This window comes from Cryptomeria japonica, chromosome 9 (assembly GCF_030272615.1).
Source record: "Cryptomeria japonica chromosome 9, Sugi_1.0, whole genome shotgun sequence".
In the NCBI taxonomy this organism is placed as follows: domain Eukaryota; kingdom Viridiplantae; phylum Streptophyta; class Pinopsida; order Cupressales; family Cupressaceae; genus Cryptomeria; species Cryptomeria japonica.
In genome coordinates, this window is record NC_081413.1 from 495,974,660 (window position 1) to 496,118,838 (window position 144,179).

The following is a 144,179-nucleotide window of genomic DNA, read 5'->3' on the forward strand; positions in this document are numbered from 1 at the left end:
CCAACCCACCTAAGATTAACTATTAGGCTATCACTTGGTCATTACAAATAACCTCCAATGAGCTATCCAAACAGTCTAAACCCTAGCTCCACAACACAAGGACTCCTAGCAGTCCATTCCTCATGACCTCGATAGACTCATGGAAGCCCACTCTCCCTAACCATGTTCCTAGGCCTTAGGGTGAAACATACATCCAAATAACATCATAACAATGTCATGAAGGCTCACAACTAACATAAATAAAACCTAAACATCACTAAAACATATTGAGCATAATAGGATACATATGGCCATATACAAGGCAAGAGCCTTCACCAAAGCAATGCAATTAATGGACAAAATCATCAAAACTGGTAACTTCGGGCATAATAGCACAACAAAAACCCAAACAGGCATTCCTGAGAGATAGTTTAGCATTCCCATAAAATTATCTAGAATTTTGGGAGCATCCTTTAGGGTTTTGGTTCCATACTTTGGTGTTTTGGGGTCATCCTCTAGCATTTTGGGTTCTAAGAGTAGAAATGAATAAAAACGGAGGAAATAGTTGACAAAAATGCCCAGTTTTGAACATAGGCTCACAAAACAAATAGGTAAGCTCCCAAAAGGTGTGGGAGGAAAAAATAGCACAGAGGAAACACTTAGAAGAAAGATTATGATCATACCCAAGAGGATTCATCATCAATCTCTAGCCACAACCGCACTCAAAAGTGCACAAAACTTCACCAAATTCACACAACAACTTAGGGAAATACAACAATGCAAAGATCTTGTTCAATACAAAATTTATAAGGCATTATAATTGTTAGGTCTGACTTGGAAAGCTAATGTACTGAGAGGAGAGGGGTGAAAGATATATAATACTGAAACATAATAATAGAAATGACATACATCAAAATATCACTCCATAACACAAAGATTTTTGGTCACACAGAAACTTTTGCTTAGAGAGAAAAACTGCAGTGGGGATGGCACCCACAACTTCACTACTGCAGTAATCAAGATTGCTCGGTTAGAGCTACATGTTTAGCTATTTCTAATAGCTTGCCCTATTAAGAGTATAAAGATATTTAAATCTACCTTGCTAAAGGATTTTACAAACACTTCTACAAAATGTTGTACCTGGTTAAAGGCTTTACAATTTATAGACTTTATTAGAGTCTTTTACCATGTTAAAGGTTTCTATTACAACTTAATATTTCAATCAAAATCTTTACAAAATATCTGCAACTTCACATCTGAAATGTTATAGCAGACTCTATATGCTCAATATAAAATTACCTTGATCATAGCATTCCTCAGTAATCAATAAATAAACTCGGTAACCACTTTTGGATAATTTGTCCCTTAAACTGTTCTCTGAAACCTTCTCGGTAACCTCTGAATATCTCTGTCAATCTTCTTTCTTCATACTTAACTATATCATTCCTTTGTATCTCCTCTCTTGATTATCATATTATAAATACTCAAATCATTTTGTTTATATAGATCTCTGAGATGGTGATTTGTTCATGCTTCGATCATACAAACATGTTTTATCGAATGAATAAACATAGAAATTATTTCATTGGATATTCTTCCTCAAAATCATACAAAATCTGTAAATGCAATTTCCTATGTAATAACGGTTTCATCTTCTCGAATCTTGTAACACAGTTCACATGTGTGTCCAAGTTCATTGAATTTGGTAACACGTTTCCACTCGGTTCAGATTAACTCGGTATTCCTTCTTTGTTGCTCGATAGACATTCTGTATATGTCTCGGTGACTTGTCTTTCTTTTGTAACTGACACCAATAACCTTGTTATTTACTGACTGGACTTTTCGGTAGTATAAACCGACTAATATATATAGAATGACTTTGGGCATAAAACTAATGACAACTTAGTAAATAGAAACAATCTCCCCTTTCGACATTAGTTTGGTATGTTTGACAAAACTCCTTTCAAAGTCATGACACAAAATCTATATACTTGCAAAATAAACTGAAATGTCAGTATATACCTTATCAATATTTTGTACATAACTTGATGTTCCATGCTTTGTATTCCATGTTCTTGATGTTCCATGCTCCCCCTGTCAATTTCAATTGTACACTTGGTATATATGATAAATTCTGTACACTCAGATATTCATGCTCGGTACACTCAGATATCCATGCTCGATACACTCAGATATCCATGCTCGGTACACTCCCCCTTTTTGACAAACATCAAAACTAGTTACCATTTGGTGGGGGCAACTGATCAAAAATAGATTTATACTTGGTACGAGCTTTTGTAAGAGTGTTGGTAAGTGCATCCTTGACACTTTCCAGTATTGTATTATGAGCTGTAATATCAGCTGACAATGTGATCAAACCATCTAAAGTGCTTCCCTCTACTTGAGTTGACAATTGGGTAGCTCGGTTGATCTGCTCTTGAACTGATGACAAATGGGGAATAAATAATGTTTGAAGAGTCATGATATCCATCCTTGTTTTATGTTCTTCATTCCAAAGTTTTAACTGTTGAGCCATAAGGGTTTGTAGCTTTATATAAAAATTCTGAAGAGAATCTGGCTCGGTAGTCAATTTATTTGAGAGATCGGTAATCTCTTTTTCAATGACTTCAGTCTTATTCTTGATATCTTTGATGAAGAATGAGAATGTACATAACTTCTGGAATAAATAAATAATATGCTTGAGTTGAGGGGACAACTCAGCAATGAATTCAATAAGCTTTATTTTACCTATAGGAATTGCTTTTTGCACTTCTTCAATCATCTTGGCAGTTAGCTCTTTTTCTTTCAATTTGCTAAGGTATTCTGATGCTTCTACTCCTGATTCCTCCAATTGAGTGAGTAGTTCATCCAGTTGAACATGGATGGAAGCATTTTTATTGATGGTAGCTTCAGGTATCATGTCTGTCAATAATGTTTTGACCTTCTGAAGTACTCGGTTCTTCTGTTGAATAGCTATCTGTCTTTCCTGCTCTGTATTGCATGTCCTCATGCAATCATTAGGATCGAGAGGTCTTTGAGTTGAACCAGTAGTATTTTTTTATCTATGTTCTTGGCTTGCTTCATCACCCTTAACTATTATAGCTCATGCACAAACACATTTTACTTTTTTGAGCTTCTCATGACAAGCTTTATTGCTTCATTTTTTCCAATTTAATTTTGCAATTTTGCCAATATATGTACCTCCTTCAATTTTTCATTTTCAAGTTTTTTTTTTCATTTTTTCTCTTTTTTTCACAGCATCATGTTTCAAATTCTTATATATAGGAGGTATCATGAGAAATTCATCTTACTATGGGCAAGAGGATTTGGAATGGGTGAAATGGTATGCAACACAAATGATTATGCAAGGTGAAAAATAAAAATAAAAATGAATAATATGATGGGTTTCAGGATGGGATAAACAAGGATAAAGGATAATGGGTAAAAATATATGTAATAAGCATGGTATACCTCCCCCCAACTTAAATGGTTGACCATCCTCGGGAAACAAGAAGTCGAAAGATAGAGATGTTGCACATATGATCAATATAATAAGAAATATTAATAAAGTTAAGAGATAAAATAAGGAAAAATAAAATTGATTGTGTTACCAATATGCATGTCCACGGATGTCAAGGTCTGGAAGCCAAAAGATTTGAGCAACTCTGAAGCATGAACAAAGAAGGAACCAAAAATGTTGACTGGAATGACCGCTGCATAAAAGATCACCATCTGAAGGAAGCATTATAGATCACACGGAAGGGGGTTGAATCCATTTTCCATAGCACCTCAATTGAATGTGTAGCATGTACTATAGGAGATCAAAGGCATGGTGATCACTGAAACTGAAGCACAACCACACTATTGAGTAATAGGAGATGCGAGAAACATGAAGAGAGAAAGAGCCATAGAAGTAGCTGAGTGTCTTGGAAAAATAGTTAGCTCAACCCAATTATTGCATTTTGGTTATATGTTTTTCACCATTTTTTTCCATTTTTTTTTTCATTTTTTCCATTTTTTCTATTTTTTTTCATTTTTTTCAATTTTGATAACGACAAGTGACCGCTGGCAAGCTAGTTTTCAATCACTTACCGCTTAATGGTGCTATAAAAATAGTTTTCACCACTAAGAATTTATTTGGCAGTTAATATCCGCCAGAAACTAGTTTTCGGATATCAATTGGCCAACAATGCCCAAAGGTTTTCATTGTTGGATCTTTTATTGCTTTTTTTTTTTCCTTTTTTTCTCTTTCTTTTTTTTTTTACTTTTTTATTTTATTTTATTTTTTAAAATAGCTGCATAGAATGACCAAAGAAAAATAAATCCTTATATGGATGATGAAGAATGATACCATCCAAAACCTGAGTTCTTTCCCTGTCCCCGTAAAAGACGTTGTTGAAACTGGATGGAATAATGAACTTGAAATGATGACCAAGAAAAATCTGAGCATAATAACCATTTTCCCACAAAACTAATCTTGATCCATGTATCTCATGCCACTGAATCTGGAAGCTTCTTGTGGAAATTGGGAATAATAATTACTCATAATGATGACAATCCTCAAAAGACATATTGCTCTATGATGACAAAACATGCCTCCACCATATGAAGTTATGTTATCTTATCTTGATAAGGATAAGAGATATCCATTGTATGAAATAACACACCTTCATGATTGTAGACAAGGTGGTGGAGTGAAAGACCAACCAACATGTCCAAAAAAAAACTCTAGGTAGGTGGAGACACATTTCCAGGAAGGAATGTGATGATCTGCAATATTCTCAAGATATTTGTGCATCACCAACTGGTATTAGTGCAAAAATATCCGCTCACCACAATAAAAGATCTGTAACCATATTCTCAAGACCAAGCATATCAAGTATAGTAAAGCAATATCATCCATCCAATAACTCCATAATTGAGTATGTAATTTATGATAGGTGGAGTTACAAATACTTGAAACTAATGAAATGGATGAATATAATAACAATAAATGCTTGTGTATACATAATATCAATGTTAATCAACACAAGAATACATACCTTGAATTGGATGAGGTCTCACATGTGGAGGTTTACTAGAAGGACCAATGAAATAATTAATGAAGCGTTATTGGAAATCAGCCAAGAACCACAAAATTGGAGGGATTTCCCCCCAACTTAACTTCATACTACAAGGCCATGAGAACATTAAGACAATCCAAAGTGAGTAACACATATAAGAATTTCTTGAGCCTCATTAGATGATCAATCAACTAAATATTTCAATAATTCAATGGATGTACTCCCAACTTAATTTCACAAAAACATGGGGTTATTAGGATAATCCAAGGAATTAGGAAATACAATAACACCTTTAATAATTCAATGGTCATCTTAATGTAAAGAATCAAGAGTGAGAAATATATAGGTATTAACACCGTGTTCCTAGTTAAATGAATGATCATCCATTTTCAATACATTTTATTTGGTCATCAATGCATTCAAATCCTACAAGTTCTTTTTAATCAATTGGACCCAAATCAATAAGTGTGTGAGGAATACGCACTTTTGTTATAGGCCTTCCAAGATCATGATGTTTGAATATTAAAACATTTTTAAAGAATAGATCTTGTAAGATATCATTTGGTATCACACACAACTCTTGAATAATTAAGGTACACAATAGATCACCTCTTAGTGCATGATTAATTCCAACACACATATATATCTTGATGATGAAATCCAAATGCGTAGTTTTCTTATGTGTGTGAAATATCTTAAAAATTTGAGATTCAAAAAGTAGATAAGAAGAATTAAATTGATGGTTGGTGATTTGATCAATATGTTCCTCTAATTTTTTTAAACACTCATTAGCCATATCACCAATTTCATGCACATTAAGAGAATGTAAAAGGATCATTGAAATATCATCATTATATGCAGTTTGAACCACCTTATTATGTGATATTTTATGAGGAATTGTAACTTCCATTGGTGGACATGTAGGAATGGATTGTGGGTGAAATGAATGGAATAAAGACAATGGAAAAGATTGTATTGGATATAGAGTAGGTGAATCTAAGTAGGATGGAAATAATGGAGATGGTAGAATATAAGATGGATATACTGGTTGTTGTGAGCATGCATGATTATATTCATTGTGCATACCAGATGAAAAATTATGTTTTGAAGAAACATGTTGTCTTTGCAATGTAGTAGAGTGATATTACATGTTACCATCATAATTCATACCTTGATCTTCTTGATTTGATGTTTGAAATAGTTCATCTATTACAAACAATATGTGTTCACTCCCATCCCTAGAATGGTGAGGCTTACAAAGATCTTGTACTTCATTTTCCATGTGCTCTTGGTCTTTTGAGCATATGCACTCATTATCTTGCCTGCAACAAATAGAACAACAAATGGTTAAATTATCATTCTCAAAATCAAATTGTTCTAAAAATTCATCAATTATTTTCTCTTGTTCAGACATCGAAATAACACTTGTACATACCTGTGATAATGGAAGATCAAGATCATCTAAGTTGCATTTATTAGGTAGAGAGGGTATAAAAACATCACCTTTGGTCATCTCCATCTCCCCATCAATTTCTTCTTCTATTGTTAAATTTGAAACCACGGGTATGGGGGCTGCCAAGCACATTTTGCTTCTTGCGCTTCCTTTAAATTTTGCATTTTGGAAGCATTTTTCACCAAAAATTGATGTGTCTAAGCTACCTTGAAAATGCATCATTTTCAACATTTTTTTCTTCAAAATTTCCCCCTTTTTACCAATTACTCACAATAACTAAGAATAACATACAAAAAATGAATCTACCTACAAACTAAAACAATGCATCTATATGATTTAAGCAATGCAAATTAGGATTAATTACTTAAGCAAGGCTAGCAATTGCACAAGATTTCATCCTAACGCATTGTTCCTAACTTGGTTCACTACGACTACACACCTTTAATACCTTTCCCCAGCAACGACGCCAAAAATGTAGGGACAAACTGTGGTTTAAATATTAATAATAATAATTGATAAGATTTATGAGCCAGTTCATCTTGCATCTAATGTCAATCCGGGGTCGTAGACTGATGAAAGGTATAGTGGCTATCTGCTCAAGGGATGAAGATAGCAAACCAAGGGAGATGAATGCAACTAGAACACACAGAAATAAACCTATAACAGACCAAAATAAACCTGGCGACAGGAACTGTCACTTCCTAGCGACAGGAATTAAACTCACAATTCTTTAAAGCAAACTATTATAAAAACTAGAAAGCATTATAAAGCATGAAAATTTAATCTAGAATATAATATTGTAAGAAATAAATAACAAACCAAACAAATCTGAATCACAATTAAATCTAAAGAAAATAATAATCAAGTAGAATTATGTACAATTACATAAAACACAATATCTAAATTAATATAAATAGTGCTAAGCTAATAATTGATTAAAATCATAATACACAGAAAATAAACACACAACTAATCTACAATTAATCACCAGACATTCCCGAGAAGTGGATCCTGCCTCCTCAGTACATCTGGTGGGAAAGAATGAACTCCTTCTACACTGCTTTGATCAGAATAACATTCTTTTATTCATCCATGAATATTACAAATACTTCATTCAATATTTTGCTACAAGAAACTCACATACAGCAACCTGTGGAATGGAATTGGTATTTTTGTTTACAGAATGCCCCTATATATATGAATATGTTGAACTTATAATAGTTGATAAATAGAAATTGTTTGTTTGAACAAACTGGTGAGAAAGAGGTTGATGTAATTCATTTGGGAATAGCCACGAATCAGAAACAAATCTGTTGTAACAACAACCAAAAATAGAGATATTCTTCTCCAGCTATGTAACCATCTGTACCAAAAATTTCCTAGTAAACTGAATCTTCCACGAATCATTTTCCACGTGAATAAAACCATTACTTGTTGCAGAAAAATGTGGAGTCTTGGTTGGCCGCAAGAGTAAATTAAGAATTATTATGTTTTCAAAACCACCGATAACTTCTAAATGGTTCATTTTATGGAGATTCTGCCACGTAGAAACTTAAATGGGACCATTCTGGACAAAACCCATGTCTCAGATTTTTGAGATTCTTCCTCATTTGCCTGTAAAATGCAACGCAAAACTGACTGACATATTTTTGAGTCATTCTTTTATTAATGGCCAATCAATATTTAAAATATTAACTAAACATTGATGTGTATAGCCATGTAAGCATATTTGATGCCTCTTGAATATATATTGATCCATATCATTGGAAGAACTAATGCTCTGAACTAGTGTAGCAAGAGTCCACTTGGAAATGACAAGAAGATCCCTGCACAAAATATGACAGGAAGTATATTGCAAGATATATATTCTTGACACGAAATAAATATTAGTAAACACAATATGATATTATTTATTCACTATTTTATCTAAAAACTTGATGAAATATTACTTATATATATTAAAACATATGCAACAAAACATAGTGAAATCATATGGAAATGGTATAGAAATGGATATGAAGGCATATTGCAAGGTATAAGATATGGTGTAAAATAGGGCATATTTGACTCTCATCACTCTGCTTTGGCTTTACAAAGCTCATTGAATTCTATCAGTGCTTGCCCTTTCAATTTTTTAATGTCAACATTTGGTAGCACAATGGGCTTTGACAGATCTATCTTAAAAATGTGTCTTTTGGCTTTCTTCTCCTTTGATGATGCCTTCTCCGGTTGAATGAGTACAATGGCTTTTGAGGCTTGTCCTTCCTCGGTATGTTGCTCGGTGGAGGCAACACTTTTGTTGGTTCCTATATTCTTTGATGTATCCTTTGATGTTTCCTTGCTCGGAGTTTCAGTGGCAATTGTCTCGGTGCTTGATGGTACTTGGAAAGTTTGCTCGCCGATGGCCTGAGAGGTAGATTCATCTGGTTTAACCTTTTGATCCTCTGTACCTTGATCTGTGTCTTGAAGTTTCTTGGCTGAGATTTGTTGGGTGATCGGAGGATGAGGCTTAACCTGTTCCACAATTGATTCACTCGATATCATTTTGGCATAGGAGCTTCCTTCTATCATTTCTCCTTCCTGTGCTTCAATGTCTATGACATCCTCATATGATTGAATAGTGGAAGCAGGATCTTGCTCGGTGATTTCAACTATGTCTACCTCACCTTTTGGCTCTTCAGCCTGAATCCTGAATATTTTCTTCCATTTTTCTTTAGTTTCATTTTCAACGTCGAGATATAGGCCATTCATTAGTTTCAAGGCCCTTTGTTTTACTTGAAAATTTGTCTGGTAGTTTTTCAAATGATCTCTTATCTCATCTACCAACATATCTGGAAAGAGAGGAACCAAAACTCTTTCTCTCATTTGCTTCTCCAAGTCCATGGCATATTTCAATCTATTATCAATGTGTGAGTACAATGTTGTTGGAAGAAAACCAGCCACTTCTAATGGAACAACTTGAAACTTGAGAAGTGTACAAATTATAGTCTCTTCTATTTGCCTCTTTTCTTCATCTGTTCTTGTATCATATTTTACATATCTAAACGACCCAAATCCACCATATTCCTTCAATTTTGCACAAAAATTGTCAACACTATGTACATCTTCCTTTGTGCTTTTTACCACCTGAAGTTTATTTACATCTTTTGACTCTGTGTCACTTGTCTCTTTATTCAAAATTAGTCTTCTGGTCTTCTTTCTATAAGTTTTTGTAACCTTAGGCATTTCTAAATTCTTCTGCTTCTTATCGAGTGACGCAGCAGATGATCTAGTGTTCGGTCGCTTTGTTGGCTTGGTCGGTGACACCTTGGTTGTATCCTGTTTCTTTCTTTTTAAAACTTTGCCCTTTGGTAACTCGGTGCTCAGTGTAATTGCTGCTTCTTGAGCTTTAGATTCTTCCTCGATCAAAAGTTGATCACTCTTCCTTCTTGTTGGCTTAGTAGGAGTGGAGGTAGAACCTTCTCCAAACTTTTCAGTTAAATCCTTGATCATTCTGGTGGCTTTTTTGGCAACCTTTGGTACTACAATGCTCATTTTTACTTTTTCTTTCACCTCTTCATAGGTGCCATATCTTTTCTTGGTAGCATGCCTTGGAAGTGCTAAAAGGCATCTATTTGTTGTTGAGTAATGTCAAAATCTATCTCATAACCCATAGGTGGTAAAGATTGAGTCTTGGGTTCTACTGCATTGACATAAAAATAGTATGTATCCAATTCAAAACATATAGTATCCTTGTACTTTTCCACTAGCTAAGGTGGAATCCTGTACCTGCTATGCATCTTTTCTTGGAATCTGTTGAAGTAATCATCCTTTATCATATTGAAATTATCACCTAGCTGATTGATGAAATCATTTATTTGATGGGTAATAGGTCGGTGTAATTCCCAAACAATGTTACCGACAGATGGAAAGAATTTCTGATAATAGAAGAACATACACACTAAGAGTGACCCAAACTTTAGTGTGTTAGCAGTATTTTTCTTCTTCGGTTTCCTTATTGTATTGAGATTTTCAAAAATATTCTTCAATAATACTTCACATAAATCAATTTGCATACCCTTTTTTAACAATTTTATAAGCCAAATCTACAGCTGCACACGGTACACTGTTTTCTCTTGCAGACTGGAAGAAACAATAACCAATAACTCTAATAGCAAAATTAAGTTCTGCATCAGTCACATTGTTCAACTTAAGACCTCTGCTATCAGACTCAACACCTGTTAATGTTATCAATTCCTTCTGTGAAATCATCCTTTGTGCTCGGGCATGGTCAAATATAGGGTATCTGGTTATCATGTGAATAATCTCCTTGGTGATCTTGAAACGTTGATCCTCTAACCACATAAAATCGTCATGCACTCGGCTCAAGACAAATTTTACCCATTGGGGTTTGAAGACTCGAGAATAGGCTAGGGCTTCGATTAATCCCTTAACTTTGATATGCTCAAACTTGCTATCTAGATTTCCATCGGTACACAATTTGTCATACATATCCTTAATCTTAGTATGACCTAGCTCATCAACTCGACACTTGGTATAAAATCTAACATCTTCAATCAACAAAACCCTATCCAGAATAAGAGAGAATGCAGTTTTCTCATCAGGTTCAGATGCCACTTTGGGAGGTAAGGTGTGTTTCAGTGTAGGCTTCTCAATGCTCTCTACTATAACAGGTTTATGTACCTTGGGAGCCTTTCAAACTTGAAACTCTACTTACGAAATAGCTTAGGGTTCCAAATAACCAGAAAAAGCTTCCAACTTAGTAAATACTTCACAAATATTCACAACTTGACTTTGATCGGTTAACTGCTAAAAATGTTGTTTAGATTATGCTAAATACCTTGAATTCGCTCTTGGAAATGTTTGATCGCCTTTTGATTCGCTCTGCTCTACACTTTGAAAACTGGTAAGTGAAGAATGGTCGCGCTAAATACTTTAAATACCTCCTTTTAACCTTATTGGGATTCGTGTGGTTAGGTTAAATGGGTATTAAATACACTTGGTTCCACTATACCGACTATCTCTCTTATAAGCTTTTACTGACTAGACAGGTTTAATATATTTGTCGACTTCTCTGGTAATTCAAAAGACTAGATAATTTTTCGAACTTAATATTGCATCTTAGCTATGCAGATTTTGGAATTAAGTGCATGATTATATAGGAACTGTTAAAATCTAATCTTTGTGAGAATGCAGTCCGTCCATACCTTTATTGATTAATTCGAAGTAGATGCAACTAACTCGGTAGGTAAGGTGTTTCCTTCATTGGTTGACACATTTTCCTTCTTTTTCCAAAATTTCTGTAATTTTCTTCTTATCTCCTCAGTATCTTCTCTAGGTTGGTCTCTGCAGTCTTTAGCCACGTGTCCAACTTTGTGACAATGAAAACATGCCATTCTGGGATTTCTCCATGATCTCCGATTGTTCATTCCAAACCTTATCATGCAGTTTGCACTTATATGTTTGTATCTTCCACAACATTCACACCATATTCTTGTATTGTAATCCCATGGTACTAAAGTATATTGTCGATTGAGATCTGTGTGAGTTCGGTAGCTTGTAGTATTTTCTCGGTGTGAAGTCCACATATAGTTTTTTAGCTTAAACCAACATTTTTCGGTATTGTGTCCATATCTATTGCATTTTTTGCAAAACCCCTTGAATTTTGCCTTCTGATAATTGTTGACAGACTTTGTCCTACATTGCTTAGATGTGTGACCATACTTATTGCAATTGTAACAATAACCATCAAACCTACTAACATCCGGTTGCTTACCTTTTCTGCTCCGGCAAATGTTGGCGGTATGTCCTCGTTTTCCATAGTAGTTGCAAATAGGCTTCTTGTCCTTGATGTTCTCTTTGTTTCCATCTTGCTTTGATGATTCTCCTGTCTCAGTTGTGTTGATCCCTTTCTCGATAGAGTTGTTTCCTTTATAACTGAGTCCTGCAGTTTTGTTGGGTGTTCTCATATTTAGTTGCTCCTCCAACATTCTTGACGATTCATGGCTTTTCCTTAGTGTTTCTTTTGACTTCTTTTCTTCTTCTAGTTCATCGGTTAATCTTGATAATTCAAGTTTCAATGCTTGGTTCTCATTTTCTTTTAGTGTAGCTTCATGATGTGCATAATCCAATTGATCAGACAGATTATGTTGAACTTCAGTCATCCTTGATATTTCATCATTCTTTGTCGACACCATTGCTTCTAGCTGTTGTTTTTCTCCTTCTATAATTCACTTATTGTCTTCAGCTATTCTCAATGCATCAAGATTTTCAGTCATTTGTGTGCTGAAATACTCATGTTCCCTTCTCATTGCTTTTAGCTGTTCATTAAGTGCTTTGTTCTTTTCTTTAAGTTCTGCAATCATTTCTTCAGATTCTTCTGATATGTTGTTCTTAGATGAGTCTCAATTTGTTCCACCAACTCTTGTGAGTCCTGTAAATCATCAGACAACCTTCTTCTGACTTTTAGTGATCTTTGCATATCTGCAATCATTTGATTAGCATGATCCAATTCTTCTTGAAGATTCACAATCCTGCGAGATTGTTTATAGCCTTCCATTGATAGGATCTTTCTCTTTAGGCTGTTAGTCCCTTTACCAAGAGTAAGGCTCTGATACCAGTTGTTAGGTCTGACTTGGAAAGCTAATGTACTGAGAGGGGAGGGGTGAATCAGTACTTCAAAACTTTTCTTTAAAAATAATTTTACAGATAAACACAAACTAAGTATTGTTGATCTCAAAGATATATAATACTGAAACATAATCATAGAAATGACATACATCAAAATATCACTTCATAACACAAAGATTTTTGGTCATGCAGAAACTCTTGGTTAGAGAGAAAAACTGTGGTGGGGATGGCACCCACAACTTCACTACTACAGTAATCAGATTGCTTGGTTAGAGCTACATGTTTAGCTATTTCTGATAGCTTACCCTGTTAAGAGTATAAAGATCTTTAAATCTACCTTCCTAAAGGATTTTACAAACACTTCTACAAAATGTTGTACCTGGTTAAAGGCTTTAAAATTTATAGACTTTATTAGAGTCTTTTACCCTGTTAAAGGTTTCTATTACAACTTAATATTTCAATCAAAATCTTTACAAAATATCTGCAACTTCACATATGAAATGTTATAGCAGACTCTATATGCTCAATATAAAATTACCTTGATCATATCATTCCTCAGTAATCAATAAATAAACTCGGTAACCACTTTTGGATAATCTGTCCCTTAAACTGTTCTCTGAAACCTTCTCGGTAACCTCTAAATATCTCTGTCAATCTTCTTTCTTCATACTTAACTATATCATTCCTTTGTATCTCCTCTCTTGATTATCATATTATAAATTCTCAAATCATTCTGTTTATATAGATATCTGAGATGGTAATCTATTCATGCTTCGATCATACAAACATGTTTTATCGAATGAATAAACATAGAAATTATTTCATTGGATATTCTTCCTCAAAATCATACAAAATTTGTAAATGCAATTTCCTATGTAATAACGGTTTCATCTTCTCAAATCTTGTAACACGGTTTACATGTGTGTCCAGGTTCATTGAATCTAGTAACACGTTTCCACTCGGTTCAGATTAACTTGGTATTCCTTCTTTGCTGCTCGGTAGACATTCTATATATGTCTTGGTGACTTGTCTTTCTTTTGTAACTGACACCGATAACCTTGTTATTTACCAACTGGACTTTTCGGTAGTATAAACCGACTAATGTATATAGAATGACTTTGGGAATAAAACTAATGACAACTTAGTAAATAGCAACATGTAATACACAAGCCATCTACAGGATAGTCTATGACAAAATGCAACTTCACTAAACATCCAAAAACAACTCCCGATAATGCCACAAAAAATCCAAACTTGCAAATGCACACAAGACACGAGGTAATGCATAAAAACATATGAGGATACAAATATCAATCCCAAATCTGGGGAGACTCCAAAAAATCTTAGGAAATATTAAATCATAGATTCAAAGAGGAAAAATGTAGATTATGCATTCTCGACAACACTCCATTCCCAAATTTCACTATATTCATAATACTTTATCGATACTTATAAATTTTTCCCAAAACCAAAAATGAAATCATTAAACAACAAATTCCATTATCCAAACAATATTTCCACAAACACAAAGCAAACAATCTTTTCAAAAATAAATTGTAGAGAGAAGCAAAGTTCCAACCTGAAAATCACAATCCAAGGTAAGAACATTGATGAAGAGCAACCAATATAGCAACTCCAATCCCAATCTTCAATCCAAAACTCCAGCAATCCAAGTGCAAGTTCAACAAAAATCCCAAGCTTTCAAATCCAAAAAATTGTAGAGGTGTCAACCACAACAACGCACAGCTGGAGCCATTAAATAGAAAAATTAAACCAAAACTATATAAAATCATCAACCAATCAAAATATTCCTATAAACCATATATTATACCTACCATGCATAATATCGAGGTAAATAATATAAAATAGTTTTATTTACTTACCCCCTCAAAATCAACCGATTAGATAAAATGGTAGGTAACAGTTTTATTTTCTCAATTAACCATATAATAACAAAGGTTAATATATATTTAATAATAATAATATTGTAAACATTAGAAAATTAATAATAAATCAAACCCAATAGGATACTAGAGTAGGTAATAAATATAATATCCAAGGGATGAATAATAATAAAAAAACTCCACAATAATTAATTAATTAAATAAAAATAAAATAAATAATAAATTATCAAATAATAATAATACCTTAATCTAACCACTTAGTAAACTATGCAAAAAAATCAATTATTAATTTAATTGAACAATCATACTCACAAGACCACATGACAAGGGTCCTAAAAACCACAATGTGCCACGTGACAACTCTAACATGACTCGACTTGACAAGGCGACAACTTAAGCCTAGAGTGTGTGAGGGAAACACATGCCATCTCCAACAACTTGCCATCAAGATAAAGACACGCTCAGACCTGTGAGACCAGGTGGAGTCGATGTCTAGTACCAAACCTGCATCCACCACTAAATGCAATACAACATGTATACAACATATTTACATCATAAATGATCAAGCAAGTGATAGAGAATCACAACGTCATATCATGCTCGCAATGAGTGGTATGACATCGTCCCTATCACGAAGACATTAGAAGACAATCACAAACATCGTAGCATCAACCTTGTCATCATAATCATAGTAGGGTTAGCATAATCATAATGTCATCAAAATACCATAAACAATATGATCCATAATGAACACATATAAATCATCAAATATAGATCCATCATCATATCCAATACTATCATAAAATAGGGTTAGTACATAGCATGATACCATCAAATCATCATAAAGTAGACTAAGCTAGATTAATATAATCCTTTGATGTACAAAAAGAGAAGGTGAACCAAGGAAGGGCGCTACAAGATGACTAAATCAATCTCTAGAACTATAATAAAAAGTCTATTTTCATTTTAAAGCACCAAATGAAGTTTTCCTATGATAACATCATACTATAGAATCAATTGAGAAGCATACATAGACATGATAGGTAGCCGGTTCCAACATCGGTCCACTAAAGTCCACTCTAATGCAATCACTATGTTATATTACATCAATATCCAATTGGAGTGTTCTCAATATTCAATTGAACAATAATTACAATTCTTATATCAAATTACATTCATATTACAACTTGCAATGAAGAAGGATGAAGAAGGCCAAATGTTGAGGAACGTGAAGAAGCTCTCGAAGGTGCTCACGAACAAGTCCACCAATCCCCAATGGTAGTGTGCAATGCCACCTGACCATGTGGTACTCATAGGTCTGCCCCACCATGCTCATGGAGATAGTCACAAGGCTTATACACTTAAACAAGGCAAACAATTACGCAATGGCTCACACCCACAACATACATGGCATATTAAGCATAAAAGAATACAATGCACTATCAAGCATAGGAATGAGACCAAGATATGAATCCAGCATAAGGTCACCACTCAAGTCTACACGGGGTTGGCTATTAGAGACCAAATACCGAGAGTGTCATCGCATAACTCAAAGGGATGGCTCATGCGGATCTGAGTAGTCCTTTTGTGAAGACAAGGAGACACAAACTTGCCAGATCAATGCCCCACAGATGGCTAGGAATTCCTAATACATCATTTTCCTTTACAAGCACTCAAGGCATGAAAGGGATATCCTTAATTATCTTACTAGTGTGTCAACCCCATTGTTTTACTTATGTTTTCACTTGTTAACTCGGATCTCTAATGAGTTACCCTAGCAACCACTTTAGGCCCCAACCCCCATTGAGATCCACTTCCCTTATTGACTCTAAATACCCACACCTAAGGTCATCTCATTCCCATGAACGAGGAACAATGCCAACGTCAAAGATGATACTTATAAAACTCATATAAACAATGCTTTTTGTACATCATATTCTCCAATACCCAAATGGCCACAATAGCATGGAATTGGATCCGAATCAATCCCAATTTAAAAATTACATGTATACTATAATGTCTCCACATAATAATATCATATTTTTAGCATCCATTTCTCATTTTCACAAAAGGCCATTTTTCACCAAAAACTAGTCGTGGAGGCCATCCACCATTGATGGACCTCCAAACAATTACATTTTCAAACATGCCTAATAAAAAATCTGGAAAATCCCATTGGTATAAATCTACCCATTCCAAAAATACAATAAAAATAACATTTCAGGCATCCACAAAAATTTGGATAGAATTTCACCTTATAATTCATGGTTTAAAGTTTAAAAATATGAATTCAAAAGCTCCAGTAGAAGATCAAATTCAAATTATAGAAAGGATCTAAATCCAATTGTAAACTACTTACGAAAAGAGTCAAGCATTTAAATTAAGAAACAAGAGAGAAATCAAGAAAACATACCTTCAAATTAGAGAAAACTTCAAAATTAAAAAGAAGGCCAAATACTCCAGAAAGAGCTCATGAAACCAAACAACCCAAAAAATTTCCCCACACAAATCTTTTGAGCTCATACCAACAAAATTCCAATCTACCAATCCTCTATTCTCAACAAATCAAATTTACTATGTAGGGTTTTGAGAGCAAAGTGTAGAAGAAAATAAAACTAAGTGTTGGAATAAACTCCAAATACAAATTATATTTCACTTTTTTGGAGTGGGAAAATAAAAATATTAAATTCAAAATTAAATTATAAAATCTATTGAACTCCCATAAGCTCCCAAAAGATAAATCATTATTTAAATCTCATTAAATTAAATACAAGGCATAGTTCACATTTAAATATTAAATTACCACTATAAATGTAAAATATCATTAAAATGCATAATAGCGATAATTAGCAATTAACTGACTATGCACATACAATCTTTAGTAGTTGTAATGCCCCACCAGGAAACCCCGAAGGGATAAGCTAAAACACAAGAATAAAGTGCAATAATTTTTAAAAAAAAAGTTAAACACAACACAATGATACCATGAGATATCAAAGTTCAAATTACACAGCGGAAGACATCAACTAACACCTAAAGAGTTTCCCAACGTGATTACTTAATTCCACATTTCACTTAACTCACACTAATAAATCCAATAAGTTGATTATCTTATAACGAGATAATTCTTAAACAAGGATAATTTCTTTCAGAAGATGAAAATATAAATCACAAGATAAGGTTCATCCATTAAGATTTATCTATACCCTTCATTCATACTTTTCATTAAAATATAAGCCATGCATCTAATTTAATAACACACTTGAATTTCATCATCTACTAATGAGATCTTTCCATGCAAACTTAATTTCCTTAACAATAACTAAATATATTTCATTATTCTAATCTAACTCTTTAATGATCCAATTTACTACATTTAAAAGACGACTGCATACATGCATTTATGATTAATTTCATCTAATCCACTTTATACATTCTAACATAATGTCATCCATACATGCTAAAACTGAAAAAGGAACACAAGAGCATAAGCATCACATAACACCAAACTGATCTTGGAGTTCACCCCTATAGGGCTACATCTCCGGGTCTGCTCAACTGCAAGACCCCTCTGATAATTAAATAAGTTAAGAATACATAAGGTTCACATCATTTACAATCTTGCCATCAAGGCAAACATAACCATTATACAAACGACCACATCGGTCAATAAATACATAAACGATCCCTGAAAAGGAAAGGATCCAGCTGAACATAATCGAATCTAATACAAAGGTCCACTGGAGCATTCACAAAATTTAAGTCATCACAACCCAAGGTATAACATGAAACCAGGTACTCACAAGGGTATAAGCAACATGACGACTCCACAAAAGTGCTCCTATCAAGACAATACAACAACACACTAGCGAACGTAGGGGACAAGTGTCATCACACAACCTGGTATGGTTACCATGGCAAGTCTTCATAGGTTTTGGCCCCATACATTGGGTTACCTTGATAACCTAATCCGAATCTCCGGCCCATCCAAGCCTCATGTGGACCCACACATCCTTTTGTGAAGACAAGGACGATGGTTTGCCATCTCAGGCCTTCTCATTGCATGTCGAGTTTGTACTAGCACTCATCCCATGTGCGAGGCACAATTATCTTACTTAGTGATTAATTACTAACTCTCTAATCTACTATTAGGTTATCACTTTTTAGATACACTTTTAATGGGTTACCCAACAACCACTTTGGGCGCGGCCCCCAATCGAAAGCCACTTTCCCATACAACACTAGACTATACTCAAACGAACTCAAAAACCAAGGAATACACAAGGTCAAGGGACCAGAGTTCAAAAAGGAGGGAACAACCATTTGGTCAAACATGACTTCATATGAGGTGCACTGACAGACGGTACTCTAACTAGAGACCTGACCGGATATGGTCAACCACCAAACATCATTCGACACCCGCATAAAGGATATGACCAATAAAAACACCTCAACAAAACAACAGTCAAACTCGGGACTGAGGATAGAAACATGTATCCCAAATCAACCATACGATAAGGTCCAATCAAACAAATCAAGGCTTGCCATTACTTAAGCAAAAGCGAATACGTAAATTAAACTTGCATAGGCAACAATTGGTAAAAACAATCTTTTCCCACATTGATTTAAACATTAAATGTCGATCAAGTTTTCTAAATGATCTAAGTTAGATTGCAGTTATCTACCTCATCCAGGTGCAGGTTGTTCTTGGTTTTCTAGCTCTCTAAGGTTCATTAGCATCGAACATACATAAATACACCATTTTGAGTTCTTAAAACAAATTCACATGAATATCATTAAATTAATATTAACCGAATAAATATGCTATTTAATCTCTAAAAGAAACAGCATGGTCATACTAGCTCAAAAACAATCTCTCCAAATTCATCTTTTCCATAGCCTAGTTATACTATACAAATCGAGGAAACATATACAAATAAGGAACCCAAATAAAGATAGTCATTTCCAAAATCCACAAATTACTTCCTTACGCACATACAGAAAAATACCCAAATTAACTAATAATTAATGTATATATTTATTAATTCGTGATTAATAAAATATAACAATTTAATAATTAATAGCAAAATTAGCAATTCAAGTATTTCATTAGAAAAATATGCATTAATCATAAAATGAAATCTGAATATTAATTAACGTATTTATACCATTATACAATTAATTAATATCAAATTAATCAGAAATTATTAATTAATGCTAAATTAATCATAATTAAAACTCTATTAAAAAAAAATCACATTTAAAATAATACTTGACTATTATATTTTTTTTTTGAAAAAAATAAATAAATAAATAAAACATTAATAAAAAAAAAGATATGAAAAGGGGGGAGGGTACCCATGTGGACCTCCACGTGGGCCCCCCTAGGTAGCTCACGCTACCTATGGTAACGCTGCTACCAAAAGGTAGCAGGCGTTACCCATTGGTAGTGCTGCTACCCAATGGTAGCAGGCGCTACCCTTAGGTAGCGCTGCTACCCAAAGGTAGCAGTCGCTACCAAAGGTAGCAGTCGCTACCAAGGGTAGCGATGCTACCCCAGGGAGCATGCAATACCCCTCCACGTGGTGGGGGAAACTCTGCCACGTGGGGGGGGTCTGCTATTTTAAAAAAAAAATTACTGTTAAAATTAACAGCTAACAGAAAAAAATACAATCTCAACAAAGACGTGAAATATTTTTTGTTTAACAACAACCCCAAAATGCTAAGTCTCAGGCAGAGACCAAAAATTAAAATACAGGGATAAACTTCCAGAATGCATGGTTTTCACAAAAAAAAAAAATTAGAATAACCATAATCAAAATAGGCAAATTTTCTCAACCAGAAAATCATATATGGCAACCTAAGATGGATTTACACCATTTATCCAATCCGTTCAACCAGTCTTGCCCAAAACAAACTAATTTCTAAAATAAAACTTAAATTTGAGAACACCCAATGGAGATTTAAACAAGAGTTCATCATGAACAACTATTCCCAAATAATATCCAATATTTGGTTTTAGAAAAGCAAGAACAATACAACCATAATTCAAAGAGATGAATCTAAATCCTTCCTCATCTCGCATTCTTGGCAAGATCTGATGAAGAGCCACAACCTACAGCTCAAGAAATCCTTCTCCTCCCAAAACCCTCAAATTTTCCATCCAAAAATATTTTTCCAAAAAGATCAATCCCCCATATTTTCCAAAAACCTAGGTTAAGTTGGAAAGGTTTGACCAAAATTTTTATTTTGGATTTAAAATTTTTATTTAAAATACTTCTCCAAAAAATCATTCTTTTAAACTATATCAATAATTAAACTTGTTTTTCAATTTAAAATTGTTTTTCTCAAATAATTGAAATTAACCTTTCTATTTCAAAAAAGCCAACAAGATTAAATTAATTCTATTTCAATTAAATTTAAATCTTTCATTTCAAAAGCATAACTGAAAATACTCATTATTTAAATTTAGCCATTTAAACGAACTTGCTACCAACTTGAATTGAGCAATTCTAATAAATGATAAATCGCACAAAAGGGAACTTTTTTTTTAATTAAGTCCCTAAAATACTAATGCGTAAACACACATTAAATCAAATTAAACACTAAGGATTAAATACTCGATTTAACCACACACACCAAACACGCAACCCAAGAACGCCAAACAAACAGATTGACGGATGACTGACGACGCTCACTTGAGCATGACTATGGTCAAACGAGGGTATTACGACCACCTAATCCAAACTCTAAGGATCAAAGAGGTACACTCAAACCTGTGAATCTAGGCGAAGACGAACCTCACACCCATGCGGTACTGTACCTGAAATCTCCTGCAACCAAGAGTCATACATGCATACATATTTATACTTAATGCAAGTGTTAGCCCAATTTTAATAACACAAAATAGGAGAACTAATAAACTTGCATACAAACTGGTGTGAAAACCACATTAACAAGTATGCACTAAAATCAAAACATCTGACTATAATCATTATATTATGATAAACTAACCAAGGTCAAACCGAGATTAGAAATTGACTAGGGTAGGGGTACTGCAGTAGTAATTCATAATGATGCAACTAGACATTACCAAAATGATAACCAAATGTATAATCATATGAATCAAGGGAAAACCATCCAAATTAGGAACGATGGCTAGGGCTAAATGACATATTTGGCCATTGTGTTATCTCCTGTAACCACCATCAAGGATATGAGCACACTTAGACGTGTGGAGCCAGGTGGAGTTGATGCCATGTACTTGCATCAACCAAAACATACAAACACTTGTGCATACATATACATATAATATAATATAATTGAAAGCATAATTAATCATTCCCCAATTAGGGTCTCATAATAATCATGGTTAGCAATATCATATCTCACTGAATCAACATTAAATCAACAAAACATCATTAAGTAACCACATTATAATCAGTATAACTAAAATGTCCTCATAATATAATCCAGACACCATCATATAACATGATGTCACATCATCGTAGAGCCATCGTGCATATATGATTATCACCGTAACTACCAGTATGACCTACTATCCACATTCACATTGATACCATATGAACAAAATAATATAATTGTAATCAAGATGTACCTCATGGTGCTAATACAAAAGAATGACATACACACAATCATGATATAACATATAAAGAGTCGAACTCAAATCAAAATAATCAAATGACAAAATGCAAACGTGAGAGACATTACAAGATTCCTATATAACTCCTAAATGACATAATTGAATTAGGGCCTTTAAATGTGCTATCTTAACATGCAATCTGAAATATTTGTGCTTTAATTAATTTGTAATAAGTAGTGAGAATGTGACCCAATTTAAACATTCAAGATTGTAAAAATATCTTGAATCAAATCTACAACTATAAACCTAACCAAATTAGCAAATAATCAAAACAAAAGATCAAAATTAATTTATAAAAAATATGTAGCAATAAAAAATTATAATCATATAACAATATCTGCTAACTTCCACACAAAATATATGATCTTATATACTAAATAAAAAATTACACTTTAGTGTGCAATGGGTATGCCAAATGGGTGTGGAACGTCAATTAGGGAAAAAATTGGTATATTTATGTTGTACATGAGGTCAATTGGTAGAAAGAGGGAGAGATAAAGGGGTATAACTTATTTGCATGAAGGATTAACACTAAGCGCATGATTGTGCACTTTAACTCAAACCTAGTCTTTCCAATATGATAATGCTTCATATTGTGATTCGATGGTACAAAATCATTGAAACAGGGCTTGATCCCTACAAATTAAATTTTTCATCCATGCTAAACCTCTTAATTAGATTTTTGGATGCCCTCTTTGCATTGATTGAGAGAACTTACAATACAAAATAATTTCACCCTATTTACTTCAAGATAAAAATAGAAACTGTTTGAAAGAGGGAGCAATTTAAAATTTTGGGCCAATATTACAATTATACAATGTAGAGAACACTAAAATATGTAAATCAAGGATAGGGGTGCCAAAATATATCCATAAAGATTATGGAACCAACAATCCAATCAAAATAACACAACCCGATGGGATTTATGATAACTTAAAAGTACATGAATAATGCCAAAAACAATATTTGACAATCCTCCATTGTCATAAAAAAATACAATAATAGAAGGATAATGAAGTAGTGAAATTGTATTGTTTCTATGTTAGGATGATTTAATAATTCCTTTATCAATAGTGATACAAAACTAGTTTGAGAGAGAGAGAGAGAGAGAGAGAGAGAGAGGAGAGAGAGAGAGAGAGAGAGAGAGAGAGAGAGAGAGAGAGAGAGAGAGAGAGAGAGAGAGAGAGAGAGAGAGAGAGAGAGAGAGAGAGAGAGAGAGAGAGAGAGAGAGAGAGAGAGAGAGAGAGAGAGAGAGAGAGAGAGAGAGATATACAAATAAAACGAAGAGGGAGAGATAGAGAGGGAGATAGAAAAAGGGGGAGATAGAGAGAGAAAGATGGAGAGCTAGAGATATATGGAAGAAAAAGAGAGAAATATATATGTGAAGAGAAAATGAGGGAGACGTAGATATAGTAAGATATAAGGGTGATAGGGAGTGAGTAAGGGAGGGAGAGATGGAGATATATATAGAGGGGGGAGATATTAAAGATTACCAAAGAGGTGAATGGAAATAAAAATTTCCTAAGATTTATCCTAGCTAATCGAATGAAATGCACACACATGAGCATAGATATTAAACCTAGGTTAAATAGTTTTAGCTAGAGGGATGATAACTGAAATGGTATTTAGTACACATGGTAGGAATTAAAATACAATGGATAGATTTAGTTATCTCTAGAATCAATATAGAGTGATGAATTATCGTGACACCAAATTTTGATGTTCTTGGGTCTATAAGTGGATCCTCTATGTTTGGGTTTTTATCTTAAAGTTAGTATAAGATCTCTATCCTTTTCTAAGCGGAGTTTACATTTGTAGACCATATCTATGCCCATGAATATATCATTTGATGCACAATTAGACATACACTTTGGCTTCTTCATTAAGTGGTTTTGTTACTGCTTTCTTTTGTCTAAGGGCTAGTAATATTTAAAATAAATTTAGAGGGTTTTTAATATTTAAAATAAATTTAGAGGGTTTTTAAATTGTTCTCTTAAGTTAACCCTTCAAAGAGATTGGTTTTATAGTCATGAAAAGGATTGACAATTAACAATAAATCATGCAAATTGTCCTAGACAAATACGTCAAAGTAAATGTTGTTCTTTTAGTGCATCATATTTAATGTTTTGATAATTGCTCCTTGAATTCTCAAATGATCTAAGATGAGAGAAAACATTCTTGGATAAAAGATGACATGAAATGAATACAATTGAATGTCTTTAAATATATATATATATATATATATATAGTAACGAATCAATCAAACACGTGTTTCTTACACTCACAATAGATTTAGTAAAATAAACCGAGTTCATCAATTTTAAATTTGAATTTAGAAATTTATGAATTGAATTCATGGACTTGGCATCACTCCTATAACCATTAAAATGATCTAGGATAACAAAGAAATGAAACCTATGTAAGAATAAATGTCTAATTGTGGAGAATGCAATAAACATAATATGTATTAGAAGGTATGCAATAATGGATGAAGTGCCAGTAAATGTAAGTGCGTGAATGTAAATGGGGTAGTTAAAAGATATGAGAATAAACCTAACTTCACAAAAGATGGCATAATTTTTCATTATGTCATTATTTTGGTTCTATGTTTAATGATTCAAAGAAATTAGTGTATTTTCTTTTGATTGTGCATAGCCTGACAATCCAAAACTATTAAGATTCTCAATCAATAAATTTTTAGATTGACATTGTTTATTGATTTTTAAATGTATTTAGTATGTTTGACAATCCTAAAGCTTTTTACTACACATGAAAAGTTTTGTAGTACATATTAAAAGTTTTGTTCAAAAGTTGTTGAGCCACGTGCAATGGTGAGAAGTCTACAATGGTCAAGGTACTAAGAGCTATCCCACGCTAAAAAAAAATCTATTCTGATTCTTATTCTATTTTATTTTGTTCAATATTTCAACAATAATAGACACAATAAAAAATCCCACTCCATCACAAATAAACATTCCCAAAGACATTTAACATTGACATTTATTTATCATGTTTATCACCAAAGTAGTTTGAAACTATACAATGAATACTAAACAAACATATAAATAAAATACAATAAAATTTTGCGGCATCACTCCTAAGAGAAAATGATTTTATGACCTAAATTATAGTTCAAAATAATCATTTGCATAATTGTGATCCATTGAATTTCTCCCATTTTAGCTCTTGAAAATAAAGGAAAAAAGCATAGAAATAGGTGTGAAATGGTTCACACCCTAGCTCTCCATGATATTCTCAAGTTGAGAGGAATTCACTCTTAATATTGTTTTTGATTAAGGTAAAATCAGGTTTTGAAGGGACCCGAAACCATTTACAAACAAATTTTGAGAGGATCTGGAACCCTCAACCGGAAAGTTGTCCTGACAAAAGGAACATGAAAGCACCAGACAACCATGGGTAAAAAGGATACCCATAACCAAAAACATGGGTTTTTAAAAAATAGGCCCCCACAACCTAAAACAAAGCTGCAAAAAGAACAACCAAAAGCCAAGCTAAAAACATCCCCCACCCAAGAACCATCAAGATTTACATTTAGAATTGCTCTTATGGGATCAAAGAGTCATGTCAAAAGAAGGCTTAGAGAACTTAGCTTTCTTTCCCTTAACAGAAATCCATCCCTCTTCCACTTGTGTTGCCTTAACATGCCAATCCAGTGCACCAAAATCTTGAGAATGAATGTCAACAACCACTGTCTCAACCGCACCAGAACCAACACATGACAAAGGCAAAAGCCCAACATCACCAGTCCGCCTCAACCCGACAGACACAACCGCACCAAAACTAACAGGCGAAAAAACCCCAGCATCAGTAGGCGATGAAGCAAGCACAACCTTATCAGAAGAGTCGACAAATTTGATAACCAAAACATAATCACTAGAAAATGCAGTCTGAGACTCAAACATATTAGGGGTTTCAACATGATATTATTGCATAGCTTCAACAACCCCACCATCAATGATATCTGGAGAGGATGCCCCATGACCTTGTGCCACCTTAGAAAAACTCCTATTTTGCTAAGATTTCTTCTCAACCGTATAATGTTATTGAGAAGCACCTTTCCACCATGTAGTCGTCGATGCCTTTTTCTCAAATCCGCATTGTGCAGCCGCATGACCTATTTTAAAACATCTTCTACAATGGAAGGGAATCCCTTCATAGTCCAAAGATTGAACCCAAGAGCCCTTACAAGATTTGAGAAAAATATCAGCAAGCAACCCTTTTCAAACATCCATTTCCACCAAAATTCGGGCAAAGGTGGAGTGAAAAATATTATAAGATTCAACATTCACCATCAAAAAATCTCCAAGAGCCTCACCCACTTCCTCTAAAAGAGAATCTGTCCATAAATGAAGGGGGAGATAAAGCCTAACCCAAATGGGGATCTTATTAAACGTTTTAAAAGAAGGGTTGAAATCAGAGTGCCAAGGCTTAATCAACAACAAAAATCTATCCTTCCAGCTAAAGAAACGATCACATAAGATTTTGTTTCTATCCCGGGTATTATCAAATTTAGAAATAAAAAACCCCTTAGCCAAGGGGAAAATATGAACTTTACCAATAATAAGAGGCTCCCAATGTTCTGAGATCTAGGAGTGCAGTTGAGGGAGGCTGGACCAAAAACCCTTAAACCAACAAATCACACCATGTGAAGAAAGAACATAAGCATTATGATCAATTTCCTTTTCCGTATCTTCTGTCAGGTTAATGGAAATGGCATTAGCAACAGGAAAGAACCCACTAGCAAACAACCTTTTTCCTTGCCATGACCTCGAAGCCTCACCAATCCGCCTCAGCCCAACAGAACCAGCGGACGACAACGAAGCCTTATCACGACAGATGGCCACACTAGATCCAACGGGCGACAAAACCCCAACATCACTAGTCCGCCTATGCTCGACAAACACAACCGCACTAGAACCAACGGGCGGTAAAACCTCAGTGGGCGACAAAACCCCAACATTAACAGGTGATGAAATCTTCTCCATTTTTCTCTACAACCATTTGTTCCTCTTTGGGCAGTTCACTCTTAATATTGTTGCTTTTTCTAGGAATTTGTTAAAAATATTGTGGACAAATAATTGCAATTAACAATTTTATTCTTTTTTTTTTACTATTTATATAACATGTTTTCTATAGGGATCCAATAATTAATTAATAATAATAGCCTTACAAAGTGTCAGAGATTACATATTTGAACATGTTTTTATCATGTCATTCATATAGATCGTTGGGATTGTTTGATATCCCGAGTTTTTGGTTGCAGAGTGCAACTACAAACACCCTACAACAAAAATCAAACAACTTTTGCATGCTAGATCTTTATATATATTAAAAAAAAATGTTTTTCTAGATATGAGGAATTGTTTAAATTGTTACAAAAGTTATTGGCATAAAAAGATTTGAAGTATACAAAGGGTTGGTATTCTAGAAGTATAACATCTTAGCATTACTGCAAGTGCAAATAAAATCTAAATCTGAAACTCCGAATGCCCATCTTAACACTCACAATCAGCCACTAGATCCTGGCCTCCAAAACTAAATGTTGGAGTCTTAATGGACAAAGGTACAACTCTCCAAGCTAAGTCCATGTTGAGCAAACATAATAGTTGAGTGGAAGAGAGAGTGGAGGCAGGGGATATAGGCTGACAATATAGGTTTGGTGGTCTGCCCTGTGATCAGACAACTTATAATTGAGATCTTTGTGTTGCAACAACTATGTAGTTATACACAAATTTACTTTTTGATCTACATGTTGCAATGACTATGTAGTTACTTGTGTCTGAAAACGAAAACATCAACCAATTAAAAATAGGAAAAATTTGATAATCAAGATGACTTAGATCATCTTACATTTGCCTTTCAAACAATCTCCAACATTGATTTTGAAACTTAGCTGATTCACTTCAAAATAAAATGCTTTCGACATAATTAACACCTAGGGGAAGAGAACCAATAGATAACATAGTTCCAATAACCGTCACCTTATTGTCATGTTGACCCCCCAATAGTCGTCATAGTGAAAACACCATTAATAAATTTGTTTTATACCAATAGCCGATCATTTTTTGTAATTTTTTTTTCATAATTGGCCCATTTGTGCACAACTATTGGAACATTTGTGCACCACTATTGGGACATTTGTCAATAAGTACTAGCGATTTTGAGTTGACGGTTACTGGAATATCTTTAGTTAGGTACCAGGCGACACTTTGAAATGTGTATTTTTTGACCTTTGTGTGCATAACTGATTTCACAACGTGCATCGTTACTACCCAGAAGCTAGATCAATAGCTATAAGCAGTTAAGTCACATACGAAAACAACTTTAAAAAAAATCAAAATCCAATATACCGTTTAGGATGTGTGGGTGAGCAAAGTTAGCTATAACGACTACTAGTGCTCGTCCCCTAGATAAAAATCTAATACTTCTAAACCCAAAACACATACTAAAATAGTATAAATATACAATCTTTCACCAATAAACCATAATATATCATGGCCTAAATTTTAGGCTCACCAAAATCATAGAGAAACTTAGGTCAATGAAGTAAACCGTACTTAGGATGAGTCAAAAGTGACATTTGATCTACTTTTAAAGGAAATCCGTGGGGAAAATGATGAGGGTGGGACCTTCTTACGCAAGAAGATGTTAAAGGAAAATGCCCTTAATACTAAGGTAACAAAAGAAACTAAATATGTTTTATTCCAATCTTAAGACTTGTAAAATCAACATTAGTCTTAAAAAGGAACAAGGAATTTATTTGATCCCAAACTTTGCCTTTCAACGGAGGCCATTAAATTCAGATGCGTAGATTGGGAGGAATGGTAACCCTTGCCTGCATTCAAGAAGACACACCAAAAATGAGGGGACAGGTTGACAAAATGAGGAAGATGTAAAGACCAGGACAAAATTTTAACAGTATTTTATTGTTATTAACCTCCATTACTACCCGTGTTTATGGGTAAACATTGAACGACTCCGTACCCAGTTCAAAAGGAGGGAAAAAACAGGAAAAAAACGTTTGTATTACCTCTTCCCGAGTGGAAATCTTAATGGAGCAACTTCCAAACATTGGGGAGGCATTCTCATCCCCTTCTCAACTTGAGTTTGTGCAGTCCGTATCATATACTCCGATTGGCGTGAGTCCGAATATGTGTTAGATCTACAGAACATATACCCAATACAAGTGGATATTTGTCTTCAGCCGTTGCCTTTTTTCTTCCAGCTGTTTGTAGACACCTGCCCAACAATCAATTTCGGCTTCTATGATACTGCTCTGCACTGTAGAGATCAATCATACATAAGGCATTATGGGGATTTGTAAATTTCAGCTGTAAAAAAATCTACAGCGTCAACTTCTTTATAAAAGAAAGCCCATCTGGGTCTTCTGGATCTCAATGCGAAAAACATTTTTGAAGCCAAACACCGATATTCATCACAGGAAGGCAGATAGAAAAAAATCTCTCACTTTGGTTATTGCATGAAAAACACTTGAGGATCACCAAATTCGATTGTGTATTTTCAGATCAATGGGGAACTGTAATGCCCGTTACGCACGTTCAGAAAGCGCCACCACCCAAGCGGATGCTGGAATCCATGTTAGCCCTCCCAAAGTTACTCCTAAGCCTCGTCCCAATGTACCAGTGTCAGCTGAGATAGGAACAGTCCTAGGGCGCCCTATGGAGGATGTTAAGTCAATTTACACTATTGGTAAGGAATTAGGCAGAGGGCAATTTGGGGTCACTTATCTCTGCACACACAAACAGACCCATAAAACATTTGCTTGCAAATCGATTGCAACGAGGAAATTGGTGACCAAGGACGACATTGAAGATGTGAGAAGAGAGGTTCAGATCATGTATCATTTGACTGGGCAGCCTAATATAGTGGAACTGCAAGGTGCTTATGAGGACAAGCAGTCTGTGAACTTGGTCATGGAGCTCTGTGCTGGTGGGGAACTTTTTGATAGGATTATTGCCAAGGGGCATTACAGTGAGAGAGCTGCCGCTTCTCTGTGTAGGACTATGGTCAAGGTGGTGCACACTTGCCATTCTATGGGTGTTATTCACAGAGACCTCAAGCCAGAGAATTTTCTTTTTTCGAGCAAGGATGAGAATTCTCTTTTGAAGGCCACTGATTTTGGACTTTCAGTTTTCTTCAAGCCTGGTAAGTACCAATCCATTTCGTTTAATGTATTATTCACTTTACAGGAGTCAATGGTTTGAGTTTTTTTTGTTGAAATATTTTTTTTTAATCTTATTGTTTGAATTTGAAATTTATGTCCACAAGATCATAACAGAGCCTATCACACATCTCTCTCCCTCTCTCTCTCTCTCTATATATATATATGATCTCTCTGTCTCTGTCTCTGTGTCTGTCTACATATCTATCCATTTTTATTGATTAGATAAAATTCTGTTATGGAGTGAGCTCCCGCTTAGATGCCACAACCGAAGAGTATCTCATCTGTCAAATTCACCCTACTTTGGAAGTAGGAGTACACCATACTAACACCAAGCTTAGTAATATTAGATAAAATTCTGTTTTGGAGTGAGCCTCAGCTTAGTTATGACAACCAAAGGGTATCTCTACTCTCAATTGACCCAACTGTTGGAGTACATCACGCCCAATGCCACACTCAGAAAGATGAATTTTTTTAGTTTACCCAGTTTCAACACTTGCCATGTCTCCTGGGGTTTTAAACCTAGGGCTCTCCTTCAAAAGCTCAAATATTTTACTTCTTGCTTGAGCTCTTTTATATTAATAATAGAAAGTCTGTAATTTATGTTATGTCGAACCAGGCCAGAACCAGCTAAAAACTAGAGATCCAACTACAGAGCCATCATATCTACAACCAACCTTTTGAAGAATTTACCGAGAAAAAATATTCCATAAACCAATATATTAAAACACTTAAGGAGAAAACAGGCAATTCTTAGAAAGAAAGAAACAGACAAAAGAAGACCAAAATATCATTTGAAGAAGCTTAAAAAATATGACCACAAAAGGTAAGATTTCATTCGTACAAGCTTCTAAAAAATGCCTTTACCCTAAAGTCAGATATGCCAAAGAATTGTGTGTCATGGAATCGCTTCTTGAACTTTTAATTCCTCCTCAAATCTGTTAGACCTCAAACAGATTGATCTAAAATAATAATTATTTTAAAACAAGTACAAATAGCTATGTGAGGGAAGGACCCTACCCTTCCATTAAACGGATGAGAATGATTAAACAACATATTTAAGCCCAGGACACTAGACCTCACTAGACCTAAATGACAGTATTTCTGTGACATTAACTGCGATAATATGCCATATAAAACCTGCATATGGCGTAGGGCTGATATATCAAACCTCGTTGTTAGCCATGGCAGCATTTTTGTGGTTATCTTTAGGAGGTCCCTTTGGCTTTAGGTGCACTTCTTTTTTTGGCAGTTTAAATTAGGTTCTATTGGGGCCCTAACTATTCAGAAGGGAGACTATTACGTTGAAGGCTATTTGAAGCATATATTTAGGTTGGCTTCAAGTCCATTGCAAAGAGAAAAGTTGAAAACTGATGAATGATCGGACATTTTGGATGTGAGGAGGGAGCTTCAGATCATATACCATTTAATTGGTCATCCCAATTGAGTGGAGCTGCAAGCTTCTTATAAGACAAGCATTCCGTGAACTTGGGCATGAATTTCTGTGCTGATGGGGAGCTTTTTGATAAGATTATTCGCAAGGGGCATTACAATGAGAGAGTTACCTACAACTATCCATTTTTTGTGTATGACTATTTACATCTTTGTGTACAACTACAATGAAGTTGGTGCATGCTTGCCATTCAATGGGTGTTATCCACAGAAACTAGAAAGCAGAGAAATTTCTTTTGCTTAGCAAGGATGAGAATTCCTTTTGAAGGTCACTGATTTTGGACTTTTAGTTTTCTTTGAGCCTGGTAAGGCCCATTTCAATTCAGCTATTGCTTTCCAATTCTTTGAGGGCTTTTTTTTTTAAATAAAAATTAATTTTATTGTAAATATTTAAAATTGAAACTGGAACTGATTTTGTTAATATCCATTAGATTATAGCAGTTGATGGGTCCACAATTTCAGGTTGCATAATAATATTGGAAAATGTGCAATTTTTTTTGTTGAACCAGTCCTGGAATGGCCAACTTTTAAACTATTCAAATACTGAGCATGTATAATTAGATTCTTAATGGTCTCTGTTACTTAACAAGTCAACTCTTGTCTTCTACGATGTCGTATATATTTCCAATTCTTTTCTTCTGATACAATTGGACTTTATGGTGTTGTTTTGGTGATTTCAGATTGGTATATTTTCTGATCAATACAGGTGAATACGAACATCGACTAACGTCTAATTCCCATCAGTAGGCATCTTTGTTATAAATGCATAACTGATAGCACAAAGAAAACAGACTTTGATGCAAGATTGTCTATTATAGCTGGCCATTTGAGATATCACCCGCAAGGACTCCCTTGGACATTGTTCAAACCTTTGATGAGAATCTCCCCATTGTGAGCGCCTAGTTTTTCTCTTTTGCATTCAAGAGCTTATGAGTTCAATATTTTGCACTTTTTCTCCAAGTTTTGGAGATGGGGGAGCAGGGTGGTGGTTGTATTTTACGCACCTTAGTTTGTGATAACCTAGTCATCTAGTTAGGTTAGTTAATTATCTGGGATTTTGAGTTAGTTGCTGATGCAAATTAGCCTCAAGTACTATGATCAGGACTTAGTCTTTAGACTAGGTTGATTGACGAGTCAAATTGAGGGCCACTTCAATGCTTGTAAGCTTTACTTGGTGCTTTACTTGATGCCTCTTGTAGTTTCTCTTAGATTCCTAGTGCACTTGTCTATTTAAAGTACATATATTTTCTTATTCTGTAATTTTAGTTTTTGATGCATACAGTCTCCATTTTTAATTAATTCTTAATTTTGCTATCTAAGTGCTGTCAAGATTCCACTTGGATCTGTATGTGGAAGGGTTTGTGGGCAAGCCTATTCTTGTTGAATCTGAAAGGTTGATGTCAGATTTCAATTTAGTATCAAAGCCAAACCCATTGCCCTCCTCCTTTTTTGTTCTTCATCACTTTTGTTATGTTTTTGAATTATGGGAGCATTGAAGAGGATATTTTCAAATTTGGTAGTTTCTGAGCATGTTGGAAATTGATTTACTGTAACATTGCATTTAGAGTACTTAAAAACCTCGAGAGGGAGTGTAGTTTGACCTCAACACAGTGAAGGAGAAAGCACAATCTTAAGGGTCTTTTTGGATGTAGGAAAGCTTATCTGAGGTTTTCATTAAAAAAAGAGCAGAAGTTAATTTTTTGAAATATAAGAGAGAGAGAGTCTATTGGGGCCTTCACCAATAACATAAAAATCTGAAATATATCCCACAAAATTGAACTAAGGAATGTCACTTGAATTTAATAAAAAATCAACCTATTAGAGAAAGTCAAGAAAAGCCTAATAAGCTAAAGGTCCAAATGCCCCAACAGCACTCCGAAATCAAAGGAGGCATTGAGTGCTGAATCCTAGAAAACTTAACTAACCCTCATTGAGGTGGCAAAGAAAAGTCAAGCTTGTGCTGAGAGCAGCCTCCTTCCCTTGTAGAAAAGAATAGCCTGTAGATTTTGTGTCTCAGATCAGAAATCAGAATTACTAAAATGAATTTAGGATTAAGTAGACATGAAAACAAAGCAAATGCACAAGAGAGTCAAGACATTTACACTGGGAAAACCTCTGATGAGGAAAAACCCAGCTATAAAGACCCACAGGTCTGACTATGTAATCACTTTAATTGTAACAATACAATGCATAGATAGGGCTTTTGTTACAGCACCTCAACAGCAGATAAGAGCAGCACCTAAGCAACCATCGTACCCTTCTGGAGATAATTCACACCCTTTGAAGAGCAGATCAACCTTGGTTGATTTCATTTGCAACCAAAATGCTCTTTATTTATATGAGCTGCTGGGGATGCAATATGGGGTCGGCCTCATAAACTTTGGCGCCAAAAACCCTTTTATTGTTTTGCCGAAAATCCTTTTTGGGGCCACACGTTATGTTTGCTGTTTGATAAGGTGAGGCGTGTTCTCCCTTTAGGGTCGGCCCTAAAGGGACACGCTACCTCTTGTAGCGTGAGGGCCCAGCCCTATTTTCTTACATAGTTACAAAACAACATAGCCTTTATAGCACATTGAGATACTTCACCAACTGAATCTCTAGCTAATTTTTGCAACCTCTTCACTTCCAATTTCATCCCTTTGTGCTTATTTGAAGTCCCACAGTTAGCTTTGGTCTTCTTACTTTTTGATTGAGAAATGGTGAGAATGACTAGACACTAACTCCTCCTACTCTTCATATCTAGAATCCTAAGGCACAGCATCCTTTACATGGAATCCTATAACTCTTTTTCATCAAACTCCTTCAATAGACCTACTTATGCGCAAGAATATTCAAAACCTTGTCTTATACGAACTGTGCTACTTTCAGATAACTCTAACTCATATGCCACTTCTCCAATCCTCTCGGAGATCCTGAATGGGCCATAGAATCGTGGCTTGAGATTTTCTAATCCACTCTTCCTAAGAGTAGATAGCCTGTAAGGCTACAACCTCAGATACACCATATCTCCAACCTAAAATAAGTGCTCTATATGGTGCTGATTTGCATACAACTTTTTCTGGTTTTGTGCATGCTGGAGGTTCTTTCAAGGATTTCATGATGTCTTGAATCTGCTGCAAAAAATCCTTAGCTTGGGGAACTCTACTATCAGTAAACAAAAGGTCAATGAAGCTAAGAGCTTCATATCCATAAAGTGCCATAAATGGAGACATCTTAATTGACATATGATTATAGAGTTATAACAATACTCGCGTAATTGAAGCTATCTTACCAAGCTTTCTACTGTCTTGAAATGGTTTCTTAGATAACATTCCACCCACTTGTTAACAATCCTGGCTCACCCATCAATTTGTGGATGATAGCTCGTGCTAGGAGTTACTTTAGTTCCTCTCAATCTGAAAAGTTCTTGCCAAAAAAGACTTAGTAACTTGCTGTCCTTATCACTAACAATATTTTTTGGTATACCATGCAATTTGAACACTTCTGTGAAAAATAAATTAATCACTTGAGCTGCTCTAAAGTTTACAGAAATAGCGAAGAAATGTGTAAATTTGGAGGCCAATCTAAAATTGCCTTAGTCTTCTCATGATCAACACTACCCTTTTGAGTTACTCATAACATTGTACAAGAATTTGTTATGCCAAATTCGCACTTGGATTCCTTTGCAATAGAGATTCAGCCTCAAGGATACCCAAAACCTCATCCAAATGCCTCATATGCTCCTCCCAAGTCTTATTGAAAATCAAGATATCATCAAAAAACACCAAGACAATTTTTTTGAGCCATGTATTGAATATTTGGTTCATGCAAGATTGAAAAGTTGCAGGAGAATTTGTTGAGCCAAAGGGCATAACTAGACATTCAAATGTCAAAATGGCATTGAAAAGTAGTCTTCTCAATATCTTCCTCTCGAACTTTGATCTACTTGTATCCAAATCTTAAGTCTGTTTATCCAAAACTCAAGTCTATTTTCGAGAAATAGACTGCTCCATGTAGCTCATCAATCCTTAGTATGGGGTATCGATTTTTGTTGGTCTTGTTGTTAAGGGATATGCAATCTATGCACACATGCATAGTCCTGTCCTTGTTCTTCATCAACACAACAAAAGATGCAAATGGACTTTTGCTTGGGTAGATATGCCCTATATCTAGAAGCTCCTTCATAGCTTTGTCAATTTCGTCTTTGTGTCTCTTGGGATGTCGATATAGAGTGTTGATAATTGGTTTGATTCCCTCTTCTAACTCTATTACCTGCTCAATACCTCTTTTAGGAGTCCGTCCACAGCTGGATGCTATTCTCTTTTTTCATCTTGAGAAATGGTAAGCATGATGGCACATTCTACCACCCACTCAACTTGATCATGATGATACAATCTCTCCATCCTCTTGTATGTGACAACACAAGGACCTCCATTTGACATTCCTCTCAAAACAACCTCCTTCCCATTGGCTTGGATTTTCAACCCTGTAGTTTGCAAATTCAAAGTGATCTTTCCCAAAGATCACAGCCATTGGATGCCAAGAACAACATCTATATCATCAATACTCACCACATACAAGTCATCTTTGACTTCATAATTACTGAACATAAGATTCATTTGTGGATTTCTTCTTGTGCATGTAAGGGTAAAACTATCAGCTACCATACCTTTGAAACCTTCAAAATCTTCAGCCTTGAGGCCTCTTCATGCAACAACTCCATCAATGAAGTTGTGTGTAGTGTCGGTATCAATAAGAGCAACGATTCACTGCCCACACAAAACTTCATAAACTTTGAAAGATTCATTCTTTTGGAAACTAGGAAGTTGGGCAAGGATGCCTTCACTTTCCTTCTCTTCTTCAGACTCATTTGATGATTCTTTTGCTCCATTTTCCTCCAAATCAGCTTGTTGTTTTGATTTTTCTGATTCAGATTCATCAACTGAATACACTTCTATGTGATGAACTTAATCCTTTTCGAAGCACTAATGGCATGGGATCCACATCTCCTTGCATGTGAAGCACAATTTCTTCCTCAACTCATTTCAGAAATCATCTTCCATTTTTGTTGGGAACCTTTTGGACTTTGTTTCTTTGTGAACACGTCTCTTGTTGTCCTTTTTGTGCTGAAGTGCCCTTGGTTGGAATTTTCTTCTAGGAATAGTAAATTCGATGCTGCTTTTTTTTCTTGATGGCTTCTTGGAGTGTTGGTGGGTCAAAAGTCTTTACCCACCCTCTTAGTGGCTTAGGTAGCCCTTCATTGAACAACACCACAAATCTCTTTTTTGAGATGTTAGGCAACATCATGGAAAGCCTTTGAAACTCAGCAATGTAGGCATCAACTCTTCCATGCTGTCTCAACTATGCTAGCTCTCTAAATTGAAATTCAGGGTCCTTATTAAATCTTTCAATGAGTTCATTGGTAAACTCATTATAAGTGGTAATAAGATTGTGGCTTTGGGTTACCAACTTGTGATACCACCATTCATGAGAAGCTTTGTCTAAGTGCACCATAGCAAATTTGATTGCCTCTTCTTTTGGCATTGGCCTCAAAGATAATTTTTTTCCATTATTTGGAAATTGGAACCATGTGTGAGCAGTACACTTATCACTGCCATCAAAGTGAGAAAGTATCACCTTTCCCAGGGCTTGCTCTTAATCTCTCTACGCTGCAGGACCTCGATTGTCTTGTCTTCCACCACCTCTCTTCTTCTAATTCATCAATTGATCCAGAGACAAAATGCCTCGAATCTCCAATGGAAGTGTCACATATTTTGCATAACTTGCCCTCACTTTATTCGCCATAGGAATTTAGGCTTTTTGAGCAACTTGGTAATCTCCTCCAAATGAGTGAATGTAGATTGGAGAGGTCTTGAAACAAACCCAACAACAATCCCAATTGTGTGACCATTGTTGTTTTGTTGATTGTTGGTGTTTGAAATACTTTCCCCATTCTGAACTGGTGATGCATGGGGCCCATTTTGATACATTTTAGTGAGAAGTTGTGACATCATGTCAAGCATGACATCAAACTCTTTCAGCTCTAGTATTCATATTCTCTCGACTAGCAGCCCCTTTAATCTTTAACATGTTTCCAAATGAATCTTCAATACCTTTTGCAGGATTTTAACATGTGTTTAGGACTTCTGAAAAGGTGTCCTCTACTCTGGTTTGTGACAATTGATAGAGTTGTCTTCTTTTCTCTTTGTTATAGTTTCTCAGTTTTCTCTCACTTATAGATAACAAGCTGCACTACAAGATTAGAAACATAGGCTGGCAAGATCTCAAGCTCTCATACTACTATAGCATACACCCCTAATTTCTTTGAAAATAACTTCGAACTGAAAGTAATATGCAGTACAATGTCCTTTCTAGTTTCGGATCACCCAATTCCTGAGATGGGCAAGGTGAGAGCATATGTGTTCAGGACTATACAATTAACTGAAATGCTGCAATTGAAAGGCAAACATATTAGGCAGCAACCTGGCTAATTCTCACTTCTTCAGTTTAGTGCTTATGCAATATCGAAAAGAAAGAACACTTAATGCTTATTCAGCAAAGTGTGTAAATACAAAGCTTCCTCTTATTTTCCACTTGTTCAGTGGGGTGAGTACATACATCAACGAGCAATGATCATATCCACTGGCAGCACTGTCATCCAATATTTACAACATAAAATGTATAGAATTGACTACTTTTTTTGGTGGTATAACCATCCAAAGTATTACAAGGCTAGTTCACATGCAATATAAACACCGTATGAGGAATAACTGTTAATAATAACAGAACTGCTGTAACACCCCCAAATAAAGCCAAATATTATGTACAACCCAACTCAACTATGAAATGACAATGAGATACCTTGAATAAATGATGAAGAAAGTTGGTGCAGGTCTGATAACACTTGTTTGCTGCTGTTTTAGTGTCAATTCAGACTTGCATACATGATGATTATGCTTAGAAAATGCTGGAAAGAAGCATATGCCACACCCAAACTGTCAACACAAGGAAAGACACACTCAAACTCCTCGATACAGTCTAGAAATCATTGGAAAAGGTTCCATAACAAGCTGATGGACACTAGCAAGAGATAGCAAGTCTGAGATAAAGGTTCAATGGCTGGTACAACAACTCCCGGGGACTGTATGACCTCCTCAAGTCATGCCAAATATCACAAGTGCAAATAACCTTCATGGAGCTAGGCACCACTAATCAGCATAAAAATCCTACAAAATGTGCAACACTTAGGTCATGAAATCTACATGCCACCCTCATAGGCAAGCCATTACATGGTACGTCTCACATACATTTACAATCTGCCCTTCCCTAAACTGTACGGCGTACAATGATAGGAAAAATTGCGTCCAATACAACATAAAAGAAAATCAAAACTAAAAAAATATACCAACAAGAGCAGCCAGCAGGGATATGTACGGCTTGTACTTAGAGTGGTATGGCCCAACAGCTACAACACTCCTCCAATCACCCTTCAAACACCACCAAATCTTTTGGAAACACTCAACAATTAATATCAATATCTCACATCTTCAAAACATATAAAAAATGTCCATATCTGCAACCCATATCACACTAACTAGCTAGGGGAGTTTTTCGTCCCCGAAACTAGTAATCTCAAGAGGGTTTTTGTCCTCAGAAGATTTTGGAAGAACTCAGGTTCTATCTAACAAAAAAAGCAAATAACTTTTTATGGCTAATCCTCCAAATGAGCTCTTTTTCTCTTTTTTATAACTTTTTCAGAGGGAATAAAAAATAATTTAAAAATAATAACTCATTTTCAAAAATGGCTTCCAAGGACAGGTGTCCATTTGAATGACACCTATAACACCTTTTTAATGAATTATTACATTAAGCTATCATTTTATTATTCAACATTAGACAAATCAAGTAAATGATTAATTTAATTTACCCAAGTTGCAGAAAGTGCCAGAATGACATAGAAGTAAAATTTGGACCATGCCAACATGATATTGAAGAGTTAGGATGATGATCAAAGGCAACCGGGTTACTTTGTAAAAATAGCAAGCTTGTCCAGGAAGTTTGGAGAGCTTCCAAAAGGTAGGAAATCAATTCATGAAAATAACATGAAGATCCACACCACCAATATAACTCAATGCTATGGTTAACAATTTTGCTAAATTGATCCTATGCTCTTCAAGAACTTTGGAGTTCTCCCTTACTCACCGATTGGCCAATAGAAAAACTACAAAAATAGACTAATTATCCACAAATTGATTATGCTCGAGAAGGGGACATTACAAATTTACTCAATTCAATTAAATTAATGAATTCACAAACATAGGATCAGTAACTTCATTTGGATTCTAGTTTTTATAGCATAGGCTTAACATCAGTTGACATTAACAATTATATGTTCAAAGAACTTATTTATAATGTGCAAAGAGTACCTTTTTGGGATTTATGAAATAGCAATAAAATATCCCCAAAAGCACCTCTTTAAAGCTATCCTGTCCCTAGCTGCAGGAAAAGTGGAAAGAAAATTAATTCTAAACAAACTAATTCTGAAACAACGAATAAAATATAAAATCCTAAAAATAGGCTCTTTGGAGTTGACAGTTGCTCGGTGTGGCCATTCCTAAAAATAGCATATTGCACACGAGTGACCTTTTTGGAAATCTGAGTCAACTATTGAATTGAAACTGGTGAATCCTTTGAAGAACAAAAAAGTTGGATGACTCTCTGATCACCATGAATATGCTCATGATGACCAACTCAAAATCATACTCTTTGATTTGTTGACACTGTGAGAACCCTTACCAAGACTTTTGACAAAGAAAATAATGGAGAAACTTCAATATTTTAACACCATATCTGCATTGCAGAAGATAAATCCTAGGCTGGAACAAATACATAATTAAACCCTCCTTTAGTACTTGTCCAAAAACCGACTTCAAACTACACCTCGTATCTCTGCAATCTGCTCAAGTTCCTTAGGAAATATGGCAACCCTTCTAAAATTGTCGGAACTATATGACTATGAATCTGATGATTCCACCTGGTGCTAAACAACAAGTTCAAATGACTGGAACAACATTTTGAGGGTCAAACCCTAATTATGTGAAACAAACCATGAACATATGGAAAATGATATTGTAAATCAGCCTGGATAATTTCAAATGACTGCTAACATTATATGATCATTTATAAATCCTAACACAAATCTGCTCAAACAAAACCATAAACATTTGACATCCTCGTGGGATCCTCACTGCAGAAATCGGTACACAGAAAACCTTTCATATTGGTGCTAGAAACTCCTCAGAAGACCTGTAGCACCTCGAATGAACAGCCTTACTTCTGCTGTGAACAGCAGAGCTGAAATTTGTTTATGAAGTTTGACCAGTGAATTGCCTTTATAGGCAATGAGTCCTTTCTCGTATGCTTGAGATTTGTTTCTTTTTGCTTTAAAGCAATGGTGGAAATCACTTAGGCTCTTGCCACTCTATGACTGTTAGTGCAGAGTTTTGGAGTGGTTTATCCAAGAGGAAAGTGTGCTGTAGGGGAATTAGTATTGCAAAGCCAAGAAGATTATGCGCCAATGTTATGTTTTTAATGCCGTCTCGAGCACGGTGGAGATTTTAAGTGTCATTGTGATTTAAAAGCTGCACTTGGAAGACTTTTATGCGGTTTAACCTAACTTGGGGTGCGCTAGTCATGGTTTTCCAATCAAATTATTTGCCTATGTCTGATTTTCATAACCTTTAACTATTGGCAGAGTTATCTTAAGTTGTCCGAAGTTTTAGGTGGAGAGGCTTATGGTTTGAACTCTGTGCCATTGAAAAGTCTGCCTAGCTATGACTTGATTCCCTTTTCTCTAGCTGAGAGCTGATCACTAATAAAATTGCATATTTCATGATGTTTGGTGAAACTTTTGAATGGTTATGCCACAATGAAAGTGCAGCTCATATTTGTCCTTTTAACCTTTGGTGGAGATCACATAACTTATGGCTGCCTTAGGTGCACTTTGTGAAGCTGTTTGCCACTTTTTAGTGTGGAGTTCTTTCTGGTTTGTGCCATAAAAATGAGCACTTTATCCTTTGAACTGTCATCCCTTTTTTAAGGTGCACACTACTTATCATTTTGCCATCTGTTCTTTCTTAGGGATGGTTTTGAGGTGGGTTTGCTGAATGAATTTGTGTGCCTCCTTAAGACTCATTTTTACCTTGCTGCTTGAGCACTCTTTCATAACCACTTTGCCAAGTTCTTGTACAGACCTTTCCTTGGCGTTTTCCATGAAAATTTGTGCATCTTGTCTTGACACTTCTCCTTAAAAACTAGGCACAGATTAGTAATGTTTAGGTCAATTTTCATTGAGTGGGTGGAAAAATCCATTGGCAATGCCAGTGAAAAAGTGTGCCAGTGGAAAAAGAGCATTGTTTGGTCAACCAAATTGTGAATATTGAATTCTTTGGAGGAATTTAATTAGACCTTTATTTTTGCTGATGACTTGGCTAAAGATGAACATGCTTTGTTGATTCTTCTCAAATTTTAAAAAAGGATGATTCCAAGAGGGAGTTTGTAGCATACTTAAACAAATTTCAAAAGTGGATTCCTCATGTTTCATACCACTTTGCCAAGTTCTTACACAGACTTTTCCTTGGCATTTGCCATGAAAAATTGTGCATCTTTTCTTGACACTTCTCCTCAAAGGCTAGGCACATATTAGTAATATTTAGGTCAATTTTCATTGAGTGGGTGGAGAAATCCATCGGCAATGCCAAGGAAAAAGTGTGCCAGGGGAAAAAGAGCATTGTTTGGCCAACCAAATTGTGAATATTGAATTCTTTGGAGGAATTTAATTAGATCTTTATTTTTGCTGATTACTTAGCTAAAGATGAACATGCTTTGCTGATTTTTCTCAAATTTTAATAAAAGGATGATTCCAAGGGGGAGTTTGTAGCATACTTAAACAAATTTCAAAAGTAGATTCCTCATGTTGCTAAAGCAACTCCAGCGATTGACTTTGCTTTTTTGTAAAGTCTCTCAAAATCAGTTTCTATTTGAAGAGCAATAGAGTACTTGATATTGGACAACATTATATCGAGCTATGAAAATTGACTATGATATGATTACAACTGGTAAACTAAAATGGAAGGTTGTAAAGGTCTCTCTAAGAATTCATAGTCATGGTCAGCTATTGAGGTCAATTGCCAGTGATGTGACTAAGAGATTATGAGAGGTGAAACCTTTTGTTCCCTATGATAATAATAGACCTTAATTCCTTTTCTAGCACTATCTAGAGGCCTTTGAATGAAGATGGAATTATAGCATATTTTTACATGCACAATTTCAATTATCATGATAGGGACTCATTTCTCGATGTGCAAATAACACACAGTTCTTATGCTGGTGGATTCTGATCAAGGCACATCAGAACAAAATCAAGGTCCAGCCCAAAATATTTCCACATGTTATAGATAGTATAATTTTGATAGCAAAGAAATAATTCAAAACGTCACAAGCCATTCATTAGTGGTTCATAGGAGAGCCAAGAAGCAAAATATTCAAACAATAGGTCACTTCACTGCACAAATAAGTTTGAATAAGGAAATAACAATATTTTGTGTTCCTCATGACTTTGAATTCTGCATTATTGAGTGTATAATCATTGCCCAAATAATTAATGGAGAAACAATAAACCTAATCACATGTGAAGGAGAGTATAAATGCACATTCAATTGTTTACATTCCATGTCAACTCCTCAAAATGTTATTCTTAGTTAATGAAGAGGAATCTGGTACTCACTTGTATAAGGATGCCAGTAATCCAATTCCTCTTACCAATCCATATACCTGTGTTACATCAAAATGAAGATGGAATCACTTGCTTTTTCTCCTCTCTTGCGTTTGTGAAAAAGTTCTCTAGTAGGTGTACTTCCAAAGAAGCTGAACATATGCATTTTGACATTGAAGCTTTTGGTAGGGAGAGTTGGTGCCGGGCTTCAAATATTTTGATCCCAAGAGGAGATTTTAATCCAATTAAGAAGAAAAAAGAAATTGTTAATGATTTTATTTCAATATATTCTCCTGAGCTAGATCAAATTAATAACTTCGGACGTCTTGTTGAAATTTAAGGAAATGAATCTCTATTAAAATCCTTGTTTTAGGAGTACTTTGTTGACAACTAGAGAAGAGGAAATTATTGGCATATTTCTTTCAAATTTGAACTCTCAGCCAATTGAAGTGTTGATGGGATCAAACAATTGTTTTTAACCTACTTGATAGAGCTTAAGGAGTCTATTGGGCATTCTAAGCTTTTACCAAGGGAAGACTGAAGCAATAATCAAAGAGGCATGCACAATCTATAAAGTTTAGAAGAGTATCCTAGTGGCATTGCCCAGAAAGATGCAATCACAAATAAGTCCATTTCCAAATTGTTAGAGAGTGTAGATAAGGTGATTGTTCAACAAGATGACACCTTTGATATGAAATGGTGATTTATGAAGAACAGAAAATTTTGAAGGCATTGAATTTTCCATTGTGTATCTTCAAGTAAGTAACAAAATTTTAATTTTAAGTACTTTTTCTTATAGATCATTCTTATGTGCTTAATCTTTCCCAATCTATACACATTGCTCTATTAGTTATCACCCACAAGCTCACTTGCATCTCATAATCTTAATGCCTTATGCCACAATGGTTCATTTTCTCCTAGCCCCTAAATGGGTTCGCCTAGTTTTCTCCTTTTTATCTCTTCATGTACATCAAATTTTGGGCTGTTCTTTTTTGGGTTTATGCTCAATAAATGGAGAGGTGCCCTTTAAAATTACGAGTCTTTGTGCAATTGTTGAGCTCAATTGTGGAGAGCCAAGTTAAGACATCCAAGGGGACATCGAATGTGGAATACCTAGTTGTTATTCTTGGTCCTACATTGTTAGCTCTTAGTGTGGTCGTGATATCTAAAGGTGGATTTCTAATTAGTGAGTCTTCCATTGTAGGTTTCTAGTGTGTTTGCTTGAAAGGAACTTGTACTAGTCTCAAGTTAGTGCTAGCAAAGAGCTTGTATTGGTCTCACATTGGTGTTTGTATGAGTAGAATATTTGTAAACAAATTGCAATATATAGAAAAAATTACGAGTCTTTGCTTGTACATTAGTGTTATCTGATATCTCCTTACTATTTAAAGCCTCCACTCACCTTCCCTCTCTTAATGTTTAAATATTCGATGTTATTAATCAATAGAGCGAGAGCTCTATATAAAGAATTTACAATAGACGATGTTTCTAAAAGAAACAATTGGAGACTGAAGCTGAAAATAGAAACTAAATAAAGACAACTAAGATGACTAAGATGACCATTAAAGAAACATTTCAATATTCTAATACCCTCCCTCAATGTTTATCATTTTTACTACCTAGAAAAAAACAAAGAAGGCCTCCTTCTTCTCAAAAGGTTTTGTGATATGAGCCTGCCATTGACCTTGTCACTGAGATGAGATTACCATTGACCCTCCCAGAATCTGGAGAGCTTCTCGATAACACAAATCGTCTACAAACTTTTGCAGACGAGCATGATTCCCCAAAACAGACTACAAGAAGCCACGATTTTTGAGGAAAAAATCACCAAACCTAGAAACTGAAGTTTACAAAACTGTTTTTTTTTTCTTCGTAAAAAACAATAAAAACCCTAAGACAGGATCACATGTACCCATGATTTTTGAGGATAAAATCAGGCAAAACCCAACATGATATTTGAGGCAAAAATCGAAAAACCCTTACAATATTTTTGAGGAGAAAATTATAAACCTTACAGAATAATTTTTAAGGTAAAAAGTTATGCACCAAACAAAATAATTTTTTTAGGATAAAAATTATTAAAACCCTACCAAAATTTTTTAACGGAAAAAATTATTTAAACCCATTAGAATTTTTTTAAGGGAAATTTTTTATTAAAAACCCATTAGAACATCTCCAGGCGACCAAACAAAGAGGCAGATTGCATGCCCTAGTCGCATTGTTGCAGGGAGATGAAGACATCGAACAAGGTTTGACTCCATGAAGCCCTAGACCGCAGGTACAGAGGATCTAAAACTCTAGGTTGCAGGATGTAGAATACAAATGCGGGTTGCAGATCTGAAACACCATAGTTGCGAAGAGAAACCAAAAATCCGTGGGCATGAAAAAACAGAAGAAAACCTCCACGATTTTCAAACGCAACACCCAAACTGCCCACGAACATAGGTCCACAAACCCACAAAAATTTCGAACTATAGCTCCAAAAGAGCCCACAAAACTCTAAAGATTTCAACAAAACCTCCAAAGATTTATAAAAAAATGAAAAAACAAATTTTAGGAAATAATTCCACATAAGAAGAGGTTACAAATTTTATTAAACTATTTGATATTATTAAACAATAGAGCGAGAGCTAAACTTGAACAGAAGGACTAAGGATGAGCTCTGCACAATGAAAGTGGCTTCGGGCAGGTAAATTTTTCAAATTTCATGGAAACAGATTGCACCAACCATGGCCAGGCTTTCAGAGAAGATGGCAGAGGTCTAACATATACCTTTTCTACTTGGTCGAACCATATCCCCTTGAGACTGACTGGAATGGATCGCAATAGCGAGAGGCTTGGGGTTTGGAGGGGATGCAGAGATTATGTACGCTTTCCAAACAATGGGACAAGACTGAGATTAGTGCTTGGCGTCCCTCGCGTTGGTCTTGGGAGGGTCGGAATAAGGAAAACCCTCCTCCTAGATCTGATGAGGCTGATCCATTTGAGGGTCCCTGGATTATACGTCAAGGGGATAGGCGAGCGTCGAAGGACTTTGGTTATGCCAGAATGTGGGCTCCTCGTGATGGGGACTGGAAGAAGGTGGAAAAGAAGATATGGGTTCCCAAAGAAAAGGCAGATAAGGCAACCACGTCTAAAGTATGTTCTCAACTGCCCTAGAGTAGCCCTTTATCTATTGCTATTGACCATTCGGGATGGAATGCTGGTGTCAACTGGCTTAAGGAGAAAGGTTTTTTCTTTAAATGGGCTAGGGAATGGCCAACCCTGGGAAGAGTGAAGTAGTGGTGTGTCCAAAACTGGAATTGCAAGATAGAGATAAAAAACTTAACCAATGCTTTTTATCTAGCAATTTGTGAAACGGAGGCTAAGAAAACATGGGTCATGCAAAATGGTCCGTATATGATGGGAGGGATGGGTTTTTTCCTCAAGGATTGGGAACCCAATTTCAACTTGCATTCGGCGACAATTGGAGATGTTCCTATGTGGATAAGATTATATAACCTTCCCTTTGAGTTTCGAGACATGGATACTCCGCAAGCCATTGGCAACAAGCTGGGTAAATTCATTCGGGTTGGTGAAGGGGTTGAGAGTAAAGATTATAGTATGTATTCAAGAATTTGTGTGAGCAGGAATATTGCTGACCCACTTCCCAAAGAGGTTGAGTTGCGCACTAATGCAGGGGTGTGGAAGCAAATGATTGAGGTTGAAGCAATTGTTGAAAGGTGCAACATTTGCAAGTCCTTTGGGCATACTGACCTTGAGTGTTATAAAGATGGGAAAGGTAAGCTGGGGGTCAAAAAAGCTTATTTGAACAAGGTCATTGAGATGACAGCTACGCAAGAGGAGGGAGCATATAAGGATAGGCAAGATTTGGAAAGGGGTAATGTGGGGACTCAGGAGAATGATAATGGTCAACATCTTGGAAATCAGGGTGAGTGTAACCCCACGAGGGTCAACCAACTGGCTGATGAGTATCATAATGGCGAGGTTTTTCAGACATCTGGTGCTGGACAACAAGTGTAGGGTAGACCTGATAATGTAGAGAAGATGGTTCATACTCCTGTGGATCTAGTCAGTGGGAGCAAGTTAGTTTATGATCCAGAGGAGACCTCTTCAGAGGAGACCTCTTCAGATGAGCCTCTGCATTTGAATTCGAATGAAAGGTTACAAGAACAAACAATAAACATGGATGTTTTACATACCCCTGCAAAAAATTCTCGTGTCGGAAACCACAACAAGTACTTCCTGTGATGACTCCTCGCCGCCATAGGTAGAAGGGAATCTTGTTGAGGGATTTGGGAATCAAACTTTGGATTCTCCGTATGGAGGAAGAGGTGGATGCATGGAGAACCCTTTTTTAGAAGTCAGATCCTAAAGAGAGGAGTGTACGTGCTGCTTCCACTTCAGGGGGATGTGAACGATCGTTCGATATCGGGCCATTCTTGGAACAGGGCAAATTTGGGGGTGAGTCTCATCTTGAAACTCAAGACTGTGTAGGAAGTGATGAGGACATCGGGGAAGATATTCAGAAGGACCTTTCATTTTTAGATGGAGAGGTTTAGTGTAGATTTTGATGAAGAGGATATTTTGGAAAAAAAGAACTGTGAGCCAAACCTGCTCCAAGATCCAAAAACCATTGATTGGTGAAAAGAGAAGAAGGGGACAGTTGTCAAACAGGTTAAACTTGAAAGGGCTGGTAGCGCCAAGGGACAAAGGAAGCTATGATTTGGGAAGGGCATTACCCTTCCTAGGGGGCAATGAAGATCCTATCTTGGAATGCCAGAGGCTGCAATGCCTCTGACAAACGTTGCTCAATCAAGCAATGTCTTGATCATGAGCAACCGGATTTAGTTTTTATTTAGGAAACAAAAATGTAGGTGATGGATTTTGAGTTATTGATCAGACAGTGGAAGAAATGGAATGGTGTATGAATTGGTTCTATGGGGGCTTTGGGGCGATTGGCTGTCCTTTGGAATCCTCATAAGGGTTTGGTATCCGCAGTTGGTGGTGACTCCAATTGGCAGCTAGTAAAATTCCAAGAGGTCGATCAAGGTTCAAAGTTTTACTACATCAATGTTTATGGATCAGTAAGTACTATCCACAAGAGAGAATTATGGAGTATCCTTTCCAATGAAATTCAAAGGTTTGGTTCATCTCTCATAGTGGTGGGGGAGGATTTTAATGCCACAAGATGCGCCTCTGAGAAAGCTGGGGGAGTTAGGGGCAGCAAGCAGATTCAGGTTGACTTCCAGAACTTCATTTTTGGCAACAATATGGAGGAAATTGTTACTAGGAAAGGATGGTTTACATGGACTAATAGAATATTTGGCTTCTCCAATATAGCTGAACGTTTAGATTGCTTTTTTGTGGCCGGTGATTGGGAAAATTGCCCTTTTGTCTTTGAGTCTTTCATTTTGCCTTATTCTGGTTCAGACCATTATCCCATTGCCCTTCATATTCAAACGGATAATGTTCCAATTCGACCCCCCTTCAAATTCAAGTTGATGTGGTTCAGAGGCCCGGACTTGTTGAACCTGATTGATTTTTTGGTGGAATAGCACTCCAGTAGTGGCAGGCACCCGTGCTTTTTGCTTTTTTAAGAAACTTCAATTTGTGAAGGAAAATCTTAAGAAGTGGAATAGGAATCATTTTAAGAATATTTTTTTGGAGAAAGAGCGTATTGAGGAGGAGTTGGATAGTTTGCATGAATTAGTGATACAGAAGGGGATGCATGATGTGGAGTTTCTACAGGAGAACAGCCTTTTGGAGGAGTATTTTGAAATCTTGGCTAGAGAAGAACAATAATGGAAACAAAAGTCAATAGAAGGTTGGCTCAAGGTTGGGGACAAAAATACAAAATTCTTCCATGCCTCGATGAAGGCTAGAAGATTTAAGAACAAAATTTTAGAGATTAAAGATCAATATGGGAATCTATTGTCCAAAAGGGAGGATATTAATAATGACGCGGTTCAACATTTTTCCTCTCTTTTGAATTCAGATGAGAGTGAAGTCAAGAGCTTTGACGGAATTGAGGAGGTAATTCCTCAATGCATTTCTGGAGAACATAATGATTTCTTGTTGAAATCGGTTTTTATGGAGGAGTTGAAGAAAGTTGTTTTTGGGTTGGGCAATGACAACGTCCCGAGGCCTGATGGCTTTCTAGTTGGTTTCTACCAAAAGGCTTGGAATATCATTCAAATTGATCTGTTGGAAGTTGTGGAGGAATCGCGAGAGAAGGCCTATACGTGCAGAGATTTCAACAATACTTTCGTTGCTTTGATTCCGAAAAAGGAAGAAGTTTCAACTTTTGATGATTTTCGGCCTATATATCTTTGCAATGTTTCCTACAAAATCATTTCAAAGGTTATTGCAAATAGGTTGAAAGTGTTACTTCTGAACTTTATCTCGGAGGAGCAAAGTGGTTTCATGCCAGGGAGGTCGATCATGGAGGGGATTGTCATTGCACATGAGGCGATTCACACGATTAGGAGAGCTCAAATAGATAGGATGTTGGTCAAACTTGACATAAGGAAGGTGTATGATCATGTTGACTGGGAGTTTCTGAGATTTGTATTGAAGAAATTTGGTTTTGCAAATGCTTGGATAGATTGGACTTTTAGCTGCTTATCCACTGCTTGGTTTTCTGTTTTGGTTAACAGGAGCCCTCAAGATTTTTTTAACTCTTTGAGGGGAATTAGGCAAGGTGACCCTTTGTCGCCGACTCTGTTCATTATTATGGCAGAGTTTTTGGGTGGGATGATTGTGAATCGTATATTGGATGGGAGATGGAAATGAGTTTGCTTGCATTACTCAGGGCATTGAGCTAGTCACCCATCAACAATTTGCTGATGATACTCTTCTCATGGGGGAAGCAACTTTCAAGGAGGCGAGATGTATGCGAGAAACTTTGGACAAATATTGCGAACTTTCTGGACAAATGGTCAATTGGCATAAGTCGGAGGCCTTTTTTTTTTATACTGACCAAAACAAGCAGAGAGACATCTGTAAAATTTTGAGGATTAAATCGGGAAGGATACCTGGCATGTTTTTGGGGCTACCACTTTTTGCAGAAAAGTGGCTCTGTGGAATAGACTAGTTGATGCGTGTTGCAGGAAATTGGAATGGTGGAAATGTAGATGGCTCTCGTTTGTGGGCAGATTGCTCATGCTCAAGTCTGTGGTTTCTACTATGCCGATCTATTCAATGATGTGCATGAAATTACCTGCCAAGATAATCAAGTTAGTTGAGTAGAAAATGCTGAGGTTTTTTTGGAATGGCATGCAGGAACAAGATAAAATTCCTTTGCTTGCGTGGGATAAGGTGTGTCAACCAAAGGCTTCGGGAGGAGCTGGGCTGAGGAAATGGAACATCATGAATGAGGCTATGGGAGCAAAGATGGTTTGGAATCTTTATCGCAAACCAAAGAAAAAATGGGCAAAGATACTTAGACATAAGTATCTCGATTTGCTGGAAGAGAACAAGATTCTTACTGTGAGTGACCTACCCAAGGGCTCTTCTATCTGGAATTTTCTACTTGACTGTAGGCATATTGTTGTGGACCACATTACGTGGAAATTGGGGGATGGTAGGAATGCAAAGTTGTGGCATGATTCCTTGGAAGGTCAACTGCCATTGGCTGAAGGTAATAGTAGGGAGGACCTCTAGAGAATTATTCAAGGTGGATGGGGAATGAAAGTAATGGATTATATCATTAAGGAAGATATAGAAGGGGAAGTAAAATGGATATACAAAGACGGTGGGGAGCTTGACTTGTCTCAGGAAGATAGTTTGAGATTGAAGACCGTTCTGGAAAGCCATCACTTTGTCATGAATGGCTCAAAGGATGAGTTAGTTTGGTGTGGGTCAAAACGAGGAGAATATGATGTTAGAATTGGATACAAGCTAGTTGAAGGTGCAACGGATGATAGGCAAGGTGTGGGACAAATGTGTTGGAATTGTTTTTGTCTCTCTAAGGCAGGGACTTTCTTTTGGTTAGCTACCAAAGGCAGAATTCTACCAGGGGAAAGATTGATGAGGTATGGATTTCATGGCCCATTTGTTTGTGTCCTGTGTAGGGAGCATGAAGAAACGGTGGATCATCTTCTTTTGCAATGCAAGTTTACTCGTCACTGTTGGGAGATGGTATTGGGAAAATTAAACTATTATTGTGTTTTTCCCAAGACTATTAAAGAGATGTTTCAAGGATGGCGAATTCCCACTATCCGTTCAGCCTTTGATTGTATCTGGCAAGTGTGTCCTTTATCAATAGCGTGGGAAATTTGCAAGGAGCGGAATCGAAGGATCTTTCAGGGCAAAGGGGAGTCTGAGGTTAGACGTTGTGTGAGAATTGAGAATTCTATTTCTGAGTTGGTCAATACTGCAGTTGCATGCCAAAACCCAGAGAAAAGGAGGTTTAGCTACCTGGATAGTCTGATGCAAAGAAAATGGACTAGTTTGAAGGTTTTGCTTGCTAATGGGCAACATAGGGTTAATCCTAGGGGGAATAGGGAAGATGTGGAGTGGATCAAACCAGAACAAGGATGGGTGAAGGTCAATTTCAATGGGGCATCAAAAGGGAATCTTGGGCCTTCGGGGGTGGGGTGCGTTGCTTGAGATTCGGATGGTAACATCTTTGCCATAGAATCAAAGAAATTGGAGTATGGGACTAACAATGAGGTAGAAGTACAAGCGGCAACATTGGCAATAGATGTGGCGAAAACGATCAAAGTGGATAAATTGCATCTAGAAGGGGATTCTCAAATAGTAATAAATGCAATTGCTAATTGTGCAGTCAAGTTTGGAAAATTGACAACTGGGTCAAAATTATTCTGAGAAAACTAGAAGGTTTCAACTAGTGTTCCACGGGGATGCGTCCCCCCCCTTTTTGGGCGCGTCCCCTCGTCAGAAACTTCTCGGGGATGGGGACGCGACGTCCCCTGTCGTCCCGCCACCGCCACCCAAGCGCCGCCGGGACGCGGAGATGTCCCCGCGTCCCCGCGTCCCCGTGTCTCCCAGGTAGACGTGGAGACGTCCCCTTGGGAGACGTCTGGGCGTCTCCCAGAGAGACATGGAGACGCCTCCACGTCTCCTTGGGAGACGTTTGGGCGTCTTCCCGTCCTTCGAGAGACGTGCAGACGTCTCTCCAAGGACGGGGAGACGCCCAGACGTCTCCTGTCGCCCCCACGTATATGCAATGTTTAAAATTAAATTTTTTTAAAAAAGTGACTTTTTAAGTTTTTTGAGGGTTAAGGGGTAACTCTAATTGGACGTGGGCCAATAGAAAAATAACACCCGACCCCGCAAGGGGCGATGCCCCTTGACCCCAACTTGGGGGCGCTGCCCCCAAACCCCCATTGAAAAATATAGGGGGAAACCGTTGATAGAAGTAGGGAAAATCTAACCTCCGAGTCTGATTAGGCTCCATATAACAACACAACTTAGAAAACTTGGTATTTAGATTTAGTATTTCAAATTTCCTATAGTCTCATTTGAAATGTAATTCTTACACTGTAGTACTGTCATACATCTTTTCAAAACTAGTTTTTCAAGTACTATATGTATATGTATAACTATATCAGCACCACCACCTTGCCACCCCCCCGCCGCTGTCCCCCCGCCGTCCCCAAACTTAGGCCCTTGGTCCCCCCGTCCCGGAAACACGTCCTTGCGTCCCCCCGTCCCCAACGCCCGTGGAACACTGGTTTCAACTCTTTCACAATCTCACGTGTATAGAGAAGGCAATGCTTTGGCTGATTCGTTGTACAAGTTGGCAATAGAGTTGGCAGGATGATTCTGGTGGTTTTGAATTGGTGATGGATTCGGTGATGTGTGGGATCGTACAAAACCTGCATTCATTCAATTTTGGTGGCTTTGAACGTTGGGAAGGATGAGAGCTGTTGGGGTGGTGGAGTGTAGGGGCTTAGGAATTTATTGCCTGCATGTGTTGATGTTCTAGGTTTTATTGCTCACCTCAATTTTGGTGTGCAATTGTTTCTATCTGGAGTTGAGTTTGGAAACTTCCTGAAGAAGCTGAGCGGTGGCATACAAATCCCATGGAGGCCAATTTCAGCCTGAAAGCGACCAAACAACAAATGGTTTTTTGGGGGAAGATTACAAATGATTGATTGAAGATTGTTTTTACTACGGATGACCCTTTCTTTCTCATCCAAGTGAGGCAAGTTTTGGGGTACGAATTTCCCCTGGTAAATATGAAGTATCGGGTGAATATAGACATCTCTTCCATGTTTTGTGTGCAGTTTTGTTCAAGAGGTGAAAAGAATAATGGAATGGTGTGTGAAACGGAGTGGAGGGTGGGTTTGGATGCTCTGCATGCACTAGCGGAGCCGGGACGAGGGTTTGTCACGACTCCTGGTGATTGGGTGGCGGTTCCTGGCTACCCATCAAATGTGCATCCTTTCATTTTGTGGAAAGCCATGGAGGATAGAAATACACGCAGGCAGATTGCTGTGGAGGGTTGGCGTACTGTTAGAGACTATGTAGTCGATTGGGAGATTGTTTCGGCATTTGGATTGCCAAGGGAGCTGATGGACCGTTCACAGCTCAAGTACAAGCTGGCAGATTATTGGAGGGGAGATCACTCACAGGGCAGAGGCAGGGGTCGTGGTGTGCGTGGTCAAGCTGGTGGGGGTGGTCAAAGGGAATGGAGGTTGATTAGGCAAGGAAACGCAGAGGTACCGTGAATTGATGAGGATCGTGAAAATATATAATTGGGTTTGAGGGTGAATTTTTGCTTTGTGAAAATTTTGCTGTTACATCTTTGGATAGTTTTTGTATCTCTGGGTAGTTTCTGTTTTGGGTTCGTGGGTAGAATGGACGGGCGGATGAAATGCCTGTTCGATGGTAGGCTGGTGTGGTAGGGTTTGGACTGGTTTTTGAAACTATCGGTAGAAATATCTTATGTATTTCAGACTTTTATAATATTAATAAAATAAGCATTTTACCGACCAAAAAAAAAACAATAGAGCGAGAGCTCTATATAAAGAATTTACAAGAGACGATGTTTCTAAAAGAAACAATCGTAGACTGAAGCTGAAAATGGAAACTAACTAAAGACGACTAAGATGACTAAGATGACTAAGATGACCATTAAAGAAATATTACAATATTCTAATAATTAATTTATTGCCAAACTTGTTTGATCTAACTTTCTTCTTATGTGAATTGTTCAAAGTGTCATTATGTGTTTTTGGTCTTGGGAATATTCCTAGTGGACCGCCATTAGACTGCTTGGGTTCTATATTGATTTTAAAGGTCACGTAATATGTTTCGATGGAGATACAATGCGTTTATGTGCACTTTGGAAGATCTCATGAAGGCAGGGATATAAGTTTAAGTTAATAATGGGGAAATATTTTACTTAAGGGTCGTTGTTCTTTTCACAAATTATTGATTGAGTTGAATTGAGGCTTCTTGCATTATTTGCATCTAAAATAGGTGCATGGAAATCTATCGCCCTTGCTTATTTATATTATGCTTAAAGGATTGTATATCGGGGCCCGCCTAATTTTGTAATATCCTAGTCTTGGCATAGTGTGGGATTATATTACAAGTTGATTGCAGCTCATCTAAAGCTTATGCAAATGGAATATGTGGCTAGACCAAATATCTTCTTATTGAGACTTATGTAAGGCACAAGATCTTGAGTTTTGAGTGCACTTAAACACCAACAAAACATAGATACAATGGAATATGTGGCTAGACCAAATATCTTCTTATTGAGACTTATCTAAGGCACAAGCTCAAAACATAGATACTCCTCCATTCTAAGTCTATAGTTGCCTACCTTTTGTAATAGAAATAATTATATCTTGAAAGAATGCATTTCCTTGTTTGTCATTTGCAACATGGTCATACAATAGGAAAACTAATAACTTCTAGCAATTGAAATAGTTTGCAGTAATTGCAAGTGTATAACAAGTACTTGAAGAATTATCGAGTTTCGTGCTTCGTTGTCAAATTTGTGGTCTAGCATGGTCCTATGCTAGCCAAAAATTATAAATTTTAATTTCCCTTTTGTTGGTGTTTCCAATTGATTGCTTGATTATCTCTATAAAGTAGGTTTTTTAAAGTAATTAGACTGACAGAAATAACAAGAATTGAACCAAATTTATATAGATTCTTCTTAACATTTACTTAAGACTTCTTTTCTGTTATGTAATCCATTATTTATACTGTTATTTGTCTGATTCATTACTTGAGAATTTATGTATCCTTCCATTTATAATTCAGTAATAATTATGAATTTACTGTGAAATGTTATCAGAATGAATTAATAGAATTGTAATAGTAAGTATTTCAGCGTACCGGCTATAGCATAATGGTGTATTGTCTTACTCATATCTCCCACAGATATCCTTTTCTTTTTCTCCGATTCTTGACATTAGGCTAAATGCTCAGATCGAGGGATCCAAATAGGATGTATATAAAAGAGATGAAAATTTGATGCTTCTTCTCTGATCCCATTCGATGGATCCCCTTCTCTCTTGCAAATAGCTTCTAAGATAAAGCGAAGTGTAACCCCTCTTTGCAATGGATGCCATGTTTCATAGGGATGTGTCTCTTCTTAACTAACCATGGCTTCATGACCTTAATTATATGTTGTTAACTAAATCGTTGCTTTGCTGTTAGTAATTGACTGTTGTTATTTTCTTAATATTAATTATTGCTTCTCTAAGATTGAAATCACAGATTTACAAGGGATAAGATTGCTGCTTAAATAAGATCGTTGTTCCATAAATATTAACTCACTGTTCCGTAACTGACACATGGGTAAAGTCTTAGAGTCACAGAAAATTGTGAAGTCTTAAGTAAGACAATTTTCTCAATTCAGTGAATTTTATCATGATGTCCGTTATGACATGATAGGGGAGATGACAGTCCGCTCTTCCTGAAATTGCTTATCCTCAAGCAATGATAGTTTTAATACAAGTTGTAGCTCATTAATTGTACTTGTAAGAACTGTTTTGGTTGTCCCTATAGATAACTCTTTGAGACAAATCAAGGGATGAGCTTCATGAAGATTAGAAGCACGACTACATCTATGGCCTTAATTGTGAGATGATCATGCTAACTATGCCTTATAGAATAGAGATCTTTAGGAATTAGTTCACTGAATGTTATTGTTTGCATGGCAGTTATACCCTAACACAATTGTTTGAGAGAGGATAAAATGCCATAACATAAAATCGTGATGGATGACTATGTTCAATCATCTCTTGTACAAATTTTGAATATAACAGTGTGGGATAAGCAATTTGTGGAATGATAAATACTGTTTAGAGAATACAAGAGCTGTTGGTACAAAGAGTTATTAAGGATCACTTATGATTGTGGGAGTGATTTTGAGGAAACCCCAAATGATGGTTTTCCTCCATCAATACATAATGTTCATGAGAGAGATACAGATATGAATATATCTAAGTCAATAGTTAAGAAAATTAGTGAGGTAATTTTCTCAAAAATGTATAAGGTTGTATTAATTAGAGAATGTGAAAGGTGTTTGATGTAGATGTCAACATGAAAAGTTAATAATAATAACAGCTTTATTTATCTTAACGTTAATAATTAGAGTATGTATCATGAACCTTCAATATTGGAAAATGATTAGTCAGTGAGGAATTTTAGAAGGTAGTGTGAATGCCACTGACATCGTAGTTACTAAATAGAGGTGAGTTAATCTGCCATCACCCCCTTTGGACCATACAATTTGTATGCATATAAAGTTTTGTGGTTGGATAGTGACGTATTGATAGATTTAGGTGGTGGACTGATATTAAATCAAATGTATTACAAATATATTGGATGGCTAACATATTTGTTTTCCTCTTTAATGACAATTTCTAGGCAAACTTCCCTATACTCATCAAGTTCTTATACTATCACTGCATGATTTGAGCAATTTTACTCTCACACATTCTTCCGTCCTATAGGTTTCAATAGTCCCCATGTTGTCCTCCCCATGTTATTATGAGTATGAGACCACCTAGTCACCAACAAGTTTTCATCTTTGTAGACGCCTAAGGAATCAATCAACTTATCACTTGGACCCCCTGGGCCGTACACATTAGCTTGCCTCTTTGAGGACCTAGGACATTGCATGAAAACATCTTTGACAATCCCTCTCTTTGTTGCTGAAGATGATTCGATATCTTGACTCATTTTCACAAGCTTAGAAAGACACTTAGAGTTTATAGTTACGGTTAGGGTTTAATAATTCTTCACAATTCCCTCTAATTTCTCAACCAAAGTAGATTGTAACAGAAATTACAAGTTCAAAAGCATCAAATTTAGCAAATTCGAGTGAAATTAAGCTTGGCATGACCACTTACAGACCAATTTGCAGTAAACCCTAGTTTCAGCACAAACATTGCAAAGAGCTCAATTCGCTAGGAATTTTTGATTGTAAATGAAAGTGATCGTTGAAATGGTCCCGAGAATGAATTTATTTCATCTAAATGGCCAAAAATTCTACCAAAACCAGTCACCTCCTCATTATTGCTTGCATGCTTTGGACAATGGAGTCTGCAACTAGCCATTTCCAAATTTGAATATGGGTCGTTGGTTAGATCAGATTGCAGCAAGATCTATGCTTGGGATTCAATTGACTAGATTTGAAAGATCTTCACATGCTTGGAAATAGATTGGGACCAATTAGAATGTGCCATGTGAGATTGCACTTTCCACCATAGGCAAAAGTCAGTGCCATGTGTTGCAATTCCATGTTCTCGCAATTGAAATTGGGATCCATCGCTCTTAATACTACGAGACAGCGCTAAGCCTTCCTTCACTTGCAAGATCTCAAGGGCCCACCTCCATGTGGCACAATCTCACAGCAGTGCACATCCGAATAGGCTATGACAGTTCTGACATTGTGGGGACATGCAACCAATCAGGTGATGTTGAGTAGAACGTAGTGCTTATGCCTCCAGTAAAAAGATAGGGCTCGTCAGACACATGGCATGATTGCGTGACATCGTGGCTTTGACAGTTCTAGCATATTTGGAGCTCGCAGACATGCACTAATTGTTGATCTCGCTCCTTAAAACTTAAGTTTCGAGACTTGGGAAAAATTAAAATTGAACTAGGTGGACTAGTGGCTAGGCAAAGGGGTCTGATAAAACATGACTTTTGACACATAAAGGTTATGATTTAAAGACCTATGGCTGGGTGTAGCAAGTCAACTTTGGAACTTAAGTAGGGTTTAGGGCTTTTGAGAAATAATTCTAGGAGCAAGGCTTCCATACTTGGGCAATATTTTAACTAGGGTTTTGATAGACCAGAGAGCCAAGAAATTTTGCAAGGGTTCTACCACCTTTCAAACCAAGCATTAATTCCAAATACTAATAGTTCAACAGTGCTTCAAATATAATTTGAGTCACCATTGGAACTATATTGTTTCATAAGAAATGTCATGATGCAAGGACTACTACACAAGGAGAATGTCTGATGCAAAGGGGTGTTCAAGATTGTAAGAATATTTTGAATTCGGTGTTGAGTTGTGGGGATTTTTGACAAAAGAATATTGTGATTGCAACATATCAAAGCATGGGTGAATGGTTGAAGCAAGGTGTGGTACATTTGATAGCTAAATTTATAGCAAGCAACCTATGTTGCTTGTTCAGGTTTGGGTTTGGTAGTTTGTTGATTTTTCTCCTTGGGTTTAGTATGTTGGGCTTGGCCATGCTAAATTTATACAAAAGAGAAATATGTATTTAAAATACACGTGGACACTTGAGTGAAGTTGGACTCTCTTGCATCTTGTAGATGTCATTGGTAGCATCCTCAACTTTGAGAACCTTTCCTCCCTAAATTGATAGTCACTTAGAGTAGCAGAAATGAAACAAACATGCAATCCAACAAACCATAGTTGGTAGACTCACTTGCCAAAACTCGGTAGACCCAAAATTTGCGACTTGGCAAAAACTTAGCAAACACTCGACAACTTAAAAAATTGCTCAAATTTCTTTAAAAACACATTTATTTTGCAAAATTCAATTACAAAATGTATCGATTGAATCCAAAACTGAGTATAAAAGTGTTTTCTATTAAATTTGATTCACTTGAATACAAATTGAGTGCAAAATCGCATCATCATGCAAAATCGGGATATGGTAGTGTTGATGGTGTTTTTATGCACTATGCAACAATGAATAAAATACCAAGTACTCTATCCTCTCTTGAACAAAGACTCCCAAATGCTAAGTTGTGTGATCTGTTGTGACCTAATTCACACATCACCCCATCGCAGATGGAGACCCCTTGTTTTTGCTTTTTTTTTTAGGTTTTGTCCTAGCTCTGCATTTTTATAAACCTTCATTTTTGAGAGAAATAAGAGTTAGAGTTTTCAGGTCATTCCGGGCCAGACTGAGAATTTATGCTCAGAATTGATTTTAAGTGTTGTCAAAGTGTTCAGAAGGTTTGAAGGATGAGGATCGCAATTGATTTGGGTCATTTTTGACAACCTGCTATTTTTAGAAATTTTTGCTTTTTCTGCTTTTTTGAAAGTGACATTTGGGTTTTGTTCTTTGAGCTATTTTATTACTACCCATTTTGTCGAAATATGAAAATCTTGCCTCTAGATATAAAAAGCAAGGCTTCGAAAATCTTGTTTTTTTCTGAGATTAGGGCTTTGTTCTTTAGGTCGTTTTGATCCTGCCTATGTCTTCGGATTTGAAATTTTTTGCTTTTAAGTGTAAAAAGCAAGGGTTAGAAATTTTTTGCTTTTTCCGAGACTAGGGTTTCAATCCTCATGCCAAATTATTCCTACCCATTTTCTCAAATTTTGAAAATTGTCTTTAAGGGTAAAAAGCAGAATGCAAACCCTAATTAGGGTTTTGTTCCAGAAGATCAGCCATTTTATCAATACCCATGTTTTCAGATTTCGAAAATAAGGTCTCCAAGTGCAAAAAGCAAAATGGAAATCCAGATTAAGGTTTTTGTTCAGATGAACCAGCAAGGTATGAACATGGCATGAACACTGTTGACCAAGTCAAAAGAAGACAAGTGAAGTGGCACATTGAAAATTTCGCCCAGGTTGAAGAAGTAAAAATGGCAGACAAATTCGACAAGGCTCAAGGTTAAGCAAGAGGAATGGCAGATGATCAGTCAAAACCGTCCAAGGATGTCAAGTATGGAAGATGTTTTAGCAAAATCAATGTTTGCCAAGGCATATGAGAATTGTCCAAATAAAATTGTTCGACAAATGTTAAACTCCTACCAAGGGTTAACTAATCCATGGCAAGAGTTACTCAAACTCCTACCTAGGGTTAAGCTTATTCGTACACAAAATTGTCTGACAAATTCTCCAAGTGTACCTCATAGTCAAGCTAAAATTGTCCGACAGATGGCAAATTCCTACCGGGGGTTAACTAACTCATGGCAAAAGTTAACAAACTCCTTCTCAAAGTTAAGCAAACAAGAAACCAAGGTGTAAAAATGGTTAAGTATATGCAATCTTTAACATGTCCAACACACTTCAAAGTCCGCCTTGTCCTAGACTTTCAAAGTCCACCTTAAAAATATGGCACAAGGAATAAAAGTTGACTCAAGAAAACATGTCCAAGATTATTCAAAGTTCGACTTGGCATAAGAAAGACGTGCAAAGTTCGCCAAAGCTTGAGAAAGAATGAAGGGCTCACTTAGGCGAAATTGAAGATGACATGGTAGTGAAAGATGACAAGGTAGTAAAAGATGACATAGCATTCCAAAAGGATTGAAGATGATGACTTGGCAAATAAAGCAATAAAGCAACGTGACATGTCTTCCTAAAATTCAAACTTCTAGAAGGAGAATAAAGCAAATAAAACTTTCTAAAATATAATGGAAGCCTCCATGTCAAGTTCGAACTTCTAGAAGAAGATTTAAAACAAATAAAGCTTTCTAAACATAATAGATGCTTCCAAAGAAGAGTTCGAACTCCTTTGAGGATGGAATAAAACATTAAAACTTTCTAAATTTGCAAATTCCCTTCTAGAAGAAAGCAATGAAGAGGTTGATTTAAAACCACTTTCTTGTGAGCCAAGTAATAGAGTTCGAACTTCTAGGAGGAGGAATAAAGCTTCTAGAAGCCACTTAGGAGGTTATAAAAGAAAGTTTCATCCCATTATTACCTCTCTTTGCCAATCAAGTTCGAACTTCTCTCAAAATCACTAAGGGAGATCAAAGTAAGCAGCTTTCAGGCATAAAAGTTTATCAGATTCATGCTATATTATCAGAAGTAAAACAAATTCAAAGGTTTTGAGGAGAGAAATTCGAAATCTTCCTTGAATTTGCCTAGGAAGCAGTTCCAAAATTTGATTGGATTATCAAATTTTCAGAAGAGTTCGCCATGGAGATAAAAAAAGAAATAGATTCAAGGGTTTGAAGGAAATGAGTTTGATATCCTCTTCAAATTCACCATTAATAGCAGATTGAAGGTGAAAATTCTACCTTGATCATCTCCAGAAGAAGGAATAAAGCAGATTCAAGAATGAAGTTCGAATTCTTCTTGAAAATCACTCCAAAGTCTGATTAGATTTTAGGAGGATTGGCCATATAAAGCAAATCTAAGGGTTTGAAGGAGACAGTCAAGAGGTTTAACAAATTCGCCATTTACAGCAGACTGAAGGTTTGCTAATAATATTCTGATTCCATCGTTGATCATTCTTGAATCGGCCTTAGAAGAGAGAGAGAATCCAAACCTGTGCATAGTCTTTTTAATAATCATTCAAGCCTGCACTTCTCCTTGTCCAGAAGACTATCAAATCTGCCTTTGATAAAGAAGTAAAAAAAATTTGGAGAAAGATACATATCCAAGACTTGTCCAAAATCATCTTTGACAGATGCTCTTCCTAGTAAAAGGCGAACTTTTGTGTAAACCTGCCCTGCCAAGAAGAAAGTAATCTAAATTTACATACCCAAGGATTTGGAAGCAAATGAAATTGTCCAACTGCTGCAATCATGATCAGACCTTTAAACCTGTCTTAGAAAAGAAAGGTTGTTTAAATTTGATGCACATGAGATGATCTCTCAAGTATGATACAAACCTGTGTAAAGCCTACAAAATTGGCCATGGAAATAGGGCAAGGGTTTGGGAATCAAGCAAAATTGTTTAAAATGTTATCCAAAGCAGCAATCAAAGAAAGTTAGAAAATTGGAGGTTTGCTGGACGCAAAGGAATACACATATTTGCCATAAAGAAAAGTATGAACAATCTTAAGATTGTGTCCAAGCACAAAACTTGTCCAAGGATGTGGAATGTCTGCCCATGTCCAAGGAAGAAAGTTCTCAAAATTTGCTAACAAAAGTGTTTAAACTTCCTCCAATTCTGCCTTGGCAAGGATTTTGTCCAAAGAAACCAAGCACAATATTTGTCCAATAAATTGAGAACTTCGCCTTGTCAAGAGGAAGACATACAAGCATGAAAACTTTTCCATAAAAAATTGACATCATCCAAGTCCGCCTAGGGTTGGACAAATAGAGCATCACATAAAGACAAAGTAAATTTTGCCAAAAAGATATGACAGAAAGACAAACTGTTCAATCCATCTTGAAATTCACCATGGACAACAAGCATAAGAAAAATAGTTCATGACAAAAGAGATGCATGGTTGTCCAAGCTCACCAAGACATGATGGATAAAGATTCACCTAAAGATGACTGTCCAAAAGTTCTTCCAAGAATCGATCCAAGACAATCCAAGACATGAATTGTCAGGACAAACAAGATTCAAGATCAAGAAAGTTAGGGAAAGATGATTGGCCAGCTGACATAAAGCATGCCAAGACATAGAAGGTGTGCAAATTGAAATAAATTCCTTCCAAACCCTAAGGCATGAGGAAATTGTCCAAACCCTTGCAAGTTTGTCAAACACAAGTTCAAATCCATTCCAATTATCCAGGCATAGATGGAATATGTGAAGATACCTAGCCAGAGACTAGAAATGTGAGGACAAATTTGCCATGCCAGGAGAATAAAATTCTGATCACAACTCACATGAAATCAGACCAGCAAAGTTGGAAAATAATTTTATTTTCCAAATTAAAATTATTTTGATTAAAACAATTTTCAACACTTAGAAAATTGTCAAAATTCAAAATTTCTAGAAAGTTCTAGAAGATTCCTAGATAAAATCGAATTTTTGAGAGAGGAAATAAAACTTTCCATTTTGGAAAGATTAAAACAAAAAAACAAAAAAAACAATAAAAAAATATTTAAAAAAAAAACAATAAAACAAATCAAAAACTTCTAAATTTAAGAACCCTAAACTCTATATATTTTCAACCAATTCACTTTCACAATTCATTATTCAAGTTGAAAATTTTGGAGAGCATTTGAAAGAAGTTTTCTCTCAAACTTCATAAATTTTGGATTTTGAAGAAGAATTGTCCAGAAGATCATTCTTCTAAGTCTCAATAGTCTAGAAATTAAGCACTTTTCTTTGATTTCAAGGCAGAATTTCAGAATCAGAGGTAGCAATGAAGTTCGTCTGCAAGGGAGAGCAGTTGAAGTCTAAACTCAAATCCAAGTGGAAGAACATCACTGACACAGATCTTGGACATGTTGATATGGAAGAATTCAAGAAAAGAATGTATGGATGTGATGGAAACATTCCCACACCTATTGCCCGCAAAATGATGCACAATTTAATTGTCCAGGCAGCTGGATTCCCACCAACCAAAGAGTGTGTTGAGTTGATAGTCGAATGTGCTTTGCACTATAAAGCACACAATCGAGAGAAATCATAGCACCAGATGGAAGGGTCCTGGCTAATCTTTCAAAATTGTCTATCCAGGAGACATTTGGTATACCAAAGCATAGTAAAACCACCTATAAGACTAAAGAGTAAGGAGCAGGCCCAGAGGGTTTATGATAGTTAGTCCGAACTTTGTGTTGCGAATGTAAACAAATCTTGGCTTGAGAAGAAAAGACCTCAAGGAAAGGTGCCGAAGTATTTGCCGTGTCCATTCTTCAAGGACGAGTATGGTGATATCATCCTACTTTTGAATAGAATAATGGGCAGCTCTAAGGGTCAGCTATTTCAGACATGGATGTACTATTTCATGGATGAAATCACCTCAAGAACCAAGATATTCAATTGGTCCCGCATAATCAGTGATAACCTCCATGAGCAGTTGATGAACTTGGAAAGGACAAAGACATTCCACATGAGTTCCTACATAATTTATTTACTGGCAGCCACTTACAGATATTCAAGATTTATTTGCAGAGGCATAGTAGGAGGTGGTGAGAACGAATTCCAATCATAGGATTGTTATCCTCAACTGCAGCTCAAGGATAAAAGTTTCTGAGCCCATGACGCATTCTTGATGTACATAACAAGAACACTGCAAGGAGACTCAAAACCGACTTTCTCATGAATCTAAAAGTTTGATCAGCCGATATGGATCTTGGTTTATCCAGTTTCCGAAGTTCACCTATATTAGAATCCAAGGTTTCACTGACTGTCCCTACCGATTGCCAATCTATCCAACCAATAGGATGGTCCTGCTGGAAGTTCTCAAACAATTGGAGACATATCAGAGTTTCGAAAGAATAAGACAAAAGGCAGCCGTATCTTTTCCATTCTTCATTGGAAACATGGAAGAATCTTGTTCAACTGCATAGGCAGTTGAGGGTGCCAGGCTTGAAATGCAGTGGTATCCTTTTACCTTCTACCAATCGAGAACCAATTATGATCCTCACAATAACATCGGATCGGTAAAGGAGGAAAGATTCAAACATAAAATAGATATAGAAGATTTTTGGGCAAATGCTGTTGATGAGTACGAAATCAGGAAAAGGTTACATTCTAGGCTATCAGTGATTTTCATTAGAGAAACTCAACCTTTTCTCGTACCAGATTAGTTAGAAGATAATGGAGAGCACACTCAACCTGGTTTTGATGAGCATGCACCTCTTCCTCCTATCAAGTGGTCAGAGCCGGATCATGTAGACTTAGCCACCCTAATGCGGCCAGTCATGAAATATACTAGGTGGTGGGTTAATCAGCAGTGTCATAGGCTGAAGCAGAAGAATATAACTTTGACATACAATCTGATGGGAGTAGCAAAATGATATTCTTCAAATGAAGAAGCAACACAAAATGCCAGACCAAGCGAGAATGCTAAAAGGAAGGGGAAGGCAATTGAGAATGAAGAACCTGTTAAAAAAAGGCAGAGGATAGAACCATCTCATTCCGCCACATCAAGGAATGAGAAATATATATTAAATATTGATGAACCATTGGTTGAAATAGAAATTCTTTCTTCAGTTCATGAGGAAAATACAAAATTAGTCCATCAGGAAGATGAACAACCACTATCACCTACTGGTACAAAAATCCTAGAATCAGAGCATGACACAGATATTAAAGAGGAAGAGTTCCAAGAAGGGATGATTTCTGCTCTCTGTGGGATTGCACGTGACGTAGAAACAAAGGATGACCAAGAGGTAGAAGGCATTGAACAGCCCACTGTTCCTGAATGGCTGAAGGAGAGATTGAAGATGATTTTGGACGAGTCTTGGATATGTAGAAGAATAAGAAGAGGATGACATGGCAGACTTCTTGGCCAGGTTAGAACAAAATTGCTGTGAAGAAGTCAGCCAAGAGATATTCTACTATCCAAAGAGATGAGACAGGCAACCGCACAGTACAAATAGCCGTGCCTAAGGTGAACAAAGCAAAGGGAGACATTGCCCCTCATGAGTTTGAGATCACCACTTTTGACTTAGGCCCAGTCACAAAAACCCAAGCCAAAGATGACTTAGATAATTCAGTCGCTTCTATAAAGGCAAAACTGGACGAGGAGACAGACAAGAAAAATGGGCATAAGAGAGAAGTAGAGAGCCTGAAATAGTATATTTAGTAGTTAACTACTAAGCCACTTGATCAAGCCAACCCAAAAGCTCTCTTACTTTTGGATTCACAACAGGAAGCCAAGAATTTTGAGGAAGATGCAGTGACAACTAAAGAAACCAAGGATTGGATGGAAAGTACAAAAGAAGAGGCAGCCAAGTTCATAGAAGAAATATCAACAACATATGAGCAATCTTCTTCTTTGCTTTCTAGGATTGAGAACATGGCAGAAATGTAGGCAGACTTTCAGGATGTCCAGGAAAGAATCATTCTGTGCCTTTGAGAATTTTGAGAACTCAAAGGAATCTCATCCCAAGAGTTGGTTAATCATAAGATAATTGAAGCATGAGCTGCTTATGATTTCCACAGTTGGCTCTGGACATTGGTGGCATGGAATGAGGTCTTGGAAAAGGTGCAGATTGATGCTGATAAAATAGAGGAGCAGATAAGGGCCATTCAGGATAAGATTTTCCTTATAGTTGCAGAAATACTTGAGAAAGAAACCATGCGAGAAAGGGATATGCAGTGTGAGAATCTGAAGATCAAAACACAGGATATCTTCTTTGCCATCACATGACTGGTCTTGAAGAGTAATTTGGCTAAAGCATCGAACCTCCTTTCCATAGAGATGCCTTTCAGAAGCAATAACAAGATTGGGAATTCACCTTTGCTCTTTGTGCAAATGACTTAGAAGGATTGGAATTCAAGGTCAACCTAATGCCACATGTCACAATGGAGGAAGTGGACAAAATTGTGTCCAAATTCAATGAATAGCAGAAGAAAGGGATACAATCCTAAAAATAGCATCTTGCGACACTCGTCTCTTATGTAATTGATCTTTGATATTATTTTGGGAAACTCTATCTAGGGTTGGGTTGTTTAGATTTCAGCCATTGATCTTAGATCGATCTCGGCCATTCATTTTTCTTTCAAAACTCTATATAAACCCCCATTCTCTCATTTCATTGTGTTGTGGAGAGTTTTATGAAATTGTTGCACATAGCTATTTGAGTAATAAAATATTCATTATCACTATTGTTTTGAAATCTTTTTATTGCTAAATGGTTGCATGGTTACATACTCTCTTCAACAATTAGATTAGATTTGCTAAGTAATTTGTTTTCAAGTTGTTAGATGAATGATAGATTTGATAGTATTGATTGGTGAAATCTTGCTCATACTTTTGTTGGATGATTTCCTTCAACGTACAAAGTTAGTCTGAGCTATTTTAATATGGATTTTTAATTTCTACTTGGAATAATATTGTTCAATTGTTGGTATTCTTCCTAAGTGTGAAAACTTTAAGCATAACCTTAGAAGATTGCACCCGCTTTGCGTAGTTGTTCGAGTGTGGCGAAACAGAGCGTCGTTTCCGGTTTCACTTAGTCATTACCGTCTCTTGAATTCATAGGAATAGCTTAGAAGTAGTATAGAATCCCTAAACCTTCATCCTTTTTATCGTTTTTGAAGTCCTAAATCCAAAATCCAAAAACATAGAGCATAAATTGTTAAATCTGCCTAAGTTCAACCTGTGAATGATACTAGTTAACAAACGTAAGTCCCCCTTGAGATTTTCAACACACACTACCCAAGAAGCTATTCCACTAAAGTTGCTCGTTCACACATATAGACCTTGGAGTCGTCTTGTGGTCTTCTCGTAATCTTGGTACAAGTAGCGATTTTGTTTTGGAGAGGATAGGATACTCTTGTGGTATTTAATTTTAAGTGTTCGGTAGATGATAAAACGTCCACCAACATGATCAAGTGGGATGACTCCAAGGTTCTCGAATGTCAGGTCTTGACGTGCTCTTGGATAGACTTAGTTGTATATGATGTAATATTGTTGGTTTCACAAGGTGGACTTACGTTGAATACTTGAATGATCTAATGCCGCTGGAACGTGGGATTCCACTTGATTGAAAAAAAAGGAAAAAGGATAAGAGTTTAGAAGGCTATTCTAACTCTAACAATGTAAGAGCAAAGGACAATCTTTGATGAAATTCAACTAAGTCTTGCTTTGACATGCTTTGAACATCTCCACAAGGCTACTGCAATCTCCTAAGGATAGCTTGATGGTTTTCATATCATCACCACAAGCATAAACACCATCAAGTTGATGCATATCAATGAAGAAGCGATAATTGAAGTTGAGCTTAAGTTGTATGATTCCAATTGACAATGCAGGGCACTTTACCATTGGCAAGGTGTTAGTATTAGGGACATACAAATTTCACCATTGATCATACACAATGTCCTTCCATTCATCTAAATAACATGAAAATCAAGTTGAGAAGTAGAGACCATGCAAATTGTTGAATCAACATATAGAATTCACCATAGCTTCAATGAAGTTTACATGCCTTTTACAACAATGTCTTGGCAACAATCTTTGCCTTCTCTTCGGACTCTATTCTAATTATTTGCTTTCTACTTTCTTGAACTACTACTATTAACTTTACAAATGAAGAAGTGAGGCCTTATATAGTGCTCTCATTACATTCAGTGGCTCAGATCAATTTGAGATCAATGGCCAAGATCGAAAGATAGAAACCCTAATTAGAGTTTGGTACACCCATTACAAAACATTTAATGCTTGACCAATGATACAATTACATTTGATCGGACACATGTCCTTAGCAAATTCAACCAATAGATGACGAGGGTAGGTACATCGAACTTTGTGCCCATGTGGTAGTTACCCTCTTTTGATGGATGAGCTAGATACATTGAATCTGGATACCTTGTCTTGAAATAATATGATTGGATAAGTGATGACTAGGCGCCACCTCAGCTTGATTGATCTTTGTAACTCATCACAAGTTGTAATTGAATGAATGAGGCATATCTCTTGATACTCAACATTATCCAAGCTCGATCAATGAATGGCTTTGCTCAAGTTGATCTTCTAATTTTGATTAACTCTTTTGAAACTATCTCTTGTCTTGATCACTTGCATTTTGGAGCTTTCATCTGGCTGTACTGGCAATGATTCTTGGATTTCCTAAGGAAATTCAAGATTGTGAAAATTTCCATCCTTGATTGCTTGATGTTATTCCTTTGCCTTGTATGAGCTCGAGACTTCACATGATGCGATGTCTTCCTTAGTCCTTGTCTTAGCTGGATCTCGTTCTTGTCTTGGATGGACCACATTCTAGTCTTGGATGGACCTTGTTCTAGTCTAGAATGGATCTTGTTTCCTTCATCCTGTAAGAGTTGTTCAAATTAGTTTCATGATATGATATTTTCTTGCAAACAACTTAATGATCTAGATTAGGACTCATGACCCTAAGGAGGGTATCAAACCCTATGAAATGATTACCTTATTAATCATGAACCTTTATCAATGCTCAAAGATTGATCAAAATATATGAAATGAACTCATCTAAGGTGAAAATTGATGAATGATAGGATATACCAGCACTTAAAATAAGCTCTGATATGACAGATCTGATTTGTATCAGACCTGCGAATTAATTCAAAATGAGCAATGTAATCAATTGTTTGGGCAAAACTGTCCTTCCCCAAGAGTTCACTAATTGTAGATATATTAATCTTGCTTGGGAATTCGCTGTTGGCTAGTGCATCTGCAGCCTTCGATCATCAAATCGCCTCATTGATGAAGCGGTTCATTGTGATCAATAATTGTGACTACACTTGATCAAAATCAGAGTTGTTGCTGTTGCTGTGACTGGTAATAGTGTGTGGCCTAGGCCCTAGATCATTTACCCAAGTAGGATTGATATTTCAATTTTGAATTGTTACCAGGGTAATACACCAATTTAAAGTCTTTGACCACAAAATGAATCGCCAAACTTTGGTGTGAAACTCATATAGCCCACTTATGTATAGCAAAATTGCTCTTCACTTCAAAGTCGCTGACTTCACTCAGTATTCTTCACTGTATTTCTCATTCAATGCTCAGATCGCTGTCCAAAATCTGAATCACCTTTCTCATCAAAATCGCATGAAACGTAACTCAATTTCATCAAAATAAAATCGCAGTCTTTCAACAATCGCTGTGACTTGTATGATTTAAATTTGCTGGGGAAATCAAAACACAATTCGCTGATCTTAAAATCAGAATCGCTGCAATTCATTGATGTCAATCTCACAAACCTATCATTGAAAGCCGCCTTAATCTTTTGTCAATTTTGTTGTATGTGAAAATGAATTCGATAGGCAAACTGGATGATCAAAATCGCTGGTCATTAGTTGGAAATTGCTCTCCCTAGATGCAGTCGCTGTGTATGAAGAATGATACTCTCAAAATCGCCAGACAACACTTACTCTTTTCAGTGTTAAAGTCGCAGGATTTGCAATATGAATTGCTAACAATGAATACGAAACAAAATCACATTCTCTGAGAGGTTCGCCTTCATCATAATCAGTTCGCTTCAATAATCAATTCGCTGATGATATACAACAGAAAGTTGAATCGCACCTGTAAGGCAATATCGATTTTAAATTGATCAAATGAAATGATCAATTTTAAGTTTATAGGCATTTAGGAAGATCGATGTACCTCATCACAACTGTTTGGGTGATTTGATTTTAGTGTGTCTTGATTGAAATGACAGCATTTGACCACCTTTATCCAACATCGATTGCAATTTTATAAATGATAGTGATGCTTTAAAATTGTGGATCTTGGAGTTGAAAACGCATCTCTTACATTTGATTATCGCATTAAATGTACTGCATATAAACTTAAACTTTTGCACCCTTTGAATTTTGATTGCTTCGAAATTAGCTTCAGGAGCGAATGCCTCCCATTAAATACAATTCAATGGTGTCCATATGTAACACTTCGAGTTTTGCAACTCAGGCGCCTTAGTGCAATTAACCATATATCATTGAATGCACTCTTTTACCTTCATCGAGTTGACAAATGCATTATCGTCATGCTTGCCACTTTCATTCAGTGCCCCTTGGTTGAAATCATCATCTTGTAACTGTTCTTGAACTTTGAAATCTCATCAAATGTGGTAAATGAATTGGATCGTGTATGCTCTAACATCATTGAATACGTGCTCTTTGCTTCGTCAAGTTCGCCATTGTCTCTCGCTTCTTGTATCCATTTGGTGACTTTCATTGAGTAGACTTCAAACATTGGCCACCTTTCATCATGTTGCTTGATCATAGAAATTGATGATTTGATTGATCATCAAAGTCAAAGGACAAGGTTTTGTGCTAGAACCACTAGTGTTCTAGCCTTAAATGTGTAGTATCTCACCTGAGAACACCTAGCCTTGGACAGATCACTAAGCCAAAGGAAGAGGAATTTGTTCCAAGGATGGAGTTCATGTTCAAAGGACTGGGTTCTTAGCTAGAACACCTCAACCTTTTCCATGCCTTAGCCAAATTTTTGATTTTTCAAATTTTAAAGGTGATCAAAGATAAATCGCTCAATCTCAAATTCACAAGGCTAAGTTCATACTTCCTGACCCAAAAGAAATGCTGATGCTAATTCAGCTTCTATGCTGAAGTGGCATTGTTAATGCCTTAGAAAACATTTTTGCTCCCTACTCTGAAGTTGGTGGAGCCAGCATGCTGCGGTGGTGAGGAAGGGGTCAAAGGCAATTGAAGACATTTTAAATCTCCAAGCTAAAAGTTTGGTGGGGCCAACTATACTATGTGGTAAGAGGGATGAAGAGCTGAAGGTAAAGAGTTTGAGAGGGGGTGGGATGGGAGGTGACACCGTGGCAAGGAGAAAGTTATAAAGGGAAGTCATGGGTTAAGAAGTAAGGGGATGTGGTAAAAAAGAGCCACAGGGGTATGAAGGAAGGGATACGGGAGGTATAAGAAAGGGGTGCTGCGAGGTAAAGTTAGGATAAGAGGGGTACGTTAGGAGCTACGGGATTATGGGGGGTTAATAAAATAATAAGAGGTTAGGTGTAGGGTGTAGGGGGTAGGATAGGGATAGGTAAGGGTTTGATGATAAATTTGGATGGGTAGGTTAGGATGGGGTTGGGGTTAGTGAGGGATGTTAAAGGAGGTATGGGTAGTGGGTTAGGATAGGTTATGAAGGGCAGCAAGGAAGGTTAATTAGGATAGGTTAAGGGGAGTAAGAGGTATGAGATATGAGATGAGAGTTGTTAGGAGTGGTCGGTGGGAAGTGAGGGTGAGAGGAAGGTTGAGGATGTAAGGTGTGGGTTAGGTAGAGAGGTAGAGGAAGTGGAAGGACTTGAGCACCCACCTGCTGTGCTGGGAGAGGCAGGTCAGCAGCTTGGTTGGGCAAAGGAAGTGTTGTATCTCATGTCATCCAACTGAGAGAGCCTAGACTTGATCAGCTCCTGACAAACTACACTTCTTCAAATGAAAGGCAAATAGCTTAAAGACTCAACAACTACCCTAAAAAGCAAAAAAAGTGGGGGTCCCCATTTGCAATGGGGCGATGTGTGAAAACTTCACAACAGGTAGTTAGCTAGCAGCTATTATAAACTTATCATGATATCCTTCGAAAATCATCATTGTAATTCATAAATTGCATATTACAACATTTTACATCTTCCTCTTCCTTGATATAATGAAAACTTGGGGAGAGGTTCTAATCCTTGCACTCCATTGCAGCTCCTCGCTTAGCATTGAAGGTTGTGTTTTAGCTCCAATTCGACCTCCATTTTGCTGCTAGATGGCCAAATCAGTGACCCCCTCTAGTTTATTTTCTACCTTTCTTGTGCAAAGTAGAAGGTTGTATTGTATTTTATAATGATAATGACATTTGAATCTTTGATACTAATAGTATGATATTTCATCATCGATCAATGATAATGTGATAGTGATCAAGATAATTGTCTATGATTCTAAGCTGTCGGTTATAGTCTCCACTCCCAAACCCCCTCGTTGTAATCAAATTTATTTTATGAGAAAAGATCCCAATAACTAGTGGGGTCTAGGAATAGAGATTCCAATGGGGTTGAGCGGCAATACCCCTCATGGGGGTTTGGTGGCAATGACCACAATGGGGTCGAGGAGCAGTGCCCCTTATGGGGGTTTAGCAGCAATGCCCTAGTGGGGTCGAGGGGCAGCACCCTAGTTGTGTTTCCCGTTGTGGTATAGGGTGGGGTTGAGGGGCAGAGCCCCCACCATAAGCCCAAATTAAGGCCTTTGAAACTACACAAACCTTCATGGCACACATTTTTTTTCAGAATTTTATCACTTATGTGAGAAATTAGGTAATTGGTATTTTTTTGTTTATTAAAATATTTAAAAAAATTTAAATCAGCATATGGTGTGTTTTTGGTTCTAACTTGCTGAAAAAAATGGTGAGTACCCGCTAGAAACTTGGCGAGTACTTTCAGAGTTTACCAACCATAAGAGTAAATATTTGTGCAATCCAGTGAAATTGAACTCTTTTACATGTGTAGATGTCATTGGTGGTATCCTTAGCATTTGAAGCTTTTTTTTTTTCCAACATGATAGTCACTTGGACCATCAAGTTCGTTCTATGGTAGTTTTGCAAGTGCTATGGCAGTTATGTAAGTCCATAGTAGTTACACAAGTGCTATGGAAGTTTCATTCAAACAATTGTGGTGGTTTTTCCTATCTTGAATGAAGAGGCAAAGTAACGGCATAAATTGGTCTCTCTTTGAGTTCAACGACATTTTGGAGTCTTTAGTGCATGGACACTTCCAGGTTCTTGGGGAGAAACAATTCTCAGATGATGAGTTTGTTTCCATGTGTATAATCTACATTCTGGCCTTAGATGCTGATTATGCATGCAAAGTAGGGATGGTGTAACTGCAAAGCAGACAATTGTGTTGTCCACTTTCAAGTGTAACCAACCTACAGCTAATTCGTATAATCTGCATTTACATGTTTTGATAAATAAGAAGTATGAACACAATTGTAAAGAATCGGTGTGAGAAGAAGATTTAGGAAGTGTAGATAGTTGTAGAAGTAAGATTTGTGGTGTAGAGAGCTGTTTGAATATGCATAGCATTAGAGAGATTGCAACTTCCAGCTAGTTTTCCCCAAATTGTAGTGACCAAGTCAAACCTTTGTGTCATATTTGTTGTGGTTGCTGTTCTTTTCTGTTTTCATGTTTTTTCCATCTTGTTTATGCAATTCTGTTCTTGTTTCTAACCAGAAACTATAGGAACACTAATTCTGTTATTTACAATGTGTTGGGTGAATATTATGTAATCAAGTGACTGATTACAAAATGGTAGATTCAACCTTAGTTGTGATGAGATTATATCTCTCCTAACAAAGGGGAGGCTGCCTTCTAATTGCTAACTATTTTCAGCTAGTATCTAAACTAAACTATATACACTAATTTATATTTGGGGCGTTACATTCATCATATCCTCTTTTTTCAGTTTAGATTTTCTTTTCCTTACAATAACACTTTCAACACAATCTTAAGCAGATTACAGAGTATACGATTGCAAAAGACACTAACTAAAGCAATCATAGCTGATATAAAATCAGGTTATACAAAATGAATAACCGAGAATGTACCAGCGATTCCTAAGTAACAAGGAAACTCATGTAAGCACAAAGTCTTGTGTAGCTTCTCCAAATTTATCACAAGAATAAAGTTGTAATACACGAACAGCTCAAAGTCTTTCACATGTACCACAATTCAACTACTCTAAAGTATAACAGATTACAACTCAAAGTCTCCAAACTGTTATTGATTTACAGATATCAAGAACTTCAAATTCAATGATGTAGCACAAAGTTCACAAAATCAGATTTGACTATCTTTAAACAAATACCTTCTTTACAACCCACAATTCAATCAAATAAGATAATGTAATGAGAAAGATATAAGAACAATCTCACTTCATCAACACATTGAATCCAAAACAAAGGTTGGATGCCAATTCGCTTTCTATATTGACTGAAATCTTGATTTACAGCTTAAGCACAAAGTCTCAAATTGCTCTTCAAATTGGTAGAGTTTAGATGCATAGGCTAAAGATAGATATTTACAATGAGGCTTCTTCCTTTATATAGAGGAGAGCCTTGAACAAAAATAGGAATTCTACAACTACTTTGACTTATTCAACAGTACAGTCCGATTTGATTTGGGATTTGTACTGTCTTTATATGTAATTTCATATGTACAAAAAGACATGTAAAATGTCGATAACAAATTACAAACTACATAACTTGAGAACATGAAAAATGGCTAAGTGTTCGGAGACACGTCTTCATCATCTTTGTTCTTTTTTAAGAACTCTTCAAATTTCTGGAAGCTAGCTTGCATCTCTGATTCATCGAGTCCCAAGGTATGACTGAAAATAGCTCGGACTCATGTGATGGAGTCTTTTATGTTGTCAAAGGCCTTTTTATGTTTATTGAGAATGACCTTATATTCACAAGAAGCATTTCTTGGTTCTCATGATGTTATAGAGATCATGGTACTCTTGCTTGGTGAAGGTCCAACATTTGGAGTGAAGCTGCAACATCGATTTTGAAAATTCTCCAATGTTGGAAAATTTTTGCGATTCAGCATATTGGAAAGATGCAAACCCGAAATGCATGACAATGATGCAGGTGACAATGAGATGCATGTAGACATGTAATTCAGGTTTTAAAACCTGTTTGACATGTCTAAAGGGTCAGTGAAGAAGTTGCACATCGGGTTTGGGTTTTAAAACCCAATGTGCATATGACAATGTGGACTCAGGATATGTACTTCGGGTTTTAAAACCCGAAGTGCATGAAGGTTGAATGGTAGGATGTATTTCGTGTTTTAAAACCCAAAATACATAATGATGGAAGGATGTGCATTTTTTGGGCTTTAAAACTTGAAGTGCATAAAGGCAAAGGTGAGTTGTATTTCTGGTTTTTTGTGTTTTAAAACCCAAAATACATAAACCTTGAAAAGAAAAAATGCAATTTTGAGAAAAAACCCCAAAAGTACACAAAAACAGAATGACTAACTTTGAAAAACTAACTTTTGCCAATTTTTCAAGAGACAAACTAAGGGATCTAAACGAGATGATTTTTCAAGGAATGTTACTACGCACGAGAGGGTTTGACAAGCACCTCAACATGCGTGCTTAGAGGACGTGGACTACAAAATAGACAAATTTCGTAGGGGTTATCCCACGATTTGAGTGAGCTAAAATCAAGGATAACACAATGTATATCTTTCAATTTGTACAATTCATGTAGGACAAGATCAAATTTTGTTAATTTCCAGTAAAGCTTATCAAACTTGTGGGATTGCAAGTAACATTTCTCACACACGTTCTCCTAGGCTGTGTGTGTTTTACATGTATAGTGTTATAGGTGTCCTTTAGTGCACGAAAGAACCCCCAACCATTATGGAAAATGAAGAGAACATCCTTGCAGTTATTTTTCGCTCTTTGTTCAAAAGAGGAAAAACCACTGCAGGTGTCACCATGAAACCACCATGCCACCAGCAAAACTCACATGACACTTGCAGAACCATCCCGACCTATACAAAACTGCCATGATAATAACAAAATTGCTACTCTGGTATATTTGGTTGTTTTGTCACTGTCCAAAATGCTCATCTGATTCAGTCCCATCTCGAATGTAATTCTGGTGTATGATGGAGTGAAATATCTCTTGTACCCTTACATATCAACTAGCTATCTCTATTGCAATCATTGGAAGGGAGAAACTAGTACCTCAATTGCTCTCCTCATTAAGGGCAACCATCGTTTGATTGTGGCATTCCATCATTTTGTCTAGCGCTGTAATTCCGAATCCAATAGGAGTATACTTGGTTGTCATTTCAACGCTGCCAATCACCTTCACATTCTTGGCCTTTCTCATGCATGATCTTGGCTTTATAATTATTTTTGAGGCTTATGAGTCCCCACAAACTAAAGCTCTACATCCATCACTGTATACAGCTTTCATCTTAAGTGCAGCCATTAAAGAATGCAAGAGATGTACTTATTGCCATTCCCAAATGGGTCTTTGAGTGACATACGGTTAAAATGCCAAATTTAGGAAGTGGACCTAGATATAGATTTTGTATTAGCAGTCATCCTAGGTCAAAGATCACATAAACCACATTCTTTCTATGCCTTTGGAGATGGTACAGAGAGAACACCCCTAATTTCGTCCCATCCATTGATGATGTTAGTGACATGAATGCCCTTTGCTAGACCTTGTATAACTACCCATCATAAATGAAAACTTTCTTGTATTTGTAAGTTTGTAACTGATTAATTGGACCAAGTATCCCTACAACTTTCTTGCACCTAGTTATGAATTAAAGAGAAGACAACGTTCAATTAAGGCTCACATAGGTTGTTTCATTGTTATGATGAAGCATGGAATTGACTTCTCATGTTAACACAATTACCTTTATCATCTTTGTTGAGGAGTTTTAGTTTAAGAGTACTACTTAAGGGAAGTTCCTTACACACACTGAAGCTGGCTATTCTATTTAATAATATATTTCTTTTGGTGTGATTGAGTGCTTTCTTGTGCAGGGAAAAATACATATTTAACTCAGCATAGAAAATTCTAAAATTTGGATCAGTTAATGTATAAATTTGCAGATTCCAAAAATGTTTCAGAATAAGTAATGCTCCAAAATAATTTAGTTAATTTAATATCCATTACAAGATAATCTGTTATGGAGACTGTTATTTTTCCATTAAATCCGATAGAATAACTCGTACACATCGATATATTGGTAAACAATCAAAATTATGTTGTTTAGCTTCAACAATTTTTTTGTATATGACATATATAGAGGCTTGAAATTTGATGAATTTATATTTCACGAACCTATTTCTGAGATGGAATTTATACTCAAAACTATTTGTGGAAACTCCAAATTCATAACATGAACAGAAAAAATGTGTTTGAAGTTACTCTCCAAATTCTTAGCAGCTTGGATTGATTGCTAAAATATTCTCTTTTTTCTTTGTTATCCAACATATGGTGGAAGTTTGAGTCCATTTGTTCCATTTTTCCTTCCACTCATCTGTTTCATTTTGTTATTGTAGCCCACTAATTGTGTTTGAGCAACTTTTGAAGATGTGCTTGGTCCAATGCCCTTAAGGCGAATACCTATCAAAGTAGTAAATTATAAAATCATAGTAGAAAAACTTAGTAACTTGCTGACTCATGAATACTCACTTACAAAACCAGTCAGGCAAGTTACACACCCAGAAACTTGCTGCTGATTCATTGTAAAGTTACTTTCTCAAAGCCTCGTCAAACTTTGTGAGTCTAGAAAAAACTTGCCTGATGTAGAAACATAAATTTTTTCCCTATAAAATGCTCAAAACTTGCAATTATTTTTGCTAGGGTTTCATTTTGTTTTTTGATAGAAAAATGGCATCCACAAGTAACAAAAGTGGTGGCAAGGCTAGGGACTCCACATGGAAACATGGCACAATGGCTACAAAGCCAAGAATGGTGGTGTGTAGCTATTATTGGTTGTGTATGAGACAAAGCATCAATCACCTCAAATATTACTTTGCATGTATCACTAATTGATGTAGGAGCATCCCTGGTTGTAGAGAAATCTTGCATCAACCAAAAACATTTCTTTTCTTGCATTCGAGTTTGTGGCAGTCTTAGCACTCTCCTCCACAATTCTCTGCAGTATCTTCTCACACCTTGCAGACCCGAATTTACATTCAGCATGAAGTCATGTACATCATATCTAGAAATCTTGTGATTTGCATTCGTCATTAGGAAGTTATCACTCTCTGAAGCTATGGCCAAATTCATTGTTAGAGCACTTATTACTTGCTAAGTTTGCGGACCATTGTTGGAACATGCGGAGCTAATCGGAACATTATTCAAGGTGTTTTGGGCCTTGGGAGAACCTTTCCCGTGATTTGCAACACGTTATCATCTTCCGTGGAGCATCATCTTGTGTTTTAAGGCCAACCTTCATGTTTCATCATATCTTGGGTTTTGTGAACCCTTGAGGCTAACGTGGACCTTTGTTGGAATTGAATAAACGTATTTAAGATCATTTTGTAATCAATCCATAGTAAAGTTGTTCTTGAGAGAAAGATCTTTAGATTGGGAATTTTCTAATCCGCTAGTCCTTGGATTGTGGTCAAGCCAGTGAGCCCATTGTAATATCCTGTAATGCCCTACGACAGGCTTGGGAGCCCTAGACATTCTGCATATGAAGGCATGTAATGTAATGTAGTGTTGCAAATGGTGAAATCAATAAAGTTGCATGTTTGCTAAGCATTTTCTTGAGTTTTTTTTGTTGTGTTGAACTCTATGTTGCAGGGTTGGACAATCCTTTCTGGACCCTTTGTTCGTGGTTGTGTCAAGTGGTATTAGAGCGAGGTTTGAGTCCTTGTGGAGCTGAGGCATTCCTTGAGCTGAACAGATCGCTGACCTAAGGTAGACTGCAAGTGTTTTCGATTGATTGTTGATTGTGAGGCAGTTGAGACCTTGTAGCCAGATCGTTGAATTGAGGCAGTTGCACCGCAGCCAAGGAAGAGATGCTACCGAGGGGAGTACTTGCTATGGCAAATGTCGTTGATAGAATGGATGCAATGTTGGAAATGATGAGAGCAATGAGAGTTCAATTGGATGTTGTAGAAGAAGATAGGAGAGGCCTAAACCCTAGACAGGAGGGCGAAATTGATGATGAGTTAGATCAAAACTAAATTGAAGATGATCCCAGAGAAGAGGAAGAAGAATCATATCAAGTGAAGATGATGAGAGCTATTTTGAAGATTGGCAAAAGACCTAGAATTGAAATTCAAAATTATGCGGGAAGCTTAAACCTTGAAGAATTGATCAATTGGATAATTGATATGGAGGAATATTTTGAATATGAGGAAATCGAAGATCTGAAAAGGGTGAGATTTGCAAAAACTAAGTTGAAAGGTCATGTTGCTTTATGGTGGAAAGAAGTCCTATTGGATAGGAAAATGAGAGAAAAGGGAAAACCATAAAATGGGATAGGATGGTGACAAAATTGAAGAATCAATTCATACTTGGTGATTATGAGCTTGAATTGTTGAAGAGACTACAAAACCTTAGACAAAAAGAGAAATCTGTGAAAGAGTACATTGATGAATTCTACAAAGTGATTACTAGGGCAGGATATGGTGAAGCAAGTAAAGAGAAGGTTGCACAGTACATCAATGGATTGGCTAGATTAAGCAATTATAGTTGCTTGAAAACTTTGAGCTAGAATCGAGTCTTGACTGTCCCCTACTATTCTAAAGAGCCCCCTACAATTCTATGGGCAATTCTAGCAACTATTGAGTGCTATTATAGCAGGTTTATTAATTCCGCATTAGAACAAACATTCAAGAAGAGCTGAGTCTGGTAAAAATAACAACAATTGAAGAAGTATACCAATTTGCGTTGAAGCTGGAGGAAAAATTGAACAAGAAGTTTGAGTAGAGACAAAGAAGTGGAAGAGGAAGATTTTAGAGAGGCAGAATGCAATCTGGATAAGGAAGATTTGATGCCGAGCAGAACAAGGAAGATAAGCCCCACCGCAGTGAACATAAAGATGACAATTCATACTACAAGGGGAGAGATGACAAAGATTCCTACTGTAATGATAGAGGAGGCTATAATTTCATTCGCGATGATGGATACCAGAGAGATGGGAGTAGATTTGGAAGACGACCATTCAAAGGAAATTGTTTCAAGTGAGGAGGTGAAGGACACCAAGCATTTTATTGTCATCAAAGGAGTATTGATAAGAGAATTGAGAACAACGCAAGAGTAGTGTATGTGGAGGAAGAACTTGTGGGATCACCTAGTTTAGTTGGAAAATCAGAAAAAGGTGAGACACTCGTGATGAGGAGAGATTTGTTGCAAGAAGAAACAACTGAGGAGCCACTGCAAAGGAAGAGTTTGTTCAAAACAAGATGCAAATCTAGAGGTAAATGTTGCAAAGTCATTGTTGACAGCGGTAGCACGAATAATTTAGTTTCAGAGGAGATGGTGAACATGCTAGATTTGAAGAGGTTGAAACATCCAAGACCCTACAAGATAGCATGGATTCAGGATGAGCATAAGGTATTGGTAAGTGAGCAATGTTTGGTGAAATTTCTTATAGGATCATACCATGATGAAGTATTGTGTGATATTATGCCGATGGATGTATGTCATATATTGTTGGGGAGACCATGGCAATATGATAGAAGGCAATTCATGATGGAAAAATGAATACATACTTTGTGACATCGAATGGCAAGAGACATATGCTAATACCTTTGGAAGGAGAGGAGGAGAAAAGTGAAGTGTGCGGTAACACCAAAATTTGTTTGGTAGATGGCCGAAAGTTCTTAGAGGGTTTGGGACATGAAAACATGTGTTTTGCATTGATTCCAAAGAAGTACGACAATCTGGAAGCACATAATCCCACTGCAAAGAAGGAAGAACCACCACAAAGTGAAGTAGAGTTGTTGGCAGAGTATCAGGACATCATATCAGAGAATATACCATATAGACTACCATCGATCCAGAGCATTAGTCATCATATGGATCTCATACCTAGAGCAAGTTTGCCAAATAAAGTGGCACATAAGATGACCTCATTAGAAAATGCAGAGCTGAATAGACAAATATAAGAGTTGTTGAGAAAGGGGTTGATCAGAGGAAATTTAAACCTATGTGCAGTACCTGTTGTACTAGCACCAAAGAAAAATGGAGATTGGAGGATGTGTACAAACTCAAGAGCAATCAATAAGATCATTGTGAAGTATAGATTCCAATTGCCAAGGATGGATGGCATTATGGATTGTTTGAGTAGAGCAAAGTATTTCACAAAAAAATGACCTGAAGAGTGGATACCATCATTTCAGAATCAGAGAAGGAGATGAATGGAGGATTGCATTCAAGACAAATGAGGGATTGTATGAATGGTTGGTAATACCTTTTGGATTGACTAATGCACCCAATATTTTCATGAGATTGATGAATGAGGTATTGAAGCAATTCTTGGGTAAGTTATTGTTTACTTGGATGATATTTTGATTTTCAGTAAGACTAGAGAGGAACATTTCTGGCATATTAGACACGTATTACAAAGGTTGAGGGAAGAGAAATTGCTAATAAATATCAAGAAGTGTAGTTTCTCGAAAATAGAGATGGTATATTTGGGATTTGTCATTTTTGCAGAAGGGTTGAAGATGGATTTGGAGAAGTTTAGAACAATCCTTGAACAACCCACACTTGTAAATGTTGGGGAGGTAAGATCCTTTCATGGATTGGCCACTTTCTACAGAAAGTTCATCAGAAATTTTTGTGGTTTTTGTACACCAATGACTGAGATGATGAGTGGAGATAGGAGAGATTTCAAGTGGACATCTAGAGCACAAAGAAGTTTTGAATTGTTGAAACAAAAGGTGACAAAACAACTAGTGTTAGCATTGTTGGATTTCAACCAGGTATTTCAAGTTGATTGTGACGCTAGTGGAAATGCAATAGGAGAGTAGTGTTGAGTCAAGAAGGGAGACTAGTAGCTTATTTCAGTGAGAAATTGAATGATGGCAGGAAGAAATATTCAGCCTATAATTAGGAATTCTATGCCATAATCCAAGCTTTGAAGAAGTGGAGACATTACTTGTTGCCTAAGGAATTTGTGCTATACACTGACCATCAAGCCTTACCCTATTTGATTAGTCAGGACAAGTCGAATCAGAGACATATGAGATGGGTTGAATTCTTGCAGAGTTATACATTTGTGTTCAAGCATAGGAGTGGCAAGTCAAACAGAGTTGCATATGCATTAAGTTGAAGAAGGAACTTGTTGATAGAAATCAAAGTGGAAGTATTGGGTTTTGACTAACTTAAACACTTCTATGAAGATGATCTTGATTTTATAGAAGCATGGAAAGCATGTAAGGAATCGATAGTGATAGATAGAAGCCAATAGTTGGATTACTTCATCCAATAGGAAATGTTTTTCAAGGGAAGTCAATTGTGTATTCCAAGGAATTCAATGAGGGAGAATTTGATCAAGAAAAAACATAGCGGAGGATTAGCAAGACATTTTGGTATTGACAAGGCGGTTGCTTTGGTGAGTGAACACTACTTTTGGCCGGAGATATATAAGGATGTCAAGAAGTATGCTCAGAGCTGTAGACATTGTCAAGTTGCAAAGGGAAGCAGCTAGAATATCGGATTATACCAACCTTTGACAGTACTTCAAAGACCTTGGGAAGACATCAACATGGATTTCATATTGGGGCTACCAAGGACACGAAGAGGACATGATTCGATATTGGTAGTAATTGATAGATTTTCAAAAATGGTACATTTCATTCCTTGTAAGAAGATTAATGATGCAATGCATGTTGACGATCTATTTTTTAAGAAGATTGTCAGATTGCATGGACTACCAAGGAGCATTAGCTCGGATTAGGATACAAAGCTCATTGGGTACCTTTTTTGGACATTGTGGAAGAAGATGAAGACAAGTTTCAGTTCAGCATGTCATCCACAGATTGATGGGTAGACAAAATTAGTAAACAAAAGTTTGGGTAACTTGTTGAGATGCTTAGTGGGAAACAAATAATCCTACGTCAAGCAGAGTTTGCATACAATAATTTAGTTAATCGGAGCACAAGGAAGACACCATTTGAGATTTTGATCGGACTACACCCTAGAGGAGTTGTGGAACTCAGAGACAACAGTATGGAGAATAAGAGAAGTGTAGAAGCAAAATAATTTGTAGGATACATGGAGACAATGCACAAACAGGTCTGGAAACATTTGGAGGATATGAATAAAAAGTATAAGGAATAGGCAAATGAGAAAAGGAGACATAAGGAATTTACTGTTGGGGATGAAGTCATGATTTATCTTTGAAAGGAGAGATTTCTAGTGGGAACATACAACATACTAAAGATGAGAAAGTATGGACCATTTAAGATTACCATTAAGTTCGATTCAGGAAATAAATATGAAGTGGAGTTACCAAAAACACTTGGTATATCACGTATTTTCAATGTTGCCGACATCTATGAGTGTTGGCAGTGGGCTAGCGTCCCTCGCGGGGATTCGCGACATGGTTTAACAGCCTACTCTGGATTCTATAAGTCTAGTGGTTGTATCGGGCATTGACAGGTCAATCTTTTGGTGCAACGACAACCCTAGCTTGTAACAAGTGGTATCAGAGCTTGGTCACAGGTTCGAATCACGCAGGCCGCGACGAGTGACGCTGGGAGGGGGATTGTTGGTAGTGGGCCGACGTCCCTCGCGGGGATTCACAACATGGTTTAATAGCCTCCTGTGGATTCTATAAGTCTAGTGGTTGTATCGGGCATTGACAGGTCGATCTTTTGGTGCAACAACAACCCTAGCTTGTAACAATGAGTACATCATGGAAAGTAGTCAAATGACAATACTAGAGAAGCTAGTTTGGAGGGCCAATTACCGCATCAATCACCAAAGGAGATTGAACGGATCTTGGATACCAGAGTTGGGAGGACCAATAGGAACAAACAATATCAATAGTATCTGGTGATGTGGAAAGACAAACCGATAGAAGATTCAACATGGATTTCTTTGTCTGAGGTGAACCATCTTGGTTTTCTTCTAGCCCTAGATGGAGGTTCACTTTCTTTCCAACGTTGGGTGTTTGATGCAAGAGCATCCTTGGTTGTAGAGCAATCTTGCATCAACCAAAAGCATTTATTTTCTTGCATTCCAATTTGTGTCAGTCTCAGTACTCTCCTCCGTATTTCATCGCAGTATCTTTTCACGCCTTGCAAACCAGGATTTACATTCAACACCAAGTCGCCTACGTCATATCCATAAATCCTGTGATTTGCATTTGTCAGCAGGAAGTTATCACTCTGTGAAGTTACAACCAACTTCATTGTGAGAGCACTCAGGGCTTGCTAAGTTTGCAGACCATTTCCGGAATGTGTAGAGATAAGCGGAACATCATTCAAGGTGTTTTGGGCCGTGGGAGAACCTTTCTCGTGATCCACAACACATTATCATCTTCCGTGGAGCATCATCGTGTTTTAAGGCTGACCTTCACGTTTCATCATACCATGGGTTTTGTGAACCCTTGGGGTCGACGCAGACCTTTGCTAGACAAGAGAAACGTATTTAAGATCATTTTGTAATCAATCCATAGTAGCTAAGTTCTTGAGAGATAGATCTTTAGAATGGGAATTTTCCAATCCGCTAGTACTTGGATTGTGTTCAGGCCAATGAGCCCATTGTAGTATCCTGTAATGCCCTGCGACAGTCCTGCGAGCCCTAGACATTCTACATATGAAGGCATGTAATTTAATGTAGTGTTGCAAATGGTGAAATCAATAAAGCTGCATGTTTGTTGAGCATTTTGTTGAGTTATTTCCGTTGTGTTGAAATCTATGTTGCATGGTTGGACAGTCCTTTTGGACCCTCTGTCCATGGTTACGTCACTAATTGAAATATATGCAATGGAGGCTAAGATTAAGCCAAAGGGAAAGCCTCTCCATGTGCCACATGAGGAGAAGAAAACAAGAATAAATGAGGACAACTGAGGAAATGTCAATTGTTATGAGTTGTTCTACAAGGTTTAAAGCAGATTTAGATAGTTATTCTTGCATTGGCCCATGGATATGGGGCTTTCATATTGTAGGTAGTTCTAATCAGCCCTCACAAACATAAGTGCAATGTTTCTTCATTCCTCAGAACACTCCTAGTGTGCAACCTTCTTAACTTTCATTGGAAGGTATTTTGTGGAATCAAGAGAATGCCACATTGCAAGGTATTTTATGTGGTATAATGAAGCCACATTGTATGCATTATTTTTTTGTACTACAACATCATACTATTTAATGTTGCATGGAGCCCTTATTGGGAAGCAGTAGTCAATACATTGATTGTAGTGGGAAAGAGGTTCGAGGCACTGAGCTTGAATGAGTTGAGTGGGCCTTTGTTGGAGAATGCTAGAAGAACATACATACTAGTTGAAGAACATAAGAAGCTTTGGTGAAAGAAGGGCTGCACTATTTTATTTGATAGGTGGACAGATTGTAGGAACAACACTTTAATCCAATTTCTTGTGGATTTAGGTGGTTGGTGTTTGTGAAGTTAATCGTTGCCTTCAATGAAGTGAAAAAATACCAAAATGTTATGCAACATGTTGGATGAGGTGGTGATATAGGTGTGCACAAAGAAAGTTGTGTAGGTTGTGACAAACAGTGCAACCGGATATGTGGCAGCTTGTAGACTTCTAAAGGTGAGACATTGCATTTTTTCGAGTACTTATTCTTCTTAATGCATTGATCTTCTCATTGAAGATATAAAAACATGGATAGGTCAAAACTATAGTGGGAAATGTGAGGAACATTACAAAATACATCTACAAGCACCCATGGGACCTTGATTTTATGAGAGGGAGCACACCATTGGAAATAAGCTGCCATTAGTTTAATCGCATTGTGGAGTGTTGTAGCGACATTACCATTGCTTGATTGATGTTTGTGAGGTTAGGAGTCACATGGTTTGCCACCAATTTAATTGCATTGTAGCTTTATTGCCATTGCTTGATTGGATGTTTGTGAGGTCAAGAGCCACATGATTTGCTACCAATTTAATTGCATTGTAGAGTATTGTAGCTTCATTGCCATTGCTTGATTAGATGTTTGTGAGTGCTAATTGGTTGGACAATCCTTATTCAAGGAAGTTTGAAGAAGAGGATTGTGAAATTGAAGACCATATTTTATGATTTGTATGGTCACCACATGGATAAGATCAACAAAGTAAGTATAAATTGAAATAAAGACCATTCTCTAAATTGTTATTTTTCTAGCTTATTAATTTTTTGATTTTCTTTAATTTTTTTTAATTGTATATTGTCTTGTTTTAGGTGTTAAAACCACTGGTTAGGGCTTTGTGGTTGGTGGATGGGGAGAAAAATTCCATTGGTTACTTATATAAGGCAATGTTCATATCTTTTGTATGGGTCAAACAAAAAAAATATGAACATATTTAGTACATTATTGAACAAATGTAATGCCCTCTTTTGTTAGTTACCCTAATTTTTGCCCTAGATTACTATTCTTAGTCAATAAGGGAGGTTAAGAGAGAGGGTACCATTATCCTTTTAAAGGGGAAACCTGCAAACAAGTTAGAAAACAACCTACAATCATAATACACAAAGTAAATGACATTTACAAATTAAACTATAAATGTAGAGATCATGAACACAAATGACAACTGGCTATTTGATTGTGAGATCACCTAAGCTAATTAAAGCAACCCCTAATCATAGGAAGCTAGGATGGGTACTATGATAGGGTGTCCTTGTGACCCTCTACCCTGGGCCCAAAGGCAGTGCACCTACGCCCCCCTTTTGCCTCATGTGGCCCATGCCATACATATGAGGTGGCATACCTAGTGAGGCATCGTTATAATCGTTCCCCCTCAATCATGTCACCTTCTCCCGCTTACATGATTAGACATACACAGTTCAGTCCCTCACAGTGCAGAGGATAAGGACTTCTCTGAATAGGGTGCTCAAAAAGTCTAACCCTCTAAGCCCAAAGGCAGAACACCTTCACCCTCCTTTGGCCTCATGTGGCCCATGCCATTCATATGAGGTGGCATTCTCAAGGGTGACCCCAACACCGTTCCCCCTATTTAGGATTTCTCCCTTCTCTTACCATGATTGGATACATATATAAATTGTAGAGAGCCTTCTATCTTTACTCATTACAATTACTGGCAGCCATGTTCTAATAATTACAGAAATGTATTGCTGATCTTTGATATCATTGCGCTGCTTAACCATTATTCTGTGATTAACTATCTAACTATAGTTGATTACTCTAAAGATCAGATGCTCTGCATAACAGTGACATGTGCCAGATTGGCCTATGTCTGTTGAAGCAGATAATGGAAAGTTCTTACAGCTTTTGCCGTCCCTTTATTGCTTTTATTCTGCTGAAGTATTCCACCTTTTATTCTGTTCTTTTATCCCGATTCTGAATGTAGATTTTCTAGCGTATTTTCCTTTCGAGACTCAGGGCTATTTATCCCCCTCCACCCGTGGTGGAAGGCCACAAACAATGATCATAACCTTTAGTGGCAGCGACCCCTTTGAAAGATCGATGCCCTTCTTTTTATTTTTATTGCTTATTGGCAGCAATCACCAAAAACAAGGATGTTACTGCCTGTAACTTAATATCAGTTCTGATCTGATCCGATTGATGGTGATGTCACTGGATGCTTTTGATTCCTTTCCTCTATATCTCTCAATGTGAGGGAGGGGTCACACCTCTTCATCATGTATGCCCTTTGGCAAGAGACACACCCTTTAACCATTAGCACCCTTTGAAAGAGTGCAACTCTTCATTTTTTTGGCCTTTGAGAGGGACACAACCTTTCACAATCAGATCTGTACTTTTCTAATTTAAATCAGATCTGCCCTTCTGATTCCCAATTTATCCCCCGTTCAAATGAGTTCTCTTCTCCCTTTTATACCTCATATTTGGGGGAGTCACAACTTAACATTTCATGCCTTTTGACCATTCATTAACTTTAATCAAATTTAATTATTATTTTAATTTAATTTTTTATTTTTATTCTTTCGTATTTGAATTTTATTATTTTATTTATTATTAAATTATATTTCAAAGTGGGGACATTACAACAAAGGTGGAATAGGCAACTCCACTAATTCATGGCATTTCTTACTAGTTAAACCCAAAAGTACTATTCTCCAATTTATTTGGTGAAGATGAAGAAATTATGGATGGCTTCAACATGTGCATGGGGAGGACGGTCCTTGATAAAGCTCTTAGAGAAATCATTTAAGATTAGTTGCAAATTTATCAGGACGTGGAAGGGAGGTTGTTTTCTGAGAGTAGCTTTGCAGCTTGGTATAAAAAACATATATGTTTATCTTTAGTTTATCTTTAAGTTTACTAAATGTTGTCCTTATAGATTTTTCGTGGGAAGATTTTTATTTTTATGTAAAAACATCTAATTTTCAGTCTCTTGCTATTTGCATTTTGTCCTACTCTTGTAGCACTTCTAGGTATTAGTGTAGTTAGAGCACATTTGAGGCCCTTCTGTAATATGCAGCCCTGTTTGCCTTTGTTTTTTTTCTTTTTATTGCGTTTTTAGAATGTTTGATAGAGAAGATAGAAGCAGAAATATATTGCAACAGATACAACTTTATAACAGTAAATACAAATGAAATAGCCTGCAATTTTCAATGCTTTTAATCAATCATTTTCTGGAAGTACTTTGCAGAAACAAAACTGAAGATACCCAGCTGGGCAAAATCGATTACACAAATAAATGTAACATACCCATTCGCTGGTAATGTAAAGTAAGGGTCTGCAGCAACAATAATCAGCAAGAATAAGTTATAACACTCAAGAACCCTAGGCACTTGGCACAATGACTCCCAGCTTGAATGGCATGAAGAAGATAGACAAATAATCCAGCAAACACCTCCAAACCCTCAATGAAACACCTCCAACAGAAAATGCCCAGCTCCAAGGGTCTCACCTCCCTTCCTTGAGGAGTATGGCCTGCTCAAAAGGGTAAGGCCAGCTATAGAGAAGAATGGCCCAGCCTATGAAGAGTACGACCAAGTCAATGAAGACAAACCACAACTCTCTGCAATCTCCTTAAATCGGCCCTCCAACGAAATAAACAATGCCAAACACAACAATATCTGAAATAGGAAATATTAATGAGCTCAACTATGTTTCCTGAATGAAAACACCAAGAAATTCTCTAGATTATGTTACTCAACAATGTGGGCAATGTTGCCTGCAAGAGGTTGTCCTCACAAACCAGAGAAGTGCAATCTCCTCCAAAGTATCGACAATATCAAATATCAAACTCAACATCAGAAATGAGCTCCACAAAAATGAACTTTGTAGCTCTCCTAAGAAGTTCAATCCTCTTCATTTTTCCCTTCTAATTTAATAAAGTCACTTTTTAACGTTCCGATGTGGCATCCAAATATAACAAGGCTCCATTTATTTAATATAAAACATTTTTCACTTTATAATTGGTGCCCTATAGTCCCTTTATTTAAGAAATTAAAATAATGATAAAATTGAATCATTAATTTAACTTTATTAATTAATAACTAATCATTATTTTTAATTCAAAACCAAACCCATTGACAATACTAAACATAGTAATCCTATCAGTTGTCTTAGTGGATCCCTAAAACTGACTAACTAAAAATAGTAAGTATTGGAAAACAGTAAAATAACCCAAAATTACTCCTGAAAAGGGCATTATGCTCATAATAACTGTCGGAGCTCAACTACACATCAAATACTGTCCAACTGCAGGACAAAGTTCCTCCAAAGTTCCCTAACCCTAACTTATTAGCCTACGGGAACCAAACTGAATAGGCTAACAGTCTACCATACCAACTGGTTATTACACATTCACATGAAAAAGCACAACAGTTTGACTCAAAAACACTCAAATGGTCTTGTCTTTGTGTGGTACCCGTACAACCTTCGTTGCCGTGCCAAGGTAGAGATGCAGGACATCCATGAGGCAGTTGACTTTGATAACATCGATCTATATTTAGATTGGATTGTTGAGGAAGTGAAGCCCATTTTTTTGCTGATGAGATTGCTCATTTATAGAGGGAGGCACCAGAACAGGTAATGGATAAGGAGATAGAAGTAAGGCATCAATAGGGGCTTTGTTGGATGCACATCTTATGCCTGAGACTGAGGCTAAAGATGATATTGTTGTCCAAAATGAACCGTTACCATCCAATTCAAGGGCACCTGTAGAAGAAATTTGTAGATTATGAATACAAATTTGTAATTTTTAGTTATATTGATATCATATGACGTATGACACTATGATGTCTATTGAACTCATTTTTTTGGTCTATAGATGAAGAACTACTTGGGAGTTCTATTAATTCAGTTTTATGAATGTTTTTCAAGTTTATTTAACAAATTAATGATTTTTTTAATTTTAAATTTTTCTGTCAAGTCCTTAGTCTGAATCAAAGTTTAGCCCTGCTGAGTTTTTGAACTATAGTCAAAAACATAAATATTCCTCCTATTGCAGGAGTTATTGAGATCCTTTCCAAATGCTTCAAGTTTTTTTTTTGGGTCCCATCACCATCCATTACTCACCTGCCATCTCTGCTTTCATTTGATCCTCCTCCAAATCCTGAATTTGCTTCTCATTTGCTTTATCAAGGTTGGGTCATTGACCTGCTGACCAGATCTCCAAATGGTTCCTTTTGTGAGGTTGAGACTCTCCTCCAGAATCTCAGCTTTGAACAAAGTTCTATCATTATATTTGGGCTCAACATCTTCAAATTGTTATGAACCCTAAGCTTAAAGAATTTTCTCACATCAAGAAGAATGCAAAAACTAATAATTAATTATGGACAGGAGGAAAATTATGACCATATTCAAATTCCAATCCTTACTTCCAAAATCAGCAAGCAAGACATTGATCTTGCTGGGCCAAAGTCCCATCGGATCTGAAAACATTATTTATCATTTGACTAAGATGTTGGAGGAATAAGTGCCTTGTAGGAATAATGTTGATCGTCATGGGGATTCACCTGGTCCTTTGGAGATGCATAGAGGCTCATATTATTACCCCTGTTAGCCATGTTGAATATTTTGTTTAGACTATGAAAACAGCCCTACATGATACCAACGATCACTTTGGAGTTGCCATTGACTATCTAATAAGCAAAGGGCAACTCTGTGGCAGTTATAAGGACAAGAATTAAAGCCACTGATTCAATTGTATTTTAAATAGGAATTCCTACTTTGCCACAGAAGGCCAGTAGCCTCTGCCTGATTGTCTCTTACTACTTGTGTTGAATTTTTTGCTTAGACTATGAAAAGAGGCCCGCATGGTACCAATGATCACTATGGAGTTTGGAGTCGTCATTGATTATCTAATCATTAAGCACGACTCCGTGCAAGTTGTAAGGATAAGAATTGAAGCCACTGGTTTCAATTGTATTTTAAATAGGAACTCCTACTTTGCCACAGAAGGCCAATAGCTCCTGCCCTGGTGGTCTCTTACTACCTACCTCTCCGCATCCTGCAGTTCCAGAAATTACCCCTAGCTTCACCATTGAAATTTAGTAATATACTCTAATCTGCTCAAGTCGGACTCTAGAGCTCTTTGTTGATGTTGCCATACCTTTCAATGTTTAATGCTTTTTCTCAACTAATGAGATACATGTAATTTTAATTTCTCAGGGAAAAGATTCAATGATTTTAGCCTGAAAGCTTAATTAAACATGAGATGCACTGTTTCTCTACATAAGCAAATAAGCCTGTTTAAAAGGATTAATAGCATCTCAAATCCTTTGTGAAGTCCAACATATGTGTCTACCCTACTACACTTCACTGTCATAAAAAACAATTGTGTAATACTAAGGTTTTGGAGACTATATGGTATTTCTGATCCTTAAATTTGGCCAAGCATGGAAAAAAAATTAAGGGCAACAACTTTTGATTATTGTTTCTGCCTCGTTGAAGACTAGAAGCTGCTTTCAGGTGTCATGTGGGCATAGCCGCATAAGGTCTTTTGTGATTTTTTTTTTCTACAAGAGGCTCTTCAAATCTAACTACCAAATTGCAAATGCTGAACACTTCATCTAATCTGTTTGACACAGGTGATATATTCAGAGATATTGTGGGCAGTGCATATTATGTGGCTCCTGAAGTCTTGCGGCGTGGCTATGGACCAGAGATAGACATATGGAGTGCTGGAGTGATACTGTACATTCTTCTGGCTGGTGTACCTCCTTTTTGGGCAGGTTACTATTAAAATATTTTTTAGACTGGACTATATCTTTTAAAGTAGATGCTTACAGTAAACAGTGCTGTGTGTGATGGCTGCTGCCTATATATTGATTGCCACTTCAACATTGAACTTTGTCCTGGACAGAGTCGGAACAAGGCATTTTTGATGCTATATTGCGTGGTCACGTTGACTATACAAGTGATCCATGGCCATCTATATCTAGTGGTGCAAAAGATCTTGTCAAAAATATGCTGAAACAGGATTCAAAGGAACGTTTTACAGCTCTTAACGTTTTGAGTATGTCCTTTTTCTTTATTGTAAAGAATTGTGCTGATTGATGCTAAAAATACCCTATTTTTGATGGGAAACCAATATAAATTGATTTTTATACTTAACTAGCTTACTTCTTCAAACTCTATATCAATTATTTTGCCTGATGTAGACCATCCATGGATGAGAGAAGATGGAGAAGCCCCTGACAAACCACTTGACACTGCTGTATTGGTTAGGATGAAGCAATTCAGGGCAATGAACAAGCTGAAGAAAGTTGCTCTGAAGGTATGCTTCCATAATGTTGAATCAGGTATATCTAACTATTTTTGTGTGTACTCTAAATTATTTCATTCTAAATACAGGTGATTGCTGAGAATCTATCAGAAGAGGAAATAATGGGTTTGAAGGAGATGTTCAAAACCATGGACACTGATAACAGTGGTACAATCACATATGAAGAGTTGAAGACTGGTCTTGCAAGATTAGGGTCTCGAATCTCTGACCCAGAAGTCAGGCAATTGATGGATGCTGTAAGATAATGAAGTACATTTCCTATAAATCAGATCCACGTGGGGAATTGAAAGTTTGATCACCACATCATTCTAGTTATTTTGATGTAATGGTACTTTTTCAGTGACTCTTTTCATATAGTTTTATGTTTGTTATTTCAGGCAGATGTAGATGGGAATGGAACCATTGATTACCTCGAGTTTATCACAGCCACAGTGCACATGAACAGAATGGACAAGGAAGATCATATCTATTCTGCCTTTCAGTATTTTGATAAAGATAACAGCGGGTAAGTTCGGTTAGAAGCCATGGCGGATGTCATTATTTTCAGGAATTTGGTTTCACTAATAGTGAATATGTGATTTCCAAATCCATTTGGGGTTTCTGCAGGTACATTACAAAGGAGGAATTGGAGCAAGCCTTGAAAAACTTTGGATTGGGTGATGAAGAAAGCATTAGGGATATAATTGCCGAGGTAGACACAGACAATGTAAGTATATTCTGCTATCAGCGATAAGTATGTATTTCAAAACATCTGAGAGTAAGGCTAAATTTATGCTTATTTGCTGTTTGTGTAAATGTTAGGATGGACGGATAAACTATGATGAATTTGCTTGCATGATGAGGAGAGGTCAACATGATGGCAATGCAAACAGAAGACATGAACCAAGGCATAGATGACTTCTAAGCACATTCTGTTATGTCATCAGAACTTATGATCTTATTAACTTGTTTTGATGAATCACAGTTGTGACCACATATAAGTTATTTACACTCCTCTATGCTAATGTATCTCAATGAAAAGTTGCGTACAATTGCTTAATCACATGTATACGGTCAATTCTATGAGAATTTTCTTTCAGATTGGAGACACTATTAGGGAATGAGCTTTGCATTTTCGTAATCAATGCAATAATGTTCAACAGCCATCGTAGTTTAAAGTTTTTCTGCATTTTCTTCACTGCTCATTTTACTTCCTGCGGATATAATTTGCCTTGTTTTTGGTTGTATATTAATGCAATCTTTTTCGTTTTGTCGCAAAATTAAATGAAGCACTATTGTCATGCAAATATGTCAAGACAATTTGTTGTTACTGTATTTGCATTGTGAAATGAACTTTCTTTCGTATCGTATTAACATTGCAGCTGAAAAGATTGAGAAACACAATAATTTAAAATTTTGTTTAATTTGACCATTTATTGAACCCTTTTTATTCATGTCGATATTGTTTGTGCTTAGTTACTCTAAATTTTTTAGGTTCCTTTACCTTATTACTATCTTTTGTACCACTTGTAGTCACTTTAGTCTTGTGAATGTTATTATAATTTGTTGTTGCAGTTCCTTAGAATTTTTTTGTGATAACCACCCCTTAATTAACGGAAGTGGCTATCCAGCCCTTAGGATACACCAATATATAAGTGATGATGTATAAGGGTAACTTCTATGTTGGTGCATCCTAAGATTGGATAGACATTTCCCTTAATTATTACTAATTTTGTTTTCCAACTCATAAGTACTAATATAATTGACTAGGCATCTTCCATTTAATTTAGATTTGCCAAACTAGTCATTGTGACAACTCTATGCCATCACTTATATACACACTAGAAAGTGGTAAGCTCACAATGTTAGGGTGTCATCCCCTAACCTAGAATCCAACCTCAAGGGATCATTCATAATGTCCTTGCCTTTGTGTACCTTTTGGAATTAGAGACTCCATAGTTTGTATACCAAAGGTGGAGAGAATTCACTATCTCCTCTATAATGAGATCTATGATATCACTTTTAAATAACAATATTTAATTACAATATAATAATAACAAACACATTTCAATCATGTATTTGTTCAATGCCACTTATTAGTGTACAAAGGCGCAAACCCACACAAATCCACATAGGAACCATATCATTCCAACATACTATGTTCACATAGTATTTGACTCAAGCATACATCTTTTATACAAGAACATGACTAGGTCCCACTTATATCACACACATAAGTGATTAACATAAGAACACATATTTTAGCTTAGGCATACATCACCTATATACAAGATGACTAGCCCATACCTACATAGGTAAACACAATGAAATTTAGGCATCCAACACATACACAATCTGGATGACTTAACAACCTCACAAGTACACATAGTGATCAACTAGAAAGAGGAAGTAGCTGCAACCTTATTGCAATCATTGTTTCTTTCTTTTGGATAACTAACATATAAGTTCATGAGTACATCCCATTTGGAAAAGGAATGTCAATGCATCCTATGTTGTATTGCAGGTCCCAAAATTTTCTTTGATCCACATCACCTATGATGAAAAATGAGTATGTTATACTACTTGTATCATTACCAAGGGCATAAATACAACTTGCACAATACTTGAGACCATTTTACACAAGTAAGTTGTGATTGACTCATACATATATAGTGATGAACTAGCAACACAAAGTGAATGTGACACCATTTCATTTGTCTTCTATTACTTGGTTCACTAACACTTACCCTTTAGCGCATTCCAACCATAAAGGAAGATTGGTGCATCCCATAGTACATTATGGATCGTATTCTTTTCCTTAATTCTCTACACTAGTTGTGATGATGGACAAGCATTCTATACCATTTGTGATCACCACAAGACAAGTGTAACAACCCTCATCACCTAAGGTGAATAACAAGATCTATATAGCTCAATATTTATCTGTTATTGTACAATTTTGTAAGTTACATAATTAGGATGTCTTATGGTCTTATCACAAACCCAATACTAGTACCTACTATCAATGACTTGGATTGAACTAACAACCAAAGCCATGAAACCATACATTAGACGAGCATAGCATAGGAGACATTTCTCTTGACATACCAATGACAATACAAAACTCTTGAGATGGGTAGATCTTGACATCTATTGTAGATCTTGACATCCATTGTTTATATGCTATTGGTGAAGCTTGTTTAAATCCTATACAATTGGGTAGCTCGTAGCTTGATTGAATACTTATTTTGGAAAATTATGCTTCTTGACTCTTGTCATGTTAGAGCAACAACAAGCTTATGTATAAGTGGGACATAGGCTTCACAACTTCAATGATCACCTCATGATGAGTGGGACAAGCTATGTTATGAGAATAATTATCCTCTATTTATGCGCGTGTAGAACCCCTTACTCAGCCCTAGTTGTGATGTAAAGAAATCAACTCTTGTATTGATCCTAGTTCAACATAGTGACATTAGAGGGTACATGAACATTGATCTAAAATAAACTATCTAAAGGGTTTACGATTGTAGGCTAGTTAATTTGGTTATATTACCCAAAAGTGATCCATTAAATTATACAATGCTCTTATAGGTCTTTGAGTCAAACTCCAACCTACAAGTAACATGTTGACTCCACGAGTGGCCTCTAACTAGACACATGCATAAGTATACACTCATAAATTGATCTCATAGGCCATTTACACCATTCAATTATCCTTTGGAAACACATTATTCAATACATAAATTATATCGATAGATGTAATATCAGACAATTTTGTACTTTTGAGAACAAACATTTTTGGCATATTTCAATCATAAGGCATATCACCTAATTTTCCAGTTAACAAACATCAAGATAAAATGTGATACCATATTGGTGATACTTACTATTAATTGCCAATAGTGAGCATAGGCCATCCTAAGGATTTAGTACTAAACTCAACATAGATCCAAATACAACAATTAGAGCAAACAAACCATCCACATATATGAGTTGTTCACATCCTCAAATCGTAATGGCTTAAGTTGACATCATCATTAAATGTTAGCAGGCTTCCATAATTCCGTAGCCAAATCATGGCCAAGTTTATCATGTCCTTATTTCCTGGAAGAATAGGCCTCACTAAGTTTGACAACTAACCTATCTCTTCCCATACTCATTGATCTAGTACAAAAGGCAATATGTAAGTATTGATCGTTTTAGTTCAAATAAGTCTAGAAGCATTCTCTCACTTTCATTTCAATAGAAACCACAATGATAATGACTCTAAAAGTTCATCTAAGGTGGAGTAGATATTGGAAAGTCAAACACCCTAAACCTCCAAACAAATAAGTTTGATGATGATGAATTACCTTTCATTAGCTTGGACCTATATAGTAAGGACATTTTTTGGAAGGTGAGATCACCATCATTTAATATAAATTTAGCATCAAGTTGAAGCATACTAAAAAGGGAGAGATAGTCATGTTTAGGAACAACACTAAACTTTGATGTTATCCCCTAAACCCTTCCCTACAAACTTGGGTCATAGCGGCATCCTTCATGCAAGGATTACATACATACATCCTTGCAAACATGATTGAAGTCCAATGCAATTCTCTTCACAAAATCTCTCAAAGAACATACACTTAAGTTCCTATCTTGAAATTTTCATAACCACCCAAGTACCATTACTCACAAGAATGAAATAGAATGAACACTATGACAAGAAAACCATACAAGGGATTAAAACCCAACAATGTAACAAACCACCATTTACCAATATACCCATTATATGGTCGTAAATCGTATCACTCTACAATTTCACACTCATTTTGGGCTCGCTTTAGTGGTTGCGCCTCATGTCCCTGATTCATGCTTGATTGTTCTCAGTTTATTGCAATTTCTAGAAGCTCAACATAATCCTTTTCTCATTCACCTTTATTTCAGCCCAGAATACCAGGATTATGGTGCCTAGCACCATAAACCTCCAGGACCGTGGCACCTAGCACCATAGACCTCTTGGACTATGGAACTTAACACCTTAGTCTTGTTGAACAGACCGAATTACTGGGGGGGGGGGGGTGAATCAATATTCCCCAAGTTTAATCCATATAAATTCTGAAACTAAATTTGATTTCAATTAACCTTAGCATGAAATGAAATCCAAAACATACACAACCATAAGAGAGACCATATTTTTATACGTGGAAAATCCAAATGGGAAAAACTACGAAGAGGGTTAACTCTCAAGATAACATAACTAGTTATATGTGGTTACGAAAGGAGGCTCATTGCCAGAGGGCTCATTGCCCAAATTGTAAAGGTTCACTGCCAAGAAGAATAAGAATGAACTAAGAAAATTGCATCTATATATGCATGGGATCAGTTCCCGTTAAGCTCAGACAACACCTCAACTACTTGCAGTAGATCCGGTTAAGGAACTCTACAACACATTAACTATCTTCATGCTCACACTCAAAATACCGTCGCACAAAAACTATCCTTCTTCACCAATATTTTACATTGTCGTTTATCACCTTCTTTGCTCACACTTCACTTTTTTTTTTTCTCATACTCATGTCTCATATCTCATCATCCGAACAAAATATGCATACATATGTGTGTGTGTGTGTGTCTGCCGATAAGGATATACGTTAAGTCGACCTCAAACACACTTACCCAAAAGATATTCCATTGGTCAGATCACACGCTACAATCACATTCAAGGTCTCCCTGGCTCAGAATGATCATAATCTCAAACTTCCACAAGAACACGCTACTGAAGCATACAATCCATCTTATCATAGAAACAATCAAAAAACACAAACAACATATCATCAACCAAGATTAACATTAGATATTAAAAGACAAAGGCAAATCGGAGCTCATAGAACTGTCAAACATTGCACAACTGAATATATCTTTGTAGCACAACATCCAGAGCACGACTTCTAGAGCACCAAAACAAGAATACAAAAATCTTGAGCAATGACAATCAACATATCAAAACTGTGCTATCATATCTGCAAGGAGATAAGAATGCAGAGCATTGCAATCCTGAAAACTATCCATTGAATACCACCAGACTGCATTATCATTAAAGCATATACATCAGGAGCATGAAACTGATTGCCATAACTAACATCAAAACTTAGAAACATATCCATAAACTGACACTACACAATTTCAGAGCAACAATCTCCCAGAAGAGTATACTTACAACCATTGCTGACTTCCTTTCATTTATACATAACTATCTTCCATTGTTCTGCACTGCCAACGATCTGCATACTCAACATACATTGCAAACACTATATACTATAATATCCAGATCAATCCAGATCACCAGGATTGACATCAATGACAACTAATGAAGCATTTCTAACAAGTCCAACCATTTTGCCCACACATTTGAAATTCAAATGGTCGGCTTTGCAAGTAGTAGGAAAGTGCTCCCAATGTTGGCCTTCTTCAGAAATTAATCCCCAAAAGGTGTATGTTGTGTATGAATAGAACTCCCCCTCTCATTTGAACTCATATCTCCGATCTTTCAAATTAGCATTCCTATCACTTTTGATTGAGCATTCAATCAAGCATCTTCAAGGCTATTGAGGAGAAATTTGCAAACAAGCACTCGACTTTAGCAATCAAGATCAAGTTATGTGTTCTTCCATAATGAAAGAATCCATTAACATGTATCAAGCAACATCAAGCTTTGTGTGAGACTTCAAGGAAAGGAGTTTCACATCAAAGACATCGTTTATCTATTCAAGTATTTCCTTTAAGGTTTTGAACATCTGTACTACCAAGGGTAAGCTCTATTTCATCCAAGATTGCTGTAGCGAAGGAGGAAACACCAACATGGGGTTTGACTTAGTCAATCCCCTATACATCACAACATTTTTATTTCTTCTTTATGTGCATGTATAGATCATATCGTTGAAGGTTGCGAAATTGTACAGGGTAGATTGAGCTACATAATTCCAAACTTTGAATAGGCAAAAACCCCTGTACTATGTTGATTAGCACACTTAATTGACACTTTTAGGCTGAATTTTGGAGATAATGATCTATAGTGCATCGATCCAGATTCTAAACTTTCAGTTGATAGGGACACCTCTAGGTCGAGGGCACCTAGCTCCATAGACCAACAATTTTAGCTGTAGACTTCATTTACATGTTCTTTTTTGTATCTCATTTCCAAATCTATACTTTTGTGTCTATTTTATATTTTGTATAAATCTATGTATGTTGAATCTTGTTAGTTTGTATCATTTTACCCAGTTCTTGCATTTCATATCAAATCAAATTTAAAGTGAACAATTAATTACGATGTCCAATTCTCCTAGAGGATTGAAGCTAGACCTAATTGGTTGTTTCCCTAATGAAATGATATCTCAAGATTGGAAATGGTGAATTTCTAAACTAAGGATCCATTTCCACCACATTTCACCCATTCTAAGGCCAAAGCTCATAAAGTTTTTTTGATTACTATCACATATACTATAGGGCTCCATCCATTGGTCCAAATAGTTAAATAATGTTGAATGGCAAGTAGAGAAATCGAACCAAGTTCCCAATTTAGCAAGACAATACTATAACACTTTTCTCTAGGGACCTCAATATCTCCAATTAGATCTCACTAACTTTATTATTCATAATTCAACACGAGCATCCCAAAATCTCTTATAGGCTCATCTCATTGACACATAAATTCTCTATGTTTGCAATGATATATTTTGACCATTATTATCACATTCATCAATAAGTGATAGTTTTCAAGTATTCCTAATCTTGATATATTGTTTCCTTAACAAACCACAAACTAGATAAACTAGAAAAAAATAATATAATAAAATCATAACACAAACATATGTGATCTTCCTTTAATGAATTCATCCAATGTGCTAAGATGACCATTACTAGGAGCAAGTTTCTTGAACTACCACTAACTAAATGGACACAATTATCAACCATCTTATAATTACGTGAGTATTGAAATATCACCATCTTAAACAAAACACCTTAGGTACTAAAAACATATAAGGAAAAATTGTTACAATCAAATCCATACACAAAAATTAGGACTACCACTAACTAAATGAACACAATTATCAACCATCTTATAATTACGTGAGTATTGAAATATCACCATCTTAAACAAAACACCTTAGATACTAAAAACATATAAGGAAAAATTATTACAATCAAATCCATACACAAAAATTAGGTATAGTAACATAGTCAACAATATAAAATAAATCTAGACATATCATTGTTCACGGTAGTAGGAGTCATAATATCATCACCATGCCACAAGTTTAGTAGAAACATTATTATGGTTCCATGTGAGGTCCCATTACAATATGGTTCAACGAGATTGAGTATCTTAATCATATGGTTGACCGAATCTAGTCATCAATCGTCATTATTGATAAATCACCAATAGCTAGCAGCCAGCATGGCTGATGGTACCACCGAAGGAGGTGAAGTATCTAAAATTAATCACCATATAAATAAAAATGCTCGACTATAGAAGAACATCTAATAGTTAAGATTAACAATTATTATGTTATGTTGATGGACACTCATTGGGGCTAGAATCCATATTTGAATTATTCTCTTTATAACCTATAGGTATATGGAATTTAGTGAGAACATGTAGGAGACTACTTTTATTAGGATTAAAATCCTACATTATAGTAATATTAATTTGTACATATTAGTTCATATGTTGCATGTTTCTATGTTCTAATTGTATATACATAAAATTGACTATGAGAAAAATAAATATATATTTTATATTTATTTAGTAATTATTTTTCTATTAAATAGTTAATTTGAAAAGATTAATTTCTTTAATTCGTTTCATATTCTTCTATTAATTAATTTAATTGAAATATTTTATTAATTAATTCATTTAACCTTTCTTTTAATAAATTAAATATCTAATATTTAATTATTCTTCTATCCACTATCCTATAGTCTTCTTAATTAAATAGTTTCTTAAATTATTTAAATCTCCCCTCATCTCCACATCACTTCTTTGCCAGCTCATCCATCATGTGGCTAAAGATATTAATATTTTTGATATTAATATATCATTATCTTCAACATTCATTTCATTCTCCAAATAATGTTTACGCACCCACATTCCTCAACCTCCCTATATTCTCTCGAACCTTCCTACATCTTTGGAGGAAGTTGAGTCCACTTGTCCTCTTATCCCTAAATCTTCTCCAACTATCCCATATTCTCTTAGTCTTCATCCTTAGTCAATGTGAGATGAATGACACTTGCCTTCTCTTTCCACCTTTTCCTCCATCCTGTAGGAGTAGGAGGAACATCTTCCACCTTTCTCTCTCACATCTCAACCTCTTGCTCATAGCCATCCAAAATTGCAAGATTTGATTATGACTGTTGATCTCTACCACCTAAGCTTATGCACTAAAAAATCTATAAATAGAGGTCTCCTAAGCCATTAAAAAACTGATAGTCTAATAGTCTAATAGTCTAAATAACTAATCTTACAGTCATTCTAGGAGTCTTTATCTTGCATTCGTGAGTTTGAGTTTGAAGCAAATGGTATTTTTTAGAGTTTTGAGCACAAATCATTTTCATGATAGCATGTTAGCTTAATATCATTTGCATATCATAGTATTAGTTAACTATCAATCCATTCTTCATATGCCATCTTGGAAGCTACCAGTGCTTGTCTGAGAGAAAAATCATCTGCAACCAAGAACACTGGAGTTATGACACAATGAGGTGTAAATCATGGAAGGTATAATCTTGTTTATTTTGTTTATTTCATGTTACTTGATTGGTTGAGGCTAAGTTTCTTGTAGCTTTCATTTATATTTTATGATGGACTAATAAGTTTCAGGATACTTCTTTGGAGTTCAACTTTAGCCTCAACATTTTTGGCGCCCATCGTGGGGCTTAGGACTTGCACAAACTTCCAATATATTGTCTTTTTCTTGCTAAAATCATGTTTAACGCATTTGTAACCTATTTTCATGCCTGTGTGAAATAGGACAACACTTTTGTGCAGTAGGTTAGTGCTTCCGTTCAGTAGGTTAACGCTTATGTGTAGTAAGTTAACACATTTAGCAATAAGATTAGTGCTTTGGTTGAAAGATCACACATTTAGCTTCTCAGAGCAATGTTTCCGTGCATCTGGTTCACACATTTGTCATTTAGGTTAGCTCTTTTGAGTTATAGTATAGCACATTCGCTAGATTAGTGCTTTTGTTCCATTCCAAAGCAAAAAATTGAATTTTCATGGTATGCTAACAAACTTTTTCGCAGGTCGAAATGCCCAAGAAAATCGAGAATTTAAAAACTATTCACATTTGTGTGTGTAGGGTTATTTTGAAGAAAATTTCATGCATTTACACATCTAGTTAATTAGGAGTTATTTTGGAGAGTAACATATCATATCTTGCTCATCTAGTCTAACTAAGATGATAATCAACAACATGCAACTTGCATTTGAGTGTCTTCTTTAAAGTAGTTGCACCTTGATTTTAGAAGGCTTCAAATAAACTTTCATCTTCCGTGCTTGTTGAAGTAGTAGGCGAGTATGCTCTCACCCTCATGCGGTGATCAGAAAAACAAACCTACTTCCTTTATGTGTGCTCTCACCCTCATGCTGTGATCAGAAAATCAGACCTACTTCCTTTATGTGTAACCTTTAGAGGGCATGTCTTCCTGAACGCCTTGAAGGGGCTAGTGAGAAGATAATGACCCAAGTGAGTACGGCTAAAGCCAAGTTTTCTAACTCACTATAATCAAATCGCCATTTGAGATGAAAATTTTGGGGGACATAGCATATTTAGGTTATCTCATATCGAGCACTTTGTAGGGCCTTGAGGTTTCAATCACGCTTGCGTGACTACATCTTGTTTGTTACTTTGTTGGGCTATAGGTCTCAATCGTGCTTGCGCGACTTCAAAGGGTATTTTCGAACAAAAGCCTTTACTAAAAAACATTTGTATTAGCTGCCAAAATCCTTCTAATTATTGGCGTAGGAGGTCGGACCTTTGAAGCAGCTCACACACATACAGTTCTTAGTAGAGATATGAATTTTGCCATGGGGATTTTTCATGGAAACTGGTGCTTGGCTGCCCTGGAGAAGTGAGTGCGGAGGTTGAACCTAGTGGGGTCAAGCACCTAAATATCCACTCTGAATAGTGTAGCCTTGGGGGAAACCCCGTGTGAGATTCAACAATTATTGTCTCATCCTGCCATAAGTTTTGTGCTTTCTTGTGAACTTTTCTTTCCAAACATCGTGTCTTTGTGTTTGCAAAACGTTCTCTAAATGATCAAAAACTTAAAAAATCATCATTCTAAACTGAGTCAAAAATCCGACAACTTGCTGGAAAATTGAAAAATATTTTTTAAACAGACAGAATCTCACTTTTATCCCACAGAACAACGTATTTGTTGTACAAAACAACACTTTTGATCAACAATACAATGCTTTTAAGCTCTAGAATCACACATTTTCTCATTAAAACAACGCTTTTACACCTGAAACAAGACTTTTGCACCATAGTTTAGCGCATTTGTGATACAGAGCAGTGCTTTTATCCCACAGAACAACGCATTTGTCGCGCAGGTTAGCGCTTTTAATCAATAGGTTAGCACAAACGTTTTCCTACATCTGTAACAATGAGCTTTTCTGCATATTAGACCAAAATTTCAATATCATTTCCAGATACCCTTTTTTCGAGTAGGTTTGTCTTCAATTATCATAGGTCTTCAAACTAGTTAGATAATTAGGTTATCAATCAAGCAGGCTATTTCCAAAGGTTTTCATAAGCATAAAACATCCAAACAAGTTAGTGATTTAACTATCTCAAGTGCAAAAATCAACATCATTATCAGTTTCTCATCAGGATACATCAAATCCTTTATCACGAAACTTGATCATATCAACCTTTGTTCATTATCTTGGATATATTGTTCCTATTTGAACCTTGGTTTTATCAAAATCAAGATTGAACTCACATTCGAATCAAACAACTTGTAAACCATCATATGCTTATATGAATTGTAAATATCACCTTAAGAAAAGAAAGCCTAGTTATAAGGCTACTTTGAAGAAGGAAAGATTCTTGTACACCTATCACAAAATCTTGTTAAACACAGAATATTCCTACACCGTTTTCGTCACTATTTACATTGTTACGGAACAGAGTTTGATGGAGAACTTTTGCAAGCACGTGCCTTTCAACAACAAGACACTTTATCACAACACACTAATAATGGTGGTAAAATCAACAAAGCTTATCTTCCTAAACCAATGATCACTTATTGAGTGGCATTTAAAAAAATCAAAACTTGAGAAGTCCAAATCAATTACATGCCAATTTGGACTAGAGCTTAATACGAGCAATTCAGAAAACAACAAAAATGAACAAAATAAGAAGATTCAATGTTTCAATCTTTTGGATACATAGATGTTGATGAAGAGGCAGTCAATAACACCATTAGAGACCTTGAACAAGATCATAAATTTGACAAACTAATGGAAAATTTATTGGAAAAACAAAAGGAAAAGTACATTCCAATATTGGCAAAATTAGGAGCTAAATCACCACAAGACTTTAACATAGAAAGTTTGAAACAAGATGCAGAGACAAGTAACCATCAAAACACTGATGATCCCAATAATGAGGATGTAAATCGAGTAAATCATGTGGAAACAAGAGGAGATAAACTAAGAAAAGACCATGATGATACAAGAAGAGAGCATGGTGACAAAAGAACTTATAAGGATGCAAGGAAAACCCGTATTGATAATCCTTTGTTAACTCTCGCTCAACAAATGCAAAACTTACAATAACAAATACATGATATGCAGAATGGAACGAGTTCCAAGAAATATTCATTGGAGGACATTTACCTATATCTTTTTGACAAGAGTTTAAACACAATACCATTCCCACAACATTGTGAAATCCCTAAATATGATAAATATGATGGAAAATCTGATCCTCAAGATAACATAGGGAATTTTGCACCATGAGTATGGAATTTGCACATGATGAAACTTACCTGATGCATCTATTCCCTAGAAGCTTAAGTGGACAATCAATGGAATGGTTCTCAAAACTACCATCTGGAATTAAATATTTTGAAGAACTTGTGAACAAATTTATCTCACAATACTCCTACAACATAAGAAATAAGATAACAATGCTAGATCTATGTAATGTCAAGTAAAAGAATGGTGAACCTTTCATGGTCTTTTTACAATGATGGAAACAAATGTTCAATAGTATCCAAGAGATGTACCCGATCAAGAGAAAATGGACATATTCATTGACAACCTTATCAATGAAATGAGTTACCATCTTAAAATGCAATGTCCTTCTTTTGCTAAAATGATTGAAAATGGTCTAAAGATAGAAGATTCAATGGTAAAGAAAGGAGAGTTAAAATTTTACAACAATTCCTACAACAACAACAACAACCACAACAACCACAACAACGACAATAACAATGACAAACCTAAATTTTGGTCAAATAATAGGAATGTTACTAATGAAGGAAATGATGACAACAACACTACCAAACAACAACCAATCTTCAACTTATCAAGTCAAGTACTAAACAACAACAATCAAGAGAACAATAAATTCAAGTCTTTCTTCTCCAATCCTTGCAGGAAATTCACAAACATTGGGGAACCCTTGGAATCAGGTTTGAAAACTCTTTTTGCAAATAAATTGATTACGTTACCAGAAGCAAGAAATTATGAACCTCAAGTCAAACCTAATTGGTGGAATGACAATTATTTTTGCAATTATCATCGAAACAAAGGACACCAAACCAATGATTGTCAAAGATTGAAGCACCTTATTCCAGATTTAATCGATAATGGAACTATCACACTGGATGGTCATAAGACGAATGAATCACATCCAACATTCAAAACTCCACTTCCAAACTATGAAAAAGGTGAACAATCTAAACCAAAAGATGACAAAGGCAAAGATAAAGTAAATTACACTTACACATATGATGATGTGGTAAATGTCATCATTGTCAAAGACAACGCACCTTCAAAACCAATCAATGTTATTACAAGAAGCAAAGCAAAGGTTACATTTCCGGGTATAACAAACGAATCAACATCCACTTCAAGACAATACAACTTAGTGGAAAAATTGCAAAGGATACCCGCTCAAATATCAATTTTGGATCTCCTAAAAGTTTCACCTATTGATAAGGAAATATTGGAAAAATCTCTAATGGAAACAACAGTTTCAAAAGACCTGGATGTGGATCAATTCCAAAACATGGTGGGACACCTCATATCCCCACATTGCTTATCCTTTTCTGAAAATGATGATGCATCCTTGCAACACCCTCACAATGTTCCCTTACATGTTGAAGTCACCATTCACAAAACCTGTGTCAAACGCGTACTCATAGATGGCGGAGTTGGCTTAAACATTTGTGCATTAAGTTTAATAAAGGCTTTGGGATATTCAGAAAATGCAGTAGATCCAAAGAAGAAAAAAACTATCAAGGCTTATGATGAGGAAGAACGTTCTTCTAAAGGGACTGTGGTGTTGCCAATCAAAATAGGACTTGTGGAAAGAGATACATTGTGCCAGGTTCTAGACTTGAATTTAGCTTATAACATTCTTCTGTGAAGACCATGGATTCATGACATGCAAACAGTTCCTTCCACCTATCATCAATGTGTTAAATTTCCTCATAATGGATAGGAAATCACTATAGCAGCAGATTCCAATCAATATTGCAATAGTCTGAAACCAACACAAGATGCAAGAGTTCCACATAACAAAGTAACAATCTATCCCACAAAAGAAGCTCAAGAAAAACTATGGGAAGAATTTGAGAAAAAGTTCAAATTAAATGATGAAGGAATGGGAAAGTATTCTTTGCATAACTTACCACTTTCACCTAAATCATATGGTAAACCTACAAAGGCTCAAACAAGAATCACACAGAAATCAATTGAAATATTTGATGGAGCATTTGTAGTTAGATTTGGAACACTTGCAGAAGAAATTGAAGACAAATACATTCTTACTTGGCTGTATAGAGGTGAAAATGAAACCATAGCAATAGTTGCAAGAGTTGATATTCCCATAGGACAATATGGCAATGGTTACAAGATCATGCAAAAAATGAGATATGAAGGAAAATGACCAATTGGCAAGCGACAAGAAGGTATTTCAGAACCTATTTGTCCTCACACACAATCTAAAGAAGATAAATCAGGACTTGGGTATCCCAAATCAAAGAAAAGGCAACATAATTATCAACATCCAAAGTGGCGAAGGAAAGAAATCCCTAAAGAAGAACCATGGCAAGAAAGGCTACATCAAGCAACAGAGACAATAGCTAATAAACATAAACAAGAAGAATATGAGAAACAACGGGAAGAACTTGCTATCAAAAGAGAAGAAGCATCTTGCAAACAAGTTCAAGGAATACAAGCAAGCGCGAAACCTAATCAAGATATTCTAGATGCAGTAAAAGAACATATGGCCAAAATCAAAGAAATCTTCTCACCATAAATTCCTATCAGGTATAGTGGTGTGATTTTAGACAATGATTCAGAAACAGATTCAAACGAATATGAATGGGGTCCAGATCCATCATCTGATGTATCAGGTGAAGAAAAGGATGAAGAACAAGTAGCCATTACAAATGAAGACTCATCTTTCACAAAACAAAGAATAGAGTTGAAAAGAAGATAAGAAGAAATTAGAATTCAAAGGAAAGAGGCATATGCAAGACAAAGAAAATAAGATGAGCAAGATCAAGAAGTGACACCATAGCAAACACAAACACTCATTAATCAATCATCAAAATATCAACAGAATATCAGATCTATATCAAATGTTGAACAATAAATACTAAGGTATGGAAGAACCATAGAAGAACTAATAGAAAATCAAGCAGGAATGACTATTAGTCTAGAAAAAGCTGAGTTCGAGAGAAGACAAAAGATAGCAAAACAATCCTCTATGTCAAGTACACAAGTATGCCAACTTCAAGACACAAATGAATCTATTGAAGTTAACCAAGAAGGAACATGTAGTATCAAAGATGTATGTGTTGATATAATTCATTCGTTTGAGGGAAAAATGTTAGATGATGAGTCACTTGAGAGCGAATCACAAAATACCAATCTTGATTTCGTTAGAGCTAATTGGAGAGCACTTGGTAGAGAATATCCTCAAGAGAGTTCTATCTATGACATTACCTACTCTACGCAAAACTATGACTATTACGTCATGAACCTTGAAACACCCAACAATGATGATGACTATGACCTACCCCTGATTCATCCAATGCTGATTGATTGGGATAACCTAGAAAACCCTGAATTGGATGTCTTTTTCAATGATCATGATTTAGCAGTATATCTTAATGCTGTTGAACCATTAACACCTAAGATATCTTTCACTAGTGGATCGAGTAACACTTCTTGCAGTCAGGAGAGTGCCAAACTTTGTAGTCGCAAAATTGAAATAAAACAAGGAAAAAGACTTAGTGTTGAAAACAATTTTATGGAAACACTAGATCAATCAAGAGGAACAATAAAGGACGTATCTAACAGTGAAAACTTCCTTGAGGTGCCAGAAGATGAAAAGTTTGACACCTTCCCTGCATATTTTTCAGGAGAGATTTGCTATTTTAATAGAGCCAACAAAAGCAATAAACATTGGTACATCAAAGGACCCCAAAGTCCTTCATCTTGCTGCATCATTATCAAATGAAGAGAGGAAAGACTACATAGAATTATTCAAACGAAGACAGATAAATTTTTCTTGGTCCTATGCAGACATGTCAGGACTTGATCTAGATCTTATCATGAATCATCTCAATGTAGATCCATAAGCAAAGCCAGTTAAACAAAAGGTAAGGAAGATGCATCCACACATCGCTCTCCTTATCAAATCAGAGCTAAAGAAACTATTGGATGTGGGTTTCATAAGACTTGTCGCCTATCTAGAATGGGTCTCAAACATTGTGCCAATGTCAAAGCCAGATAAAAGCATAAGAGTCTACACCACTTTCAGAGATTTGAATAAAGCATTTGTAAATGATGATTTACCAGTGCCTAACATTGATATAATTGTAGACTTATCAGTAGGTCATGAGATCTTTTCATTAATGGATGGATTTTCGGGATACAATCAAATAAGAATCGCCCCCAAAGATCAAGAAAATATAACATTCACTTGTGCATGGGGTACTTATTGCTAGAATGTCATGCCATTCGGGTTTAAGAATGCATGAGAAACTTATCAGAGATCCATGACAATAATTTTCCATGATATGATGCATACATTTATGGAAGATTATGTAGATGACATGCAAAATCACATGCAAGGAAAGAATATTTGAACATCTTGGGTAAGATCTTTAAGTACAAGCTTGAACAATATCAGTTAAGATTGAATCCAAAGAAATGTGCATTTGGAGTAACCTCTAGAAAAATTCTTGGGTACATTATATCATCTTGTGGAATTGAAGTAGATCTTGAAAAATTCAAAGCTATCATGGAAATGGAATGACCTAAGAACATAAGTCAATTGCGTTCTCTACAAGGGAGATTGCAATCAATCAGAAGATTTGTTGCTCAGCTAGCAGATATATGCCATCCATTCACTCACCTATTACACAAGAATGTTCCATTCAAATGGGATCAGAAGTGTGAGGATGATTTTATGCAAATCAAGGAATATCTGGCGAGTCCTCCAATATTGGTATCACCGATCAAAGGGAAACCCTTGTTGCTTTATATCTTAGCAACAAATGTATCACTAGGAGCTCTATTAGAACAACATGATGAAGAATGAAAAGAAAGAGCAGTGTATTACATCAACAAAACACTTGTAGGTTATGAATTGAACTATACATCAGTTGAGAAGACATGCCTAGCAGTTGTATTTGCAAATAAAAAATTGCGACACTATATGCTGACTCATTCTGTCAAATTAATAGCAAAAATAGATCAATTGAATTATTTGCTAAGCAAGTAAACTTTGATGGGCAGATTGGCTAAATGGGTCATGATACTAAGTGAGTTTGATATAAAATATATTGATCGAAAAGCTAGCAAAGGACAAGTCATTGCTGATCAATTGGCTGAAGTACCCCTACGAGATGACACACCATTGCACATTGAATTTGCCGATCCAGACATTTTGATAGTTAGCATAAATTTTTGGGAGTTGTATTTTGATGGCTCCTATACACAACATGGATTAGGTGCTGGAATTTTGTTCATGATACCTCATGGACATAAAATTCCAAAATCATATAGACTGCGGTTCCCCAGCACAAATAACACCATAGAGTATGAGGCATTGGTCATTGGGATCAAAATGGTCATTGAATGGAACATCAAGGAATTACATGTTTATGGAGATTCACAACTCATAAACAACTAGATAAACGATGATTATCAAACCAAAGATGACAAACTGATGCCCTATAACAGCTAGTTGAAGATTTTAAAGAGCACTTTGAAGAAATATCATTCACTCAGATATTAAGAAATGAGAACAAAGCAGTAGATGCAATGGCTACAATAACATCTCTTTTGTAGAATCAAGAAAATCAACAATGTTATGAATTTCTGGTGGAAGATATCTTGAATCCTACCATTGAATCCCAAACTACCCACATGATTTGCCATATATCTGGAACCGATCAATCCTTATACAACCAAACTTATCGACATCTAAAGGAGAATATCCTTCATCCTGACCTATTCAGCAATCAAAAGAGAAATTTTATTTGTTAGTCATCTCGCTATACTATCATTGTTGATACTTTACATAGAAAAGGTCTAGATAGTACTTTATTGAGATGTCTTGAACAAGAAGAATCTGAGAAAGTTCTTAATGAAGTCCATGCAGGTATTTGTGGCACACACTCAAGTGGTTTAACGCTGGCCAAGAAAATTATTCGCTTGGGTTACTATTGGCCTACTATGGAGAGAGATTCATTTACACATTCTAAGAGATGCAAACAATGTCAGATCCATGGGAATCTCATTCATGCACCAACACAAGAACTACATCCTATGGTAGGTTCATGACCATTCTCTCAATGGGGACTTGACCTGGTGGGTAAAATAAATCCTTCACCTTCTAATGGACATAAGTTTATTTTGACTGCTACTGAGTATTTCACTAAATGGATTGAAGAAGTGCCTTTGACAAAGGTGATAGGAAAACAAATATCATCATTCATCTTGAATTATATAATATGTCGCTATGGAGTCTCTATGACCATCATCATTGTTAATGGGAGACCATTTAAGAATCAAGATGCAAAGGAACTATGTGAGCGATTTCATATCCAACATAGGTTTTCTACACCATATTATCCATAGGGAAATGGTCAAGTTGAGGCATCAAACAAGACAATCCTAAAGATACTGAAGAAAAGAGTCAATGAAGCTGGTAAAGACTGACATATTCAACTAGATCCTGCACTTTGGGCATACAGAACCAACATTTGTACACCAACGGGGGCAACTCCATATTGCTTAGTCTATGGATCAAAAGCCATATTACCAATAGAAGTACAGATACCTTCTCTACGAGTATCCTTGAAAGGTCTTATCCCATAAGAAGAACAATGAGTCTATAGACTTCAAGAACTTGAGCTGATTCAGGAGTGTCACCAAAATGCTTCAGATCACTTGAAGGCATATCAACAGAGAATGGCGAGAAGTTATAACCACAAAGTTAAGCCAAGAATTTTCCAGATTGGAGATTTAGTCTTAAGAGAAAATTCATGAAATCAACAAGACCGAGAAGAGAAAGGTAAATTTGAGCCAAATTGGTTAGGTCCCTTTGCCATGGTAGCAACATATGGTTCAGGAGCATATAGATCATCTACACTAAAAGGTGATTGGTTTGATGAGCCTATGAATACTATGCATCTAAAGAAATTCTATGCTTAAAAGTATCAACAGAAAATTACCAAAAACAATGAAAAAGGAGAAAAAGCCTAAAAATCAGAAAAACAACAAAAATTTCTAAAATGCATGAAAGGAAAAAAATTAAAAACAGTGTAAAACAACGAAAATAGTTACAAAAAAATCAAATATGAAAAAAATGCAATAAATTTAGATGGTGAAAACTTGGTAAACAAGCGCTATTTAAAAGTGGGTTCTTCCATCTATGAGATCGCTTTGCGGATATATCCATCCTATCGCATCCATCTATCCTATCACATACATCCATCCTATTGCATCATTCTATCCTCACATATTTGTTCTATCTTTCGCATCCATTTCTTTGAATCATTAGCTAGAAATATGCAGTTTATCAAATAAGTTATTAATCTTTGACATACTTAGTGTAGTCGCCATCTTAGATTTTATCAGAATTAATCATATCTGCATTGCATCCCACCATGTTTTGGATCATTTTTTGTACATCCGTAATAAAGCTTATTTCCGTTGGGGGTAAAATCCTAAAATCCTTTTGTTAAGGTGATCTTTTAAATCTTTGAAAATCCAAAAACATTTGAAAATTTAGAAAACAAAAAACACTTAGGGTTTTGAAACAGATGATGAACAACAAGCAACGAAGATCAAGGCATTTGTAACAACTGGATTGTGAGATTCAGAACACATAGATTTGAACCAACAAGTAACAACAGATTATTAATGATCATTCATCAAGATGATTATATCAGTTAATGACCGTGAGAACATATGTATGATACATAAGATTCAATGTTTATATCTTTATTTTCACTAATCATGTACTGTCTATAACGTGATGATGTCCATGACTAGAGAAGCTATGATGGGGCATGATTTTTTTCTTTGTTTGCTGTCTGTGCTTTATCTCTTACTAAGGTATGTACTTGTCTAAGGATACGATTGGCAAATGATCCTTTATGATGCTAAAAATAAGCCAACATATCATTATTAACATTACTACTTTATGTGAGCTTATAACAACCATGATGAAAGGACTTCAATGTAAGGAATTAAGACCATTATGGAAAGGTTCCTTGAATGATAAAAAAAGAAAAGAAATAAAGAGCCAAAAGGGGAACCCAAGTAGAAAAGAAGTATTTTTGAGCTAAGTAGAGATTGTCAATGGTTCCAGTGGTTCTTCAAACCACCACAACCCTTGAAGGTGTTCCATGTTCTACTAAAACCACCACCCCTTGACCAAGGGGAAGGTATGAGCATGATGAGGAGTTGAGATAATAAAAAAGACACAATTAAAAACAAACACATTAAAAAATATAAAATTGATATCTTAAAATTTAAATTTAAATGCTTATAAATAGATTATTTAATAAATCAATACAATTTAAAATTATCCAAGATGTTTCTACAATAAAAACACATCTTTTCAAATATAATAAAATTAGATATAATTTAAAAGAAAATATAAATAAACATATAAAAACACAAAATTAATATAAACACGTGAAAAATATAAAATTGAAATATTAAATAAAATTTAAATTCTCATAATTGAATTAATTAAAAAATAAAATCAATTTATAATTATTAGCTTTACAATACTTTGATCATATATCTGTTTTCTTTTTCTTTGATATATACTCATGCACTCCATTGTATGGTCATTCAAAATGTTAAAAAAATGGAGATACTCTTGCAATGCTTATAACTCTTCCATTGTATAGTCGTTGCTAATCAAATTCCTCTTTACTACCAAAGATGTGAGGATAAATTATAGACTAAGGAATTAAATGTCTAATGTGAAACTATGTCAGTAAACAAAGACATGAAAAGCTTTAGTAAGAAGAAAAGAGAAGTAGCCAACATTAAGATAAATTTTCATAAAGGGGTCCCAAAAAAACAATATAATTGGAAGTAGAAGGAATTATAATATGAAGAAATATTCATAAATTGGATATTAGTGTGACAAATATATATTCATATAATTAGCAAAATGAATTATTATATTTACATATTTATATAATCTACACAAAAAATCTCATAAAGCAGTAGTTTACTTTATCTTAAATTCTTAATGGTTTAGTTGCTATAAGTGTTAAAAAGCGAAGGTTTGTTGCAAAATGTTGATTTCAATATCAAGCTTTGCCAAAAAGTGTAACATACTATTGTGGGATCACCTAGCTAGCTATGACTACTTTATTTGGTACTTTTTTTTTTTTATACACTATATAATGTTCTTGTAATATGGCCTGGTATATACCAAGTCTTATAATGGGCACATCATGTAAACATGATCATGTTTTGTTTAAACTAGTTGATTTGTCTACTTTTTTGTCCCTCAATTTTGTGTACTTGCCCTCACATTTAAGGTATCGATGATGGTGGAAATTATTTGTTTAGTCTACCTAACCAAAATTTATAAATATATACCAACCCATTCCTTAAGCATGCTAATAATAATATCTGGATACAAGATTCAATTGACATTCTTTACAACACTTTAAATTATTATCATGTCGATTCTCAAGATACATCACATTCTTTAGTTGGTTTTGTGGGAGTAATTTGAATGAAATAGTATATTCCTCATGTGGTTTTCAATTGATCACATTTTATGTGATTGACTTCGATGAGACAATCATCATGGTTCAATAAATGTGATAGGTGAAGTATAAGATAAGATCATTGATGATATTCTTATAAACATTAAGAATCAATACAATGCATATACTTAATTGCTAATCCTTTGAAGTGAGTTAAATATGTTCATTTAGAAATATCATTGAAAATGAATAATGATGTCTTTGAGTTGTATTCTTAGAAATCTTAGAATTAATTTAAGGAAATACCTACATTATGTGATTTTAGCCTTTATTTCCTTAGATTTTCTATATTGCTTGGTAGACTTTGGATGAAAATTTGAAAGTTGTATCTTTTATGTGGTATCCTATTGATCAGTTTTTAGATGATAGACTTTGACAAAACAATCATAATTGTCTAATAAATCTGATAAGTATAAGATAAGATCATTGATGAGATTTTTATAGATACTACAAATCAATACAATGTATATACTTAGTAGCTAACCATTTGAAACAAGCTAAATATGTTCATTTAGAAGTATCATTTAAAATCAATAATGATATCTTAAAGTTATATCCTCAAAAATAAGAAAACAATCGTATTATGTGAATTTACACTTTATTCTATTAGATTTTTTATATTATTTAATAAATCTTGAATGACAAATTAAAAAATTATACCTAGAATATAATTTCTATTGTACCATTTAATGCTTTCAAGAGACTACACATTATTATAAATAATGAACATGTATTTGGAAAAGTAAGTTGTACAATTGAAATAAAAAAAAGAATATGATGAATGAATCTTTCTTAAAAGAAGATGAGCTGTTGAAGGAGGATTTTGTTAAATAGGTGGAATGATATAATTAAACCCTTATTTTCAGCATGTTATCAAATTACCATTGTCCAAATCAAGACTTAAATATGGACTTTTATTTCTCTTTTTATGGAGACAAATCAAGGCATTAATCATGGTGACGAGCACATAGAGAAAGAATGGAAACTGAAAAGCATGTTCAAGCTAAGAAAGAGGAAAGAAAAGAGAAAGCATAGTTCTGTAGGCGGCCAAGGATGAAGGGAGGAAGAAACCAAGCAATGAGGATTTTTTAAGGCTTAAGGGCAGCCTTGAGCAGCTCGATAGTGGGTGTGTTTGTCTTGAATGATTTAGCCAGAACATCATCAGTGATGCCGCTTGTGAAGAGAGTAGAAGGGAGCGAAACGGTGCCTGCATTGGCGCTCCCAAAAGCAGAAACAGCCATGGCCCCGGCCTCATTATCCGTATTCAGTTGGTAATGGAGGAGTCCTTTGGGAAACACAAATAAATCTCCTTTAGTGAGGGTCTGTGTGAAGAGTTTTCCCGTGGTGTCGACCACTCCGACGAGAAGACATCCATCCACAAGATAGAGAAGTTCAGAAGCGCGGGGGTGAGTGTGAGGAGGGTTCACTCCTCCCGCCGGGAACTGCAGCACCGCCATTGACACGCCCAGCCCGTTCAGCGCCGGAAACTCTGCCATCACCCCCTTTGTGATTTTTACTGCCGTCTGCCCCGTTAAATTGTTGTTGGGCAATCCTCGAAATCCTGTGAAAGTGAAGAAATTGCCAGTCAAGTTAAGTGGGTTCTGCCCCGCCGGAACAGTGAAATCGGTGAGAATGTCAGAATCCGATGCGTAGATTATGCCAACACTACTGAATAGCAGTAAAATTGACATCAAACAAGCTCCATTGAATTCCATCTCTCTCCAAATATTACTACTGCAGAAAGAGGGAATTCTGAGTGTTTTGATGTGATGGGAAGTTGTTGGAAAGGGTGTATTTATAGGTTACGTTGCGGAGAATTGCGTGGACTTCAATGGTGAAGCCGGCTTTGTTCTGGATTTCTTTTCCGTCGGTTTGCCGCCATTGGCACCTCCTTCGGCCAAGCTAAAATACAAAACGTTCATCAGATTTTACCAAAAAAATCTCGATTATTTCAGAGCGATTTTTACAAAATTTTTGATTGTTTTGACCATCCGTGACCAGCCAGACTGAGTCGTGGTTCGACTTGCATGTTTTGTGCAGATTATTTTAAGAGGGAATTACTGATTGGACCTATTAAATGGACCGTTCACTTTTATTCGATTTAACAGGTCTTCTGATGTTCTATATTTCTATGTGAAATTGGAAATTTCTGATTGTCTTTGATGACAATTTAACATGATATGGTTGTCTTTTATATTTTTAAGATAACACACTTTCTTCTTTTAAATAATCGTTAATTAAGGAGTTAATCGAGTTTAGTTTGTCGGTTTATAAATAGAGGATTAATTTTTCAATTATAATAGATAGTTCAAATTTATGAGCACAATGATTAGTAGGGACATAAAGTCTACAATTATAGTGACCTAACATAGGTACAAAGCTTGTTAGCTTGATTACCAAACAACAGTTTGAACCTAAGCGACAAGAATAACAACATCAATCCTTAACCAATACAACATGTCTTTGATGACATTAATAATTACATTTGTAATGTTTAAATTTGCATACCCATGCCATTTTTCATATAGTTTTAGGCACATTTTGAGAGAATGTCTTGATATGATTACATAGCAACATGTGACATACTCATGCTTATTCGGCTCCTTCTCTGGTGCAGAGCACCCAAGGCATATCTCAGACTCTTGAAGATCACTAGGTTGTAGTAAGTGGTTAAAAGGATGTAATCATGGTGTTGATCCTTTGGATCCACCTAATAATGTTTTTGGTCCAATTTGTAATGCTAAGAGTCCCAAAGGTACCTTAAGACAACCTTGGGTATCATTAGACCAATAGGACCTTAGAATAGGATGTCATAATTGTTTTTGTGTTATTTTAGTAAATAAATGGCTTTAAGATAGATCCTAAACATGTTTGAATGTTGGAGGATGCAAATTGCCAAAAGTTGCAAAATTGGCAAAATGTTGTCAACAACTTTTTGCAATATTGCTCTGAGAAGTTGCATTTTGGTTCCAATGGTCATAACCATTAAAAAAGGTGGTTAGGTTCATTGGAAAGGGTCTATGTAAGCATGTGAAGCCTTCCATGTGAAGGATGGAGCGATTGGATGATACTTTTGGTGGAAAATTGAATGAAAAGCATTGAATTTCCTGAGCAAATTTTCTTTTTCTGAGACAGTATGGTCCAGTACGAATTGCCAGACCAAAACCATGGGCATGGAATGTTAGTAAATTGAATCATCTCTTATTTTCCTGTGTTTCGAGTTCACTTGGTAACCGGAGTAGAGGTTTTATCTTCATTCTGTTCAGACTGGTCTAGAAACCCTTAATTTCAGGGTTAGTGCAGAGATGGAGCCCTAACTTGTCTTTTCTGTAGTGGAATCTCACGACCACTTGGAAAATGAAAGTTAGGGGAGTGTATAGTAAGACCCTAAAGGCTCAGGATTGGAGGAGTTTGTCTGTTTCCTCAACCACCAAGTCCTAGGCTAAATATCTCTATGTATTTAGTCTAAGCGATGAGACCATTGTGTGGGTAGTCAACCAAACAAGCAAGGTGACCAGTTTGATAGTGGATCATGTTCATTTGGAGGTAGGAGAACCTAACCAAAGTACTGCATTGGTTCTATGCACCCATTCCTTGATACTTGCTTTGTTAACCAAGCCTAATTAAGCCTATTAGGTCTGTGAACATAGTAAGGGTTGGGGTATGCCGGAGTAGACTCAATTCCTGCAAATTTGGGATCTTTTGTAAGTCCAAAAAGGGTATCCAAAACAGTGATTTTTTTGTCTAGTCCTTTGGAAGTTTTGCAAGTTGTTGCCCATAAATCGACTAAAGAGACCTACTAGGATCCTCTAGCCGAGGTCCCAGAACCCAATTTGTGGTTTATTGTCTTTATATTAGCCATAAGTAAACTATCCCAATCACCAGATTGAGAATTTGTAGACCAGAGGCCAAATTTCCATATTTTGGTCAAATTTAAGGAAAGTGTCCCTAAAGCCCAATCTTGGTTGGAGTTGTGTAAGGTCCCTAGAACCTATGGAAGAAGTGTGGGGTGCGAAACACACTTAGTAGACTAGTCCTTCCATCTAGGAAGCCATTGGACCACTTGGGAATGAGAAAATCAATCTTTGGGTGTATAAACCAAGAAGTAGGCCCATTAGTACATTTCTTGCTGAGTACTCTGCATCAGGTGGTATCAGAGCCTCAGAAGAACCTTGGGAAAGATAATGAAATGGAAGACACAACAAAGAATATTGAGGAGATCCCCACTAGACTGATGACAAACATGGAGTTAGCCAAGATAGTGAGAGAGCAGGCGACCAAGAATAAAAAGATGGAGCAAGAGATAGAGAAGTTGAAGAGAGAACAAGTAGGGAAAGAAGTTGCATCAGTCTCTGATGGAGAAGGAGAAGAGGAAGTAGAGAGACAAGAGATACCAACAGACCAAAGACAATTTGTTGAATCTCTTAATAGAGTGGGAAGAAGAGACAATAGGGCAGAACTACCTACATTCTCTGGGAAAATGAATCTAGAAAAATGTATGGATTGGATAGAGGCAATGGTGAATTATTTTGAATGTGAGGAGGTACCTGATAACCAAAGGGTGAAGGTAGCTAAATCCAAAATGAAGGGTCCAACTCTTAGTTGGTGGAACTTCCTGCAAAATGAAAGAGATTAAGAAGGAAAGAAGCCTATAACTTCATGAAAAAAGATGGTGGTAGAGATCACAAGACAATTTGTGCCTGAGGACTATGAGATCATCTTACACAAGAAATTACAAAACCTAAGGCAAAGAGATTTGGATGTCAGTACCTACATTGAGGAGTTTCACCGGATGACACTCAAGGCAAAGATACCAGAAAGTGAGACACAAAAGCTAGCAAGGTACATGAATAGCCTTAAGTTCAACATTCAATATGAACTAAGTTTGTTCAATCCAGAATCAGTGCACAAGTGTTATCAAATGACACTTAGAATTGAGGAGAAGCAAAAGGGGAGAGGAGAACACAATAATAGAGGAAGGGGTGCAAATTTTAGAGGCAACAACAAATTCAATGGTAGGGGACCATCTCCTAAACTCCAAGGAGAGTCCAATCATCAGGAACATGAAGGAGAATCAGGGAACAAATGTAACTTTAGAGGAAGGAGGGGGAATGGTAGAGGGAGATTTGGTGGAAGAGGACCTAGTGTCTTCACCGGTAGGTGTTTTTCATGCAACCAAGTTGGGCATCAATCATTTAGGTGTCCAGAGAAGTTGAGCAATAGCAACCAAGGAGGTGATAGAAGAGAAAATCTAATACAAGAAGAAGGTAGTCAAAGTATGACCTCCTACCACACATCTACCTCAAAGTCTACAAATCCAAAGCAAGGAGAACTCTTGATGATTAATATGACCCTCTTGAAGATACCAACCACCAAAGAACCCCCTCAGAGGAAATCTCTTTCCAGAACCTCTCGCAAGGTACAAGGCAAGGTATGTAAAGTCATTGTGGATTCAGGGTCCACAAATGACATAGATTCTATTGAAATGGTTACTAAACTTAATTTGCAAAGATTACCTCATCCCCATCCCTATAAGGTGTCTTGGTTGAACAAAGGTCAACAAGCCTTGATTAGTGAACAAGTTTGGGTAGAGTTTTCAATAGGCGAATACAAGGATAAAGTGTTGTGTGATGTGGTAGAAATGGATGCTTGTCATTTGTTACTTGACAGGCCTTGGCAATATGATGTAGATGCTAGGCATGAAGGTAGGAAGAATGTCTATACCATCACCAAAAATGGAGAGAACTTCACCATGACCCCTCTCCCAGATGATAGTAAGGATAAGCATATTGTGACTAATGTCATGCTAGTAGATGATAAGGAGTTAATGAAGGTCTTAGAAGAGGAAGATACCCCTTGCTTTGCAATAGTTGTCAAGCCTAAGGATGAACCTAAGAAGCAACCTAAGAGTCAAGAAGCAAGGAGGAAGGTAGGTCCTAAGAAGGTTCAAGATCTGCTAGATAAGTATAAGGAAATAGTTGCAAACAGTACCATAAATACTTTACCTCCTGAAAGGGAAATAGGTCATTGTGTTGATCTTATACCAAGTGCTACATTGACTAATAAGGCAGCCTACAAACTGACCCCTGAGCAAAATGCAGAAGCTGCAAGACAAATCCAAGAATTGCTAGAGAAAGGGTTCATTAGGAAGAGTATAAGTACAGGTGAAGTCCCGACAGTGCTAGCTCGTAAGAAGGAAGGAACATGGAGGTTGTGTACAAATTATAGGGGTATTAACAAGATAACAATAAGATATAGATTCCCAATGCCAAGAATAGAGAATTTGATGGATTATCTAGGAGGTGCCAAGTACTATTCCAAGATAGACTTGAAAAGTGGTTATCACCAAATTAGAATCAAAGATGGAGACCAATGGAAGACAACATTTAAAACCAACAAAGGTTTATTTGAGTGGATGGTAATGCCATTTGGGATTTCTAGTACCCCTAGTACCTTTATGAGGTTAATGAATGAGGTTCTTAAGCCTTTTATCAATCATTTTGTGCTAGTATACTTCGATAATATACTGATTTTTAGTAAAGATAGAAATGAACATCTAATGCATTTGGATTTGGCGTTGAAGAGGTTGCATGAGGAGCAGCTGAAGATCAACTTAGACAAATGTGTTTTCTTGCAGGAAGAACTAGTGTTCCTTGGGTTTGTTATTTCCAAAGGTAACCTGAGAATGGACCCATCTAAGGTGGAGGCCATCCTCAATTGGACAACACCTAGGTCTGCAAGTGAGGTAAAAAGTTTCCATGGCTTAGCAAGCTTTTATAGATAGTTTATTAAGAATTTTAGTGGGGTTAGTGCTCCTATGATAGATACCATCGAAGGAGGAAGTAAGTGTCAATTTTCTTGGACTGATGAAGCTAATGAGTCTTTTGAGTTATTGAAAACAAATATTGCAGAGCAGCCCATCTTAATCCTCCTTGATTTTCATAAAGTCCTCACTATTGAGTGTGATGCATCTAAGAAGGCTATAGGAGGAGTCTTGAGTTAGGAGGGTAGGCCTGTGGCCTTTTTCAGTGAAAAGTTAAATGAGGCAAAACAAAAATATTCAACCTATGATCTAGCGATGTATGCTTTGGTACAATCTCTTAGGAAGTGGAGACATTATTTATTGATTATGGAATTTGTTGTATATACTGACAACCATGCTCTAAGCTTTTTGAACAAGCAGGAGAAACTAAATCATAGGCACATGAAGTGGTGGGAGTACCTTCAAGCTTTCACATTCACTATCAAGCATAAGAAAGGAGTGACAAATAAAGTTGCAGATGCTCTTAGTAGGAGAAACTTGATCATCCAAGAAGTTCAATTGGATAGCATGGGGATTCACTCCATGAAGGACATGTATGATGGTGATGAAGATTTCAAAGAGGCATATCAAGTTTGCAAGGAAATGGGAAACAAGTATCATACTATGTTTTCTGAATTTATTTTACAAGAAGGTCTGTTATTTAAGGGGAGATAACTTTGTGCTCCAAATGGATCTATAAGGGAAAACATCATAAAGAAAAAGCATTGTGGAAGTTTGGCTGGGCACTTTGGGGTTGATAAGACCCTTGAATTTGTTAGAAGATTCTACTTTTGGCCAAGGATGCCAATAGATGTCAGGAGGTATGTAGAGGGTTGTTTGATTTTTCAAAAGGCTAAAGGCAAAACATCTAATGTAGGATTGTATACACCTCTCGCAATCCCTACTAAACCATGGGATTCAGTGACTATGTATTTTGTAATGGGACTCCCAAAGACTAAAGCAAGATATGACAATATATATGTTGTTGTAGACAAATTTTCCAAAATGGCACATTTTTTGCCTTGTAAAACCACAAATAATGCCTCTTACATTGCAGGTATATTCTTTAAGGAGATTATCAAACTCCATGGACTACCACTATTCGTTATCTTAGACAGGGATTCTAAATTCATAGGGCATTTTTGGAGAACTCTATGGAAAAGGCTAGGTACAAACCTATCATTCTCATCCGCATACCATCCTCAGTCAAATGGTCAAACGGAGGTAATTAATAGGTCCCTTGGTAATCTTTTGAGGTGTTTGACAAAAGAGCATGGTGCCACTTGGGATGTCATCTTGCCTCAAGAAGAGTTTTCATATAATGACTCAGTGAACAAGAGTACTGGTCTAACTCCTTTTTAGATTGTCTATGGAACACATTGAAGGGGTGTCTTGGAATTAAGAGATGTTAGAGATCTGGACAAGAGGAGCACCCAAGTAGAGGAATTTGTAGAGGTCATGAAAGATATCCATGAGTAGGTGAGAGCCAAACCGCAACATACCTCTGAGAAGTACAAACTTAATGCAAACAAGAAAATAAGAGAGTTGCAATATCAAGTGGGAGATATGGTCATGATTCATCTTAAAAAAGAGAGATTTCCTAAAGAGAAGTATACTAAATTGATGATGAAGAGAATTGGTCCCTTCAAGATCCTCAAGAAATGTGGAAACAATGCTTATCAAATTGACTCCCCCTCTGATATAGGTTTATCTCCTAGCTTTAATGTTGCTGACATATATGCCTACAAGAATGCTGTGCATGATGTTGGTGATGCAAGTCTTGTTGATCCACCTACTCTTGATATGATGGCAGATGTCCTTTCTCAGCCTACACCTAAGATTGAATAAATTGCAGATAAAAGAGTTAGGAAGAAAAAAAGGAGACAAACATATTATGAATTCCTTGTCAAGTGCAAGTTGTTGCCCATAAATCGACTAAAGAGACCTACTAGGATCCTCTAGCCGAGGTCCCAGAACCCAATTTGTGGTTTATTGTCTTTATATTAGCCATAAGTAAACTATCCCAATCACCAGATTGAGAATTTGTAGACTGGAGGCCAAATTTTCATATTTTGGTCAAATTTAAGGAAAGTGTCCCTAAAGCCTAATCTTGGTTGGAGTTGTGTAAGGTCCCTAGAACCTATGGAAGAAGTGTGGGGTGCAAAAAACACTTAGGAGATCAGTCCTTCCATCTAGGAAGCCATTGGACCACTTGGGAGTGAGAAAATCAATCTTTGGGTGTATAAACCAAGAAGTAGGCCCATTAGTACATTTCTTGCTGAGTACTCTGCATCAGGTGGTATCAGAGCCTCAGAAGAACCTTGGGAAAGATAATGAAATGGAAGACACAACAAAGAATAGTGAGGAGATCCCCAATATACTGATGACAAACATGGAGTTAGCCAAGACAGTGAGAGAGCAGGCAACCAAGAATAAAAAGATGGAGCAAGAGATAGATAAGTTGAAGAGAGAACAAGAAGGAAAATAAGTTGTATTAGTCTTTGATGGAGAAGGAGAAGAGGAAGTAGAGAGACAAGAGATGCCAACAAACCAAAGACAATTTGTTGAATCCCTTAATAGAGTGGGAAGAAGAGACAATAGGGCAAAACTACCTACATTCTCTGGGAAAATGAATCCAGAAGAATGTATGGATTGGATAAAGGCAATGGTGAATTATTTTGAATGTGAGGAGGTATCTGATAACCAAAGGATGAAGGTAGCTAATCCAAAATGAAGGGTCCAACTCTTAGTTGGTGGAACTTCCTGCAAAATGAAAGAGATGAAGAAGGAAAGAAGCCTATAACTTCATGGAAAAAGATGGTGGTAGAGATCACAAGACAATTTGTGCCTGCGGACTATGAGATCATCTTCACAAGAAATTACAAAACCTAAGGCAAAGAGATTTGGATGTCAGTACCTACACTGAGGAGTTTCACTGGATGACACTCAAGGCAAAGATACCAGAAAGTGAGACACAAAAGCTAGCAAGGTACATGAATGGCCTTAAGTTCAACATTCAAGATGAACTAAGTTTGTTCAATCCAGAATTAGTGCACAACTTTTACCAAATGGCACTTAGAATTGAGGAGAAGCAAAAGGGCAGAGGAGAACACAATAATAGAGGAAGGGGTAGAAATTTTAGAGGCAACAACAGATTCAATGGTAGGGGACCATCTCCTAAACCTCAAGGAGAGTCCAATCATCAGGAACATGAAGGAGAATCAGGGAACAAAGGTAACTTTAGAGGAAGGAGGGGGAATGGTAGAGGGAGATTTGGTGGAAGAGGACCTAGTGTCTTCACCGGTAGGTGTTTTTCATGCAACCTAGTTGGGCATCAATTATTTAGGTGTCTAGAGAAGCTGAGAAATAGCAACCAAGGAGGTGATAGAAGAGAACATCTAATACAAGAAGAAGATAGTCAAAGTATGACCTCCTACCATACATCTACATCAAAGTCTGCAAATCTAAAGCAAGGAGAACTCTTGATGATTAATAGGACCCTCTTGAAGATACCAACCACCAAAGAACCCTCTCAGAGGAAATCTCTTTTCAGAACCTCTTGCAAGGTACAAGGCAAGGTATGTAAAGTCATTGTGGATTCAGGGTCCACAAATAACATAGCTTCTATTGAAATGGTTACTAAACTTAATTTGCAAAGATTACCTCATCCCCATCCCTATAAGGTGTCTTGGTGGAACAAAAGTCAACAAGCCTTGATTAGTGAATAGGTTTGGGTAGAGTTTTCAATAGGCGAATACAAGGATAAAGTGTTGTGTGATGTGGTAGAAATGGATGCTTGTAATTTGTTAATTGACAGGCCTTGGCAATATGATGTAGATGCTAGGCATGAAGGTAGGAAGAATATCTATACCATCACTAAAAATGGAGAGAACTTCACCATGACCCCTCTCCCAGATGACAGTAAGGATAAGCATATTGTGACTAGTGTCATGCTAGTAGATGAGAAGGAGTTAATGAAGGTCTTAAAAGAGGAAGATACCCCTTTCTTTGCAATAGTTTTCAAGCCTAAGGATGAACCTAAGAAGCAACCTAAGAGTCAAGAAGCAAGGAGGAAGGTAGGTCCTAAGAAGGTTCAAGATCTGCTAGATAAGTATAAGGAAATAGTTGCAAACAATACCACATACACTTTACCTCCTCAAAGGGAAATCAGTCATTGTGTTGATCTTATACCAGGTGCTACATTGCCTAATAAGGCAGCCTGCAAACTGACCCCTGAGCAAAATGCAGAAGCTACAAGACAAATCCAAGAATTGCTAGAGAAAGGGTTCATTAGGAAGAGTATAAGTACATGTGCAGTCCCGACAGTGCTAGCTCCTACAAAGGAAGGAACATGGAGGTTGTGTACAGATTCTAGGGGTATTAACAAGATAACAATAAGATATAGATTCCCAATGCCAAGAATAGAGGATTTGATGGATTGTTTAGGAGGTGCCAAGTACTATTCCAAGATAGACTTGAAAAGTGGTTATCACCAAATTAGGATCAAAGATGGAGACCAATGGAAGACAACATTTAAAACCAACTAAGGTTTATTTGAGTGGATGGTAATACCATTTGGGCTTTCTAGTACCCCTAGTACCTTTATGAGGTTAATGAATGAGGTTCTTAAGCCTTTTATCAATCATTTTGTGCTAGTATACTTGGATAATATATTGATTTTTAGTAAAGATAGAAATGAACATCTAATGTACTTGGATTTGGTGTTGAAGAGGTTGCATGAGGAGCAACTAAAGATCAACTTAGACAAATGTGTTTTCTTGCAGGAAGAACTAATGTTCCTTGGGTTTGTTGTTTCCAAAGGTAACTAAGAATGGACCCATCTAAGGTGGAGGCCATCCTCAATTGGCGAACACCGAGGTCTGCAAGTGAGGTAAAAAGTTTCCATGGCTTAGCAAGCTTTTATAGAAAGTTTATTAAGAATTTCAGTGGGGTTAGTGCACCTATGATAGATACCATCAAAGGAGGAAGTAGGTGTCAATTTTCTTGGACTGATGAAGCTAATGAGTCTTTTGAGTTCTTGAAAACAAATATTGCAGAGCAACCCATCTTAATCCTCCCTGATTTTCATAAAGTCTTCACTATTGAGTGTAATGCATCTAAGAAGGCTATAGGAGGAGTCTTGAGTCAGGAGGGTAGGCCTGTGGCCTTTTTAGTGAAAAGTTAAATGAGGCAAAACAAAAATATTCAACCTATGATCTAGCGATGTATGCTTTGGTACAATCTCTTAGGAAGTGGAGACATTATTTATTGATTATGGAATTTGTTGTATATACTGACAACCATGCTCTAAGCTTTTTGAACAGGCAAGAGAAACTAAATCACAGACACATGAAGTGGAGGGAGTACCTTCAAGCTTTCACATTCACTATCAAGCATATGAAAGGAGTGACAAATAAAGTTACAGATGCTCTTAGTAGGAGAAACTTGATCATCCAAGAAGTTCAATTAGATAGCATGGGGATTCACTCCATGAAGGACATGTATGATGGTGATGAAGATTTCAAAGAGGCATATCAAGTTTGCAAGGAAATGGGAAACAAGTATCATACTATGTTTTCTGAATTTATTTTACAAGAAGGTCTGTTATTTAAGGGGAGTCAACTTTGTGTTCCAAAGGGATCTATAAGGGAAAAAATCATAAAGAAAAAGCATTGTGGAAGTCTGGTTGGGCACTTTGGGGTTGATAAGACCCTTGAACTTGTTAGAAGATTCTACTTTTGGCCAAGGATGCCAACAAATGTCAGGAGGTATGTAGAGGGTTGTTTGATTTTTCAAAAGGCTAAAGGAAAAACATCTAATGCAGGATTGTATACACCTCTCTCAATCCCTACTAAACCATGAGATTCAGTGAGTATGGATTTTGTAATGGGACTTCCAAAGACTAAAGCAAGATATGACAATATATATGTTGTTGTAGACAAATTTTCCAAAATGGCACATTTTTTGCCTTGTAAAACCACAAATAATGCCTCTCACATTGCAGGTATATTCTTTAAGGAGATTATCAGACTCCATGGACTACCACTATCCTTTATCTTAGACAGGGATTCTAAATTCACAAGGCATTTTTGGAGAACTTTGTGGAAAAGGCTAGGTACAAACCTGTCATTCTCATTCGCCTACCATCCTCAGTCAAATGGTCAAACAAAGGTAGTTAATAGGTCCCTTGGTAATCTTTTGAGGTGTTTGACAAAAGAGAATGGAGACACTTGGGATGTCATCTTGCCTCAAGAAGAGTTTTCATATAATGACTCAGTCAACAGGAGTACTGGTCTAACTCCTTTTTAGATTGTCTATGGAACACACCCAAGGGGTGTCTTGGAATTAAGAGATGTTAGAGATCTGGACAAGAGGAACGCCCAAGCCAAGGACTTTGTAGAGGTCATGAAAGATATCCATGAGTAGGTGGGAGCCAAACTGCAACATACCTCTAAGAAGTACAAACTAAATGCAAACAGGAAAATAAAAGAGTTGCAATATCAAGTGGGAGATATGATCATGATTCATCTTAAAAAAGATAGATTTCCTAAAGAGAAGTATACTAAATTGATGATGAAGAAAATTGGTCCCTTCAAGATCCTTAAGAAATGTGGAAACAATGCTTATCAAATTGACTCTCCCTCTGATATAGGTTTATCTCCTATCTTTAATGTTGCTGACATATATGCCTACAAGAATGCTGTGCATGATGCTGGTGATGCAAGTCTTGTTGATCCACCTACTCCTGATATGATGGCAGATGTCCTTTCTCAACGTACACCTGAGATTGAATACATTGCAGATAAAAGAATTAGGAAACAAACAAGGAGACAAACATATTGTGAATTCCTTGTCAAGTGGAAGGGAAAACTTCTGGAAGATGCCACATGGATGATCGAGGAGGCCATTAAGCTAACTTGAGCTACACTTTCTGACATACCAACTCAAGGGACTTGAGTTTTTTTGACATGGGGAGTATGGTGCAGGGAACCCGAGGCATATATCAGACTCTTGAAGATCACTAGGTTGTAATAAGTGGTTAAAAGGATTTAATCATGGTGTTGATCCTTTGGATCCACCTAATAATGTTTTTGGTCCAATTTGTAAGGCTAAGAGTCCCAAAGGTACCTTAAGACAACCTTGGGTATCATTAGACCAATAGGACCTTAGAATAGGATGTCATAAGTGTTTTTGTGTTATTTTAGTAAATAAATGACTTTAAGATATATCCTAAACATGTTTGAATGTTGGAGGATGCAAATTGCCAAAAGTTGCAAAATTGTCAAAATGTTGTCAACAACTTTTTGCAATATTGCTCCGAGAAGTTGCATTTTGGTTCCAACGGTCATAACCATTAAAAAAGGTGGTTAGGTTCATTGGAAAGGGTATATGTAAGCACTTGAAGCCTTTCATGTGAAGTTTGGAGCGATTGGATGATAGTTTTGGTGAAAAATTGAATGAAAAGCACTGAATTTCCTGAGCAAATTTTCTTTTTCTGAGACAGTATTGTCCAATACGGATTGCCAGACCAAAACCCTAGGAATGGAATGTTAGTAAATTTAATCACCTCTTATTTTCCAATTTTTTGAGTTCACTTGGTAACCGAAGTAGAGGTTTTATCTTCATTCTGTTCAGACTGGTCTAGAAATCCTTAATTTCAGGGTTAGTGTAGAGATGGAGCCCTAACTTGTCTGTTCTACAATGGAATCTCATGAACACTTGGAAAATTAAAGTTATGGGACTATATAGTAAGAACATAAAGGCTTAGGACTGGAGGATTTTGTTTGTTGCCTCAACCACCAAGTCTTAGGCTAAATATCTCTATGTATTTAGCCTAAGTGATGAGACCATTGTGTGGACAGTCAGCCAAACAAGCAAGGTGATGGATTTGATAGTGGATCCTATTCATTTGGAGGTAGGAGAACCTAACGAAAGTGCTGCATTGGTTCTATACACCCATTCCTTGATACTTGCTTTGTAAACCAAGCCTAATTAGGTCTATTAGGTTTGTGAACATAGTAAGGGTTGGGGTATGCTAGAGTAGACTAAATTCCTGCAACTTTGGGATCTTTTGTAAGTCCAAAAAGGGTATCCAAAATAGTGATTTTTTTGTCTAGTCCTTTGGAAGTTTTGCAAGTTGTTGCCCATAAACCGGTTAAAGAGACCTACTAGGATCCACTAGCTCTATAAGGGTTTTTAGCCTTGTGGAGGTCCCAAAACCCAATTTGTGGTTGGTTTTATTTATATTAGCCATAAGTAAACTATCCCAATCATCAGATTGATAATTTGTAGACCGAAGGCCAAATTTCCATATTTTGGTCAAAGTTAAGGAAAGTGTCCCTAAAGCCCAATCTTGGTTGGAGTTGTGTAAGGTCCCTAGAACCTATGGAGTAAGTGTGGGGTGTGAAACACACTTAGGAGATCAGTCCTTCTATATAGGAATCCATTGGACCCTTAGGAGTGAGAAAATCAATCTTTGGGTGTATAAACCAAGAAGTAGGCCCATTAGTACATTTCTTGCTGAGTACTCTGCATCATTCTCCAACCTTTATCCATCCTCATCTACTCCCACTTTCACATAGTCTGATGCAGTTTATCTTATCTATAATTTTAATACTTCCACAACATTATTAACCTTTATCTCTATATGTTTGAGCTATACCCTAAAATCTACATTCATATATCCTATATAAATTCCATGATGTGGGGGATGACATAGGTCTAACCTAAAATTCAAAAGACAACTTCCACCTTTTACTCATGGATGTTGAGAGTTGAATTGGTACATGTTTATGTAATGATTCATTATGTCTTAGTGTTTTAATACTTTCATTTAATCATGTACTTAAATACAGTAATTAGTCAAAATCCTAGAATATCAAAGATCATTCAATAGGATGATTTCAACACAATGCATTAAAATGTATAATAATTGCATTAGAATTTTATTATTGAATGAATTGTAGGCTTGTTTGTTGTCTTCCAATATATTTCTATTGGGAATTTTCAATTTATATCCACATAATCATGATACAACTTCAATGGATGAGATATAAAGCTTGGACTAGTACAATATGAAAATATGAAACTTAATTGTAAATCTAAAATAAGTTGTCTTAATTACGGAATTACCATAATTAGATTCATTGGAGGAAGTTATCTATAACGACTACTGGTATGCTTCCCCTTGCACTAAAAGTAGATGCAATGGTTATGCCAATGGTTGAATATAGTTAAATAATATATTGGAGAGTGAAAATTGAAGAATGTCAAACTAAATTTAATAGTGATAAGAATTTCTAGTATGTCATAATAAACATTAATTTTTAATATACTAAAGAAAATATGAAGGTTATTATTGTGTTTGTGTATAAATGAAACAAGGACTTGTAGATTGGAAATAATATTATTAAAAAAAACCTAAATAATATATATGAAGACATGGTTTAGAATAATATGGTATTAAAATCTAAGGAGGCATTAATTTGAGAAGAATAAAATGAAAGAAATAATTCAATAATTTTTCATTTCATATAATAACTAAAACCCAAAAATAAACTACTTACTAAAATTAATAAAGAACTCAAAAACTTAGAGTATACTAATTACATAAATGGAATGCTAAAAGTGAAGAAGTCAATTGAAATAATAGAATGGAATGTATCATAATCTCAACACATAAAGTAAAATAACAAGCTATGTAGAATTAATTTTTGTATTTTAAGAATGTTACATAGAATTCAGACAGGGTGGATGAAAATCTATGTGAAGATTATTCCTTTCGAAAAATCATTTCAGATTTGTTTTCATTATTTTTATTTGTGGAGGAAACTAAAATAGAAAAATATGAACCTCCCATAGATCAAAAGTTGGTAGACTAAAATACTCATAAATAAACTATCGTTCCGAGTCATGCATGAAAGGGGATAATCCTTGTCTGTTGTGTGAGAAATACTCTGGGCAGCTTGATTCATTATATCAAGTTTCTTGTATAAACTTGCTATATCAAAATCCACGTAAGAAGCACTTAGGTCATCTTGAATCATTATGTCAAGTTGCTTGTATTTTCTTACAACACTTAAAAGATTAATGATGAAACCAAGCCCTATTATAAGAAAGCATGTGAAGAATGAAAGTATCATTTTAGATAGATCATTTAGATTAATTATCATTTACATTCATTTTATCATCTGCATTATAGGCATTCATTGTCAGTTGCATTATAAGCATTCATCCCATTTCATTTAGGGATCAACGGTCAAAAATAAAGATCGAGTAAGTGGACAAACAAAAATAATTGCACTGGTCATGATAAGTTGCATTAGTCATTCATCATTCATCATTTATCATTGACATTCATTTTAATTGCATTAGATTGCATTAGTTTGAATAGAGTGTCATTATTAGTTACATTAGATTCATTTATCATCTTTTTGCATCTAATTATCATTAGTTTCATTTAGAATCATTCACCCATTAGGTTCATTTAATTGCATTTGTGCATTTAGATTCATTAACCATATTGTTATTTCATCATTGTTTATATTTCATCATCTAATCATTATAAACATTATCATCCATACTCATTATATTGCATTCAAAAAAAGAAAAAAAAGAAAAAAAGAAAAAGAAAAATCAAAATCAAATGCATTTCATGTAAATCATTTCATCATTTTATCATCACATGCATATACATCAAGTAATAGAAATAAGCATCCATTTATATACATCATTATAAGTATCATCATCATATTGATCATGTAAACATCATCATCATATATATCATCATAACATCATCATATAATTCCTAGACAACATCATCATAAAAATCATCATCATATCATCCATGAACAAAGATCATCATAACATTATCCATGTAGTCAATGCATATAAGTTATCATCATATAAAGTAGCATGCATAATAAATCATGAGTCATCAACATCATATAGGGTCCATGTTTGCATATCATCATAAAACAATAAAAAGTCCATGTATACAATGATATCACCATAATCAATAAAGTAAAAAGGTTTCAATGATACAAATACAAGATAAGATGAAGCCTCAAATTAAGGATGCCTTGTACAACTCCCACCTGACTCTGTCCTTCTCTGTGGTTGTGGACGAGACAATCCTCCAGATGGCCCTGCTACTCGATCCCTACTCCTCTGAGGAGGTCCCATAACCCCACCACTGCTGGCATCCATCCTGCTAGATACAGGAGTAGTCGCATAGCTCCAAACTCTCTGAATATCTGAAACTAGAGCCTCATATCATTGATGCTAGTATGGTGTCTCCTTCCTAGCCCGATACAGTGCTCTAATAGTATCAACTAAGAGAGTGCCAGATCTAACTTGCTAAATATGATCAAGGAAAGCCTGTGTATCTTGTTGTCTCCTCACAACTCTATCCCTCTCAATAGTGAGTGCGTGTACCTATTCCCTAAGATGCTCTATTTGTTCTTTGAAGTCATCTATGGTCTCTTGCTGTGGCACATCTTGTTGGGGTACATCCTGCATGCCCTCATCCCCACCTCCCTCTCTTCCTGCTAGAGTCTCCACCCGAGTAGCTCTCATGATCCATCATCGAATGAGAGACACATGATCCTCTAAATCATCCTCCTCTCCCTCATCCCAACCGCCTTGAGCTACAATAATCCTTGGATTTGGATGAATCTAACCAAAATCAATACCTCTCCCTCAAGCCCTGTCCAATCCTCCGCCTCTGCCTAGTCCTAGAGAGGGTGCACAGGTCCTCCTCAGACTCTCACTCAGCCTCCCCTCTGTCCTCATCTCCCTCCTCTCCCATCTCCACCCTCATCTCCCCCATCTCCCTGACCTCTCATGCAACTCTCAGCTTCATCTACATCTCCACTGTCAAATAATAGGATCATCTGAATCATCCTCCTCATCTCCTAAGCTAGGACAAGGGTCTGCTAGATCAGTAATGCGAGGAAACAAGTGTGCAAGCATATACTGCGCATAACCTGCTGTAATCTGGGTATCCAAAATGTGTATTCTCAAATCATAAGCTACATTCAAAACAACTAAAAACTCTACATGTGCTATCTCAAAAGATAAAGAAGGGCCCTAATCTTGCCTATCCTTGTATCATCGTGCATACATGGCGACACCAGAAGGAATGTGCTAAATATTCCTGAATTGTCTCAAAATGCAACCAAACAACTATCGCTCAATAATATATGAAGCATGACCAATCAAATATCTACTCTACGAAATCAATGAAAAAGTCTGAGCATCATCCATCCAAGGCTCACAATCAATATATGGTCTCCAAATCACAATATCCATGGAGTCTAAAACCCTCACCAATACTCAAGCTTACCTAGATTAGGCTGTGTAATGATACCTCTATACAAATATACATATGGCTGGCCCTCACCGCAAAATTTATCATGAATAGGCACCTATACTAGTGTACATCCAGTCGACATACTAGCCCCACCATCATAAACAACCTGATGTAGATCATGATATAAGTGTGCAAGCATACACACACCCCATGAATATTGAGTCCGATGCTACATCATGCTCAGCAAGATCCCACCCCAACCAACATAAAACCTCAAGATCTGCTATCCAGACAAATGAATCTGCAATCAAGCCTGGAAGAATCACTAGGAGAGTCTCATAGTGCATAATCATGTCCTCCCATCTAATCTCTCCTCCATCGATGCTGTCATCTGCAAACATGGATATGCAAGCCTTTGTCCCTCCAAGATCTTGGTAATCGCATAGGAGTAACTCACCAATCACGGGGATGTGTAAGATCCGATAAACATCCTTGAGTGTGACACTAATCTCACCAGTGGGTAGGTGAAACGTGTTATGCTCGCTATGCCATGTCTCGACAAATGTAGTCAATAACCCCCTGTTATGTGTAATGTCAGGCATATACAAGAGGTGATGCAATCCACATGCATCAATATGTCTCACCTCCTCCTGTGACAACTCTGGAATAGGATGGCACATTGCTGGGAATTTCTCCCGACACTAGAGAACATCAAGTTTCTCTTGTTTAAACAAGAGAATTTGACCTCTATCAATCATCTATCTATCAAATATAACAGATCACTAATCTATCAATCAATCAACCAAGCGATCAATCACATCAACAATCAATCAAATCTTTTCTTCCAAGAAAATCAGATTAATCAAATCAAATGATCAATCACACAATCAATCAATGCATTCATGATGCAGCCATAATAGGTAAAAACCCTCAAAAGAGTCAACTGACTTATGCAGTGAGAGACACACAATGGAAATAGCAAGAAAAAATAACAAATTCACATAAATAGATCATATTCAAGCCATAGAACTTTCAACAATCATCCGACAATCATTATATTATCATCAAGGAACATCCGGTAATTAACCAGTTAGATGCAGGCTTCAAGCTAGATACAATCCAATTGGGACTCTAAGAATTACCGGCTCACAATATACAAATCTCAATCCTCATTCTAAGTTCTACTTCCTCTGCCCTTACAAATGATTACCTAAGAATATATTTATACCCGTTGGAACACATCCGGGTCTGCCTCATAAGATTACATTCACCAATATAGGAAAATGAAATGTGTAATTAGGTCGACCCTAAGAATTAGATAAATTTTTCCGAAAAGTAACAACCAAGTGATGTGATTTAGCAGGAAGGTCGGCCACACACCAAAGAACATCGAACAAGACCCAAAATGAATCCACACGCCAAGAATCATGTCAGTAATGAAGGAAAACCAACCAGTAAGCACAAGAACTATCCCGGGAACCCAGAAATAGCCAACCGAAAGCGATAACTGACCGGAAAAGAACCCAAATGAACTAGAAATCTAGAATCAACTACATGAAACTACCAGGAAACCAAAAATAAGATCTGCCACAAAGGACAAACAACTACTGGTGCCAACTGACAAGAACATAGAAAACTGCACAAAAAACAAAACAAGAACAAAACTGAAAGGAAATATTTTTGGTTGATGCAAGATTGCCCATTGATTGGGGATGCTCCTGCATCAGTTCAATCAACTCTATCTCACTCTTCATAAGAGACTGAATCAATCTCTTAGAGCTATCAAAGCAAACCTAAAACCGTTAATCATGGTTTTCAATCAATCAAACATCTATCTTATTGATCAAATATATTAAATTCTCTATCAATCATACATTAATCGACTACCTATTTACCAAATTCACACATCAAAATGTCTAATCAAATCATATGACTAAACTTAAACATTGAAACAACTCAACAAGTTCATTTTAAACATATGCGCTATCCAACGATGCAAAAGTGCTTCATAATTGAGCATAGGTGCTAAATTAAGCATTTGCGCTAACCCACATTACGAAAGTGCTAATTCACCACACACAAAATGTGAAATCATACAAATGCGCTAACATACATCACAAATTTGCAAACTTAACTAGCGAAAGCGCCGACCTGGTAAATGCGCTAATACTCAAAGTGAAAGCAATAACATCCAAAGCAAATGCATTAAATAAACGTAAGCGCCAAACTAAACAACAAAAGTGCTAAACTACGATGCACAAGTGCTAAACCTAAATGCAACAATCAGAAAATTTTCAAAACTAGCCCTAACACGTGCGAAAATCACAAAAAAACGTATGGAAAGTTCAAAACAAGATCAAGATAGACCACTTAACGGTGGGCCGTACTCAACAGGTCTCTGGTAACTTCGCACACGCTCCAATCGATGGCTCTTGAACATGATCACCATTTTGCCAGCTCAACACCAATTTCTTTTCTCTTCCAAAAGCTGACAAGAATGCAAATGAGGATAAAATTAACTTAGGTTAATTTTATTAATACCCTTTTTGATTTTGAAAGGGTAATTAATGTTTCAAGTGGGGCAATTTTATTTGTTTAAAAAAATGAATTTAATTGAGAGGACTATTTTCAAATCTTTTCAATCAATTATCGTGAGATCAATCGTTCAATCCAAAATTTTCAAAAATTTCACGATCAATCTCTTGAGGGGGCACACAATCAAGATTTTTATTTTCATTAGGCGCATTAGCAAGTCTTGATTTAACCTTTCAAACAATGTTGTGTCAACATTATTTTAAAGAGGGGCAAAATGTATACACATAAAATTGGCTATGAGTAATTAAATAAATATTTTATATTTATTTAATAATTCTTCTTCTATTAAATAGTTAATTTGAAAAGATTAAAGTATTCAATTCGTTTCATATTCTTCTATTAATTAATTTAATTGAAACATTTAATTAATTAATTCATTTAGCCTTTCTTTAAATCAATTAAATATCTAATATTTAATTATTCTTCTATCCACTATCCTATAGTCTTATTAATTAAATAATTTCTTAAATTATTTAAATCTCCCCTCTTCTCCACATCACTTCTTCTTTGCCAACTCATCCATCATGTGGCCAAAGATATTAATATTTTTGATATTAATATATCATTATCTTCAACATTCATTTCATTTTCCAAATAATGTGTAGGTACACACATTCCTCAATCTCCCTATATTCTCTCCAACCTTCCTACATCTTTGGAGGAAGTTGAGTCCACTTGTCCTGTTATCCCTAAATCTTCTCCAACTATCCTATATTCTCTCAGTCTTCATCCTTAGTCAAGGTGAGATGAATGACACTTGCCTTCTCTTGCCACCTTTTCCTCCATCCTGTAGGAGTAGGTGGAACATCTTCCACCTTTCTCTCTCACATCTCAACCTCTTGCTTATAGCCATCCAAAATTGTAAGATTTTATCATGACTATTGATCTCTGCCACCTAAGCTTATGCACTAAAAAGTCTATAAATAGAGGTCTCCTAAGCCATTTTAAAAACTAATAGTCTAATAGTCTAAATAGCTAATCATATAGTCATTCTAGGAGTCTTTATCTTGCATTTGTGAGTTTGAGTTTGAAGAAAATAGCATTTTTTAGAGTTTTGAGCACAAATCATTTTCATTGCATGTTAGCTTAATATAATTTGCATATCATAGTATCAGTTAACTATCAGTCCATTCTTCATATGCCATCTTAGAAGCTACCAGTTCTTGTCTGAGAGCAAAATCATTTGCAACCAAGAATAGTGGAGTTAGGACACAATGAGGTGTAAATCATGGAAGGTATAATCTTGTTTATTTTATTTATTTCATGTCACTTCATTGGTTGAAGCTAAGTTTTCTGTAGCTTTCATTTAAATTTTATGATGGACTAATAAGTTTCAGGATACTTCTTTGGAGTTCAACTTTAGGCTCAACACTAATTAATATATTTCATATTTGATTGTGAGTGAGAATCACTAAGTACCCATCACTATCAATCCTAGCAATCAATGGATATGATATCATTATTTTTGACTTGCTGGTTATTGCAAGAACAATGTGATGCATTAGTAAAATGATCATACAAAGGAAGATAATCATGAGAACCTCACAATTCCACTTATTATAGAGCTAGGAGGGGGTGACAAGGATAAACTTCCTATTGTTCAACATATAACACTTAACATGGGGATCAATATAAGGCATTAGAAGAGAATTAGATTGATAGTTGCAAAGTCCTACTACAAGGAGCTTCTCCAAAATTTTACTTTAGGCATCATTAACTGTTCTTACCACGTTCTTCCCTATAAATCTAGAAAATTATTATGGTGATAGTTTCAAGAGTGGATATTTAGAGTTGAATACTATGTGAAACATGATTATACTTAGCTCTAGGAACAAATTTGAAGATATTTCTATAATACATTGTTGCCTCTCCTTTTGCCTCTATTGTTTTTTTTTCTAATGCAACTTAACACTTCTATAATTTCTTTTCTCTCCTTAGACACAAGGATCACCAACACCTTATTTGTGACATAAGTAATTTCCCCCAAAATCACTCTTTCCCTATCTAATGAAATTTGTCCATCCTTTGAGCTTCAATGCATGTCCAAAGCCTATTTTAAAGATCCCATTTTGGTATAGGTAGGAAGGATGCCAACAATGGTTGTGGAGTCTAGATTTTCACCTACCAATTGCGTTTGCTTGAAAGTTTCTCCTTCTTTCAACAAATTAGTTTTTTGCATAACCTGGAATCACAATATTCCAAAAAGACATACATTACTTTTGAGAAATATTGTCCCACTTTATGGTGCCTTCTCCATGCTTCCTTATTTCACATACTTTCTACTAGGGTAGTTGGATTGGCTTCCTTCTTTTCCCTTACAAATTTTCTTTATTCTTAAGCTTTGATGAATGTTCACACTCTTGTCAATGTTGGAGCAAATACAAAAATCACCTAATAATTAATGAATTATTAGGCCCCTTTAACGTTATGCTCTTAAGTTTAACTTAGGAAATGCTTTTCTATTATTAGATTGTGCTTAGCATAGGATAAGGATGAAGACAAGAAAATGGTTTGAAGTATAAACAACTAAAGCAATGAAATAAAACATGAAATTATTTACCTCAATGCATCTTCATCTCTTTTGATTGAGCTAATTAGAATACACCCTATTTTATTAACATTCTCTTGATTACTTGAATGTGGATTTCTCTAATCTAATTTCAACATAATCTATTTGCAATGAAATCCTAAGGAAGCAAAATAGAAACATGGACACACTAGGAAATACTTGATGATAAGTTGAAGGGAAATGCTTCTATAAATAGAAGTTTTAAGAGGTAAAATCAAGGTCTATCACGACAGGTTAAATGGATGGCTCAGATCAAATGAGGTTTATGGCTAAGATCAAAGTTGTAGTCATGTTAAAAGTGTCACATGAGGGATACTGATTATCTCAAGAAAGAGGGAAGGATTAGTGGTTAGAAAAGGATTGGTTGGGATTGGATGCTTAATGATAGGGATAGGCTAATAATAAAGGTGACATATGGTAGGTCTCCAAAATGGGTTTTGACTAAACTAGCTCCAAAACCGCATAGTACGATCAATCTTTCGTGTTATTGATTTTTTCAAAAATTACAGATCGTTGATTGTGATCAGTAGAATTAGCTGCGGCTTTCATTTTTTCAAAAATGTTCAAAAAATCAATAATATGAGTTTTCACATGCAGTTTTAGAGCTAGTTTAGCCGTGTCCTCTAAAATGAGTCAAGGATTGAATTTTTGTCAATCATATAAGAAGTGTATATTTTAATATTAGATTTTATTAAGACGAGGGAGGTGGTCCCATATGAAGTCAAACTGAAAGAGTAACAATTGTCCTCAATAAAGAATAATTGAAAGAATGTGAAAGCTTGCACGTGGAAGAAAGTGACACTTGGAAGGTGATGACAATTTTGGATTTATGGCTTAGAAAGGGGATTAAAAGAGAGATTTAATTAATTAATTGAGATTTAATTAATTAAATAAGCTTTAGAAGAATTTAAGGAGAGAGAATACGGAAGAATCTAAGGTCTATAATTAATTAAATAAAATTTAATTAATTATAGAAGAATATGAAAATTAATTAATTAAAACAAAGGAGAAAAGGGAAATAATTAATTATATATTTAATTTAATTAATTATGGTCAATTTTGGATGTCTATAGAGAACACTTTTGATGACCTAATCTATGTTGGCATTTGCATGAAGATTACATTAATGATATGCTATGTTGTCATTGATGTCAATTGAACCAGTAATGGTATTTATGATATTGCTGATATTATTGTTATTATTGATATTGGCTTATAACCGTCCGGAAGAGCTTTGTGGAAGATGTTGTAAACCAGTATGTTTAGTTTGTGAGTTGAACCGGTAAACCGGTGTATAAGGTTAAACCCTTTTCTATGCAATGTAACCGGTAAACCCTAACCGATCAATTTTGTTGGTTTACGATCTAATGATGAGTGGTAATGATGGAGACACATGTGATCATTGAATGAGGATAAGTTCAAATTGATTTGGTGCGTTTGTTTATTGTCTAGGGAAAGAGAAAAGGGGATTGCATCTAATGCATAACGCATGATGAGTTACAAAGTCCGATGAAGCGATGATCATGGAGCGGTTGGAATTTTCTTGAAGAATGTGAAAAGATTGTTATGATTTCTAACGGTCAAGATTGAACCAACTTGTTTGTAATCTCTATGAAAGAATTAGGTTTTTGTTGTGTTACTGACCTAATTGATTTGTATTTAAGGTCAATGAAGTTTTTTGTAAGAGTGTTGGAAAAGTGTTGGCTGAAAACCAGTTGAGTGTGTGGTTGCCTAACCAGAGAATGGATCTGCAGTTTGAGTGAAAGCATATTAAAGCTTAAAAGGATCTGATCAAGAAAATGTAGTGCTATTCAGACAGATCAAGAAAACCTGTTGTTTTCTAACAATTACAACAAAATTGAAATCTCCTAACCGGGTAAGCTCTAACAAGCTTGGTTACTTATTAAATCCTCTAACAATGTGGTCCATTAGCTTGGATTCTCAAACCCTCTATCGAGGTTACTCCTAACAGGGTATTTTTCTTTTTCATCAAGGCATTTTGTAAATCCCTTAACCGGGTGATTCCTAACAAAATCAGTTCTTAACAGGACTTATTGTAAAAGCTTTAACATGCTTGGCTCCTAACAAGGAAAAATTCAGAAGAGTTTAGATAGCTATCCTTGTGAGTCTCATCTCACCGTGGTTTTTACCTATTTGGGTTTTCCACGTATAAACATTTGTGCCAAGTGGGAATGTTTTTTTGGTTATGATCTTATTTGTTGATTTGATTAAATACTTGACTATTTTGATAAGGCATGATAACTGGAAGAATTGAGAGATTGAATATGTTGAGATATGATTAAGCATTTTGATGTTTATAAGATTGAAGTTGTTTACTGTTAAGTTGTTATAACAACTAACCGATTGATGTTGAGTATTGATCTTGATAAGTGAAAGTTTACATTGTGAGTTTGAATTTGAGATTGGGAAGTTTGTATCGGTTTTTTAGTATACTGATTCACACCCCCCTCTCAGTATTGTACCATATACTTATTCTTTCATCATACCATCAATTGGTATTAGAGCGTCTTAGGTCCTCTTTAACCTAAAATCCTAACAAATTGAGGAAAAGATCTTGTAGATCATGATGAAGAAAGAAGGTCCAAAGTTCAACAAAGATAATTATAGGATATGGAGTGATAGAATGAAGATTTACATTAAGAGTCTGGGAAGTTAGTATTGGGATCATGTAGAAACTAAGTATATTGCACCTACTAGAACTCTGACTGATGATCAGAAGAAAGAACAACAAGAAAATCATCAAGCATTGGAGGCTATTATTAGTTCCTTGTCTGATGCTGAATATGTAGATGTTCATGGTCTTGAAACTGTATATGAAGTATGGAAAAATCTTGAAGAGATTTATAGCGGTGATGAACATGTTAAAATTGCTAAAGAGGAGAGCCTAAGAGGAAAGTTTGATGACATGAGAATGTCTGAAGGTGGGAATATCCAGCAGTATGGTCAAAGGATTAAAGAAATAGTAGGTGAAATAAAGAGTGCAAGAAGGAAAGTGGAAGATGCCACAATGATCAGTAAGGTACTGAGAACCCTACTACCAGTCTATGCTATTCGAGTTGTAGCTATTCAGGAGCTGAAGTCCATTGAAAAAACAAAGGTAACTCTTGAATCTATCACTGGCAAACTTACTACTTTTGAATTAAATG

The 144,179-nt window shown here is 36.1% G+C and overlaps 3 protein-coding genes across 3 annotated transcripts; 2 read left to right on the forward strand and 1 right to left on the reverse strand.

Annotated features, from left to right (window-relative positions):
- The first annotated feature begins 29,552 nt into the window (after positions 1-29,552).
- Positions 29,553-95,342, forward strand: LOC131079672 (calcium-dependent protein kinase 1). Its single transcript, XM_058017683.2, has 8 exons — positions 29,553-30,879; positions 93,500-93,643; positions 93,775-93,927; positions 94,073-94,188; positions 94,266-94,433; positions 94,575-94,702; positions 94,804-94,903; positions 94,999-95,342. The coding sequence occupies exons 1-8, from the start codon at positions 30,243-30,245 to the stop codon at positions 95,092-95,094; spliced, it is 1,542 nt and encodes a 513-aa protein (XP_057873666.1). The 5' UTR covers positions 29,553-30,242; the 3' UTR covers positions 95,095-95,342.
- A 22,479-nt stretch (positions 95,343-117,821) lies between these two features.
- On the reverse strand, positions 117,822-118,448 carry LOC131079704 (germin-like protein 9-3). Its single transcript, XM_058017732.2, has one exon. The coding sequence runs from the start codon at positions 118,446-118,448 to the stop codon at positions 117,822-117,824; it is 627 nt and encodes a 208-aa protein (XP_057873715.2).
- Positions 118,449-127,323: 8,875 nt separating this feature from the next.
- Positions 127,324-130,456, forward strand: LOC131079703 (uncharacterized). Its single transcript, XM_058017731.2, has 2 exons — positions 127,324-127,912; positions 130,188-130,456. Exons 1-2 carry the CDS (start codon positions 127,324-127,326, stop codon positions 130,454-130,456), a joined length of 858 nt encoding a protein of 285 aa, XP_057873714.2.
- The last annotated feature ends 13,723 nt before the right edge of the window (positions 130,457-144,179 follow it).

What these genes read in the sequence shown, in the direction of transcription:
- LOC131079672 (XM_058017683.2), top strand. Translation starts at nt 30,243, where the DNA reads ATGGGGAACTGTAATGCCCGTTACGCACGTTCAGAAAGCGCCACCACC. An exon ending in TTCAGTTTTCTTCAAGCCTG is followed by an intron (nt 30,880 to 93,499) that starts GTAAGTACCAAT and finishes TGTTTGACACAG; the next exon opens with GTGATATATTCAGAGATATT. An exon ending in TACAGCTCTTAACGTTTTGA is followed by an intron (nt 93,928 to 94,072) that starts GTATGTCCTTTT and finishes TGCCTGATGTAG; the next exon opens with ACCATCCATGGATGAGAGAA.
- LOC131079704 (XM_058017732.2), bottom strand. Translation starts at nt 118,448, where the DNA reads ATGGAATTCAATGGAGCTTGTTTGATGTCAATTTTACTGCTATTCAGT.
- LOC131079703 (XM_058017731.2), top strand. Translation starts at nt 127,324, where the DNA reads ATGGATGCTTGTAATTTGTTAATTGACAGGCCTTGGCAATATGATGTA. An exon ending in GTTGTGTACAGATTCTAGGG is followed by an intron (nt 127,913 to 130,187) that starts GTATTAACAAGA and finishes CCTCTGATATAG; the next exon opens with GTTTATCTCCTATCTTTAAT.